The sequence below is a fragment of the Chironomus tepperi genome, unplaced genomic scaffold (genome assembly GCF_022539635.2).
Source record: "Chironomus tepperi strain 1889 unplaced genomic scaffold, CSIRO-AGI_Ctep_v1 contig_174, whole genome shotgun sequence".
NCBI lineage: Eukaryota > Metazoa > Arthropoda > Insecta > Diptera > Chironomidae > Chironomus > Chironomus tepperi.
In genome coordinates, this window is record NW_027226296.1 from 1,027,805 (window position 1) to 1,171,983 (window position 144,179).

The 144,179-nt window shown below is 32.9% G+C and overlaps 5 protein-coding genes and 1 long non-coding RNA gene across 7 annotated transcripts in view; 3 read left to right on the forward strand and 3 right to left on the reverse strand.

Annotated features, from left to right (window-relative positions):
* LOC139089060 (palmitoyltransferase ZDHHC3-like) overlaps window positions 1–3,019 on the forward strand; it is a 3,252-nt gene extending 233 nt beyond the window's left edge. Inside the window, exons 2-5 of the mRNA XM_070638490.1 lie at window positions 767–1,116; window positions 1,190–1,196; window positions 1,673–1,695; window positions 2,014–3,019. Coding sequence (XP_070494591.1) covers window positions 767–1,116; window positions 1,190–1,196; window positions 1,673–1,695; window positions 2,014–2,413 — 780 coding nt within the window. The 3' untranslated portion in view covers window positions 2,414–3,019. The remainder of the gene's footprint in view (window positions 1–766; window positions 1,117–1,189; window positions 1,197–1,672; window positions 1,696–2,013) is intronic.
* A 3,739-nt stretch (window positions 3,020–6,758) lies between these two features.
* Window positions 6,759–7,760, reverse strand: LOC139089057 (glutathione S-transferase 1-1-like). The gene is made up of 3 exons (XM_070638486.1): window positions 7,350–7,760; window positions 7,041–7,208; window positions 6,759–6,977 (listed from the first exon to the last, which is right to left on the reverse strand). The coding sequence occupies exons 1-3, from the start codon at window positions 7,710–7,712 to the stop codon at window positions 6,828–6,830; spliced, it is 681 nt and encodes a 226-aa protein (XP_070494587.1). The 5' UTR covers window positions 7,713–7,760; the 3' UTR covers window positions 6,759–6,827.
* Window positions 7,761–9,638: 1,878 nt separating this feature from the next.
* LOC139089078 (uncharacterized) lies at window positions 9,639–13,826 on the reverse strand. Its single transcript, XM_070638507.1, has 5 exons — window positions 13,428–13,826; window positions 13,044–13,365; window positions 10,983–11,374; window positions 10,021–10,188; window positions 9,639–9,946 (listed from the first exon to the last, which is right to left on the reverse strand). Exons 1-5 carry the CDS (start codon window positions 13,764–13,766, stop codon window positions 9,797–9,799), a joined length of 1,371 nt encoding a protein of 456 aa, XP_070494608.1. The 5' UTR covers window positions 13,767–13,826; the 3' UTR covers window positions 9,639–9,796.
* A 10,797-nt stretch (window positions 13,827–24,623) lies between these two features.
* On the forward strand, window positions 24,624–29,284 carry LOC139089068 (uncharacterized). Of its 2 annotated transcripts, none has more exons than XR_011544273.1 (3): window positions 24,624–27,148; window positions 27,213–27,449; window positions 27,502–29,284. It is a non-coding gene; the product is annotated as an uncharacterized lncRNA (long non-coding RNA). The 2 variants fall into 2 exon arrangements; XR_011544272.1 differs by having other exon boundaries at window positions 27,507–29,284.
* LOC139089067 (kin of IRRE-like protein 1) lies at window positions 26,497–111,537 on the reverse strand. Its single transcript, XM_070638497.1, has 18 exons — window positions 111,405–111,537; window positions 77,585–78,155; window positions 72,357–72,486; window positions 72,072–72,280; window positions 71,080–71,156; window positions 70,922–70,958; window positions 63,037–63,240; window positions 61,366–61,511; window positions 52,658–52,802; window positions 49,282–49,412; window positions 45,139–45,298; window positions 33,980–34,273; window positions 31,748–31,889; window positions 29,929–30,113; window positions 29,662–29,846; window positions 28,756–28,903; window positions 28,541–28,605; window positions 26,497–28,469 (listed from the first exon to the last, which is right to left on the reverse strand). Exons 2-18 carry the CDS (start codon window positions 77,712–77,714, stop codon window positions 28,206–28,208), a joined length of 2,652 nt encoding a protein of 883 aa, XP_070494598.1. The 5' UTR covers window positions 77,715–78,155; window positions 111,405–111,537; the 3' UTR covers window positions 26,497–28,205.
* Window positions 111,538–143,102: 31,565 nt separating this feature from the next.
* The window catches only part of LOC139089080 (uncharacterized), a 1,293-nt gene continuing 216 nt past the window's right edge, over window positions 143,103–144,179 (forward strand). Inside the window, exon 1 of the mRNA XM_070638508.1 lies at window positions 143,103–144,179. This exon is cut by the window's right edge and continues 216 nt beyond it. Coding sequence (XP_070494609.1) covers window positions 143,103–144,179 — 1,077 coding nt within the window.

Sequence of the window (144,179 nt, forward strand, 5' to 3'; positions counted from 1 at the left end):
GAATTATTATTTTGTATTGGAAAATTTGTATTTTTAAATCCAATGGGAAATTAGTGAGGAATCCCAAAAGATTTTTGACACATATTTTAATCTAAGATCCTGCTGTGGAAATTTTATTGAATGATTCATCGACATTGATGGGGATTAGGAGGGGATTATCAATAAAAAATGCTTCGATATGATAAGATGTGATGGGGTGGGGGTCTTGATGGAGGTTTTATAGGCTTAAGTGCAGTTAGTTATGTGAGTTGGCATTGAAAAGCTGACTTAGTTCAAGAAGAAAATGATTTTTGGCGGTTTTGTAGCTTCATTTCTGTTTTATGGGTGGAGAAGTTCTCGTTGACATTTCTTTTGAGTATTCAGACAGTGGCACAGTAAAAAACAAGAGTTGACAATGTGCTTCATACTCACGTGTCTCTCTCAGAATAGAATACTCGGGAATATGAGTAGTTTAACTATCAGACAATGAGTTTTCTCACTTCCGAGAGCCTTATTGCACTTAAAGACAATTCTCATTCATTGGAATTTTCATCCTGAACAACACAACGTCTTCACAAGTCCGCCGATGTGTCGCCGTATTAGTGATAAGACGTAAAACTGTCCTGACCGCACCATTATTATTGGTATTCTCAAAATCTTTTGTTTCATCCAGTAAGACATCAAAATAAAATCAGAAAACTAATTCCAGCGCCAACCAGAACCTTAACTACTTCCATAATCAACTACAAACAACTAATCCATCACAATTCTCTTCTCTTCCTCGTAGGACATTTGTGGTATCATCTGTGCCGTATTAACATGGTTTCTAATTGCCTATGCCGAATTTGTTGTCATGAAAGTTATGCTTTTGCCAAGTCCCTATTTTTACTACCGTTATATTAACATGATATTATTCAATTGTGGAATTTTCTTAGCAATATCAAGTCATCTTAAAACAATGTTTAGTGATCCTGGTGCTGTTCAATTGGGCAATGCAACAAAAGAGAATATACAGTTATTGGGATTGAGGGAGGGTGAAATAATATTTAAATGTCCTAAATGTAGTAGCATAAAACCAAATCGAGCTCATCATTGCTCCGTGTGTAAGAGATGTATCCTTAAAATGGATCATCATTGGTGAGTAACATACATTTTATGATGATTATAGTGGATTAAATTGACATACATTATTTTATTTGTTTATTTGCAGTCCTTGGGTAAGATATTCACATAAATGTAAACATAAACAGACCGAGCGGGATATGAGTGTTGATTAGCTACTGGAGATGCTTAAGTCTGGATGTGGTATTTGGTCTTTAAATGAATTTTGCTCAATTCTGTTGCTATGAACTCTTGATATTAAGATTTGTACAATATAGTCTTGAGATATGCATTGTTGGAATATTCTCAAGAGCCTTAACTTAGTTATGCATCAATCAATGCTGTCTCACCCCCAACGTCCCCCTTTAGTCTATTCCTAAACACCATTTCCTTTACAACTCTTCTAAACCATAACAACTTGATGTTTATAATAAATTTGCATCATAAACCATAATTTGTTCTAAACATAAACGCTAATGTACGTCAATAACCGGCTTAACGTGTCGCTCGGGACATAAACTCAATTTAATATATTAAGAAAAATATTTTTTTATGACACATACCATTATTTTCTCATTTCATTTACTAATAGGTTAACAATTGCGTTGGCGAAAGGTGTGTATTGACCTCTTGTAATAGTTTTGTTAGATTATGTTGGATGTTTTGGGAATTTTGAAGTAGTTTAAGGAAGTTTAGTCTCAAAATTTGAGAGAATTTTGAATGAATTCCTCAAGATTTGAGTCCATTGACTTCTATACTTGTTGTATAAGCCTAGAAAACTTGAAATCATTTGATATGGATCCCTACAAACTCCACAAAACTCAATTTAGTAAGGATGTCAGTCATTTAAGTCACAAAATGCCCAAAAATTCAATTTTCTAACAAAAAATGACCCAAAAAAAAATAATTAAACCCAAAATTTATCCATTTTAGGAACCAAAAGTATTTCGTGCTGTTTTGCTGTTATATCGCATTAATTTCAATTCATGCCTTATTCCTTTGTGTCAACCAATTTGCGATGTGCATTAAACACGAGTGGAAAGAATGTTCAACATTTTCACCACCGGCAACTGTCGTACTTCTATTATTCCTCATCTTTGAGGCGCTGCTTTTTGCAGTATTTACAATTATTATGTTAGGTACCCAACTCACGGCAATATGGAATGATGAGACAGGCATTGAGCAACTTAAGAAGGAGGAGGCAAAGTGGACGAAAAAGTCACGATGGAAAAGCATTGAGTCGGTATTTGGACGATTTTCAATACTCTGGATGTCTCCGTTTAGTGCTCCAAAAATTAAAACTAAACTTGAAGGATGCTTATATCCTGTTTAAGTAGTCAATAGACATATTATACTTTATACCGACCACATACACAACAACAAAGAAAAATGATACATTTCATTGTATTCAGGAGATTTATTTTACACAATTACACTTTTTGGATTGTCTCCTTTCGAGATTTTTTTGTAATTTATTATTTTTTGAGAGAAAAGAAAATTGAGCGATGCAAATGGATATTTAAGAATGAGGCTCTATGGCAATCAGTAGATGAGAATAGATTCGGTGCGGTGTATACTTTTGTGGATATTTCTTCATATTTTAACAGTTGAAGGCTTCAAAAAGTTTTTAATGCTGATATAATTTGCTGAATTTCATGTACTTAATGTTAAACAAATTTAAAATTGATGATGCAGCTTTTCTGTGCAGCACAATATTATTGCTAGAGTGCCGCTAAGCCAAAACGTGAAGTTGTCCTAATGACTAACTTACGGCTGATTTTAGCGACATCACTATTCGGTTTTGCTAATTTAAAACCACAATTTATAGCCTAAATCTGAAGATATTAACTAAGACTTGATCTATCAATGTGAGCTACACAAAGCTCCAAGCTTCGAGCTGCCAAATTCGTAGATCAAATATGATTACGTTAGAATTACATTTGACAACCTATTGTTTTATTTGAGCCGCTTAGAATAATGAGCATGAAGTCATGTAGTAATAAAACTCATTTATTGCTTTTACATTGACAATTGGTATCAGTTGATGTCTTCATCACCTTACATGTATGCGTTTTGTAGGCATACCAATCAATAAACTTCAAAAGTTTTGTTAAGCTTAGCGATTTATAGGAACTAGAGCTAAGTGGAATGACTTCAATTAGTCGTTCATATGTCTAGGTGTGAATTTGACATTTTTGGAACTTATTAAGATATGTCATACCGTGGCATGTGTCATATGATATGTCATTTGACATATTCCGACATATCATGTCAAGTTTCATAAATGATAAGTTTACAACTAGACATATGGTTGACTTATCGCAGCTTGTGTCACTCATGTTAGCTTGGTATATTCAAATATTGATGTTGATGCTACTTATAAGCTCTAACAAATACCTAATGAGTATCGTCACTGTCGGTTCGAAAGATGAACATGGCTTAGGACGACTTTAGAGAAACCTTATTAAAAAACTAAGAATAATACCAAGAACAAATATTTTTAAATCCAAATTTCCATTCAGTTCCAATTTTCAAATCCACAATAACTTCTGTACTCACATTTGCATCGCTCAAACCATAATTGCCAGTCATAGATGAGACTTAAAAATCATCATAAAGAGAAAAGATTTTAGCTTAATATTTTTGACTATTTAAGGAACACTAATGGACTATCCAAATTTAAAAAACAAAGTATTCTATATGATATGTTTAATAAGAATGTTTTTTCTAAAACTTGATTAAAAAAAATCAAAAAAAAAAGATGCTCGCGTTAGCCTACAAAACAATTATTTTTCGGTGTATTCATAAAGGAACTAAATTTTGTCGCTGATTGAATATTGCTGTAAATAAAATTCATTATAATAAAAAAAAATATTCAATTAAAAAATTCAAATTTCCAGTCTTAAATGTTTCTATTTCCAGTGCCTTATTACATAAATCGCAAAACCTGTTGATGTTAGTAAGTGATACCTTTCCGTACTCATATTGCACCAACATAATCCAATTGAATATTATTTCCATGAGTATTTTGCTTTGTTTTGCGCTCAATTTCTTCTATACGAGATACACGATTCCAAGAGACTGCAATGGACTATGGAGCTTGTCCGTTTAATGAAAGCAAAATAAAGTTAAAAAAGTAAGGAATACATTGGATTGTGGTGAGATTGGTGGAGCAGCAGTAGGATGTATTCAGGAAACCCACCTGGGTCTGGGAGGAACATTTTGAGGTCAGAATCCACTTGCCATTTTGAAAAATTTTTTAATTTGTTAAGGATTTTGGAAACCAACTCGACCACTCTGCATTTTTACCAGCACAAACCCTCCCCCTTAAATACCAACAATTTTAAAACCAACAATTGTAAACACCCAAACTGTCCACCATAACCATAATAATCCAGCTAATCCATAAACTGAGCGAGCGAGGAGAGAAAGTCGTGCCTTATTGTTGACTATTTGATGTCTAAATTACAATTCTGCTTTATGTTTTTGCGCCAGTTGTTGTGAGAAGAAAATGCCATGAATTCAGCAGTCATTGGAATATTTGTAGCCAAACAATACGCGTGGCGAATTTATTGTGGACTAACTTAATTTAATTCAAAGGTTTTGTGCATTATTGTGAGTAGTTGAGTCTTTATTGGCTAAGAACTTCAAATTCTTAAAAATTAAAATTATTTCCAGCATAAAAGATGAAATTGTCAGCAATTTTACTGACCATCTGCATACTCATCATATCCATTGAGTGCTACGATCCAACTGATAAAGAAATTGAGACAATAATCCCAAAAGAAGGAGATTTTGATGCATTTTATCCACGTGAGATGAACGGTATCAGCAATAGTGTCGCGAGAGCACCACACGCTCATGGAAGTTTCTTCCAACATCGCAATCCGGGTATGTAACATTTACAGTCTGACCTTCAACTTTACTTGAGACTTTTTTTTCCTCATTTCAGCTTTAGTCGATATTAAAAATGCAGCCGCATATGGATTCCGTTTTGACGGTAAACGACGCTTTAATTTTGACTAATTTCTCACGTCCAATAAAAGAGATTTTTTCCATGACTCATGACTCATACTCTTGCCTTTACGACATATACTCATGCCTTTATGGCCTTCATTCATTACATAAATTTTTTGCTGTATCTTTGATGTAAATAAAATACTTTTTTATGCTCATAAATAAATTGAAACTCTCTTTTTGATGAATTTACTGTAAGAAGCCCCTTACTGATTCTTGACCTCCTATAGATGATGCCTGAAATTGATTTTGACATTGCAAATTTTGAATTACGTCTTACTTTGGAATTTTTTAGTTCCAGAGCTCTAAGTCGACTTGAATTCTGTACGGTGTTGAGTCAAGTATCCGAGCGATCGGAAGCGGTAAACTGCATTTTCAGCTTGCTCTAGCCAGGAGTGTATTCAAAGGTATTAGAGCTCAGACCCCTCCCATTGGCTTTGTTCCTGAAGTGGTATCAAGACAACCATTAATGCCGTATCAACTGTCCATCTTACCATTAATGCCGCAGCGCAGCGATTCCCTAGACGCTGTGCTTTTCGGGATTAGCATAGCTGAATAAGAAATCCAATCTTCAATTTTATTTAATTCGGATAAAAAGGATTTATAATGAAATCAACGTAAAATCAATAATGATACTCATTTACAACTGCAAATCATTCAAATTGTGCAGTTAACGAGCTCATAAACTGTTTGTAATCCAAAAAAACAATAAAAATTATCACACTTAATATATATTTAATGATTATCACGAAATTTTCTGTCGAAAAATCCTACAAACTATACAAATCCTTGCAATATGTGATCTTTATTGCATCTCACGTCAATTTTGAGCTTTTTTGATGCAATACAATTTGAAAGAAAGCTATTGCATGATCATATAGTATAAAATGAGTCGAAATTATAAAATTTTAAGTCAAACAGATTTAAAAAGTGAAAATGAACAGTATAACTATAATTTTTGTCATTTTTGGTATTTTCGTTGCTGGTTTGTGAACTTTTAAATTTAATATTGTGCATTTTTCAATGAACTTTAGGAAGAAACTAATAATTTTCATATATTTTAGAAACCATCGCTGGAAGTGCCTCAGTATGTGCAGAATTCAACGATAAATTCAACATGTTAAGCGCAGACACCAAATCAGATATTATTGATCATATTTATGAAAACGAAAAGCTTTCAAATGATGCTCAAATTGCAAGCTTAAAGCAAAAAATTGGTGAATTATTAGCAACTGAACTACCAACTGCAGATCAAGCAATATTGACACATTTCTACAATCATGAAATTTCACCTAACGTATCCTCCGCTTCTTGTATCATTCCTTTGGTTTATGTTTCATAAATATATTTCCTTAATAAAGATATTTAATATTGAATAAATTTTAATTAAAGATTTTTGGATTTATTATTAAAAAGGCTGATTAAGGTCTAGGTGGATAGCAAGGGTGCTAGCTACTTGGAGCTTGAACTTATGACCTAATTTACTTAATACTTACTTTATTCAATTGCTCCACAGGAACACGTGAAGTCAAATTGTTAAATAATAAATGACCATAAAGGCAACAAGCATGCTTTAATGGAACCGAAAGACCACTACGGAATCTATTTTTATTACTTTCCAAAAAAGCAGTCTTTTTGCCTGTTAAAGTAACAACTCTTAGTATATTTAAAAGAATATTTATTTGAAATAATAAAATGCATTAAAAATATTCAAAATCAAAATCCACATCTCATTTCCACAAAGGCTCATCAATCATTTTAGCCATCTTATCAGCCAACTTCTTCGCGCCATCATGATTCTCTTGGAATCCCTTTAACGTTTTACATCGCTCATACCATTTATTCAATCGTGGATAATTTTTAAAGTCCGCACCCCAACACTGTGAAAAAATAAACAAACAATGTGTGAGTCATTGAACATTTTATTGTATGATAAGCAGCACCTTTATCGATTCAACGCTTGGTAGAAATGCAAAGTCAGCTAGTGTTAGTTCATCGCCGGCAAACCAATTTGAATTGATTAGAAATGAGTCGAGTGTGCTGAGAACGCTTTCAATGTTTTCGCGGACTTCGTTTGGGACTCGTTTGACGCCCACTCGAAGGATTTGATGCTGAAATGACAGATTTATAGCTTTGAGACTAATAAGATGCAGCAAAAATTACGTAGATGTGAATGAGACACTCTGATGGATTCGTCTAGTTCCTCTTATTTTTCACCATAAATAACTCTAAATCCCCAACTTAATACTCACCACAAACTGCTTCACAGCTGGATAAGCAGTCGTTGCATCGTAAAACAACCTCGAATCAATTGTCGACCTCTTCTTCAACTCAATTGGATAGAATGATGATTTTGTAACATTTGCTAAATACAGCATAATTGCCCGCGCTTCTGTCACCACATAATCATCTTCAGCAACATGTAGCACTGGAATTTGATGAAGTGGATTGATTCTTAAAAAGTTTGGAGTGTTTTGTTCGCCTTTAAATAAGTCAATGTATCTTAATTCAATGTCTATTCCAATATTTCTAATTGTCAATAAAACCATTTGACTTGGCACGCCATGGACATTGCAATATAGAGTTGCTGAAAATTTCTTGTTGATGCAATGCATTTTTTTTTTTTATTATTTTTAAGCTACACAACTAAGTCAAGTCGAAAATCACAAACGAATGCGATAAAATGGTAATAAACACAATAATTTTGTAACTCTTTTTTGTCCCAAAGCATGATAAGATATGGAAGATATAAGGAAATAGAATAAAAGAGAGAAACGTGTGCATGTACTCGAGTGTAAACAAATGATCAAGGCATTGTCACTGATTTTAATATTTTAATGGGTCCTGCACGATATTTGAGATTTTTTCTGGATATATAAGGTGAAAGGGTTCAGGAGCTTATCCAGTAACAAATCAGCAGTCAATAGAATCAATATGAGAGCTACTTCTACAATTTTCGTCCTCGCCTCAATCGCAGTCCTTGGTAAGTTTGCAGGTTCTTGATAAATCCTTAATAGAAAATATTTTTGTACTAATTTAGGAACTTATGGAGGATCTGACACATTTGTGGACCCAACTTTACCTTCAGAGTCACTAACAGGCTCCGCTTGCTCAGCTTATGTTGACCTGTATAGGAGCTTGGATTATTCAATAAGAACTAGAATGATTGACTTTATAAACAGCATTAGAGACTACAGTTTAAAACCACTTGTTGAGAACGTAAGGACTTTTCTACATAATGTAGCTGATGAAGTAGCTACATCGGAAAGTGATGAAGCAACTATAGAAAAGTTTATGACAGAAGATGTATATCAAGGAGTTTCTTCAATTTCTTGCTTTGTGGTTTATGAGCTTAATAATTTACCTTCTAGATCTTCCGAATCTTCTGAATCTTCTGAATCTTCCGAATCTTCCGAATCTTCCGAATCTTCTGAATCTTCCGAATCTTCCGAATCTTCTGAATCTTCTGAATCTTCTGAATCTTCTGAATCTTCAGAATCTTCAGAATCTTCTGAATCTTCTGAATCATCCGAGTCTTCCGAATCTTCTGAATCTTCTGAATCTTCTGATCCAGATCTTCTTATGGATGAATCTTCTGAATCTTCTGAATCTTCGAATCTTCTGAATCTTCCGAATCTTCCGAATCTTCCGAATCTTCTCAATCTTCTGATCCTGATATAGGCGATATTCAACCTGGTCCTGGTATTATGGATGAAGGTTTAAATCAATCTGACAATAATTAAATTCTATTTTCTATTGTATACTAAAAAAAATGAATTAAAATAAAGCTATGACAAATTCAATTCCTAAAATAAAATAACTAGATTAGTTTTTCATTTTGAAGGAATCAGGATAAATTTAGAAGCAACATAGAAATGCATTAAATTTTTAGAATGACTGATATTACAGGACAAATCACAATGGATAGGTTTTGATGGGCTGGACATGTTATAAGAAGGTTTTTGGAAGCTACATTCAATAAAGGTCTTCAAATCTGACTTAGTAGGAATCTGTCGATAGAGACAGTATTGTACTTGACATTGGGGATTCTCAGACAGGAGCCAGAGATACAGAAAGCTTCATGCGCCATCTGAGAGAAGCTATGGATCACAATTGATCTGTATAGTCAACAAAGAAAGTAGCTAAGTTTCTTACTAAGACATTTCAAGGTTCAGCTAAAGTTAAATATTGTGAACGCATTTTCGTTGTAATTTATGAACAGTTAAATAATTTAATTTGTGGATTTTGTAGTAAATTTGAACTATCCAGAGGTGAAATTCAAGTTTCGAAGTATCAACGAGTGATCTACAAGCTTAATTCGCTCAATAAAGACCATAGAGTCGACAGGGAGTATTGAGTCAACAAGGACCATTGAATCGACAAGCACAATAGAGTCTACAGGACCATAGAGTCAAAAAGAAGCACACAGACTTTTAGATAAGTCACTAAAATACAGTACAATTGGCTGTTACATAGAAATTCCAATAAATCAACAGAGATTCCATCCCTGGATCAAATCAAGAGTAACTAAAGCTGCTATATCATTTCAATATATGTTTCTTTTATTTATATACGTATAATCTACTCCAAAATTATGTGAGGTAAGAGATAACAGAAAGGTCTCGATAATAAATTATTTTAAAAAAATAAAATTTGAAGAACTTTGCTTTTCCGCATAAAAAAATCAAGTTCAAGTTTGTCACTTCCACAATGGTTCTTCCAACAATTTTGACAACTTTTCAGCCAACGCTTGACTTCCTTCTTGATTTTCAGAGAATCCAGGCAAGTTCCTACATTTCTCAAACCATCCATTAAGTTTCGGAAATTCTTTAAAGTTCACACCCCAGCACTGAAAATAAAAAATAATCACGAATCATTATCTATTTATAGATATATGATAGCACAGCAATAATCGTTTCATACTTTTATAGTTCCAACGCTAGCGAGTATCGCTAAATCGGCTATTGTCATTTCATCGCCGGCAAACCACTCAGACTTGTCAAGGAACGAGTCTAATGTGTTGAGTAAAATTTTGATGTCTTCACGAGCTGCTGATGGAACTTTCTTGACGCCTGATCGGAGAACTGGTCGCTAAAATTGGAATGAATTGAATTTATGAATTACTTCTTGTCTTGTTGCCCGTAATGAATGAAAGAAATGCAGTATAGCGTCTGAATTTAATTGGTATGTTTCAGGTACCGCTACTTTGCATATAAAATAACAGTATGAGCATGTAGCTTAAGTCGTTGTGTGCAGAATGAAAGGTGATTTAATCATACAAGTGATATTTAGGTCATAATCAAATTTTGGACATTTAGCTTAATAAGATTGTGAAAGAATTTGATTGATTGCAATTTTGGGGATGTATTTAGTGACTTAAGTATGATATGGAAGGTGTCTCTCGAAAGAAGGCTGATAATAGAAACAATACGGACAGTTGGCAGACGGAAACCAACGATAGAGCCAGTTTTAAAGGCATCTGAGCAAGGCTATAGATAACAATTGATCTGTATCCGACCAGCACAATTTAATCACTTGGTTGCCGGTACGTCGTCACTTTAATGGCAATACGTAAGGGTTTCGGGCTATTATTAGGTTATTTCTATCAAAACACAACCCGAACAGCACACAGTATTCGCTAAGGCACCGCTGCGTCATCGTATTGCCGGTAAACTCGAAATTGCCCTGACGGCATCATGATACATCTAGAATATACCGCAAGAATTGCTCTAGGTCTGAGGTGAGTCCATGAATGTTCTAAACCATTAAAAATCTTTTAATCTCCTGCTCCCACAAATTGATAATGATTTTGAAAGCGCCTATGACTTTCCAATACACATTTCACACGTTATCTCTTAATTTTTATTTTCTCCATAATGACTTACCGCAAAATTTTTGACAGCCACAAATGAGTTCGTCGCATCGAAAAATAATCGTGAATCAACAAGGGCACGTTTTTGTAAATCACTTGTAGGATATAGCGGTGAGTCAGTAAGACTTGCGAGATACATAATGATGGCTCTTGATTCCGTCAACACAAAATTTTCATGTACTAAGCATGGTACTTGATGTAATGGATTAATTTGGAGATATTCGTGAGTATTTTGGTCACCCTTGTAGATGTCAAGATTTCGAATATCAATATCAAGTGCCAAATTTCTTACAGCCAGCACAGCCATACGTGATGGCGGGCTGATGTAGTTATGGTATAAAACCATTGGCAATTTACGACTCATGACTAAACTATGTGAATATTTACAAGCAACTGAGAAACATACTCAACAAGTGTATTGCTGAGCAAGACATTTTCATTCAATTATCAATTTATTTATTTATACTCTAAATATAAAAATGAGCAGCAGATAAGATAAAGAATTTTTGGGTGAGTAAAGAAATGAGAGAAAAAATTGAGCAAAAAAAAATTGAGAATGGATTGACTTGTTTACAAAGCAATGAAAGAGAAACATATGCGTGAATGAGTCAATTAGCTCAATATGTACTGGAAAGAAATTGAGTTAAATGTTGTTTTGGTTTTGCAGGGGTTAGGTCTATGGCATTGATTAATTTACACCAAATCCTAAACAGCACAAATCGGTTAATCGATCATAAATCTAAGCCCAGGCCAACGTGACTCTGACTTGATGACGCATTCGACTTAAATTCAGATCCTGCTAGAGTTACACCAACCTGCCGGATTAGATCAATCGTACTAGTGTTATTCGAGCATTAGAGTGATCGTAAATTCGACATGTACTTCAAATTGCATATGCGCTGCCAAAAAGATCAATTTAAACAAAATCAAACCAGATCCAAAAATTTGACTAGAATTTTGTATGGAAAAGGGACTCAATTAGGAGTTTGTATAAAAAGAGTTGACTTTAGTCGACTCTACTGCAAATTAAATCCGAGTCGATCTCACGCTCTGCTTCAAAGCCTAATTCTGAGCAATAACAAACAAATTCATGATCAAGGTCGAGAATCTCTCTCTTTATTTGTGACAAAATTGTTTATGATTCAGTCATACATAATGTATACAACTTTTTATTATTTATTAGTATTTTGTTGTTTCTTTAAAATACGCAGTTGTCCACTTCCAGTCAAATTATTGTATGTACATAAAATTCAAAATTAAATCAGTGAATAAGTAATCAATTTATATATTGAGAAGTTTATTAAAATAATCGAAGATATTTAATTTGCATGATCCAATTATGCGGGATATTATCATACAGAATTCTTGAAAGAAACTATTTTACTTATTTCGTTGGCCATACTGATCAATTGTAATTCATGACCTCTCATTGATGTCGAAAACTAGACCAATCGCTGGGCAACAGGCTAGAGGCTATTGAAAGGCACATGGTGTAAAAAAGTCGGAGAATAGTCCACTCGAGCGTCAAAATAAGCTGCATTTCCGTCATGGTTTCATCAGAGCAACTTAGAGTCTAACCGTTAATAAATCGTCGTTTCTGTGCACTGATGAACACGATGTGCTTTACGAGAACAACCCTGTTTGAATCTAGTATGATGCTGGATTTTGTTCTATTTCTACTATGTGTCAAAGTCACATCTGTTCTCCTGTGGACACTATTATTCAAATTTTTCCACCATGTGCCATTCAGACAAGCTCAGCACAATTACACTCACCCGAAAACTCATTTAAAAAATTCGCAAACGCAACAGCCTTGAACTGAGAAGAGATAAACATTATCTTAATTGCCTTAATTCATTAAATACAGAATTAGGGCCAATAAATTATTTTTCATCTAAAGTATCAAAAAGCGATAGCAATTTTATTTAGAATTTTCTATAAAAAAGAGATTAAATTTCACACACGGAATAGAATCCACGCGTAGAATTGGAATGGAATAAACAAAAAATAATTTCAAGTGTCAATGTTATTCACAATATTTACTAATACAGTGCAATGTCCAATAAAGAATTTCAATATGTCTCAAATGGATTTCCCATTCGACTTTGATAAACTTCACCAAGCTTAATTGCACCTCTTTCATTCTCCTCGAATCCCGGCAATGACTTGCATATTCCATACCATCGATTTAAGTTCTGATGCCTAGACAGCTCATAACCGCAAGCTTTGATTTGTGCGACATTCGAGAGGATCGACAAGTCAGCAATTGTTGGTAAATCGCCGGCAAACCACAAACTTTTGCTGACAAAACCATCTAGAGTTTCCATAGATTCACGTATTTTAGCTTTAATGATGTCGGATGGTCGTGGTGGATTTGGTTCACGGAATATGGGTCGCTAAAAAATGTTCAAGGTCTTTAATTAAAAATTATTTTTAGAAAATGTCTCAAATTTCTCACAATAGCTGCTGCATTTCTCTCAAAAACATTTATGTCATAGTACATCCGTTGATCAATAATTGCACGTCGTTGAGCATCTGTTGGATATAATGTACTACCTGGTTGGAATTTATTAACTAAATATCCTAAAATTGCCCTCGATTCACTCAATATAAATCCATTGTCATCAATCACTGGAACCTGATGAACTGGATTGAGATTCTTAAATTCCGGCTTTAAATGCTCGCCTTTAAATAAATTGACAGTTATGACGTCCACTTCTAATCCTAAATTGCGTATTCCAAGAAGAACTGCACGTGAAGGAGGCGATGCTGATAAGTAATATAATTTTAGAACCATTTTGGCTGTCTTTGTTTCTCTTCGACCTTTTGGATTGAGCTATAATAACAAACTGAGAAGAATGTTTTGAAAATCGAGTTAAGGCTGAAGTGAGAAAAAGTTTTTGGATGTGCTTTTTGTGTCTTGGATGAATATTGAGCTTTTTGGTGAAAACTTGGAAGCTTTGAAGTTTGAAAATTATAAAGTCGTTGGAATTAGATGTTGAAAATTGATCTGTTTTGATGATACGTCTTGTTATTGATCAGATTGGATGCAGATCTACTTCTTGTTCCTTTTTATGATGAAATTTTGCTGATAATTTTGAAATCCTTAATATATCTAATTTTAGGATTCTTGGTATAAAGTCATTTGAACGTTTATGAAGGATAATGGGTTTTGGTAGGTGTTGGATCATTCAGTCATAAGCTGTTTCATGAGTTTCGCTTGGACTGAAGCAGATGTTTTGCCTGTAACCATCGGTTTTGGTTTTGATTCTCAAATTTTCGACCCCAAAACATTAATGAAGCCTTTCAACAATCACGATGTTGTCAAAAAGCCAAATTATTAGCTTATTTAATGCCGTTTGCAATTTAAACGTAAGTAACTAAACATTCAAAGAGCGAAGTCACAAAATTGAGCATTGTCTGTGCGGGAAATCTGAAGATATTACCGGAATCCGTCCAATAAAAATTTCGATCCTCGTTGATTTTGAATCCCTTATTTTATTTAATCCAGATCTATTGAAAAACAAAAGTTAATTCACAAAATTTGGCTCTAAATTTAATTAAAAACTCACTTTTGCAAAATATTGTACACAAAAATTAAAGGGGCAAAAACTACTTTCGTTAAATTTAACGAATACAATTCAAAGAAAATTCGAAAATAGAAAAGCCGTTAATTCAAAAATGATCATTATCCGATTATATAGATAGGAATCGAATCGATCAATTCGGTTCAATTAGGTAAGTCATTTAGGTAAGTTGGCTCATTGTCTCTTTGAAGAAAGGGTAAACTAAAGATTTCAAGGGGTCATGCAAAGGGTTCTGGCACTTCTGGTTAGAGACTCATTTGGTTCTTCAATATCTTTAATAGTTCCGTTCTTCATATCTTTCATTATACAAAAGCTTGACACAAGAACAAATTTTCAATTATTTTAATTCAAGGCATCAAAATAGAACCAAAATGTGGTCGCAAAAGTCGAACAGAAACAAGCAACCAAAAAAACTGCAAAAGGAAAATATTTAATTTAATCGAAATAAAAAGTCATGAGGTAGCACCACCGAGCATAAATAAAGTAGCGGAAAAAATGGGACAGCAAGAAGTCACGTTAATGAGATCATTAATTAAAACTTTTTTGTTCTGTTTTGGGGGTGATTTTTGTAATAATTTACGTAAAAAAATTTGTAAGTCCGTAAAGAAAATGACAATTTCAAGTCGTTGGCTTTAAATGTAAATCAAGATGTCATCGATCTTTTACAAATAGTTTTTTGGGAAGTTTTGTAAGTTCTATGCTGCTTTGCCAAATATGCCCATGTATGTAATATAGATTTAAACAGGTTTAGGAGGAGTGACTAGAGATGTAACGTAAAAATTTCAGGTTTTTTTGACGAGATTGTCATAGCTTTACACAAAAAAAAAAGGTTCATTAAACTTGCGAAAAAAATAGAAGATATCCAATACGTAGTTTTGAAATATTTTAAAGGTGTATCAAACATTTTTTTGTGGATTTGATGGAAGTTACATCATCTGAAAGTGAAAGAGAAACTGCATTTTGGCATTTCCCGAGCGACACAAATGATGAAGGCTGTGCCTTACTTACTTACTTAGCTGGCTTTATCAAGTGTGATTCATGGTCTTCATCAGTTGGCGCCTGAAGCTGACTATCATTGGCTACCGCTTGCCAATTACCAATTAAGGAAAGAATGCTCAACCACGGAACTTTAAAGGCTCCGTTAAACCACTTATATTAACACCAAATGGAAGCTGCCCTCCGTTTGACGTCCACATGGCTGATGGAGCCTTCTTCCCTTGTCGCTCGGGTTTATGTTGTAGATTTGGAAGACTAATGCGATTGAAGTATAGATAAAGAAATGAACTTTTTGTGTTTTTTTTTTTCTATTTTGCATAGCCGATTGTATAGCCACGGCCAGGGGTGTAGATGGAAATTTAGACATTTTTAAATAGAGATCCTCCAGAAGGAGGTGAATGGGAGTCGGGAGATTTTTAACTCGACAAACTAGAGCTCCAAGTGGACTCAAATTTTGATATGGAACCGACAGATTCATACAAATTCCGAGTCGACTTCGAGATCTGAGACATACTCTAGCAAATTTAATTTGTCAACAAACATTGCCTCTCAATACGCTCCTAGGGCCAGAATAGAGTAACTATAGATCAGTGCTGGACAACCTATTATTCTTGACGGCACAATTTGATGGTAAGTCACGACCAAAACCGCATATTGCATAATGTTCATTGCATTTTCAAACAATTTTGACGGCACACTAGTGTACCGCGGTGTACACAAGTTGTCCAAAACTGCTTTAGACCAACTTACTTCTCCCTCTTCTTCCACTCTAAATTGTAGATCTGACAATTTCTGTAACTTATTCAATATTGTCTAAAAGTATCACTTTAATAGTGTAGTCTGGCCTATTCCATGACCAAGGGCCTTCATATTTAACAGACATCACTGACAATCGACCCCCGCTAACAACAACATTACAACAATACCTACAATAAAATTTATAAGAATAAATCGAGTTGACGACTTTCATAGAAAAATCTTTAATTTAATTAATCAAATCTCTTGATGATTAATTTCTCTCTTCAAATACGTCGTTAGTCAAACAAAAAAAGAATCAGCATAAAAAATGTTCTCAAGCTACAGCTTCAGGAAGAATTCAATTTGTTTTGACAATTTTGTAGATTTAGCAAATTTTACGCCTTAAAGAATTGAAATTGTGACTTAATAAAATGCGTAATTAATCACATATTGATGTTTCAAGAGAGAGATGGAACCTTTAAAGCAGTCTAACCTCTCAATAACGCATTAACTCACACTCTCCGTTGACACTAATCAATGCTCTAAAGTCGGTCGCACGTGAAGACTATTATCATGACTTTATGATACTGACATATGAATAACGCAACGTGAATTAAGATTCAAAATTTTGCAATAGACTTTCAGTGATCATGATCGTGTGTATCATGTGGCCTCGATAAACGATGCGAAATGCTTTGTCGATTGACAATAAAAAAAATATTTTTTCGGTGATGTTTCCGCGGCAAACATTTTTTATGTGTAGATTTGCAGTCATTGACCTGATGTCTGCGCGTTGATTTTTCTAGCATTTTCTTGATTTTTTGTGCCTACACAGCACTTAAATTAAGGATATAAAATCAAAATATTTTATCCAGACAATTTCATCAGCTAATAATCCACAGAATATGATAATCAATTAATCTATACCTGCATACTCTAAGTATCTAAACAAGACAGACACATGGATGAATGTAAAGGCTGAGTCTGTATCAGTTTTGCCTCCACGTGCGCTCCCATTTCAGAGGTAAAATATTTTTTTTTGGCAAATGAATGGCTTGAAATAAAAGAAATCGAATGACAAGAGATTGTGAAATATATTAGTCATTTTTGTTTGCATTAAAGGTTAGACTTGACGTCAAGTTATGCGTCAAGAATTTGTTATTCTCTTGAATGCTTGACTGGAATTCTTGAGAATAAAAAAATTGCAGAAATACGCAAATTCTTGTGACGAAATTGGGATTTTGTACTGAAAATCTAAGTTTTGACGCTATTAAATTTAGGGGTAGGTCCTCTCAAGAAGGAATCGAAAATCGAACTTCTGGACTAACTAGCAGACTCTTGTCTTTCTGTAGACAGCTCTTTCTTTCGATAACTTCTGCCAATTTGGGATATTAAGAACTCGAGCGTCCTTATTAACACAACCAATCCAGGATATTTTCGGTCTTCCTCTTGATCTTTTGTCGTAAAGCTTATAAACGGATATGCAGACAGATGTGCAGATATACAAACGGACGGCTTAAAGATTAGCCAAAGGGATTAATATAACTAATGTTAGATAAACAGATATACAGACATAAACTGACATGGACATAAACTGATAGATTTGAAAATGAAAGACCCGAAAAACTACTGTCTGTAGACATAATAAGCCTTAAAGAACCCACAAGGCACTCTAAACTAGTTTTGGTTTTCAAATGAAGACTTGTGTCGCCTAGGATTGAATATTGTAGGTAGCTTAAGATTAGAACTTCTATAAAGCTTGAAATCGACTTTCTTTGAGTCTAGACAGCTTCAAAGACATCGACTTCAAGCTCTACTGCTCTTGTGGTATTAAAATGTTAAAATTTCAATTTCCAAAGACATCCTTCATCTGAATCAATCACCTAATTCCATCAAATTCCTTTTTTCCATACATTGACCAGACATTCTTTCATCTCCTAAAACCAGCTCCAATTTAAATCCTCAAAAGAACTTCACTGAAAGAAAATCATTCACAAATATGATTCACAACAAACTCTTCATCATAGTCTTAAAGTCGTTATCTTCTTCTTTATTTCAAGGTTGTTTAGAAAAGAATGAGAAGCCAACGAACGATAAATAGGAGAAAAATGGAGGAACAAAAGTAATGATAATGGAACCATTAATTAAAAAACTTTTTTACTTCTGATTCCATTTGAATGGATTTTTTGACGAATGAAGTAAATGCAAATGAGACAATTTGGTGACAAAATGTCATTCGTCACCTGTTGTGGAGCATTTGAAATTATTAGTAGGCTGCCAAAGGGATGAAAGGAAATGAAGGAAATTGAGGATGTGTTAATTAATATTGGACATTTTTGATGAAGTTCTGAGGTTTGTTGAATTGTGTCTGATTTTTTTGGGCAAGTTAGTACATTTATTGATTGGATTTTTGAGGAAAATTGAGGATAATGTCTAGTTACTTACACCAGATCCTGATCGATAATTGGGTTTATTACATATGAATCTTAGTTATTTAAGTCGCTGACCGTACAAATCATCATACACGACTCTAACAAACATATAAACCAATTCTGAATTCATATTGACCAGCATAGAACTAGCTTAAAAATAACTTGTTACCAATCTTATTGCTAGGGTATTAGACATACATTAGAACTTGACTCATCAATCTCACAAATTATTCAGCAAATTTCCAAATTTTTTTGATAATTTTCCAGTGAAATCTAATAATCTAAGCTTGACATTTTACAGATATTTAACAGTTATTTCTTAGTATTCCAGAAATAAATAACATTGTTACAGAATATGGTGAAATACCATCGTTGACGACAACTAGGTGAAATTTTTAGTAAAAGGGAAACGATTAATTTGAATATTTTCTATAATCTGTATAATAACTTACACTAAAAAAGATAAATAGATATCTGATTGGTTTTCAGGCTTAGGCACTCATCTGAAAGGTTAGGTAGTTTGGGATACTTACTACTTACATTGCTGTAACTATGTTAATTGTGGAACTAAACGCTTTCCATCTGACTCTGCTATCTTGTGTGTATAAATTCTCTGTCCATACGTTGAATTTGCATCCGTTCATCATCTGCATCTGTTTTGTACCAAGCAGCTTTTAGAGCTCTTGATCGCCGTTTTGCTAAGATTCCAGTCAAGGACGGTCTAACAAACTTGTGATTCTGTCCCAGCAATGGTATTTATAGTTGAGGATCAAATCATCAAAAGGATTTCATCAGATTATTTACTTACTTCGCTGGTCGTACAGATCAGATTGAGCGCGCTCTACCGCTGGCTACCGCTTGCCAATTACCAATTCCAAGTGTGACACTATCTCTATCGACAGCATCTTTCCATGACTTCTTTGGCCTACCGCGCGTATCAGATTAGCTGATACAAATTAGACTGAATCTGTGCTATGTTTTCTATCAGAACTCAACTTCTATGTAAAATTGAATCGAATTTAATTGAATTTTTCATGCAAAATGTTAGTCGATTTCAGAGAATTAGGAGTGCCGAGCAACAGAAATGAACAAGTCTCCCTCACGGAGTTTATAAAGTTCCTCTAAAGCTCTTATACTGACAATAAATCGAAGCCGCCTCCATGTGCCATCCATATGACTATAATGTAGCCTTGAAGCAGAGCCTTGAAAGAAAGCTGATTGTAAGAGCCTTCTTCATTTATGTCACTCGGGAGTTACATTATCAATCTTTAAAAAGGTCAAGAAAATCATAACTTAAAATGACTTATCTCATCAGGTAAGATTCTCATTAGTAAATTTGCATTTTCTACCATTTCAATGGATATTTTTGAGACAAAATTTCTGAATTTCTTCGTTAAAATCTCATCTCTTATTCTCTCTTGTTTGTCTCTTTGGATGTTAAGCCACTTGATATTTTTTTCTACCATATATAAAAAACTTCATCTTCTTTTATTGATTTAATTGTCTGATTTAAGTCGTCCGGTGAAGATGGTAGTGAAGCTGCTCGGTGTGAATTTTGTGATTTTAACATCAAAAAATTGCATGCATTACATTTTTATAGAAATGATAAGCGATCCTTACATCCATTATGTCAATAGATCCTTTATCATCTCTGTGAGTTTAGAGTGCATGAAGTCAACAATTTGAGGATTAAATCAGGAGCATTTTTTTTGTGAAGTGATTTACTGAAAATCGTGTGATTTTTTGAAGACATTCTTAAGAATTTTTTATTAAAAAAACACGTTTTTATGTGAAAAATAACAAAATCAAGTTTTTTTTGTTTGAATTATTAATAGCCGGTCATAATAAAATATGCAAAAAATTCTGTTTACCTAAATTTGACTTTAACGTTTTACAAATGTTTTCAGGAATTTAGGAAATAAAAAAAGTTGAATTTAAGACTGAAATTTTGATAACAAATGTTATACTTTTAAAAGTGAAATTTAGGTTTGTTTCATCCAGGATCAGACTTTATTGTACAAAAAATTGGAATTTTTTACAAATTTTACAACTTTTTAAATTAAAAAGTCATAAAAATTATGATTTTCAAGATTTTTTCATGTAAAAATTGTAATTTTTGATTTAAATTTGGGAAAAATTGTAAAAATCACAATTTTTACGAAAATTTCTGATTCTTGCTTTTCAATGAAATTAGGTGCTTTTGGAATATATGATTAACATTATGGAATAGGTATTAATTCCTACTAACTCCTACCAGGTTCAAAATCTCGTCATTTTGAACCAAATTCTTCAATTTGCTAGGTTTTTTCTATGAACTTGAAGTCAACTTGAATTCTATATCAAGTTGAATCGATTAAAATCAATTTTATTTCTTTAAGTCGACTTGAATCGACCCAAGATTGAATAAAATCATGGCTTTCATTCACTAGACATCAAGCTTTACATCCAAATATGTACCTAAATGAAAATAACTGTCAAAATTCATGTCAATGGCTTCATATTTTGTCAAAAAAACAATAAAAAATCATAAATTTTTTCTAATCGTCACATTGAAGCAATAAAAATCTAGTCGATGGCCCTAAAGAATGACAATCGTTATTTTTGGCGTTAAACTGGTTTTTGAGTTTTGTGGGAATTTTACACAACAATAAGAAGCATATTTTTAAGACATAGAACATTTTTGCTTGATTTTTTTATGGAATCAGAGAAATGTATTTATAGAGGATGTTCGGATAGGTATTCCTTGATCTAGCTTGATATTCCCGAGCGACACAAATGAAGAAGGCTCAGCCATGGAGCTTTTAGGGCTCTGGTAAACTTCTTTTATTAGCACCAAATTGAAGTTGCTTCCGTTTTACGTCAATATGACTGCCAAAAATAAGCAACTTCAATTTGTTGATAATAAATGAGGTTTAGCAGAGTCTTTATTGCTTCATGGCTAAGCCTTCTTCATTTGTCTAGCTCGGGATCTATTAGAGATTTAAATAAACTTTCTGATTATTTTAATATATTCAAAATATTCAAAATTAAAGTTCTTTTTTTTATAAAAATAAACAAAAAATGTCAAAAACATATTTGATCGATTTGGGATATTTTGGGATTTTCCCAATTTAATAATACTCAAAGTTGCCAAAAAATTTAGTCACGAGCTTAAAAATATCTTTTTATATGTGCAAGTCATTTCACCATCTAAAATTTCTCTAAGCATTTCTTTTAATGACAAGATTATTAAAATTTGATTAAAATAGTTCGAAGTCGACTTGAATTGACTATGATATGCTACATCTTTTGGATTTATCGTTAGCTCCACATGCATTCGATATAATTGCCTTTGCTTTCTGTATATCGCTCAGATTAACAATTTATTGACTAAACTTCAATCCTGAAAATCATAGCTCAAGAAGTCGACTCAAAATTCGTATGGATTTGAGTCGACTTAAGTCGACTTCGAGCTCTGCTGAAAATCAAAATTTCTGAAAAATTCAAATCTTTTGACATAAATCCGAGTAGATAGGAATACGTAAGAACTATTCATCATCTGGACATTAACTTGCCATCATCTAGTTATAAAACAGTTTTGTCCACTCGGGAAAAATATATTAAAACAATTATTTTTTGATCATATTTCTTCTCATCATCATTTTCATTTCATTTATTGTAACACATTGTTTCATTTATTATATCTAAATATATAAACAGCTATTATTACTGACTATCACTTAACTGGTGTTAAAAATTTTTTATTTAAATTTATTTTTTTCCCCATTTTTCTTTCTTTTCATACAATTTCAAAAATTAATTTTGGATTTTCAAATAATTTGAGTTTAATTAATTTTGAAACAATTTTTAAATCAAAATATTGAAGATTTTTGGAGGATTTATAAGCAAAAATCTGAAAAATCCTCAAAAAATCTTCAAACTTTTTCCAATAAATTGACAATTTTTCATTCAATTTCTTAAATTTTCCCCTTAAAATCAAATCTAAATAATTAAGGAAGCTTTCTCAATATAAAATATCAAACTTTTTTTGACTATTGTATATTTCATAATAATCAATTAATGACTAAAAATTTATCACATAATCATTCCACATTCATTCAAGTCATTTTTACAGACTCATTCAAAAATAAAGTTTTTTTAATGAAAAATAAAGTTCCAATTCGTAATAAAATATTGACGTCGCATGCATACGATTCATTTCAAACTCATTCATGAAGAAAAAGCAAAAAAATTTCGCTGAATAAAGCAAAAGAAAAGAAAAGAAAAAAAAATTCAATTTAAAGTCGAGAAAGTGAAGCTTTTCTTTTGCAGCTCATATTCAAGACGTAAATGTATCGAATTCCTACACATATGCCATCGTAGTTGATGTGAAAAGAGGATTCCGGAATGGAAGAACAAGTTTCAAGTCATGAAATTTTTCATACTTTTTTTTAAATTAAAAGGAATTTTATTTGCACTATATTTTCATTTGAACAAGTTTTTCCTTAGAATTGTGAATAGTTTTGTTTCCAAGGTGATGCTGGAGATTGAGTTAAAGTCAGGGAGAGTCGACTTTAGTTTCGGAAAAAGTTGTGAATTTGTAGTTTTTTGTTCAATATTTTAAATATTTCTGTACAATTTGAGAACTTTCGTTGTTGAACTCTAACAGAACCCCGAAATGGGACTCGAACTTACGTCCTACGACTTCTGGTCGCATGTTCGTACCCTTGAGCCATCGGGGGCTGTTCGACTATATGGTATAGTGCCATATATTAGCTATATATATTCCTTACTAATGTATATCCTATGATACACCGTTGATAAGCCATTACCGAGATCCCATTCCAACAATTGGGCTATTCATGATCATATTCTGAAGCCAGAGCATCTTCAAAGGGTCTCTGTTAGCTTATAAGCTCTTAAAAGTGTCTAAGATAAAGAAGAAACTGGAACTAAATTTTTCAATTGAATTTCAATGCCAATTCCAAAAAAGATAGTAAATTACCCTAAAGTATAACAAAAGTTATGCCACTCAAATTCCATTCTTAGACATGTCTAACATAACATACCAAACTCATATCATAAATTCTCCATCAAAACCAAATCTGACGCCAACCATGCCTACGCACATTCTTTAAAACATCACATCACATGATGTAAAATTCCAAAATTTAAAACCTTTTTTTTACTATCAAATATTTATGATTGCATAAGAATGGCCATCGACAGGGAGTACAATAGGAATTGGCAACTAATAGTCAATAAAAAATAATTAATATAATTCGTAATAAAATGTTTATAATCTCCTGAAAATGAAACCACACTTTGATTATGAAAATTGGCAATAGATTTTAATGACTGAAGTTCATTCACCTGTTGAAGATGATTTGATTTGGATGTTTGTGTCACGTATTAATTTGCAGAGTTGGTGGGATGGGAATTGGGAATTTATTGGGAAATTGGGAAGTGGTTTAAGAATGCTCGTCGATTTCGAGCTCTGGAGCTGATTAGAGTGTCATTAGTGACTCATCAGATGCATAGTCTGAAGTGTTTATTTCCAGTCTGGGATAATTTCCTAATAGTCAATATTTTCGATACAAATCTATTAAGAACTTCTGTTATTCGACACTTAAGCCTCAACAACCCTTTTCCCAACCCTGCCAATCACCTAGAAATCTACACCTAAAACCTATACCTTTTAGCTATTCAGATCTTTAAGATCCAGAGCTGCGCTAGGGCGATACGCGGCTAATGATTGTTTAACGAGTGAGGGTGCGCCAGACCACTGCACTCAATAGAAAGTTTATATGGGATCAAAACTTCTATGATGACATTACTTCTGTAGCCTTCAAAAGGCTGTGAGCCGCGTTTCCACTACATAATTCGAAAAAGGACATGTGTTTCTCAACCCTGATCCATCACCTAGAAATCTACACACTTCACAATAAAGTTAAAACACATGCCACACCTCCAACATGGATTCGAAAATAAAAAAAAAATATTGGACTCAAAATATTCGATTCTATTTTTACTCATTCCATTCTTTGGAATTGAGACTTGATATTCAAGATAATATTTTGATAAATATTGTAAATTTATGCATTAATTAAGACACACTGCTTCCTCTGCCAATAAAAAAAGAATCATTAATAATGTCTCGTTTGTTGCTAATACTCATTTTTTGCTGCATAATTTGTGTGGAAATGGGTTTTATTGGTCATAAAAGGAGGGCAATTTGGAGTTTAATTGCTGCGTTTTATTGATTTTGACATGAATAAATTGAAAAATCATAAGAATGGTATTTATTGAGATGTGAACATGATGATGACTAGACGGCAGTGTGCTTAAAATCAAGTGGTAGTCGCTTGGTGAAAACAACCATAATTCAAGTCATTGTCAGGTCAATTTCAGTTCTGAATTAAAAATTAGGGTCTGATCACTCAATACGTTACGCAAAAATACGAATTTTTGGACCTCGAACCCTCTTCTCCCCTGAAAACCGAATTAAATGAACGACCCTGTACAGCTCACCAAAGCTTGATGTCGACTTGAATTTTATAGAGCGTCAAGTCGTCTTGAATCGAATTTTCATACAAAACCCGAGTCGAATTTGAGCTTTAGAGCTCAGCCAAGATCCAATTGTTTCTATTTCCATCATTTTAGATGTACAGACCAATAGTTGTATTTTATAGTATGACTAAGGCTGCAGGCTTGCATTTCCTTCAGTTTAGATGCGCAAGAAGGGTTTTTCATTCCGAGATCCCGGAATATGGGATTGATATTTGGACTTGGAATCGAAATTTCAATGCACAGGCTTGTCCATTTCGATTGCACCTTAAAGTTCATCCAAGGCTTCAATTCTGCGGTTTTTGTCGGTAAAGCTGCGATTTGGCTTGCAGTCCTGTAATTTTGGATTAACCCTAATGAACATTTACACAAAATTATTCATTCCACTTTTCAAAAGATCTTCTTAATATAAATCAATTTACAAATCCACTCCAACCATATTAAAACAAGTAAAAATCATCAAAAAAAAAAAACTCCATCAAGCAAGTCAAACAGGAAAAAAGCAGAAGAATATAAATCAAAGGATGTGGTAAACTATTTCTTCTTGTTGCCTTCCATTTCATGACTGCAAAGTCAGAGTAAAGTAAAAAAAATTTTCATTCATCGCAACTTCTACCTATCAAAAATTTATTTATTTTTTGTACCTCAAAAGTCGTTATTTACAGGAGGAAAGAGAAACCGTTAAAGTCAGCAAGAAAAGTTTGCTATTCTTCGTATTATTCCCAGCTTCTTATTTTGTGTGTGTACACAGTTTTGCCCAAGCCAAGCGCCACATAATTTCCGTTCTGCTCTTCCAATCTGCAAAACTTTCTCTCCCCTCTATTGCCATCTTCATAATATTTGATCTTTCCACTTTTAAATTACTTTTTTTTTATCCAAGTCTATTTTAGTGTATTTACAACTTTATTTACAGAAAGGTTAAAGGAGATAGAAATTTTTTCTTTTTTTGACTGGCATTAAAAAAGTTTTTGCTTACTTTCAACTCAATAAATCAGATTTCGATGGGTTTTTTTATAGCTGAGGGAGGGAGGGAACGTAAAGATTAAGATTCGAGGTTACGGTGATTGGAGGTTGAACAAATTAATCTGCATGATTTGAGGATTGGAGGTGGGAAATTGTGTTTTCTGGAATGAGAAGTTGTTTTTCATTAATTTTTAAGGAATTAAATTTCTAATTTGCGTGGAAGTTAATAATTATTGTTGTATAAAGGTCAATATTCTCATAATTTGAAGACTAACTTGAGATTAACAAGATGAAAGGAAATTGGAGCTATTCTGGATCATAAGTCACTTCAAGGGCTTATTCAGTGGAAATGCCATCACTCTTGTGTCTTTCTGTCTCCCCTCTTTTGGCCACAGAACTTGAAGTCAACTCTGTTGCAGTGAAATCTTCAATTTTTTGATAAAAAGTCGATTTTGAGTCGACTAAAACTCAAATTATCTTGAAATCGACTAAAAATAGTCAAATTGACTCCAATTGAACTGGAAATAGTAAAATCTACTTCCTTAGCTCGAACAAGACTCAAATTTATTTAATCCTATAGTAATAGAGCTCAAAGGAGACATACATTTAATGAAGAAAGTTGACTATAGTCAATTCGACTCTATACATAATTTGAGGAGACTTGGAGCTCTACCTGGAAAGCACACGATGTAGAAATGTCTGAAATCCATCTTCATGTTGACTTGACTCTGTCTCAAAGCCGGAATTCATCAAATCTGCCCTGAAGCCAGAATTGCGCCGACCAATGGCAATATTTTCAGCTTATTCTATGCCTTGTGTTTTCCTTGTACTTTAGTAAACTATTAATCGATTCTAAAAGTTTCCAAGTAGCCTCGTTTCAACTTAAAACCCTGCCAAAAATCCAATTTCCACACCAGGTAACAGTAAAACTTTTCAATAAGAAAATTTACCACAAAAATGATCATTTCATTTTTTCCTAAGGTCGTCATCATCAATTGAATAAGGAAGAGGATTGAGAAAGTTATGAAACTTTTTCTTCCGTATAATGAAGCACTATGAAAAGATTCTGATACACACATGTACAACATCTAAACAGAATTTATATAGAAAAAAAATATGACAAGAAAAATTGTAACGAATTCTGAGTAACGACTGGAATGGACGATTTAAAGTAAGGAGATTTAAAACTTTTCGATTGGATTTTATATTAAATTGAAGGTAAGGATGTAGATTGGATATTTGTGATGAAATTATTAACTTGGACTGATAGCACAGGGTGTTTGGCAAGGTCTGGCTATGTCGCTGTATCAACGATAAGAAAAGAATTTGCTCTGACTGCAGCAGAACAGATTGAAAGCAGATTTCGACCCATTTTGTAGGTGAAAATTGTGGTTCTCTATATTGTGCTGCCAGGGTTGAATTGATTAGCTTGAAGTTCAAAGGGTGGGCTCCCTTAACAGATTCTGAGTATGCTCACCTAATTGAGTATGCTTTTGAGTACACATAGCATGTTTATTGTTTGTTCCAGTCCAATCTACTGATTTAAAGATTGAACCAAAACCAGCTTGACTTATTAGCATCTAAGTAAGGATTCACGAAGCCGAGACTAGAACCGAGACTTTCCGGGATATCCCGGGAAGTTCCGGAAAGGCTCGGTACCTAGCCTTCATCCAATACGAGCTACACACATGAAAAAAGTACAAAAATCCTTCAAAAATTCACTCAAACTAAACCAATCACTAAAGTCCATCTTTAAACTGCCAAAGAAAGCTTCCAAATGTATATCCACACAAAAATAATAAACTTCCAGTCATTCAGTCATTCAAACAGACATAAAAAATCTTCTATAATTGACATTCTTTCATCGATAAAGTTTCCTTCCCTACTCATAATTTATATGCTTGTCCTATAATATTTACACAGTAAGTACACCTCAAAAAGTAAGTTTTTCGAGAAACGATACAAAAAAGTTTTTCACACGCAACTTTCGGGAACTTTTGTAGTCATCAGTAAAGTTTTGATAGCATTTATATTGAAATCATAATCAATTGTATTTGATGATATTTCACCATTTACTTTAGACGTCTGAAATGGATTTGTGCTGAGCGATGATGTCACTTCAATGTGACAATTTGATGCTATCGATTGTGATTTTGGCGTTGATGCGATCAGTGTCGATTCCGTTGACAATGATGATGTTTCTTTGAGTCTTGTATTTTGATGCATAAATTGATTGTACTAAAAACGGATTTTATTTACATAATTTGCATCATTCAAATGAAATACGTTTGAAATTTTGATGGTCTTACATAAGAATTGACGGATCCGCATGTCCATTCTGTATTTGTAACTGTATCATCGTCATTGTTTAATCCTGTTTGGGATGAGATTGTAAGGAAATTTTATTTTTAATTTTCATAATTTCCGGGCAAACAAAAAGCTTCAATTTCAATGTAATTGTTTGTAGATTGGACATCCTTACTAATTCTCAATTGACAAATGCACTGATTCACGCTCTACTTACCATAATTATCTGTTTTCGACACAGCATTCAATGTCTTTTCAGTCTTTTTACCATGTGGAATTACATCGGGATCTTTCTCATCCTCCTGCATATCCATTGACGATTTCAGATCTTTTGTCTTTCCATCACCGTTCTCCCATCGGGTATTCTTCGTGTGGATATAAATGAAATAATTTTTAAATTAATGTTTTTTGAAGAATAGATGCATTCAGGAGTAGGAAATGATGAGTTATTGTTTGAATAATGCTGAGTTGGTTTAATTATTGTGAAGGAGGTACAAAATAAAGTTTCAGGAATTACATTAATATTCCTACTATTTTCAAAGTTGATCCGGTTCAAAATGTTTAGTCCAGTTCAAGTCAAATTGATCCAGTTCAATCAACACTGATCCAGATCAATTCAAATTGATCCAGTTCAAGTCAAATTGATCCAGTTCAAGTCAAATTGATCCAGTTCAATCAACATTGATCCAGTTCAAATCAAATTGATCCAGTTCAAGTCAAATTGACCCAGTTCAAGTTAAATTGATCCAGTTCAAGTCAAATTGATACAGTTCAATCAATACTGATTCAGTTTAAGTCAAATTGATACAGATCAACCAATATTGATCCAGTTCAATCAATATTGATCCAGTTCAATCAATTTTGATCCAGTTCAATCTATTAAAATTAGTTTTAATTCAACTCAATCAATTTAAATGAAATTTAATCAAATTTCCTTCATTTCAATTAAACTTTTGCAAGATTAATTCAAATTGATAAATTTCCATTCAAACTTAATAACTATGCAGCTCCACATAAAGCCCTCCAATCTCCAATTTCAACCAACATCATATAATTAAACATTAACTTGCATAATATTCAAAAGGACTTAATAATAAGCATACAACAAAAAAAAATATTCTACCTTTTGTGTATCATGTTTATAGCTGATACTATTCATATTCTGTTTCATGTCGCTATTCAAGTCTCTCATCGTCGTTGATGCGCGATTGCAATAAACTTTAGCAAAAATTACGCTACATAACAATAAGAGTGTAAATAATACACCTAGTAATACAGGCGAGAGATCTAGAGCTGCATTTGTTATCGCTATAAAACAATGGGAATAAAAGTATTAAAAGGAATATTCTGGATATAGAGATAGAGGATTAAAATCCTTTATAATACATACCTGCTCTACTTTCTATGCTATTATCAAATATAAATTCTTTTACAACCACACCATGACTACGTCCTTTCTGATTGACAGAGAAAATGACAACTTTTAAAGCATCATCTCCGTATGTATCATATGATGTGTAGGCATCCAATGATTCGATAATGAATAAGGGCTCATCCGCATTTGTTAGGTTTAATCTGTTGTAAATTAATCGATAAATAATTTTCAAGCTATTTTCTATGTACATTTTATATTAGCACATGGATATATAAGTGTGGATTTTATAGGTCACTTGATTCGTCTCCATGCCATATGTCGTTAAATTTTGTGCTTGTCAATTGTCTAATGATGAATGGACATCTTTTTATATTGATTTGGTGGAGTTTTTTGGGAAATTTTTGAGGAACTTTAATGTCTTTTGACTGGTTTTGTACTTAGGGGTCTCTCTGACCCATCTGAGTCTTCTATCCCTTCTGTCACTTCTGTTTCTTCTGTCCCTTCAGTCCTTTCTGTCCCTTCTGTCTCTCCTGTATCTCTTGTCCCTTCTGTTTCTTCTGTTCCTTCTGTCTATTCTGTTCCATCTATCCGTCCTGTCTCTTATGTCTTAATGTCTCTTTTGTCCCTCTTCTATCCTTCTGTATTTACATCCCAAAACAGAACAACAAACAACTGCAAGGGAGTCCCAAAACAAAAAATGTCCACCATAAATGAATAGCTAGTCATAACTTATTGTGCCAGTATTTCAGCAATTATAAAGAAATACAGACTATTATCCAAAACCGTAGCCAATAAATTAAATATTCCACACGCAAAAAAAAGCTAAACAATCCCCGACAAAAAAAAGAGCCCTTAAAAAACCTTCCAGACAATTAAGTCATAAAATACTCCCCAAAAATTTACAGTCAACCTTCGCAAGCCAACACGAAAGAGCAGCAGCACAGCACAACGAAAAAAAAAACTAAACCAGCAATAAAAGTTTCCCTCACAGTGTCAATAATTACATAAATAAGTATAATGTGAATGTATCACATGGACTGGATAGCTTAAAAATAAACTGTCATTATTCTTCATTCTCATCTTATCCCCATTAATTTTTTTATCACCCAATGTCGCATAAATACACACAAGTGTAGTAACAAAATACATTATGATGGTCACATATGAAGTTATTCGAGGACAAACAATTTTTTGCTTGGGAAGTTGAGGATATTGTTGGTTTGGTGGGGGATGTGAGGCGCCTTTTTTAGTATTTAGGCATTCTATAGCTACTCTAGTCGTGCCTCAAGTCATGCTACACATTTCTCTAGTCATAATAGTCAAGCCATGGCTCAGACAGCACCAAGCAGTTATGTGGACGAATTTGAGGACATTGTTAGTGTGTTGAGGAATTTGGGGGGCATTTTTAGGTTTGTAGTCATTGTTTTGCTGCTCTAGTTAATCATAAAGACGCTCAGATAGCTCTAAACAGCTGTAGAGTCGGAATTAAGCCAAATCCCAAGTCAACTAGCATCAAGTTTGTACAATGACGGTTCTATTCAATATTTTTAACAATTCTACCTTAATATGCTGCCTGAAATCCCCAACAAGCCCGACAAACTGCAAACTCATTGTCCTACCCATCCACTCCACAGCCCAACCAATTCCTTTCCCCCAAAACAAAAGAGTAATGTAATTGTGTACACGGTATACATATAAATTTGTTTCTGTCCTACAATGGCATGAGGAATAAACTTTTTTTTTGTTCCTTTTTTTTTGTGTCTACATACTGTTTTACTTATATTTTTTTTTCGGCAATGTCATCAAAGAGACATTTAAGTCATGGACCATTTACCTCAATTTTCCACTTTTCGTTGCTATCAATTCAAGTAAAAATATTTGCGGTAATCCACCGTCATAGGATGGTAAACATTGAATCTCAAGAGAATGTTGCGTTTGATTGTTAATTGAGCAGTTGCGGACAGGTGATGGTAAGGCTGAAATGAGAAGAAAACAAGAAATTTAGGTCAAAATGTTGAGAATAAGGAGGTACTTGAGAGCAGTCACATGGGTATAATTAAATATTTGTCACAATGTAATCATTTCGTCGTTTTTTGTCCCCGATGGGAGCAATTATTTTTCCAGGAAGTAGCATTTTTTAAATTGCTCTGCAACATCTTAATTTATAGTCTTAAGTCACGAGATATTTAAAAATTATTTTAAATAAAAAAAGGTCATTAAAATAGACAAAATTAATAAAATATTAATATTAATAAAAGTTTCAGCATTTGAATCATTTTGAGGATGTAAATAAGACATCCGTGGGATTTTTCTAGGAATGATAATGTCAATTAAATTAATTTTGATTATAAAATGCCTTCCGGGAGTTTGTGAGGCACGAGCATTCTTTTAGAAAAAGGTTTGCTGGATTGAGATACTTGAGGGAAGGTTTTGCAATTACGTAGTTGTAAAAACAGCTTTTAAGATCTTCCATTTGATGCCCTGGTTCTTAAAGAAACAACGGCAGACTTTGTGGATCGTAAGAGTACGCGGCGAAGACTGAATAATTCCTGGAGCTGTCTTAAGACATTTCCTTTGCGCGGCAATGTGACCTCGTGCCCCCAACCAAGGTAGTAAGCGATAGAGCCAGTTTCAGACAGCCTGAGGGAAGCCACGAATCACAATTTTTCTGCCAACATAATCATGACCCAATTCTCAAATGCAGCCTTCAAATCACTCAAATTTGCCCCCAAAAACTCTTATCTAAATTATTCATTTTTATCTCTTTTTGATATGCCAATCCTCATCATCAGTCTGCAGTCAATGATTTTTTTGCAGACTAGACAATTTCATTGCCAAACCAATAAAACTTTTAAATCCAGTTTCCAATAATGCACACACAAAAAATATCGTCAGAACCTCGCTTAACTCAATAAAACTTTAAATGGTCAGGTTTCCGATGAAGTAAAATTTCATGCTTCTGCTATAAAGGCACATGACATGAAAACAGCCAAAAATCTGACTGTGGAAGTCACTCAAGATCCTGGAAGGCACACGACATGAAAATAACCTGGTATCCAGATCAGCGTGACTCTTAACCAGTGATGAGCATCGTTTTATTTTTCGCAGCACACCTTGGTGGTAAGCCTTGATCGAAACTGCGCACGAAACGGCTCATCAGAGTATCGCGGCATCCAGGTTGCCTACAATTGCTCATGATACTGTTTATACTCGAAGAAATCCGACATCAAGCCACAGTCAAGTTGACCTATAGAAAGATTTTCAGCCATTTAAATGCCGTGTGCTTACCGGTCGCATCCAAAAAAGATTGTTGCACGACAACAATCCACAAAAAAGTGATAATAATTTCTCGTCGGCTTAACATATTTCATGTACAACTTCACACACATGCCACATAATTCCACATCACTCTATATACATCATTATTAATGATATTTGATCAAGGTTTTTTTTTTTTTCTTACAATTTCCTCTCGTTCATCTACAATGATTATAATGATGACGATGATGATGTTGCAAAGAGTTATAAAGAGTAATGACAAGTCATTTGAGAAATTAATGAGGAAGGTTTTTTTTTGTTGTGCCTGTGCCGAGGAAGAGAAATTTTTTTTTCCATTTTCCCTCTGCTTGTTATCCATTCTCTGCTGAATACTCTGATATTTTCATCGCTTCTGCTGTCTGCCAACTTTTTTCCTTTCCATGTGTTTACCTTCATATCGTCAGTGTGATAAACATGACAATTTTTACTGCTACTACGTTTTGTGTACATTCTTTTTTGTGTGATATCGATGCGAGGAAAAGTTTGGGATTGACATGAATTGTGTGAGTTTTGGGGTGCTGGATTTAATGTCGTTGTGGATTGATTTGTATGATTTTGAAGGAAAATTCTGAGATTTTGATTAAAATTGAAGCTTTTAGACTCTACAAATCTTAAAATGTACAGCATATCCTCATTCCGACTTTAATCCTTCGACCTTCCATATCCCCTAACCTCATCAACCCATTGCCATCCCCTAAGCACATCAACATCATGTCAACCAATTTACAAACAATATTGATTGCCTTACCTGCCAAAATCACTTGGAATACACATGGAACTGCTTGTTCGCCAACTTCATTTTGACCTATACATGTTAGCGTGCCATAATCCTGATCCATAATAGGTGTATACTGTAGATTACTTCTTGACCCATTTCTGTAATGTCGATCCTTTGACAACTCGTATGTCTCGCCTGAACTATTGAACTTCCATTTGAATGATCTCGGTGGTGGATCAGCATGCACATCACATATCACATTTAAATTTTCATTACGAAATGCACCGACAATAATCGTTTTATCGACCGTGCAGACGGGTGCATCTGGAAATAGAAATGAAAAAAATAGTTTTGAAACTGTTAAAAAAATTCAATTTGAATGATACACAAAAAAAAAAGTTGAGGAATTGAATTGGAATTGAATGAAGGAAGAGAAAAAAAAACTTGTTAAACGTGTCTTGAATTGAACAGCGGGTGATGGAATGAAGTTTTTTGTTACATTTGATGGTGAAATGCTGGATGATGAAAAGTATCCGAAAAGAAGTGGAACTTTGAAGAGAGAGGAAAGGAATTTTGAAACAGCGGCGATGGCTTTTGATGGGATAAAAAAGTTTAGAGTTCTAGACAGAGCTTGAAGCAGGTGGAACCCAGAAATTCAACACTTACTCCCTCTTCGAACTACCCTGAATAAGCCTCTTGCTTGAGGTCGACTCTTATTTTGTATACAACAATCAAATCAACTCCGAAATTTGATACTCGGTAACAGAGTTGGCAAGACTTTGGGAGTCGAGAGTCCAATAGAGGAACCTCTAGAATGGAGTCCTACTAACTCCACTCGGCAGTATTTAATTATTGCAAGAAGTACTCTTAACATTATGATTTAGCATTTTCCTACCAACTACAACAGTACTGGACAACCTGCGTGACTCGGCACACTAATGTCCCATCACTGGTGCAACCACTAAACAGCAATGTTTCTCTCGGTACATTAATCAATTAAAATCAAATTCTACAGAACATTCGAAACAATCAAAACCCCAAATGAGTGTCATATGTCCACTTAAGCTTAATGATCATTGAATTATCACAGTCAATTATAACAAATTGATTTCTAAAAACTGCAAACGATTACAACAGCTACTTTTATTATTCATAAAAAGAGACAAATCATAAATAAAGAAAACAAAATTTAAAATTCAAATTTAAACCTGCCTTTTTTTTTTGTGTCTAAAAAATCGTAAAATAGTCAACACGTGTCGCAGATGGACTATGGAAGTCTGAGTAATGATGGCGAAATTCGAATTTATTCGTCATCATCGATTTGATTTGCTGAATAGTTTATTATTGTTTGTTTTTGGATAAAGATGAGTCGAATTTAAAGGTATAAGGTGATAAAGCTTTGAATTTGGAAATATATCCTAAGTAATGGAAAGGACTCTCGACAAAAAATATATTTGACAGGTACGTTTTTAAATTAGACTGTGGAATTGAGGTCATGATGAAATCAATCCAGCATTTAGACAATTTAAGAAGGTATTCGGCATCAAGGAGATATAAAATCAACATTCGGCAACAAACAAATGAAGTTTTAGAACAAGACTGATGAGCTTAACCATCAAAATTAATACAGAAAGTACTAGAATTAACTCAAATTCGGATAAATCAGATGATTCATGCTTTGAATGTTTATTTTCAGACGCCAAAAATTATTAAATTATCTATAGTGACATGTAGCGACTAATTCCAATTTATGGCATCAATATGAACAAAAACCGCCACAACGGTCACCTGGAGGTCATTTTGTCACTTCACCTAATAAAGAATGAACCATCACACTGGAATGTGCTGCTTGGAAGAGGTTTAGTGACCTAAAATGTATTTTTCTTCAAAATATATGACTTAATCATCATTGAAACTTCAATTTGAAAACAATTGAGCTTTGCAGACCGACACAAATGAAGCTATTATTAACACAAGATTGAAGCTACCTCTATTTAGCAATCAGATGGACGTCATACTAAAGCATATTCCATCTTTTCTTAACGAAAGAGCTTTGACTGACACTTAAAAGCTGGACGGTTAAGCCGTCTTCATTTATGTCCCCGGAATTTAATTTTTTTAGGACAAAAGCTGCTAATTAAGCAATAATCAAGTTGATAAAATCCACAAACAATAATTAAAGGAACAAAAAGTCTATTTATAGAACACCGAAAACCGCAACACAAAAAAAAACAGTTCAAGGTCTAAAAGGTTAATAGTCTTAAACCGCTTCAATAAAAAAACCAGATTCTATTCATAGATGTTAATCTCAATTCAATTCATTTTCGCCTGTTTCTTCAGCCTCGAGACAATAATCTCTTCAAAATTTAATTTATCATAAAAAACCCGTTCCTGTCTTTGCCGCATTGCACAAATTCATTCATAAAAAAAAAAGTTTTATTTTTTTATCGTCAATGATCGAGGAAGGAATAAGGAATAAACTAGGAATATAAAAATATGTTTCTCATATCTCTTTATTGAGCATTCCATTTATTATCACCAAATGTCCCAGTACTTGCATACTTTATGACTTAAATACATATAAAAATTGAGCTAAGACAGATGAAAATTGAGTTGAATATTTTAAATCTTTACTTGTGCATTTGTTCCATACAATATATATTTCAATTTCAATGAACAATTGCTTGAACAAGTATAAAATCCATTTATTACTGTGTTCAGTCTTCCATACATACACTTATATGTATATAAATTTTACTATCAGTTTTTTCTTGAATATTAAATGCGATTATGAGCTCACTTTGACAGAATTATTCTGTTTCAATGAAAATTATCAATTTCAAGTTTTTTTTTTCTTCTCTCTTTATGGATGAATTGATTTGTGGGGTAGTAGAATTTGAGAATAAAAATTGGAAAGCAATCATTTACAATAATTTTGAATCTGAATCATATTCATTAGTTATTAATATTCTGATTAAGAGAGTTAAATAGTAGAAAATTGGCTTTTAATAGTAATAAGATCTGGATAATGTTGTATTAAAGCGACGGTCACTTATTACATCTTGGTATCGTCTGATACGGCCTAATATATCATCTAAATATCACAAAATGGTTGGTCGATCAAAAATCTCGATTTTCCCAGGCAGACATGACTCTGATTTGATTCCAGACTCGATCTAAAGCCCCAAAGACCAGTGTGACTCTGATTTGAGGCCAAATTTGATTTACATACGATACCATGCTAGTGTCACTCCGACCTTGTGTCGAATTTTGGATCAATTAGCCGACTTGTGTTATTGTGATCATTTTCGACTGAGTATTAACAATGTTTGCATTCTTGAACAGTTCCTTTAAACCAAACAAACGCTCTAAACCAACCATATCCCCAAAATCTCCTCATACTTCCCTCATATCTATCTCTTGTTCACTTTTATCACATCTAAATTAGAAATTATGTAACATTTTCATAACGCCAGCACAAAAAAAAGAACGTCCAATTTCGAAAACCATATAAAACTAAATCAAAAACTCCATCCTTTTTCATTTCCAAGTATATCACATAATGGCCATCTCAATTCATATTCATAATGAACGATATCCACATGATGACGATGATATTATGTATGTGTGATGCAAACGAGACAGTCGAATGCAATTTTCAGTTTGTCGTCGACAACTTTTAGTTTTTTGTGTGGGAAAGGAAGACACAAAAAAAGGCGAGAATGTAAAATTCACTTCACACATCATCTTCAAATAATAATGGCTGTAGTAAGCCAATTCTCAAAATGATTTTCGATCCTTTATCTTTCACATTGTGAATATAAATTGTGTCTACGATTTAAAGGCAAACTAGGAATTGTGCTCTTTTGTATGTCACATATTCGATTGTTTTTGCTTCTCTTGCTTTCGGATTCGATGACTTAAAATGAAGAATTATGTGCTGTGGCTGCAGTTTTTTGTAGCTTCTTATTTTTGTTGTCTAGGAATTTAACTTGGAAATTGTATCCTCGTTGAGTTTTTAAGTATGTGAAGATTAATTATTGCTTAATTTTGAATTTTTGGACAGGATCCGTATTTACACAGTCCAAAGAAAGTTCGAATATATTCTAATTTATTGAAAATTTAATTTAATGAAAATTAGAATATATTCGAACTTCCTTTGGAATGTGCGGATACGGAGCCTTTAAAAGAGATGATCTGGAAGACACACAGCAAAAAAATGACAAAAGATCAGACGTCATGCAAGTGTAACTCTAGCATGGAGCCAAAATCGATAAAATTCGACGTCATTTCAGACTCAAGTTTATCTGAATCAGGATTTTTTTGCCTTTTTTACGCCGTATGTCTTCCAGACGACTCCCCATGAATGAAAAAAGTGAACAACCAGATGTAATTAAGTATATATTGATGAATTTGGGTCAGATCAAAGATGATAGGACTCAGGAAGGACTCCAATGTTAAGACACATCCATTAAAGTCTGAAATGCTTTGAAGTTGATTTTTAATTGATTCTGATCAAAACTATACTCTAATCCTGCTTATATCTCATGCCCTGTAGACATGTCCCAACCGCAGACACGAAAAGCTCCAGTCACTCACCTTCCAACATCCCAAAATCCAACTTCTATATATCCCAAAACCAACTTTTTTCTAGCTTCATCCCAATGTTATTTCAAAGTTTTACATATGATGATTGGCTGCCTGCATCAAACTTTTCAATCAGCTTACAGATTATTATAATAAGCGTGTGTAAATTAAAACGTTTATAACAAACTACTTAAATTTCCATAAGTTTAAGGCATTATAATGCAGATTGATGCATAATAAGTTCGGCATATGTGAAGCCTTTCAATTATTTTTCGATGACGCACGTAGATTTACGATAGATTCTCATTATAAGATCAAGCAGCATCATGGAAGTTTTTGCAATATTCTCAAATTTCCTCAATATCTGATAATTCTCTTAAAAAGCATCAAGCTTAACAAAATGTATCAAATTTCATTCTCATAAGCTTCCCTGAACAAAGGTTCAAGTATTTTGATTTGCTATTGTAAAGCTTAAAATTGTCCCTTTTTTTTCCTTCGTTTACATTCCACATTGTACACATCTTTATATGCGACAGTAATCGAAAGAAGGTGAAAATATTCTTTACCGATGGAAAATCTCTTTTTTTTTATTGTCAAAGCCATAAATGACAGCAATAAAAAAAAAGGAGAGAGAGAAATGAAAATACTTGAAAGGTTTGTTACACGCCACAATAAATGGCAACAAAAGACTTACTGTACATTTTCAATCACGATACAATCTAAAGTCAATTTAAAATCGCCCGGAGGTTGTGAAAGCGTAGAGAGGAAAAAATAATAAACTAATGGAAAGGGAGAGAGAGATTTCATATGGTATGGACTTTAAGTGCTTCAATCATGACATTATGCTTGTTCTTGTACTTTAAATTAAATAGAATAAGATGAAGAAGTAGTTTTCGAGGTGAATCTGGAGTTGAGATTTCATGATGAAGTTGTGAAGGACTTTGAGGGTGCGAAAAGTTTTGCTAAAGTTGTGAATTGTCATGAAGCTATAGAGGAATTAATTGTGAATTTTATGAATATTAGAATCGTGTATCCTAACACGCCATGTGTTTGTTACGTCGTTGTATTAACGTTAAGATGCAAAGTTGCTCTAATGACACTGTATTGGCTGATTAAGACACATTAAGGCAGTTAATGCTGTTCATAACAATGTGTCGCTCCTGATTTGGACATTATTTGATTTATCAAGGAGATAATCATTCTCCTGAACTTGGAGAAGTTCTCTAAACGCGGCAATAGGCCTCCATGCACCTAAGCCAAGTAAGTAGGCATTCTATAGTGGCTTTGGGATGGTACAACTGATCATTGATCACAGTCCCAATTTGCTAAAAGCAAATCCAATACATTATTCTAATATGCCGCTCCGGGAATGTTGTATGTTCTCAATTAACAACTGATTCATGTCTATTTACGAGATTTTCGGACATACTCGAGAAACTAACTGAAATATGTAAAGAGCACAGGAATACAGTCTACCAGTCTCTCTATTACACAGTCATCACAACCCATAAAATCATAAACAAATAGTGACTAACTTGAGTAAATAATTTCCCATGGCAACTCTATGGGATCCATTTAGTTGTTAGGTAACGTGAAAAATTTAGTTTTTACCTCCCATCCGGACCAAAATCTCTATTCTTTCTGCTCCACATTAGAGCCAAGGTTATTACAAAGGACTTTCCATCTGACTCTATTGCTGGCCTCATTACAATCTCTGTTCTGAAGCTACTTGCCCTAACAGGCAAAAAGCAAAGAGCTTGCTCGCCATAAATATACTAGACGAGCATGGTCGTGAGTTCACTGCTTACTCTGCTCATGAAAGCACGCTTTTTGCCAGCGTAAGATGACTCCAACGTATCTAAGTGCGTGATGTAGCAAGCGAACAGCCGCTCCTTTGAGGGGCAATGCAATCTCGATCCTCCCCTCCCCTTCGCTTAGAGCATGACGTAACAACCGAACAATCCCTCATTTGAAACACGAATAACAAACTCCTCATAATTCCACAACCGTTTGAAACTCGACCATTTTTCCTGAAACCTAATGCACACAATCATCCATTAAATAACAGCACTCAACCACTCAGTTACAACAGCAAACTGCAATCATCTCCATTAAAGAAATAAAATTTCTTATTCGCATCAATGTCACGTTTATGACACAATGAAAAATGATGAATTAAAGTCTTAAACTAAAGATTATTGTTAAGGGGAATATCAGAAATAAATCACGATACAGTTTAGCTTTGGGTATTTAACAGATCTTATTCGTCCTTCATTTTATATAGAAATTCTGCTTTACTTCACAGTTCATTTTTCGCTTCAGTAAATTTTCTTGCAGTCTGACTAGAAAAAAAATTTAATTTATACTCGCGTAAATTCTCTTATGGCTCTTAAATTGAATCGACTTTAATCTTAAACTGTCACAGCAATTTACACAAAACTTTTCATCTCCATACTTATATACTTTTTCCATGTGGATCGTATGGTGCGACTCTCGCCTTACGAGAAATCATGAAGCATTTAGAAAAAGGAAAATGAGGGATGAGATCGGGACAGAAACCAGCATAGCAGCATATTGCTACCAGCAAACGTCACTTTGAGGATGGAGAATGAAAGAACACGACAAGAAATAAATGAATGTGTAAGCTAGAAAGGGGAATTATTCCTCAATATTTATCGTTCTGCTTTATTTGCTTGGATTATGGCCAGCTAAGTATCAAAGCATACAGACTGGATTTTTGTATTTGAATCCTTTTTAGCTGGTATTTTGAGATTATGTGGTGTGTAGAGGTGTTTGGATTTGACTGATGAGAGGGAATGTACAAATGACAAGTTTTAAGGAGGGTTAGACCAAGAACTGTCGGTCATATAGACTGAGCATTCCTGAATTTTAAATGATGCACAGACCTGCTGTTGTGGGCTGCATCTTATAATTTTGTCTGCAAGCCTGCAATCTTGAACGAACTCTAGTTTTAAGTAATTTGTATGTTATTGCATTTAGTATTGGAACTCGGTAAGTAGCGGCCAGCGACAGAACCAGATTCAGGTGTCATCTAAAGGAAACCATGGAACACAATTGTAAGTTTTACTTAGGATTTCCGTAAATCTCAAGTTGAAGAACATATCGGTCAACAGACCTGCATGAGGTCAGTGTAAGACTTAGAATCAAGTCCGTATTTTACTAAATTGGCCTTTAAATTAGGAATCTGATCGATATTGCATTACGGAGCCTATTAACGACCAATGTTAGCAGGATTAGCATTGTGGATTCTGACTTCAATCGAGTTCGACACTCGGAGTCCTGGAAACTCTGTAAACGACCCCTTAACATCATTTTCATAGAAACTCAAAATACAATCCCAAAAAAGTACATTTGATAGTCTATCAAACCCCAATAACTTCCATATCATCCACCAGACTCAAAATCCATAATAAAATCTTCTTACTTTACATATCATAAAAAATTATTCAAAATCTGATACTTTTCACTCTCCTCCTACATCCACTTACATTTACAAGCACATATAACCCTTATTTAATCAACCTTTTCTACTTCAATACACCTGAATAAATGCGCCATGACCATTACCATCTCGATGTCCTTCTTCTTCGTCCTCAAATAATTTCTATTTTTTTTTTTTTATCTCAAACGATGCACATGCTTGAAGTATGGCACACGTTATGTGTGGAAATGAAAAATAGTATAAAATAGAGATATAGGAAAGGAGATGAATGAGTTTAGATGGGGATGGTAAAAAAAAAGAAGAAGGAAGAATAATCTGATTGCAAGATTAAAAACTATTTATAAGGAAATTGGTAAACAGATTAACAGCAAGCATGTGAAGCAACAGAAAGAAAATCTTTTCGCACTTGCTGACGAGATAATTTATCTATTTTTATAAATTCGTTTAAGGCATCATCTTTAAGTTGTGTATTGAAGAGAAAATAAAGTTTTTGGGGATAAATTTTCGGAAGTTGTTGATATTGTCAATTGTACAATGAGGATGAAATGACCAATAAATTGCTTTTATTGAGTCTTCTCGGAAGTCAATGTTGGAAAAAATATGATTTTATGAGTTCTGAGAAAATTCAGTTGACCTTTCTGAATTTATTTCTGAGAATATATAGTTAAGGATACAATGGTATGTTGTATACCCAACCATAATCATGTTATGGTCATAAACATGTTATGGTCACAATACAGTTAGTGTGAAAAGCCAATTTGAAGCAAAATTGGTTGTTTTAACAGAATGATTCCTAGAAATGAATACGATGCAGTGATGCAGAACAACCAAAAAGGAAACTAGCAGAAATAGCCATTATGGACAGCTTTACTAACGCTCTACGATTCACAGAGAATCAACAGGAACTAATCATCAATGAATACTAAAGTGGGAATCGACCCACACGAATCTATTCAAAATCCAGCACCAGAAACCTCTCATGACTCTTGCTGAGCATTTCTCTCTGAATTTAAATGAAATTCAGCACCAAATCAACATTTTTGATAAATTTATCGATTTTCAGACAGATGGGAAAGGAACACAAGGACAGAGACAGTTTGGAACTCACATTTGGGATTGGTAATTGACTTAAGGCAGCCAGCGATAGAGCCAGCTTCATAAACTAACCAAGAGAGGTCATGGATTTCAGTTGATGTGTTAGTCCAGCGATGTAAGTAAGTATGCAGACACCAACTAAGAGTTGTTATGGATCACAATTAATCTGTAAGTCCAGCGAAGTAAGTAAGTATCCAGACCCCAACTAAGAGAGCCCATGGATCAGAATTGATCTGTCTGGTCAGCAAAGTAACTAAATAACCGATTAATTCTATTCAAAATGCCAAAATTAAAGCTTCCCCAAATTTAATATCTCAATAAGTCCATTGACACTTCAGTATCGGAAATAGATAGGAAGAAAGGGTTTCCCGATAGGATTTATGTATCACATATATACAGCATATCATCCCATTCATGCCTTAAGGAAACGACAAAAGGAAACGATAATTATGTATAGTGTTAAAATAACATCAGTCCATATTCGGGATGGGTGTCAAAGCATCAACAGATGCAAGACAGAAAATTGCCCTCCGGACACCAGCATAGACAAGCTTAATACGATAGCATATAAATTTCTTAAAAACAATAAATATTATCGTCGGAGGAGTAAAGTCTATAAAAGCAATGGAATGAAAATTATATTAATGTGAATTGCTGAAAATCCCTTTCTTTCTACACTTTATTTTATTCCATTAGCTACATCCAATGCTCCATTAAATTCCTATCTTTTACTCACTCCGCACTTAATCGAATAAAATGTTTCATTTTAAAATTCCATTTTTTTCTTTATCTTATACTGTCTCACAATGTGTGGATTATCAATTTATGACGGGAAATTTTGTGGAGGATTTTTTTAAGCAATCTACAAAGAAATTCGTAGTAATTGAGATGTTCAGTTGGAATATTGTTAAATTTATGAGCTTAGAAATGTGCACTTGATGTTCAATATAATCACGATTTATGGGATTGAATTAAATTTTTTAATATAGGAACTGTTAATAGTGGTGAATTTGAATCTGAAATGGATATTGGGTTTTAATATTCATTGAACTACCATTTAGCATACTGAGGATCTGTTCACTTATTAAAAAAAGGTTGAGACACTATCGGAAAAATTGGTGTCTGACCTTTGGAACAGGCTTGACGCATGCTATTGCATTGGGTCGTCGTTGTTAGTCCAGTCCTGTTAGTATTCTGTTATTTTATATGTACATGTTGGATTCAAAGATGGAAAGCTGCTCTCAAGAACAGAGCAAGCTAGGATCAATTCTCACGAGCATGCTCATTTGGTATATTTAAGACAAACAAGCTCTTCGGAAATTGATTTTTGTTTGTTTTCGTTTCCTATCCTGATTAAGAGGCTGCCATCCTTCAAGCAGGGTTTGGACACTAGACTTGAAGTAGGCCACATGCCTCATTTTAAACCTTCATCCAGAATAAGCCCTGTATTGTATCCCAAGCTCTACATATGAACATGGCTACAGTCAGTAAGTGTTTTTGCATTGCAGTAACTCAACATTCTTCATAAACAACAATTCAAAAATCCTGACAATAACCAGCAAAATCCACAAAAATATACTCCAAAAGACATGCTTTAAATAACTCAAAAATCCCACATTCCTCCCAACAAAAGAAACAAAACAGTCGCAAACAGACAGCTTACACGATAATAGAGTTCATGTAAATTGCAAAAAACACCATAAGTCAATCTGCAATGGATATACACATTCATTAATATTCACAATAGTTTGTGTTCCATTGTCACAAAATAACAGCTTCTGTTCTGTGTTGAATTACTCGACATAGTTTTGTGAAAAAAGGAATGAAAGAAGTAACAAAAGTGCAACAATGATTTAACATAAAAGTTCAGTTACAAAACTTTGTAGAACCTTTTTTTTTGTGAACAATAAAAGAGTATTGACTGCAGCTGCAAATTCAATTTACATACTCTAATGGTCAGCATACATTCCTCAACATTTTTGTGTTATCAATAAAAGTCATGAATTTTTATAGTCACAAAAAAAAAATAAAATTTTCTACTTACATTTTACACGCAATGGCAATTGATTGCTAACAGTCTCGCCTTCAGCATTGATGGCACTACACGAGTAATTTCCACTTGAATTTCTCGTTATTTTTTGTAGCACTAAGCTCTGATTTGATCGTATTACACGTGCACTTGCATTGTGTGATATCAATACTCCCTGAAGTGATGCAAATAGATAGAAAAAAAATGAGAGAAAATTTTTTTGATATTTTTAAAATTTTATTTTTTGTGGCATTTAAATGTGTATAGATGGAAATAAAAGGAGGAGACGGTGATGTGGAATGGTTTTTTTGGGGAATAAACCTAGTTTTTGGAAGAATGTAGATAGTCAGCCTTTGTTTGAGGCTATCTAGACCTGTGCTTCTCAAGTTATGGTCTGTGACACATGGACTTTTCCATCAAACCTTCAGAGATGTCACGTAATATAGCCTAAACTCGTTAAGTACCGTAATTGCATTCCTGTACAATTAAAATGCGCTCTTTGTCTGTTAGGGTTTAGCTGATATGTCATTTGCTGTGTGACAATACAAATGTTTAAGAATCACTGATCTAGAGCAGTACTTCTCAATCTGTGCTCCTCGACACATGAGTATGTCCATAAAATTGTTAATTATGTCACGTAAAATATGGCAGATGTGTGGTTTGCTGTATCGCAGTCTAAATTTTTAAGATTCACTGATTTTAGAGCAGTGTTGTCCAAACTGTGTCCTATGGAACTCTAGTGTCCCGTGAAAATGTTTTGGAAATGCAATGAACCACCAACCGTGTGCTGTCTCGGTCGTAGCCTACCAGCAAGGTGGGCTAAGCCCCAAATGTCTGAGAAACACTGAACAAGAACATTTATGAACATTATATCACCCCAGTATCAATTCTTAAGCTATAATAGACAAAAAGCAACTTCATACTCTGCTTCAACCTTCACATTCAGGTCAACAACTCCATCCCAGAGAAGCTGTACAGCAAAAAAAAAAAATAGTCAATTTTTGTTGTGTATACAAAACACATCAAAATGTAAATACAAAAATACAAAATGCAACAGAATTGCAATATTGTGTGGTCTCATATGGCATGCCTCTAATGGGGGAAATAGAGAGAGTGAGACAGAGAAAGATGAATTTATAGATATCAATACAAAAATATTTTAAGTATATTCTCAGAACAAATATACATTTGCATTTATATAAATCTCGGACAAATAGAAAATATTTTTTTTTCTTCTCTACCCCAACATCCGGACAGGCTTGAATGAAGACATTTTAATATCAAACTCGACTTTCGAGTGTTAAAGCTCTTGAGACTTTGTAATTTGACATTTTCTAGCTTCAAATATACATTATTATTGTACACACAAACCAGGACATGATGAAAATATTTAAATATATTTTTGAAACTTTATTCCTCGAGTCATCATCCTCTTACTTTTAGTTCCCCAACTTTTCTCGTCTCGTTTACTTTAGTTCCCAACAGTTGGCAAAATTGCTTGGAAATGAAAGGACTTTTGTGGCTTTTTAGAGAACAATTTTTAAAGTGGTTGTGTGCTCTTTTTGTCATAAAGGTTAAGGTAAATTATCTTGACTGAGGCATGTTGGCAAAATGCTTTAATGGATGTAAAGGTAATGCGATTATTTCATATTTTTCCTCTATGAGTAAATGTAGGTAGATATTATGTAGTTCTTATTTTTAGTCTACGGAATTAAATTAGAAGATTGTTGTCACATTGATCTAGTTTCATCATTTTCTGCTGATGATTGTAGGCGTCGAAAGGTAATTGAGGCAGATTTAGTCGCAAAAGTGTTCTCTGGAGTGTATTGGAAAGTTGGTTACGATGGAAATGGTCTATTTATACCGGTATTGGTATTTATGGGTTGTCTAAGCTATGGCAAATTGAAGAATGTTACTAGAATAGCCTAACTAGGAGTGGGAGTTAACTTGACCCAGAAACCTCTGTAAGGAACGCTTCTGCAGCTATTCAGAAGCCATCACACACTTTTATATCGTAATTCTGAGCTTGGAGTTGAGTATACTCAAATTAAATAGCTTTTTATCAATCAACTTAGAGTTGACTTCAGTAGATTTCGACTTTCGAGCAGAAAACCACATTTAATTCTGTAAAAATGGATTGAACTCAGTTGACACGGTAACATCAGGACAACTTTGAGTCTTGCTACAGTGTCGAAGCGTATGCTGTTTGGAAACATATCGACTTTGAGCTCTTTTAGTATTAAATAATATCGGTACAATCAAGAAGCCTACGTTCTCTACATTTCAGTTATGTAGGCCTGCATTTTTAAACTGTACGTTATAGTTTGTTCAAAGTTGCAGACATTTAATTTTAGACGAACCTTACTTAGAATTCAAAAGGTAGCGCTTGATTTGAAATCGTCAAGGCACTTTTCTACCCAATTTGGCACTAAACAATGAAATTTGTCATAAAGTGCTGCTTAAGATTACTTTTAAAAGTCATCAATTGTATACCCCCTCAAAGCTATTTTAACTAACTTAGTCTTCTCATTGACTACAAAATGTAATTATACTTGGAATATTCAACATTACAGCAACATCAACCCACTTTAGATTATGCAATACTATCAACAAACTCTAAACTAGTAAGTTTTCTATCTCCATCCACACCATAAAGCAAATATATATTTTCCAGCAATAATATTACATCACACAAAGCCTATAATTTATTTGAATACATCCTCTTCCTTTTCTTTCAAAAAAAAGTATAAAATAAAAGGCAGAAATTGAATGAAAATAAATATCATTTATTTTGATTCATCAAAACCGACATGTCACATTGAGTGTTGAAGCTCATCTGATATGTATGATGAGATGCTTGTGTTTTTAGGGGACGGAAAAAGGCAGAAAAGAAAAGGAAAAACTGTTTAATTCGTGATGAAGAATTATCGCTTTATATTGTTGTTGATTACATTCGACCTTCTTTACTTATCCCCAACAACAAGATCCCTTTTTTGAAAATTTGAATAGGAAGTGCTGTGAAGGATGAGACATCCGTAAGGTCGAGTAAGAAACAAATTAAATTTTTTTGATATTTTAAGTGTGAATTGAACTTCTTGGCTGAAGACAAAAATCCACACAAATTTATCGATTCATGACATAACATGTCATTGAAATAAATTCCTTAATTTATTAAGTCATTACTCGATACGATAAAAGTCAATCCAAAATTTATTGTCAGAATAATTTATATATTATTAATGTGTTCACAACATGATGCATTAATCATTGAAATTAATATTAGATGAATTTGACAATCAATTGTGTTCAATGTACTTGATATAAATTAGTTTGTGGGCGGCTTATTGTTTGATGATTGGTAATAGATTTTAAGTGCTTTAAGGAATTTGTCATGTGGGCATTTCTGGGAAATAGACTTGTTTATTGAAATTAATTTGTGTTTTATTTAGAGGGGTCGTAGTTGAGTATTGTAGGATATTTGTCAATAAAACACGATTAGTAGCAATCAGGGCATTTTTATGTCTTGTTTCTAGCACAGGAATACCGAGGAACCCTAGCTATTGCATTGTGCTGCTCGGGATGTCTCCTGAAAAACAATAAATGTGGTCTGCTCTGCCTTTAAATGCTCTTATCTCTCAAAATGCTCTGAAAAGACCCTAAACTGATCAGATCTACCCTAACCCTTAATCAACAAAGACCTCAGTTGGTACCAGAAATGTCCAAGTCCAAGTGAACAATTTGCCATGATATCAACCTTATAACTAGACCTACGCCCGACTAATGACATTTTCTAGTAAATGTCCATTAAAATTAGCTATTAACCGACTATAAGTCAAGGTTTAAACTAGACATTATGTCAAATTGGTCACTTAGGAAGAGTTCCGGACTGATCAAAATGGAATAAACCAGTTCCACTCCTTGGAATCAATCCTTGGAACTCTCTAGATCTACTTCTTTAGAATCTAATATTTGTACTTTAGGATAACAGCACGGAAGACACAAAATCACTCCCCAATCCTTCCAAAAAAAACTTCAAAACTAAAATTCCACATCTACGCCTTTAATATTCATCATACAAAAGAAGAAAGAAATATAAGACTTAAAAAGGATGATAATCCATCATAATTTTCTCATCTCCGTTTCTCATTTTCAACTTACATCATGCATCCAATACATTTTGGAGAACTTTGGGTTAGCCTGAATCTGACATTCCATATATAAATCATCTCCTTCCTTTATGTCGTCCACTATCAATGTTGAACCAAGACGAAGGCTGACGAGTGGTGGATCTGTGGTGAGAAAGAAGCAAAAAAAATTATTATTATGATGATGAAAAAAAAGGAATCAAAATTGCAAATTACTGTCGTACTTGTTAACATGAACAAAATTTTTTTCATCCCTTTTTTTAAATTTTTTGTTCTTGTTCAGAAGGAGAAATAAAAAGGAATAAAAGTTGTAAAATGAGCTTTTTACTATTCAACACTAATGAGAAGTGAATGAAATTTAAATTGTGAGTAGGGTTTTCTTTAGATTTGTGGGACTTTATTTTTTGCTGTGGTGTTTGCGAAAGATTTGGATGATTTTTTTTCTTATGAAGTAATTGATTTAGGTTAAGAGTATGAAGGATTCTTGTTGCAATTAGCGAGAAGTTTCTCGTTATGACTTAACATTTTGACTGATTTTCAACATAATTTGGATTAATTATTAACTAATTTTCATTGTATTTTTAGTAATATTGATTGAATGCTAGTTGATTAGTTGATTGATTCTAATGACAAATCGGATGACAGTATATCCGGTTTTTAACTTCATGTAGAGGTACTCTGAATAGCTGTTACTGTAATGCTAACTAGCTAATTGCATTCACTTCATGAAACACCCAGAAACGGTCGAAACCTCCCTCCTCTCCTCCCTTTTATCCTTTTCCCCTCCTTTACCTCCTCCTCACCCAACTCCTAAATGTTTTCAACAAGATTAATCAAACTGCATCCAAAGTAAGATCGAAAATTGTAGAGTTTCGGTTCGTTCGACCCTATTGCCATTTTTTCCTAGTAACGACTTTTTTTTATCGATCAATATTTTCAACCAAAATAGCACAAGTCAATTAATCGATCCTTAATCCTTCATTAAGAAGGCGTGACACTGATGATGCACCGGATGTAAACCGAATTTGGCATCAAATTACATCAAGCAGCTGAATTTGGCACCAAATCAGAGTCATGTCGTTCTGGAGCCGGATTTTGGATCGATCAACAGACTTATGCTTTTCGGGTAAGTATTTTTTTGTAATATAAGAGCTTTTAGAAGCACAATATAGTCATTAAGTCAATTTCACATTTTCATATCAATTTCATTGCCCCATTTCCTTCCAGAATCATATAAATTTCACCATAACATCCAAATCCCCTAAACAATAGCTCGTCATAATACCGACTCCATCCAAACTTCTCCCAATCCAATTTCCCTAATCCAATAAAATTGCATCAACTCCCTCAAGGTGTATGCATGTAATGCACTAGTGCGGTTGCAAGTATCATTAAGATGATAAACTTTTAGATCTTAATGCAAATTACTTTTAACTTTCATTTCAATTTTTCCATCTCTCTTTGCTATGTTCTCTATGTGCAAAAAAGGGGATTATTTGTTAAGGCACACTGAAAAATAAGAGGATGATACGATTTCCATACTTGAATCCATTTTCTGACATAAATGATGAAAATTCAAATGAACTTTACTGTTTCTTATTTCGGATGTCGAAAAATTACTGTCATTGGTTCAAATTTCTTGCAGTCAAAAATTTTTTTTTTTGTGAGAAATGCAAGATAAAAAGTAAATGGAACACTAATTAAGGATTTTTCTCTTGTTCTCATGCTTAATGGACAAGCATAACAAATTTCTATGTGTAATTTTTGCATTTTAATATAAAAAGTTTGAATCTTTAAAAAAATCTTGTTCTGATGCTAATTTTATGTATTTTTTACAAGTTGTACAATTTTTGTTTATCTTAATTATCTTGGATGTATCCCTAGATGTTGTAGAACTTGCAAATAATTTAAATGATTTGTTTAGATAATTTCTTTTTTTTTCTTGTGTTGGATATTATGAAAGTTTGAAGGACTTTTTTCATGATGATTGCCATCTGAGCAGGTAGATTTCTATCTAGCGCGTGGGAAGCGAGCTGATTGGGCACGTTGGGAAGTTTTAGGTGATTTTAGGAGTTCTTCTTGAGTCAATTTGATGAGATCTTTTCATGGAATTTGAATATAATCTCAATATTTATCTTTAAATGAGCTAGACACACGCCTGAATAGCTAAGACGGTTAGTCGTTCCAAATTCTAATACTAGTCATGCGTAACTCTGACATGGAGCTATATTTGGACCAAACTCGGTACTAAATCAGAGTCAAACCGGTCTAGAGCCATATTCTGGATTTGAATCGGACAGTTCCGACCAAAAATCACAACTGCTCTGTCCGACCACCAAAATATCCAAGCAATTCATAAATTCCAACCCAAACAAAGCAAATCCAATCACAAAAAAAAAGATTCACAAACAATTTTCATCCTAATTACCAAGCTCTTTATCAATAGAAGAAGTAATAAATAACCGTGTTATCTTTGATTATTTGTTTGAATTTAGTTCTTCTTGTTCTGTCTATTTACCCAACAATATTTCTTGAAAAAAGTTCTCAACTTTTTTTATGCTTCCTTTTTTCTTTATGAGTTTATGATTGACTTCGTTGTTTACTTTTACTGAAGTAACTTTGATTTCGTTTTGGGTGGAGATGTGCGTGGATGGTGAATGTAGTGAGAGTAAATTATAAAAAAATTTCTTAAATTCGTACTTAAATATTATTACTGAGGAAGTCATAGTTAGAAATGTACACCTACATAAGAGGAGATGCGGGAAGTGCTTGGGGTCATTTTTGAAAGAATTTCTTGCTTTATTATCCGACTAGACTCGACTAGACTCGACTAGACTCGACTAGACTCGACTAGACTCGACTAGACTCGACTAGAGCTCGACTAGAGCTCGACTAGAGCTCGACTAGAGCTCGACTAGAGCTCGACTAGAGCTCGACTAGAGCTCGACTAGAGCTCGACTAGAGCTCGACTAGAGCTCGACTAGACTCGACTGTAAGCCACACACTTAAATTCCTTAGCATTCTCAAGTACATTTTCATGACATATCAGGTATCTCCAAAACATTCCATTAAAATGCTCATCAGCTTGTTACCAAGAAATCCTTACATGTAATTACAACAACAGCATTTCATAACTTATATCCATCTTCCAAGAAAAAACAATTTTCTGCCACAAAATGACTTTTTTTTTCCTTTCTTTTGTTTCCATTACAGCCACAAATCATTTTTATCAAAAAAAAAAATCGGAGGGAAAATTGCGAACATATTAAATCACTTTTTTCGGAGATGAATTGTGGAACGGAAAATTGCTTGTCGAAATCAAGATAAGACTAATCTCGTACACAATACAATATTTATGTTTGTATGTATGCTTATTGATTTATACTCACATATTACTTCGATTTTCCACGTCGTCTCGAGAAAGAGGCCCGAAACTTTTGGATTTTCAGCACGGCATGTTATTGATTTACCGTCGTCATCTGTCGATGGTACAAAGTTGAGGATTGACTTTGTGACGTTATTCAGAGCTTCGTCCTGTGTAAAGAAATGAAAAATTGAAAAATTAGAAATGGGAATGTTCTGGTTTTTGGGGTCGTTTGCTAATTGCGTAACGTGAGAATCTACTTTTTGACCCTCATCCTGTCCCCTTTAAACAGAGCTCGAAGTCACCTCAGATTTTGTACGAAAATTCCATACAAAATTCGAGTCGACTTTGAGCTCTGCCGCTAAACCTAAATAACGTTACGTAATTAATGAACGACCCCCAATTGTTGCCTCAAGAATAAAAAATCGAGGAACTGAAATGAGAATTTAAAGAATTTAATTTTTTGTCATCAAACTCGTTCGTTGACATCTTCAAAAAAGAAATTGTTCATTTTCTGAGAATTTTTCTTTCGAACGCTTCAAGTTGAAAGGAAAATTGAGAAGGAATCTTCATGGAAAAATTTAAAATAGAATTAGTCACTATGATACCAAAAAGATCTTTCAAAATTCTTGAATTACGTATCATAAATTGATGAAATGTTTTGATAAAAAATTGCAAGAATTAATTTGATATAGGTTAATATTTTTAAAGGTATTTTGGATGTTTTCTTTAACTTTGATGGATGTTTTACATATTTATTAAAGGATCTTGTGTTTTGCAGGCTTTAAATTATATTAAATATTCACAAAAAGTTATCTTGTCGAAATCAACTGCAGGCTTTACGTTTTAATCAATACGGCAAAGAAACGTGTCCAAACGAACCCATAGTGCTTTCAAAACCAAAATATTCAATCAAGGCAAACTTCATTGGTGCAATAAAGTGTCCATAAGGAATGCGGAAAATACGAATGCTTCAAATATAATTGTGATGCTTTGTAACAAAAAAAATTCGGACTCTGGAACCAAATTTCAAGCAGTCCGCTTTTAGTCAAAATTCCTTCAGCTGTCAGACAGGCAAACTTAGCGCTACACACTTAAATTCTTTACATTACCGTGGAATACGGTAAAGAAAACAAATCTGTCCAAATCGAAGTGAGTAAGTAAGTATCCCCATCGTGCCCCCCTCTGTCCTTCCAATCTTGATACATAACTACTTTAATTCCTGCTTTAAGTTCATTTCATTCCACGAATAATGACGTCATTAAATCAACTTTTTTCCCATACCACATTTAACCTCAATCAAACTATGTCAAAACAATTAGTCCACGAAAGCATTCCTCACTCAAAACAATTTCAACAAAAAAACAAATTCCGTCCAAAACTTAACAAGGAATCAACTTCAAAACAAAATCTTCTTAAATTCCCTCAAAAAAAAAGGAATAAAGTTCGCGTTCATAAAAAATAGAGCTAACTAAAAATTCATAAAGTGTAGAAAGCTCCACAATGAGAGCAGCAAAAAAAAAAGTTGTGGTTTAAATCAAATTTATTATTTTTTTGTTCCTTCTTGCCTTCATATTTTCACTCATAATTCATGGCTGCAAGCTTATTTTCTCACTCACTCACATTATGATTCAATGTCTGTGCTTCCTCTCTCACTCACTCGACTATGCAGCTTTAAATGGATTATAGTTTTTCGTCATACATCTATGCTAGTTAAGGGCAGCAAACTAGCGACAATTTCCATTTTTTTTGGAGCTTGTGCAGAGAAAGAATTGCAAAATGCCATGTGTTACAATGATGCATGATTTTAATATATTTTGAGACTCATTCCGGCCTGCTTGCCGCATTCACACAGCCATATATGAATGGTGCATGGAGAGAAAAAAATGAGAAAAGCTTTCTCATGTCATATGCCTTGAAGCCTTACGACCGAAAAATTATTTTTTTTTTCTATTTTTTTTTATCGATTCTGTTCTTTTTAACTTTACTACTTTCAATTATGAACGGAGATATTTTATAGAAAATCATTTTTTTTTTAAACACAAGCCACGAACGAGAATTTTGGCAAATACACACGTGTATATACATACATACTCATGTCTGTGTTTGATGATATGAATTTTATATGTGATATAACATGGATTTTAAGACTATTTGAGTGGAATTTTTGTCGAGAGGAATGAGAATTATGTTGAAAATTTGAGGGTAAATGTTGAAGCTTGAAGACTTTAAGTGAATTTTATGATTAAATGGATGTAGTTTGTGATTAAATCAGTTGTATGAGAATTAGAAGTTTAGGTGGAAGCAGAATTTGGAGGACTTAGAGAGCTCGGACTTCAATATATGGGTATTTTTGGACATAAAGGATCCGGACTCAAATGGAGTGGCCTTTTTGGACTTTAAGAGTCTGCTTTGCACGAATTTTCGTGGAATCAAGTGCATTCCGGTCTGCAGTAGATGCGCCTCCACACTGGAGTCCTGTCAACTCTAAATTGAAAAACTTATGAGGCTATAATGCTCTGGATAGTCTTGGTTTCTTGTGCAAGTTGATTTCGGAAATAGACGGTTGTAAACCTCATCATCCTCAGTCTGATTATGAGGCTTTTATTCATCAGACATGGTGGTTTGTATTGTATTTTACTCGATCCTTTACCTGAAATACCTACTCCATCACAAATCTCAGACGCCAACGGTATCAGGCAGTACCACAAGGTCGCAGTCAGGGTTCTTCTTCCCCAATCTCCCGATCTAGATAGTAAACTTCCATATCTACCACATACACCACCTCCTTGCTTCCCAACTCACATCCACCTTAACAAATCACCATATTATTGCCATTTTTTCCCCAAAAAAATATACAAAAAAATACAAATTAAAACCGTCACCATCTGTGGATGAAATAAGACCATAACCATATTATATGCGAATGCGTCCAACTTATAAATAGATGAGAATAAAGAATCAACAAAGGACGAAAGATTTAATTAAGTAAAAAGTAAACATCTTGATAGGAAAATAATGTCAAAAGATAAATCGACACAAAAAAAAGGAAGAAGAAAGAATGTTTTTGGACATATGAGGCTCAAGTTTGTGATGTAATTGTTTATCTGATATGTTATGTGGCATTTTTGGTTTATTTGGACATGAACAAGAATCAATGAATAGTTGAGTTTGGAGTGATCAATGTGTTTTGTGGTTGAGGAGGGGATGGATTTATTTGATTTAAATGGATGTGCTTTGCATGTTTGTGTGGATGACTGATTTGGAATGGAATGTTGTGGGGGTCATTATGGTAAATATTTTGGATTTTTAAGTTGCTAGTTAGGAATTATGAGGTATGAGGGATTTATGAGAAGATGTGTTAAGTTTAACAGTCTTGAACAATGTGGCAATGAGTTTTTTAGAAAGTGGATGCAACGTCCCCAATTATAGCTTATTAGCAAGCTCAGGGAACTCAATAGCCATGCATATATAACTTGGTCTACCGAGGATACACAAAAAGTCTATCCAAATAGGTAAATTAACTAGATAACTGCTTAAAAAGCTACTAACAAGCTTCATATGTGCTCCCAACTTATTACCCAACTTAGTCAGTTCTCCACCAAAGTCCACAACACCACATATGCTGGATACATCCAAGAAATCAATCATTCATGTTAACTACTAGCGCACAACTCAAGAAACTACAACATCCATCCCAAAAACTCTAAAAATAAATAACTTAACCACAACTTGAACCCATAAACCATCCCTAAATTCCACAATATCCTCTCCCAATACCAATTCTCACATGAATCTTTCCCCAATCTTCTCTTTAATTATTTTCCCTCAAAGACATCACACGAAAAAGACATTAAAAGCATTGAAAAAAGAAAATAGTGAACGCGTTCAATGTTCTACATGAATAAATTTTTCCCTTGTGTAATCGTTAATCGACTCAATATTCAGCCACCATTACATGAGACCATACGGATGCTTTAATGTACCGCCTGCAAAGAATGAGGACATTCATTATGTTAAATTTATTTGCTGACTCTGTTAAAAATTGACTTCAAGTTAAAGGCAGCGACAACAAAAGATTGAAGGAAGAAAATAAGAAAACTTTTCACGCTACAATGGCCATTAATTATGCGTATATTCATAATTCTTTGAATGGCATTGGAGGGGGGTTGGTTTGTGGATGATGTCAAATGCAAAAAGGGAAGTTATTCAAGCTTTGTGTCGATCAGTAGTCATGCCTATACGGAGATATCGCCTAAACTAGGGCAAGATCTACCATTATACAGTTAAGGACTTATTTACAGGCATCTATCTAACATGTCGGATGTCCTGAACTTGGTACAAGTTATTATCAAGCTATAACCAGCATAAGACGCCATCTAAAGGAAGTTATGGACCACAATTGATCTGTACGGCCTAGTAAAGCAACTAAACGTCACCTATGATTCATCCTTGAATTCCCGAGCGCCTCCAAAGTTAGCAAACCCAAGAAGCTTCCAACCAGCAGCCACATCCAACCCTCTATACCCCTGGAACTGTTATCAGCTTTAAGACAATAGAATGAACGAGTGGGAGGAACAACAAAATAAAATAAAAATTTCTTCTTATCGACTATTCCACTTGCCATTCATTAAAATTAATAAATGAGTATGTATGCCATGGTTCTTTTAAAAATAAATAATTAATAAGCATTCTCCGTTTTGTGTGCGTATGAATGATTATGTAAATAAGGCGGAAATGACTCTTAGGAAAAAAAAATATATTACAAGACCAGCCAATTTTCATTCATGAGGGGAAATAAATCATGAGAAATTAATATACTAATTGTTAACGATTGAATGTGAGGCTTGTGGGTGGGCTTTGTCAAGCTTTTAGTAATGAATTTTTAAAAGCCGATCATAAAAATTTTCCAATTTTATAAGATGGAATTTCAATTTTGTGCCTCGATGGGTAATAAGTCTCTCCTTTTGTGTATATGCTGTTTTGTGTTGGGATGTACTTCCTGTTGAAGTTTGTGGAAGTTGAAATTGAATTTTTTGGGGTTTTTAGGATTTTATACTGGATTTTACATTAATAAGGCACAGAAGATGGGGATTTTAAAGATTCAGCTTCAACTACAGCTCCTATAAATTCAGTATCGAGTGAATTTCGTATCTGAATGGCTCTTTAAGTACCAGATGAGCATTATTATGGAAATTAGAGTTGTATGACAGGCACAAAAGATTATGCTGGATTATGAGCATGAAACCAGAGCATAAATTCAGTGACGACTGATTCTCTGCATTGTGCTGCTCGGGAAATTTGTCAAAGCCCCAAAAATCAAAAGCCTATAATCAGCATTTTTCCATTATTCAACGATATCAACCTTTGAAATTTTTGATACTTTTTTCAAATTTAATGTCATATCAATCAATTTATAATCACAGACATTCTGTCCAATTCAAGTCCAATTAGTGCAATTTTCCACAGAACTTGTAATAGCCATTGAAAGTCAATGATATGCAATTAAAGTGGAAAAATATTGTATGAAGTCCACTCCACACCGTCTAGACTGGAAAATTTCAATTGAATTCCAAAAATATATATGCTGACCTTTTATTGAAGTAGATTTTAGATTGTAGAGGTTAATAAGTTTAAGTTCTATTGTATTAAAAATTGCTTTGTTTATTGCGGAATGGATGAATTTCATAGTTCTGTTGGTTTTAACAATGAGTAAGGTTCTAATTTATGTATAGCAGTGGTAGGCAACCTTTTATTTTTCGAGGTACACTTTGGTGATAAGCTTTGACCAAAACTGCAAACGGGGTACGATTTATGTACAAAAGTTGCCCACCACTGATGTGTAGCATCAGAGTTGTTAGAGAGGTGCGTTGAGAAAAGTGGATGACTGTATCATGGTAGCTTTTAGCTTTAGCTTTTAGTTTTGTCTAAGCAGCATCTACATATGCCAGTAATTCGGGGAGTAGTCAGAAAATGTTTGAGGGATAGAGGAGTAAAGACTGAATTTTTTTGGAATAATTCAATGATTTTGGGATTCTTTTGGTTCGAAAAACCCTTGCAAAATGAAGAATTTATCCAAAACGAGGAGGAAGGGTTTGACCCCATAACCCCCTTCACACTAAATATGCTCCTGCCAGTGATTCCCAAAAAGTACGTTTCGTAATGAGTTTAAGTTTGCCTCCAAAAAAGAATTATTTCCCTGTCTTTTAGAGTCGTAAATTCGATTTACAATATTTCAGGATTCGAACCCACTGATTTCCAATATTTTCTTCCTTATTATCCTCTATTCTTCAAGTTCATCAAGCTTAAACAACATATTTAAAGCTAGTAAGTCACTTTTATTTCCCCTTTTTTGCCACTCCATTCATTCTCTTTAGTTCCAATAAATTTCATTCCCATCGCATTCAATTTAAGTTGATTGCCTTTCACACTCAACGACATTTTTTTTTTCCTATATAATATGAGCACATGCACAGTTTTTTTTAATATATTGAATACCTATACGCTCAATTTGTTTTCACAATGAATGGCAATAAATAAAATGTGTTGTGCATTATTGTTGTGTATTGTGGATGGAAAATTTGTCGGATGAGAATTTTTCATCTTTTTTGTCGCTCATCATCAAATGTTGAAACAAAAGAGTGACTTGATAGGACACATGATATAGAATTTGTGGAATAAGATTGCATGAATGTTGTGTTTTCAGCACGAAAAATAAACTCGAATGATATTAAATAATTAAAAAAATTTGTGTCGCTTTTAAATGCTTATTGTGAAAATATTCATGAATTTATTATGGAATAATAACATTTTTCAGCATGTGGCATGAAATATAGATGGAAAGACTTGCAATTTATTGAAACATAAAAGAGGCATTATAAATTAATGAATAACTTTTAGAATGTCTAAATGCACTTAATGCTATGAAAAATTAATATTGTTTTTACATTTTTTAATTTTAACGAGTTGAAAAAGCTATTAAGGTTACATATGGACTCGTGTGAAATGGACCTTGGACGGATGTAATTAAAATAATTCTAGGCATTGAAAATGTAATTTAAATTAATAAGTTTTTAAATAAATTAAAATGAAATTGCTTTTTAGTTTGAAAAATTATAGCTTTTATAGCTTTTTATCACATTTTTAGATTTTAAAGTTATTGAACATTTTGTAATTACACTGAATTGTCAAATTTTAAGAATACATTTTTAATTTTTTAAAAAAATTTAAAATTTGATAGTCGTTACAAAATTAAAAATTCAATTTTAAATGAAAAAATATTAAAAATCTGAACTTTAATTTTTTTAAAACATTAAAATTTTGAATTTTTACAATACAAAATTTTAAAGTATAAACAATTTAAATTTAAAAATTAAAATTTTTAAAGTTTTTAAAAAAAATTAAAATTTTGATTTTTTTGAAATTTAAATTTTTGAATTTTTAAAAATTAAAATTTTGAATTTTTAAAAAAATTAAATTTTGAATTTCAAAAATTGAAATTTTAAATTTTTTTAAAAAATTTAAATTTTGAATTTTCAACAATTTAAAAATTTTGAATTTTTGATAATTTAAAATAAATTCCAAATCTTTAATAATTAGGTATTAATTTCAGAATTTTTTGAATTTTTAATTATTTTAAAAGCAATTAAAAATGTTGAAAGAATTAGAACACTTAAGTTTTGAAGAAAAAAAAAATCAAAATTTTTAAACTATTTCAAATTAAAAACTATTAAAATTCACCTCAATAAAAGTACAACTTTTTTAAAAATAGTAAAAAATTCTACAAAAAAACTTAAAAATAATTAAAAAATTCCAAAATTCTTTTAATATTCATAAAAATCAAATTAACTTTTCAATTCTTCAACCCAAATCTTGACAAATTTTAAAAATTCTTTTTTAATAGTTTTAAAACAATTAAAATCTAACCTACAAATAAAATTCCCATACAACTCTTTTACCACCTCAAGTATAGTAAAACACTTTAAAACCAAACCAAGCAAAATACGAGCAATTCACAATTATAAAACTTCCTACCCTACATTCACTTGAACTTTGCCACAATAACGACAGAGACTAAAAAAAATTATAAAAAAGTACAAATTTTTTTTAATATGTGAGAATGTGAAAAGCATACAGAGAAAATGACAAGAATATTTACAGCTGCAATTAAATGGAATGAGTGCATTAAGAACATTTGGGTCTTAAAGTCTTAAATTCTCAACAAGCACTTAACTGCTGCTTTTTTCATTCAGGACATTATTTTAAATATTTTATGAATGTAAAATGCATAATCATTTTTAAAGTGAATTGAATTAGGCTAGTAAGTTGATGTTGGGGTGGATTTTAAGGAAGCTGATGTGATGTTATGGAGAAAATTGAAATTTAAGTGGAAATTTGATAATTTGACGCGTTTCTGACTTAGTGGTGGATTTGGAGCAAATCCGGCATTGTGTCACAGTCACACCGGTTAGGTACCGGATTTTGGATCACTTAACCGACATGTGCAATTCAGATTAAGCTTTGATTCACAAATTGGAAATCATAGTTCAAAGTCGGACTCAGATTTTGTATGGAAATGTGACTCGAGATCTATTTGATTCAAATTAAGAGTTTTATTTGTTAATTCTTCACGAATGATTCGATTAATCAGTAAATTCTCATTCTCAGTTCCTCAATTTTTAATTCAGTTATTCTAAGTCAATTAATAAGTTACAATCATCAATAATTCCTCACCTTCGTCCTCCTCAGTTGTCTCTTTCCTTTGTACCACGTAATTATAGCATTTGGCCTTGAACCAGCACTTTCACATTGAATTTCGTACCTTCGATCAGCTACTAGTGGTAATCTTTTATTAACAATGTCTACTGTTAAGGGTTTTACTGTTGAAATTGGAAGAAAATAAATGAAATTTGGTGAATTATTGAAAAAATTGTGAATTTTTTATTTTAAAGTTTTAAATTTCAATTTTTAGAAAATTTCAAAATTTAAAATTTCAAATCTAAAAAATTTCAAATCTAAAAATTTCAAAATTTTAAAATTTAAATTTTAAATCTTAAAAAATTTCAAAATTCTAAATTTTTAATCTAAAAAATTTTAAATATTAAAATTTGAAAGAAAGTTTTATATGTAAAATTATAATTTGAATTATAAATCCATTCAACCTAACTCAACACTAGTTGACATTTCCAACAAACGTGGATCTAAACTCATTTAAAGTTCAAAATTTTAAACAATTTAAAATTTCCTTCCAATTTAAAATGGATCTATTCCATAAATTTATTTGCATACAAATCAAAATTCCCATTTCACAATACAATAACAAAAAAAAGAAATAAAATTACATAAGTCCAACTTTTTTTCTCTCATTTTATTTCCAATAATGTCGCCATCGGCCACATTCACATAGTTCAATGTAAATGAAAAAAATAAAAGAAAAATGACTGAATGGAGGAATAATAACTCTACGAGTATTGAGACACATGTCAGATGCAAAGATTTCTTTATAACAAACACAAAAAAAACGGCTTCCTTATTCCTTCATCATGTCACAGACAATATCATACATGTTCGGTTTTGACGAAGAAAAGAAATGAGAAATTCAATGGAGAAAAACAGGAAGCATGAAAAAAAATTTAGAAGGAAGAAAAAAAAAGCATTTTCTTATTGAAAAATGAACATTTTTTCCTCTTTTCAATCTCTCCATTCGCCTTTAAGAATAAATGGAAAATTAGTTGAATGCTTAGTAAGTAAGGAGGAAATTGAGACGCTTTCGTCACTTTCGTCGCTTGTCACATGTTATTTGTCACTTTGTCACATTGTCACCCTGTCATGTGTCACCTTGTCAAATGTCACTTGTCACCCTGTCATCTGTCATTTGTCACATTGTCACCTGTCATTTGTCTCTTGTTACTTTGTCACCCTGTCATCTGTCACCTGTCATCTTGTCACTATGTCACCCTGTCACCTTGTCACCCTGTAATTTGTCATTTGTCACCTTGTCACTTTGTCACCCTGTCATCTGTCATCTGTCATTTGTCACTTTGTCACATGTCATTTGACACTTGTTATCACTTGTCATCTGTCATTTGTCTCTTGTCACTTTGTCACCCTGTCATCTGTCATTTGTCACCTTGTCACTTTGTCACTTGACCTGTCAGAATTTGTTTGGAAATGTCAACTCAAGTCAACTCTGGTACTATCCCAACTACGTCCCTAATTTTTCCAAAGCGATAATTCTCTCAGACAATCTGACAACCCAAAATGCATCCCATTATTTTATTCAAAAAGCCCCACATCCAACCAAGAAAATAAAGTCATCTTTATCAAGCTTATTGAAAAGTTATTAATCAAAATATAAAAAAATCCATAAAGAGTAAAGGATGGTACATAAAAAAAATCACTTACGATGTAGATCCAATACATAACTGCTCTCTCGTGCCTCGACAAGTGGCGTGTTTATCGCTTGACAAGTAAATATTGAATTTAAATCAGACCTTTGAACTGAAGGCCACATGAGACGATTTTCTGTTACATCGCCCGTTTGCTGTTCAACTTGTTCATCTACGATTAAGCCATTAACAAGCCATCTTACTTGCGGAGGTGGACGACCTATAAAGTGGATAGAAATAAAAATTATTATTGTGTGTTGACTTTGTGGGTGGATTGGGTCTATTGAAGTCCTTTTGAGTGGAAATAAGAAGGTGTTAAGTGATTATCTGTAAATTGAGGTTTTTGTGTCAAGTGTTTTTGAATTAAAATTTTTTTGTGTGGATTAAATGATGGGTATAATGTGATTTTGATTGAAGATGATTTAGAATTGTGTAATTTGTGGTCATATTTTGGAAAATTGATGTTATGGGCTCTAAAAGGTTGACTCTAAAACAGTGTTGGACACACCTTGATACCAAACTCGACCAAAACCGCACACGACTCGGTTGATGGCATTTTCAAGCAGTTTTCGCGACACTCTAGTGTGCAGCGGCACACAGGTTGCCCACCATTGCTCTATAAGATGAATTTTGAGACTAAATAGGTTTGACTTGAGATCAAGGATGTGAATTTGGTCAAAATTCTCAAAAATGTTGAAAAATTGTCATAAATACTCATAAATCATTAAAATTCATCAAAACTGGACTCAAAATTTGTCAAAACTGATCAAAAATGGCCAAACCTTACAATTCGATTGATCAGTTCCTTATTCTTGCTCGAGACACTCTCTAACTTCAATCGACAAATTGATCTTCAAACTTTCATACTTTCAGTCATTTCCACTTCCAATACAAAGCCCACCATTCAAAAATTTCCATCAAAAAAGGAACCAAATCAACATTAATTCACACAAATCCCTCAAATTTCCATCTAAATTTCTTCCTATCCAAACAATCTCCCATCACTATTCAAAAATCTAAATCCCAATAAGTTTCACTGCATTCCAAATCAACATACACGGAATGTGGCGTTAAAAAATCACAAAACTCTTTATATCTGCATGTAATCGTGTGGAGATGGAAACGATCTGGATACAACAACAAAAAAATGCCATAGTGCATCACACAAACAATCTCGTTTTTTTCTCGCATTTCAAACTCAAATGACATTCACAATTGATGGTCACAAAACCACCGAAAATAGCCGTAGCAATCATTTGGCATCGTGTGTTTAACTGCTGCAGTTCATATTCTTTTCATTCACAAATTGCATTTTTTTTAAATACCAATGCAGTGAGGGAACCTGAATATAATATAATAGACAATGAATGCATGCATCTAGTCTATATGTTATAACAATCGAATAAAAAGCGTGTGTACATAGAGAGGATGGGGGAGAAGCATGTTTGTCCACAATTGCAAAAATTAAGTACGATTTTCATCCATTAAACAATTGCAAATCTATTCATTATACGTTAACTATTTTGAGGTTGAGAAGGTCTGTTGTGTAGGAATCGAGTGCTTGTTAGTTTATTTATTTTTGCAATTTTTACTGTCTGGGGATGGATACTTTATGTGTGACCGCAGACTACTGCATGGGCTTATGTATTTGTTGAGGTTTATGGATGGGATTTTATTGGATTTTTGTGTAAATTGATGGGTTGAAATTGGAAATTGTAATGTGTAATGTTTGGTGCATGTAAAAGTCAATATCGATTACATTCTATGGATTAATGAGAATTTTTGTGAAAATCGAACTCTAATTTTTTATGGATTTGATTGTCCTTGAAGGAGATTCGAATTCTAAATTCATTGTTCGGTCTTTGTTGCGATTCGAACTTTAGTTTTTGTAAATGAATTTGTTGGGAATCGAACTCATGTTACTACAAATGAGTGAATTGTTGATTTTTGTAGTGTTGTCAAGTTATTGAGACATAGAGGCTTTACTCTAGTCCAAGCAAATTTGCTTATATTCGACTAGTTCCTAAAAATTCCAGTTAATTCTTATATTACGTCTTATAACGCTTAGGTCAGCTGATTCTAGTACACATAGAGCGTTCATGGAGCATATATATCCATTTTCTGGACATTCCCAAATTAACCAACTCGTGAATAAATTCTTTACAACTACCATGCTCATTGTGTATTAAGGTATAGTTCTCTACAAGGCCTTATTCAAGTACAGAAGAAGAATTTGAGGGATTCAAACCTCATCCCCACATTTTTGGACAACATTCTTTCACTTGCTAGGGTCCTACCAATGTCAATAGTTCTCTAAATTTCCAAATCATTCTAAATCCCCCTCAAAATCAACCTTAACATCCAAAACATTACCAATCAGTTTCCATCCCAATTCAACCCCATCTATAGATGCATAAATGCATTTGTATTTACCAAATCATTTTGCATTGTGACAAGAGGGTTAAAAAAAAATTCCATACTATGCACATTCATGCTTTCAATTCTAAGGGACTGGAGTGTGTGCATGCAATATTTGGAAAAAAAATTCAATCTATTTTATTTATTAGTTAGAGATTTTTGGTCAAATGCTTAAAATTGCATAGTTTAGGTTTAAATGCGATATTGGAATTGATGCCGGAACAAATATTTGAGGAATTTTTTGGTGAATTAGTTATTTGTGCTATGATATGCATGATTGGATGGTTTTTGTGTAATGAATTTTTTTGGTTATTTGATATTCCTTAATTGCTGATAATTACAAGCAATTCGGTCATAACTTCTAAAAAATTCTCAAATTTCATCAAATCAATAAAGACGTCACATAAGAAAATCAGAGCATGAAGCTATTAAGGATTTATTCAATTAGAATTATGAATAATTCAATATTATATATAACTCTCGACATACAAATGACGTGCTCGATGAGGCTTTCAAATTTGATTAGTTCTTCGGAAACATAAGAAGTAAATTTTGTTGATAGGCATAGCCATGACATTTATTAATTTGGTCTTATTTTGGGCATGAGATTTGGTTATGATTATTAGACTCCTTGTGGATATTTTGTCAGAATTGATTGATGTGATTTTGGTGGAAATTTGTGAATTTTTGGTGGATTTGTGTGACTTTTTGATGAAATTTTGTGATTTTTTAGTGAATTCTTTGAAAATTCTCCTAATGAATTAACTATAGATTTTCATCAACTCACCCGGAGAGCACAAGACGTAGAAATGGCTGAAAATTCGATCCCAGAAGCCCAAGGCCATATTTGATGAAACCCTGCCTCAAGCCAGAGTCATATTGGCCTAATATTCATATAATTGACCTTTTCTACAGCATGTACCTTCCATCAACTCACCGACAACATCCTCAAGCCATCCCCCACATCAGACATTGTACAAATCAAGTCTAAATCTAGACACACCTCAATAATCGACACATAAATCTCAAAACCAATTTTCATAATCAAACAACAAATTAATTATGGAACCAAAATTTTCCAAGTAAATATATCTTATTTGCACATACTCATATCCTTCAACTGTACTTGAACTGTGAATTGGTTACAAATCTAAACACACAAAATTGAGATGTGAATATGATTTTAATATAATTTGATATTGGAAGTTTTCGGAGGTAAATTTCGAGGACAACAAGTGATTTTGAATGGGGATTTAAGATGAAATGTCAATATTTTTGGTAATATTACATTCAATAATATTTTCTCGGATTTATTTCTTAAGAAAATGAGTTAAGTAAATAGAATATTGCTGAGTGGATACATAATTCTTATTGAATGTTTGGTAAACGAAATGTTGTGGTGAGTATGTCTTGGAATTTATGGGTATGGATGGTAGATTGTGGAATGATAGAGGAATTTTGAATGATATTGACTTGTGGAAGGAGCTGTAGATTCCAGCAGGGCAGGAACTGCTCCACAATCTCCCTCATCCGATTCCTTCTTAATTTTGGTTAATTAATTGAATTTTCCAAACAAACAAAACAATAAATTCAAATTAAAATTGAATTTTAATTAGAAATTTCCAATTATAAGTCAATATTGAACTCTATAAACTGCATCAATTTGACCAAAACTTCAAAAACCTCAAAATAGTCAAACACGAACTCAACAAAGTAAATAAATTGCAATAATTTATTAGAATTTTCCAGATTTTTCAGCCAATTAATTAAACTAGAATTGTCATCAATTAATCCATATTTTTATAGAAAAATGCTCACAAAAATATATAGGCATGAACATCAAGTCCCGTCTATTCCAAATGCCACAATATTAGCACAAAGCTCCTTTCAGCTATTTCACTATCGCATTCATGTTAAGCATATAAATGTGTGTATATTTTTCATCGGAAATTGTGAAAGTTGCAAGCTTTGCAGAAAATTTCTCATATTATAACAAAAAAAAAAAGAATGCAGCATGGAAGGAGAGATTGAAATGCAGAAATACTTATTGTGTAAGCTTACTTCTATGCACACATGACTTTTGCCCCAACAGGCAACAGCGCTAGGTATGGTTAGAGTAAATTTTACGTTTCGTTTCATTAAATTTTATACTCTTCTGCATTTTGAACCCTTTTTACTTAGCTCTGACACACATACACATACCAGGATGAGGTATTTTAATGGAATCTTGTGTAATTGACTTAGACGCATTTGTTGTTCATGAACAGAAAGGTGAATAGACTAACGGAAAGGCTGGCGGTCAAGAAATCGGACAGATTGACGGACAAGCTGTCGGACAGACTGACGGACAAGCTAACGAACAGGCTGACGGACAGACTGAACAAAAGATTGACTGACGGACAGACTGACGGACAGACTGACGGACAGACTGACGGACAGACTGACGGACAGACTGACGGACAGACTGACGGACAGACTGACGGACAGACTGACGGACAGACTGACGGACAGACTGACGGACAGACTGACGGACAGACTGACGGACAGACTGACGGACAAACTGACGGACAGACTGACGGACAGACTGACGGACAGACTGACGGACAGACTGACGGACAGACTGACGGATAAGCTGTCGGACAGATTGACGCACAAGCTGTCGGACAGACTGTCGGACAAGCACATGACCTGGCAGATAGATTGACGGACAAACCGACTGACGGACATACAGGTAAACAGGTGATCATAATGCGAACAACACAGTCATTTGCTACCTGCAACATACACTAAAAATAGAAAAAAGCATAACCTAAAACTCCTCATTCATCCTCAACATTTTTTTCTTCTAATTTTGCATGTTGAAAATATTTTCGCTGCATTTGCAGTTTTCCTATGACTTGGTCTATCACAAAAAAATTTTTTTCTCTCCCCAACCATTTTTGCATGTAAGCAGGAACAGAAATGAGAAGGAAGCGAGCAATACACAATGAGAGTATGTGGATGTTATATTTGCACAAATAATTGCATAATAAACATAATTTTTGTTGCAATACGAAAATGTTCATTTGTCCAGCTTTACTGCTAATCAAACTGAATTTTATGGCTCGCAATTATGATGAAAAATGCAACAATGAATTTTCATGTAGGAATTTTTTTTATTCTACCTTGCTTTGTCGGAATTGATATAAGCTTGTATGGTGTGCTCGTTCGACAAGTTTAAATGGATTGTGGTTGTTTGGGAAAGTTGTATGATATGCTGCTATGGAAATGGTGAGAGGAGTCATTAGTGAATTGCATTTGACAATAATTTGCAGGGAGACTGGGTTGAGTTGAACTTGAATTTGATTGGATTGGAGTAAATAAGGATGAATAAACTTAAATTATGTAATTTAAGCTGAATTGTGGTGAATAGTGCTGAATTGATGTAAATTTGGCTGAATTGATCAAAATTCGGCTGAATTGAGGTAAATCCGGCTAAATTTAAGTAATTTCTTAATTACGAATTGTTGAATTGCAATTAAAATAGCTGGATTGAACTGAATAAGACTAAATTGACATGAATATCGCTAAATTGAGCCGAATAAGATTGGCTTAAAATGAATTGAGCTGATTAAGACTAGATTGAATTGAATTTCGCTGAATTGAGATGGTCAAACCTGAATTAAGATGAATTAATGTGAATTGAAGTGAATGATTCTGAATTAAAAAGATTAAAGCTAAGTTGAAAAGATTAAAGCTGAATTGAGGTGACTAAGGCTGATTTAGAGTAAATAAGTCTAAATTGAGGTGAATATGGATGAATTGAGGCAAATAATTCAGAATCTGGTTTATTAATGCTGAATTGTGGTGAATTACACCAAATTGAAGTAATGTAAAGTAAATAAACCTTCTGAATTCTAACCTAAATTGAACTAAACTGAATTGCATCAACTACAATTCATAACTACTTATTCCATTCATAACAAACAATTCCACCGAGTCTTGAAGGCAAACTACTTAAAAAATCAATTATTATTACTTATAATACATATTTTGAACAGCTTTACAAAGCACTAAGGTTAAGAAATATTTCACATGTACTTATCCACCGCTAAACATCAATATTACTAAAATCAGTACAAGGCTCTTTAGTAAATTGAATTTCCAGACCTTAACAATCATCATAAAATCTAAGGCCAGCCATTCATTAGTTCCATTCCGTTAAAAAGAACTATGTACAGAAATTTTCATCACTGTTCCAAAACCGCATGAGAGCAGTTAATTTGCATTTTTCAACTTTAATTGATTGATTGCATGAAATACAAAAATTTCCTGACACCTAATTTTCTGCAAAAAAAAGAATTTGTTTGCTTCGCAACACAGAAAAGCGTAATTTTTTCCAACTCGTTCATTGCTTACGGTCTATAATAACAAATTGCTAATAATTTCAGCGCAGCATAAAAAAACTCTCTGCTATTTTTAAAAAACAAAGTTTGAACTGAAAATTGAGTTAAATTAGGTTCTGTATGGTGTGTGTTGTGTTAGGTAATTTTAATTTGTGTTTGTGAATTTAATTATGAAATATTGATATAGAAGGAAAAAGCAAAAATAAAAAGAGTTTTAATTTTCATTTGTTTAACGATTTTGTTTTTTGTTCTTTTAATTTTTTGAAGCAGTTTTTGGTGAGATTGGGGGTTGTGTTGATGCAATTTGTCCTTATTTGTACTTTATTTAATTTGCTCTAGTACATTTTATGTAGTTAAGGCAAAATCTAGTCAATAATTCAAAATTCTAGTACATTTTATGCCATTTCAGACAAATTCTAGTCTAAATTTTATAATTCTAGTACATTTGACCTCAGTTAAGGCAAAATCTAGTCTAAATTTTCAAATTCTAGTACATTTGACCTCAGTTAAGGCAAAATCTAGTCTAAAATTTCAAATTCTAGTACAATTGATCTCAATTAAGGCAAAATCTAGTCTAAAATTCTAAATTCTAGTACATTTGATCTCAGTTAAGGCAAAATCTAGTCCAAAATTCTAAATTCTAGCAATTTACCAAAATACTCTAACGCAATCACGACAACTTCAGTCTCCCATAACTCAATATTACAGCATTTCCAAGCTCAATTAAACCAAACAATTGTCCCAATTTTCAAAAATCCCCATCAATCTTAGTTTTCAAAACAGTCATAAAATTTAATAACATCATCCTTAACATTTTTGTTAATAGTTTACAATACAATTTTCTATTACCCGTAATTGCCCTTTATGATAATGCGTCATTAAAAGTTTTTCCTTTAAATACCAATTCATACCTAGTTCTTTCATTCTTTATTTTTCTATTTCTCATAAAATTAATTGGAAAAGTTCATAGACATTCTATGTTCTACAAATGAACAAACTGTGTGTGTATATATGTGTGGATATAGGTATTGACTTCAATAGACTTTTAAAAAACATATTTTCTAATAATAAATTATATAAAAAAAGTATTAAACTCACCGCCAACAACACGACACGTTAGTAGAACATCATCGCCCTGCACACAATCAACATTCGCGGATGTATAGGAAGAAGAAAGAATGAATATTTTTGTGTGTAAATTTTAATTGACTTTAATAATAGGGTAGAAATAAAGTATAAAGTTATGAAAATATTACCTCCTCTTTTGGGCCGAGTGTTGTTCCGTTTAATTGGCGACCCCATCGATTTAATACTACTGGATACTCAGGTAATACTGTTGAAAATTATATGGATGAAGTATAGGCAAATTATATGAATTATTTACTTTATGGTCGGCTGTTCTTTTTTTTGTGGATTTAATTTAATGTTGATAATTTTATGGTATTTATGGTTAAATTATGTCACTTTTTGACATTTTTATTATATTTGAGGAATCATTTTGGGCTGTCTTATACTTGTATGATTATGTAAGGAGCTTTTGAGCAGTTCAATGGACTATATATCCCTTACAGGCTGTCAAGAGCTTGCTCTACTTAATTATACAAGTTAATTTCTACTTAAATACACATAGTTAAGGCACACGGCGTATAAATGGCAAAAAATCCGGCTCCAGCTTGACTTGATATTGCCCTGAAGCTGAATTTCATTGAATCTGGTCTCGAGCAGCGTCACACTGACCTGGATTTACTGGAGGATGGATTTTCAGCCATTTATACGCCGTGTGCCTTAAATATGTATTTTTAAGTAGAGATTAACTTGAAAAATTAAGTAGAGCAAGTTCCTGACAGCTTCAAATTAATAAACCTTTACAATGACCTTAAAGCTTGAAGTCAGTTCAAGTCGACTTCAGTCAAATTTGGTTTTTCAAAGATTTAAAGGCAAATTCTATATCGTGAATCGATTCTACCTCCATATCGAGATTCAAGTCTTCATCAAAATCAATTAATGTTAAACCAAGTAGAATTGACTTCAATGTAAACCAATACAAGGATCAACAAGATCAACCTAAAGCTCTTGTATTTCAATATTGTCTCAAAAATCATCATAATCGATACTTCGTGACAGTCTACCCTCCGTGATAGCTTTACTCTAAAATCAATTCCACTCAAATTTCAATCTCAAGGTTAAGAAAATCAACCTTGAATATTCTATCCACAAAAAGTAATATCCAACTCAAAATCATACTTACTAATGACTGTTAAATTATATCTAAAGCTTTGCGTTTGTGCTGTACGAAAGTCGACACGACATCGATAAACTCCTTCATCATGTCGTCTAATATCGTCAATATCAAGCGTAGCTGGTTCAACATCAGTATTGAATTTGGCACGTGAACCGAATATTTCGGGTGCCGACCAGTGTCGGGCGAGTTGAAGTGGCTTACCACGCACATCAAAGCTGTGATTAAATTAGAATGGAAAAAGTATGATAAGTGATTGTAATTTATGGTGCTTATAGCTGTGTAATGGTTTACCTATATATTGGAATTTTTACATCATTTTTAAACCACAAAACCATATAAGCTTTTTCTCTGGACGGTGTTGAAAGCGGACATGGAAGTGATACTTTTCGTCCTTCAACGGCTGTTTTCTCTGATGTTTTTACTGGAATTGAGAAGGAAAATTTGATTATTTATTTGAATTAATGTCAATGGTTGCTGTGATGAGTTTGGACAGCGAGTTTGTTAATTTTGCAAGACATAAGCTCAGATCTAGCAATTTATTGAAGATGTCCTCCCTTTATACTCGTCACCATAACCTCTACCGCCCCCTATCTCTCCCAGAAGACCTTACATAATTCCCTATCAACATCCAATGTTAATGATCCTTAAAAATACACCAAACTCCCCTTCAAGTCATCAACCAAAATATTAAGCAATTCATCTAAATCCATAGAAATCATGACAAAAGTAAAAGTTTATGAAAAACTTTAAGATTTACACCAAAATGCTCTCAAAAGTAAAAATTTTATTGCTAGAAACTTTCATTCTTTTAGTCGACAGACACTTTCCATTAGCTATGAATTATGATGCAAAATAGCTTTTTTTTTTTGGTATTCATAAAGAAAATAAATTTCAACACAACGGTCGGTGACTTTAAACAAGGATTTTTTTTTCGTCGTATGGGAAATAAGACTTCACATTCAATTATAAACATTTTTATGAATATAAAAATTCTTCATGTAAATGTGTTTCTCGTGGCCGAGGAGCACATGTGGTTGATTGATCTTAGATGTGGCATCAAGCCTTAGACCAAATTTAAACTGAATTTGGTCTCAAAACAGAGTCACGCAGCGAAGGGCCAGTTTCAAACTGAATCCGGAACCAATTCATAGTCACGTCAATCAGAGGCCAGATTTAAACCGAATTCAGGACCAAGTCAGACTCATGTCAGTCCTGGACCAGATTTAAGCCAAATCCAGTATCAAGTCAGAGTCACGCCAGCCTAAAACTAGATTAAAACCAAAACCATCACCAGCGCAGAGTCATTCCAGCCTGGAGCACGTTTTGAGTCGATTCCGATGTCAAATCAGAGTCAAGCCAGTCTGGAACCAAATTGAAACTGAATCCGGAAGGAAGTCAGGCTCACGCTAGTCTGGAACCAGTCTTAGGTCGTATTTAAGCCAAATCTGACACCAAGCTAGAGTTACAACAGGCTGGACCCAGATTTAAGTTCAATTCAGCTCCAAATTAGAGTCACACCAGCCTGGGGCCGAATTTTGGCCAAATTAGCAATAAGACAGAGTCACGCTAGCCTGGGGTCGGACTTAAGTCCAATTCAACAATAAGGCAGAGTATTTCCAACTTATGGACGGACGTTTGACAAATTAACCGACATGTCCTGCTCGGTATGCAATCATATGAGCATATACACGTACAAACATTCATACAATTTTCATTTTTATATTTCTAGAGTTGTAATTGCAATAAAAATGTCATAAAAACTGTTTTATTGAATTTTATAGACTACAATGGAGGAGCATAGAGGGAAAAAAAGCATACCGAGAGGAAAGGAAAAGCTTCGGAATAAGTTAAATACATTGAGTATAAAATAAAATAAAAAACCAGAGAGAGAAAAAAACTTTGGCAAAGGCAAACAATATAATACAATATTTTAATGGCATTTATGTGGAGAGGATGAAATAATGGATGTAGATCTGTACAATTTGCAATACAATGACAATTTTTATTGGTTTCATGTTGATTTCTTCCGCCTCTCACAATGATAATAAAATAATAACTCATGCCATGGTCGATGGAGTTTTCGGTGAGTTTGTTATGGATAGATTCTTGATGAAATTTATAGGAAAAGGTTAAGGAATTCAAATTTCTTGTGATAATCTACTGACATTTTTCCTAACAAGCAATCCTGGATAGCACAAGTCTGTTAATTGGTTCAAAATCCAGCACTTGAATGGCTTGACTCTGATATGGTGACTGATTTAAATCTAATTTGGTACCAAGTCAGTTAGCGGCAATAGTCTAGTTGGTAATGAAGTCGGACAGTCGACTCAAAGGTCTCGGATTCGATTCCAAGGAAATTCTAGCCCTAACAGGCAAAGCGACCACTTTTTGGTTCCGTCATAGTCTTTCTGGAATATGATGTCTTTCTTGCCTTTTAGGGTAATTAAATTCGGGTGCTGTTTATTTCAACTCAGTTTGTGTGATTCGCAAGACACAAATTGTGGCGAGTTAAGTTAAATTGATTTACCCTGGATCATTAAACGAGTAGAGTTGGGAAAAGCAAAACGTCTTTTGGAACCACGTCAAGGTCACGCCAGTCTGAGGCCGGATTCTTGGTTGATTAGCAGATTTATCTTATTCGGGAATGAGAGTGTTCAAGAGTATAAATTGCTCAATTTATGAGGATATTCATGAGTATGATCCTTGTATGAGAGGGGAATAGGGAAGGTTGACTCTGTCAAATTGAAGAGTTTTGTTTAAAACAGGGAAATTTAACCTCAAAAAGTGCGCCAGTAGCTTGTTTAAGGATAAAGGTTAGGAAAGAGAGTTTGGATCCTGTCATGTTTCGATCATGGCGTGACTTGGACAACACCATCCTCTTTTTATGATTCTCCCATGAGGCCTAATTTCAACAAACTCAGGACACTAGTTTTCACCTATTCTACATCATGTGTCTTTCGGATATTCCCAAAAATGACAGTTTCCTCATCTCTAAATTCCAAACCTTGACTTTAACTCAACAGCGAATAGCTATTTATGTTTCCTTTATATTACTACACAACCTATATTTTCATTCATTTTTATTTCATTTTATTGCAACACAGTGAGGTGAAAAAATGTATGTAAATTTTTCACTGCTGATACTTTTATTTTCACCCGAATGTCAGATAAAAAAAGAATTTCCATAAAATTCACACAAAAAATTAAATCAAATTTTAATAATGGATGTGCAAATAGTAAAAATATTGAAAATTCATAATTTGATATCCAAATATTTTTTTATTAAAACCAATCATAACGTTAAATAATTCAAAAAAAAAGTTATATTTTTATGTGTGAATTCAATTGATTTTTTTGCTAATTTTACACAAACCCCAAAAAACTGGCTTGTTTGTTTTATTGGAAATAAATTTGATTAATAAATTCCTGATAGTTAGATTGTTTGGCTAGTAAAAAATGCTTGAAATCTCATTTACATTGGATTTAATTGTTTTTGAAATTTGATGTGCAAAAAATATTAATTTTGGAAATTTTTTACTGGGTAATTGAATTCATAAATTTGATGATTTGTGGGGGTTGAGGGAGAGTTTGTGTATTTTTAAGAATGAATTTTTAATTAAATTGTTTTAGCAATTTTTAGTTGATTTTTTGAATGTTTTTATTGATTTTGTAGAAAATACTATATCTTGAATAATAAAGCAATGCTTGAATGATGAAGTGATGCTTGGATAATAAAGCAAAGCTTGAATGACGAAGCAAAGCTTGAATATGAAGCAAAGCTTGAATAACGAAGCAAAGCTTGAATATTGAAGCAAAGCTTGAATATTGAAGCAAAGCTTGAATATTGAAGCAAAGCTTGAATATTGAAGCAAAGCTTGAATATTGAAGCAAAGCTTGAATAAGGAAGCAAAGCTTGAATAAGGAAGCAAAGCTTGAATATTGAAGCAAAGCTTGACTGATAAAGCAAAGCTTCAATAATGAAGCATAGCGTTAAAACAGTCTTGATTCAAAATAAATAAACAATAAGCACATACTTGCTGTAAATTTGAAATATTTCTAAAATTATTAAAAATTCATAATTCAAAATAATCCCAAAAAACCACCCTCAATTCCCTCACACCCCACCAATCCCTAACCCATCCATTCCTAGTCTCTCAAAAAACAACAACACAAAAACCCATTTCCACAAGTTTAATTCCTTGTTTTGACACAAATTGAAGAAGACACTTTTTTACATCGAGAAATGGAAAATTTTTTCCACTTCCGTCTGCTGAAAATAACTTTCGACATCTTGAAAATGTAAAAGTTTAAAATAATATTTGACTTAATTTCATTTCTTCTTCAACTATCTCTCGCAATTTCTCAATAATTTTAATCAATTTCAATAAATTGAAATCGATTCTCGTCTGCACAAGCATGAGAACTTCTTCTTATGTTTTCTTTATTTTTTTTGTTTTTATTATTGAAATGGAATGAATTTTGAGCTACTTCATGGGATGGAAAAAGTTGGAGAATAAGGAAGGATTTTAGTATTTGTTTGGTACTAGATCAGTATCAGGGTTGTAGCTAGAAGAGGAAGTAGGAGAATAGGTTGATTTGGATCGCAAAATTTTAGACAATTTTGAGATTTTTAACGGAAATTCCAAGCAGATTGAAGAATTTTTCCCAAATAAAGAGAGTTGAACCCCAAATGTTCCCAAATATATGGAATCAGAGCTTAAAGACGACTCGAATTTCATATAGATTCGAGTCGACCAAGGTCTTTTAAAAGACTCAGATCGAAGTAGATTCAAAAATATTTTAAACAAAGTTTAACTATTTGAATTGCACAGTAACTTTATTTAAGATAAACATGATTCGCTATATTTCAATTAAGATTTTAGTCAGGATTACATCAGTCAGTTGAAAATGTTGAGACGAATTTAGGAGGGTGCATTGTTTATAAAACACACGAAAATTGATTTTTTTGCCATCTCTTCCCTCTCTTAACCCCTGATTGGGGTGTTGGTTACCGATACATTGACATGGAGCGTATTGACATGGATTCCCACAGAATTTCGAGGTCCAGTGAGACCGAAAATCTGATCATTGCTTGAAGGCAACAAAATCTCAACCCTCTTATATCGTAAGGGACTGGAGGAGGGTATGCAAGTATGTACAGTAGTAAAAAAAGCTGTGTGCTGTGAAATGCCATGAATCGTATCCCGTTAAGGTTAACCACTGTTAAGGTTGTCCACCACTGTCTTAAAGAATTGAAAGTGGGATGAAGAAGGATTGTGGGTTGGGATTGAGATGGAGAGGAGTTTAGTGGTGGGATGGTGAGGGGTTGTGGCAGTACGACACTCCTTACAGCTTTTGGACCATCATCTCTCATAATATTACACAACAATTAACCCAATAAGTTATCATTCCTTGCAAAAAATGAAGTTTTTCCTTTCCCCGATCCAAAAAAAGCTTAACTCAAATGAAAATTTACATTTCATTTTTTTGCAAAAAAAAGTAAAAGAATTCACACTCACCATTTTTCTCCGCCTTTTCCGTCGATTGCATTATAACCCAGCCATTGTTGAAATACATGAGTATATTCAGTAGGAAGATTATATGAATTATTCCATTGAAGACGCTGTACAATTTAAATTTTGAATGCATTCTTATGAATTCCTAATATTATTATCTATTATTATTCGTGTTTTATATTCCCTTATGGTAATTCAACTTCCTTCCTTCCCTTCACTGTACCTATCTATATGTATACACGTTATTATTATTCTTATCCTGCACTTTTTTTTGTGTGTAATATTTTTTATGAAAATTTTCCTAAAACACTTGAATTTCTTCTATTTTCACTTATTATTTTCATTTTTATCATCTTCAGTCTTTTCTTTGCCTTCAACTCGTGCACAAAAAAAAAGAAAGTATGAGGATGAGATGAAACTTCTTATTTTATTCGTGTGACGACTTCTTTCAGCTTCATCTTTCTGTACTTTGTCACATTATTTGAAATTTAAGTAAATTTCTTCTCATCTACTTAGTAAGTTGTCATGTTCTATCTGCTACGTACTTGACGTCAATGGTTGAAGATGGAAAGAACTGTGGGATATAAATGGAAAAAATATGAAGTGGATTAGATTGGATGTTTATTTTTTTTATTTTGAATTTTTAAAGGATTAAAGCGCATTTAAAAGTATAAATTCATGAAAAATATTAAAATCGTTTCAAAATTTGTATTTAAATTTTAAAAAACCGTTACAAAAATTAAAAAATTCTAAAAAAATTGCTCAAAATGAGAATTGAACCCTAGATCAAGCCTCTCCTCCTCCTAAATACCCCATATGGTACCAATTATTGTCATCAAGCCTCTCCATCTCCAAAAAATGCGTAAAAAATTCTAAATGTCCTTAATATTGCATTTTTGTATATAAATAACTTAATAAAATGTTCAATCTCAAAGCCTCAACATCCATGGATTATCGAAACATAAAGTTAATCCAATCCTTTGTCATAAAGGAGCCACATCACCATGCAGAAGGTAGAAAGGAACAATTTTTTCCTAAGATTGACATTTTAACTTGAGGACAAGATACTTATCCGTCGTTTGAAACTTTATAAGAGAAATTTTCCAATCAAAATTTTTTTTTGTATCAAAAGAAAAAACTTTTACTTGTCTTGTTTCATTAAAGATGTAAAGGAAAATTATTGTAATTTTTTGGGGTCAATGGACTTTGGCTACTTCTTTAAGGTATTGGAGAATTTTCAAATTGCAAATTAATATTTTTGCATTAATGACTTGTTTGGGGCTATTTTAGGTCACTTGAGTTCAATAGTTTGGAATTGCGATGTATTCTGCTTATATAGTTGTGTATGGATGGATCTGTCAACGCTTAAGGAAGCATATATTGTCAATTAGAGAACCTAAAGACTAGATTGTTCTTTAACTGTGAGACTAGATCGTCAATTGTAAGTTTTGACCTGTTCTTACATTTATTCTACGTTTTTCACTATTCAAGGGATAAAAATTGATATTTTCAATGGATTAGATAGACATACGGCGTAAAAAAGTAGAAAAACAGTGTCCTGATGTGTTCTCATCCTGTAGTGACTCTTGATTCCAGTCGGATTTGACAACACCAGACTTGAACCAGACAATACGGTAGATTCACACTAGTTACGCTTCCGGGAGTATATAGTAGATTTGAAAATAATCCTCTTTGTAACCAAAGCGACAAAAAGTTTGGTAAGGAGTTCTTTGGGATTCCAAATGAACTTTACTCTTCATATGGCTTCTGAAACCCGGGTAAGAGGGTAGATTCGGCTCTAACTATTGAGTAATATTCATTTTATCACAAAATTAAAGATTTGCCTAGAATATATAGGGCTACCCTAGATTTCGAACCATATCCATCACAACTTCTTGTAATATTTTTCAAACCAATCCTAATTCCCATCAAAATCCAACAAAATCTCCATATCAAACCTCCCTTCATCACATACATCACATAAATCATAAATTATAATCATTTGTCGTAAATGAATGAAATGTGATTAATTTCTCTTTGATTCAGAGACACATCCACACATAGACATAGACACACAATAATTAGTTCGTTTCCGTAGAAATTCATATCACTTCTTCTTATTCCATCAACTATGCTTTTTTTTGTGTGCCTCAACTTGTCATCACAAAATGCCTTCATTAAAGAATTTCTTTTTTCTGTTTCTCTCATTTTCTTGTTGACATATGTCATGTGTGAATGTGTGCTAGCACAAATGACGACAGAATAGAAATAGAGAGGAAAAAAAGTTTAATGAAATGTTTAGAAAAAAAAAAGTTTTTTTGTTGTTCGTTGTACGTTTGCCATGTGACTATGTAGTTTTTTTTGGGAGAGAGTGTTGGGTGGGTATGAAGGTGGAAGTTGGTGTAAGGGGGTGTCATTATGGATTCTGACGTATCTGAAGTTGGAAATTTGGTGAATTTCTAGTTATTCAAAAGTAAAGAGTTCGATAAAGTTAAGTTTTTAAGGGTTCAATTTTAGGGAACGTCCGGAAATTAAGGAACGCTGAAAATAGCATTTTAGACCCGTTTATCTCCAACTTAACGCTTTGTAGCAAAGTCATGAATCAAAATCTGAAATTCTTAATGAAATTCTGATTCCACTCCCCCCCTCAACCCCCCAAGCATCGTTTACTGAACATTTCCTTAGCTTTTAAGTCATAAAATTGATTAAACGCTTAAATTATGCAAATTTAAAGCTCACACATGAGGAGAGTTTTCAGGAAGGTGAGTAGAAGGTTAGTTTGACATCCTCCACCTTCCTCCAAAAGCTCCCATCAACCCCACAAAATGCGCCTTGTCCACCCTCACCTTACAAACTCTCCCAACTTTCCTCATAGTTTTTGTCATTCTTTTTTGTTGTTGCCTTCCACTTTCTATCTCTTTCTGGTAAAAAATGAATAATTTAGACATGTGACACGAGGACTGATATTTAGTATATTTATTTTTTTGTTGAATAAATTAAATCTCATAGCTTGAGCCTCATGGCACTTTAAAGGATGCTACCTGCATCATTTTAATTAATCAAAAATAAAATTATTTTTTTTTGTGCCCTTTTTTTGTCTAAAAAAAGTTTTGTTTTTTCTATTTTTTGATTCATAAATATTCAGACACAAGAAATGTATTTTTAATTAAATAAAATTAAGAATATTGTGAAAAAATATTCTAAATTTAAATGGCCCGAGAAATTAGGTAGTTGAGAGATAAATTAGAATTGAAATTCTGAGGAAAATGTTTAATTTGCAGCACAAGCTTGTGTTTAATGAAAAATCAAAAACAGACTTTTGTTGTCTATTTTTTTTGCTAATCTAGGCTAGTTCTGATATTTAGAAATCTAGTCTTTTTATAAGAATTTTCAAAATTAGTTTTGGATTTCCTCTTGGAAGGGTCCTGAGCAGCTCAATAGAGAAGGAATAATCGATTTGGCTCATTACTGATTCCTAATGGACTCCGAACTTCATGCGACTTTCGAACAGCTGTTAAATTGAGCTTTATGTTGTGACATAAAGAAGGAATGTTAAAAGAGACAGTAATGCACCTAAAATAGCAATCATATTGACCAAGCTGTAGCCAGTCATAAAAGCAGCTTCAGGATATTTAACAATAGAGTACTTAAATTCATAAATATCTAAAACATAAGGCGTGAAACTCCCTGACATAAATCCATTAGAGTTACGTGACAGCTATTAAAAGATAAAGTCTTGACAACGAGCAGTATATGATTCGCGGCATTGTGCTGCTCGGTCAATGAGCTTCTAAATCAATGATGGGCAGCAAGTCTACCTCGGCACTTGGTAGTGTGCAAACAAACATTTTAAAAATGCCATAAATCACATTCCATGTGCAGTTTTAATCGAGGCTTTCTATTAAGGTGTGCCGTGACAGTAAACAGTCCTATTCTCAGGAACTATGATTCATTCCAAAATTACTCAACAACTACTTTTCGCCTGACTAATGCATCAACTCATAAAATTTTTCACAACTAGTTTAAAAAAAAGTCAGCAATACAAATTTTATAGCCATCCATAAAACTTTCATTCCTTATAGGTCGTTAAATGCTGAGAACTTTTATTTTTTTCAAAAAGTCATTCCTTTTAAATGATCTATAAAATCTGCTTTAATTTTTAGTTCCTGATCCTTCATTGCAAGCTCATGCTTATTATCCTTGTGTTTCAGTGGTGGGCAACCTGAGTGACGCGGCACATTTATGTGGAATTCTGGAAATTCCATGAACTTTATGTCTTGTACGAGGCTTCTCACTAAGGTATACCGGGTTAAGTGGGTTGTCCACCACTGCTGTATTCCTTCCATATCCACAACTTAACAAAGAAATTTCAAAAAACAGCATTTCCATTGAATAATAAAAGTTTATACAGGCGTAATATTTTTATCAGTACTATAATCATCATGATGATGCCATATATTCCCATTTAACTGTGTGCCAACCATAATCATCATTCTCATCCATACATACATCCATGTATATATATTTTTGAACATGAATACAGGAAACATATACGTGTTAAACGGAAATCTAATGGATTATAGCAATTTCAAAATGTGTATATATGGGAACAATTTTTTTTTGAAGTGAAATTGATGTGAAATGAGGAAGATATGCGGTGTGGGAGTGAGCAGCACAAAAAAAAAAAATATTGTATCATCATTCTCGACATATCACGGAGTGTTTGAGATGTGATATGTGTCAATGTTAAATATTTGGTACTTTAAACATCGCTTGTATGTGCATGTTTTGATACATTTTCTATTCAGCTATATTTATCGCTTTTATCAGCATTGATGCTTCTTCTGTTCGAATTGTCATAAAAAGGGAACAACATTTATGCTTCATATTTCTAAAGACTCATCTTTATTTTTAAGCATTATCATTGAATATTGTTTGTTTACATTAAATTTTTGTCCTTTAATGCTGTCATACTTTATGTCAGCACAAAATATTTTTCACTATGACAACATAAGAATCACATAAAAGGTTAATTGGATATTCTATTAACAGAAAAGAGGATAAAAATTTTATTTTAAGAACAAAAAATCCATACAAGCATTGACATTCACAAATAATAATATTTCGTCTGCAGAAATGTCAAATGGGATTTAAAGATGTACAATTTTTATGTTGTACAAGCAAATATGAGTAGAAACAACTAGATGAATGAATGAAAGGTGTTATTTTAAGGAGCTTTAAGCACTTTCTAGTTTCAAGGAGTTAAGCAATTCTTTGGAGTAATTGGTAAGGAGTATCACTCAAATTTGGCTTGGTTAACTCGAAAGTCGTCGGTTCCAATCTTATAAATTCCAAATTTGTACTTTTAGAAGTTTAAATACTACAACTGCTTAATGATCCTAGATCAAGACGAAATTGGAGCTCTGGCCAACGTTGAACTAAGAAATAGGTCAAAAACTCTAATTATGGTACAAAATGATGGATATTCACAAGAAAATAATTTTTAGAAGCTCCAAAAGCTTCATGGCGCAGAACAGTAATAAAATAATGTCAGCTCAACGGGCGGACAGGTAATTTAAACCTTCTAGGTGGCAGAACTAGCAACAGAGTCAAATGGAAAGCGTTTTGGAAACCTAAATTCCACATAGGAGTATGATTACAGTTAGTAAGTACAAACTGATGCTTGAATTCGCCAACATAGGGCTAAATTGCGATTAGTGCATTTAAAGATACCTTACTGATCCTACATAAATCAATTGCAATCTATGAACTTCCTTAGAGTGTGCTTGAAGCTGACTCTACCACTGGCTTCCGTCTGCAAATTCTCAAAACCATGAAAACTACTGTCTCTATCAACAGAGCATCCTTCCAACAGTTCAGTGATCTTTCACTTGATCTTTTACCATTTGAAGTATCAATATCAGGAAGGTCATGGATCACAGTTGATCTGTACAGCCAGCAAAGTAAGTAAGTAAGTGTCAATATCCCCAAAAATTTCAATATTCAATTCCATAAGTGGAAGTGTTGCCTTTCTTCCCACAAATAAAACTCTTTCCCACCATCACAATAAACTTAAGGTTCCCTCTCGATCCATATCACCAATATCGAGTAGAATGTCATTTATAGCTTCTAATAAAGATAAAAGAATCCATTTCATGTTAACTAAAAAAGCATATTTTGCTTCCATCTTTCTTACAGCACACAAGAAAAAAAATCATTACCGTCATCATTAGAATAAATACAAAGCAATAACAATTTATATTTTTTTCGTTCATACATGATTGTTGTGTGAAGCATTCCATAGCATGCTACTGCATATAATAATAATAACAGCACACATGTATGTGAAAATACTTACAAAACCATTAAACATACAACTGATGTTTATGTTCCTTGCTATGTGTGTATTATTTTTTTAAAATAAAACTTGCAACTTCTTCTATAGGATAAAGTATAAAGCAAATAAACACAACGCGATTGTAGCTGGTGCAAAGTTAACATCGTCATATAATTACCACTAATTGTGCACCATTAAATTATTTTCTTCCAAGAAATTAAATCAAATTTATGGCACTAATGAAAATTTTTTCTATTAGGGAAGATTTGGAAGTTACGTGACGCTTGGCTAGGGATAGTCGGGTTTAAGATTCATTTCACCCTGCCAAAAGGGACTCCTACATGTTAAAGGGAGCAAACTCTTAATGATCCAAGGGTCAGACAAGTACAAAAGTACGGAACTGTACATTGGATTGTCTGATTCTTGTCTAAAGGTCCCCGATACTGAGATCGAGATCGAGATCGAGACTTCCCAGGTAGTCGGTTCTTGGCTTTGATTTCGGGTAGTATTGATCTCAGTCTCGAGAATGTTTAAAAAGTCTTTTACTGTACATTGCAAAGCGTTTTGGCAGGGAGTGTCTGTCTTTACTGTTGTCTAAAAGAAATTTCATTGTTTTTAATATCGCGTCGCACCACCAACAGCGTATTTAACATTAATGCCTTTTTATTGCAGATAAGAAAATGTTTGGTATGTGAGTCTATGACTATTACATGAATGCTGTAAGGGGATAGACAGATGAGTCAGGGGTTTGGGTGTTGAGACTTTGGAGCTAGACTGTCTTAATTCTACATGGAATTTAGAGACTTGACAGGAGTTTTGGGAGTTCGTACTCAAAAAGGCTCAATGGAAGCCTTCAATTGGAGCTAGGACCAGAGTAGAGCCCAAATTTTAGACGAACCCGGATTCCACTGGAGGTGCTTCTACATTGTAATCTTGTCAACTCTAGTCAATTGATCCAGGAATCTAAAAGACCTCCTTACCAAATATTACAGCAACATAGGAGCTCCAACATAAAATTCACTCCAAAATCCCTATTAAAACCAAGGGGGAGGAACTTACATTTTTTTCATGAAAATGCAGGTAAATGCATGTAAATGCATGTGAATGCATGTTCCGAAAATGCAGGTAAACTCTGTTGCATGTGAATGCAGGTACCATAGAAAATTTCGGAACTACCTCAATTTTCCAGATGGGTGAAAAATTACCGGAAAAATTTCGCCTCAATTTTCTTACTTATGGATAAAAACCAGACGGTAAAAACTAGTAAATTGGTGTTTAAAAGTACTTTTGAAAAAGATAGTAATAATTACCGTTGATTTTGATCAAAAATCCTCAGAAAAACCGAATTTTTCATTACTTTTCTTTATTGCCACTTCAACAAAGCTTGACCTACGCTATCAATAGATCTGGAAATTACTGATCTTATCATTATACTGTATGACTTGGATACGTATCGATTTGCTACCAAAAATCCATCACAGATACTACCTATATAAAATATATTTGCCTCGTTGTAGGTTTGTCTAGCAAAAGGCAATACCTAGACAATTGCCTATATTGAGAAGGTGCATTCTCATTGCTACAAAAAAACATTAGATATCTACTCAAATCTTTGCTAGGTTTGCTAAGCATAGGCAAACCTATTATAGGCAAAAACTATTGTCTTTGGCTAGATTGTGTCTTTGTCTTTGGCTACGCAGTGTCGTTGGCTAGACAATGCCTTTGCCTAAGTATAGTCTTTGCCGAGGCAAGCTTAAGCAAATTTGTTTGATTTTTTATAGGTAATGTCTGGACAAAGTCAAAAGATAACATGATACAGCCAGGCATCTATTTACAGGCATCTATCTGACAACTCTGTTATGTATTTAAGTATTTGATGATCATGAATGTTCCTGGATCTTATTATATAGTGAGCTTGTGTAAAATGGTTCTGGATGTCATTGAAATGTAAACATACTCGAGCAGCCATAAAGCTTACTCTTGAGTATGATTACAAAAATGTACATGCTCAATTATAATGATTGAGTATACTCATTGTCTGTTAGAGATAGTAACACTGGATGTTGCTGGATAATATTCTCAATCTGAACCAAAAAATTTAAAATCTATTCTGATAAGTACCATCCTGGACTATTTATTCCTTCATTAAATAAACTTTTAAACAATTTTACAGAATAATAATAAGACTCAGCAACTTTTAGAGATATTATGAACAAAAACTAAGATTCAGTAACATCCAGCTCCAACAAATAGAGCATAATAAATCTAAGTAACATCCAGTATACTCAACTCTTTAATCTATGAACATCCAGACTCATTGTAAACAAAGAAATAATATTTAATAATGAACAAAATCACATACATTTACCGGTTTTTAGTGACTTAGAGTATACATATACGTTTATTTTTTTGTATTGTACGCATGTAAACTATAGTCTAAATTAATCTACAGTGAAAAAACCTCAAAACAGGATTTCGAACTAATTTTCTTATAAGGAGAAAATAATTCTTCAGAAAATAAAATTTTGTCGTTTTTTTTAATTACTAGGTTATAAAACCATAAAAAAAAGTCAAATTTCGGCTCGATTTTATTACCAGAGTGTAAAAAAATCTTGGACACACTAAAAAAGGTTTTCAAATATATCCACAGTTTTATTAAAATGCATGTAAATGCAGGTAAATTTTTAAGTTCCTCCCCCTTGATAAAAACAACAATTCAACATCCCTGACATCCAACAACAAACTTTAATTACAAGCCTTAATACTCCTACAACAAATAATCCACACTGCCCACAAAAAACTTCTCAATACTATTATCATCAACTCTTGACATCTACTCCACTAAACTAATTTAATTTCCATCATGCAACATACAAAAAAACCTCCCGTCTACCTTTAGAGAACGATCCAGTCACGACTTGTTACAACCTTGAATATAAAATGTTTCAAACATCAATCCCTGCTGGCAATAGATAAGCAGACGCTCGATTCCACAATGTTCTACATGCGAATATGTGTGAATAAATAATGATGTAATGGAAAGGAGCAAAAAAACTTTTTTAAAGACATGTCATTTCAATTTAGATTCTCGCATAGCGTACATAGAGTAAACAATGAGATTATTAGAATTTCCTTTAACATTCGCACGTCTCTTAAGGGGGAGAGAAGGAATCAGGCTGGTGAGGAAGGGAAAACAAATTTAATGCTGTAAAATTTGTTTGATCCCGTTGCGTCATTATTTCAGCAATTTAAGTCTCAAACAGGTATTTTTGATGGCTTCACCTCAAATGTTTGTTGTTCTGTGTTTAGATTGTGTAGAATATGGAATGGAGAAGTGGATGAATGAATGGATCAATTGGGAATGAATGGAAGCTTTTCATGGTGAATGGATGTGAGAATTGAATTGAAGATTTGCAATTGGATGGGATGGAAATAGATACTTTTTTGAAGGGTTTAGGAGTTGTATGCAGAATTGGCATGTAGGTGCTTATTGAAGACAGTGGCTGTGTCATAGTGGGTTTTGAGTTTATTGAGGTACAGGGACTTAAAGCTACCAGATTGTGCTTATTGAAGACAGTGACTGGGTGTATCATGGTTGCTTTTGGCATTATTTTGGGACATGGATGTAAATCTACAAGAATTGCCATGTAGGTAGAAATACTCGTCGAAATCCGGCCATATTACGGTTTTGACGGAAGGAAACAACCTGCGGAAGGTGAACTGGTAAGCGGGCTCAAACCCCAGCTGAGACTAACTGTTCATTAGCTTTAATAGAAGGTTCAAGGCTAGAATTTTTGGCGCCTAACACTTTAACTGAATCACTGTCTCAATCCGAGCTACACAAACGAAGAAAACTCCGTCATGGATCCGTTAAAGCATCTTTATCAACATCAAATGGAAGGAGCTTCCATGTAGCACCCATATGACTGCCATTTGATGAATCCTTCTTCATGAGTGTCGCTCGGTATCCATCCCATTCATACCATCCATCACAACCATTACAAAAAGGCAAACACACCTTAAAACTTTCCAAAAACTCCTCATCGCCCTTAAATTTCCGCAACAGTTATCCAAACCCAGAAAAAAATCCATTTCCATTCAATCGCCATCAAAAAAACATAAAGAAAGAACGAACACACGAATGCATTGAGTGACCACTTAAAGTCTTATCATTTCACAATGTCTACAAAAAGCGATAGATTGAAATTGAAAGAATGAAAAGGCAGCAGTTAAAAAAAAACAAAAGTCATGTGTTTCATACGAGACCTGTCAGTCCGCAGGAAGTTATTTGATATTGAAACACAAACACAGAATAAAATACAAGCACGCCCAATCACGTTGTAAGCTATCGTGTTGAGTAATTTTTTTTTTACTTTTCATATGTTCAAAATATACCCCAAACCATCTGCAATACCTTTCCATCGAGACATTTGGTTCTGTATAGGAAAGAAAAACATTTCATTTTCGCTTTTCATACAATACAATTTATTCATACACAGATGGAGGTTAGGAGAGAGTGAGAGAGAGAATTGGAAAAAAAATTGTGATGATTGTTACAATGACATTAGAAGTGACGAGGATGGGTGAGTTTGGTGGATGTTGAGAGGGTTTGTAGAGGAATTGAGCGCATTTTTGAGGTTTTGTAAGGTTTTTGAGGGAAGACAATCGATGTTGCTCTGCCAGTCAATGCAGACATGACTTAAAGCAAGGTTCGAATCCTACGAAGCCTATTGTAAGTTAGTGCAACATTCAAACATAGTCCATAGTCAAATTGACAATCTGAGTGGAATCTGAGCTTGTCTGAGTATCAAGGTTGTATTCAGAAGGGTAGGAAGGATAGGAAGGGTTTGTTGGCCCTCCTTTCTCCTGATGAGTTTCCAGCTACGCCCCTTGCTAAGCATCTCAAGCCAAATTATCAAAATTCAATTCCTCCCACGTTTCAAGTCACTTTAAACAACGACCGTGCTAAGATATCACTTTTGGGTTTGTCGGAATCGTATCTTTATCACAAATAAATCAAAGCTTGTGTTTTTGTCAAGCCTACGCCTCTATAAAAAATTCATCATCAATCCCAAACAGCCGATATACCCTAAATTATTTTAAACAAAATCAGCTCCACGCAAAATTCAATCTGTGACACGATGTGCAAAGAAAATCATTTTTATTAAATCAAGCTACGAAGTAAAGAAAACAAAATAAAAAAAATCATAAAATTAAGCACAAAAAATTCAAATCAAAATTCTATTAAAAGTTAATAATGCGTTGAAATTTTTTGCTTTCTTTTTTTTATTCCTCAATCCTCAAACATATTTTTTTTATTGATTGTTATATACAATTGCGAGATAAGCGACACACTTTTGAAGAAAATTTAATTTTTCAATCTCGTTACTTTATGCTTGAACATGTATTGAGTTTAATAATAAATTGAATATAAAGTGTATAGCAATGAATGAGGAATGGGGAAGAGAATTGGAATTTTTGATGTGAGTTCAATAAATTTTGAGCAACACTTAGCAACTTAATGCAATTTTTGATCAAAATTTGGAAAATTGAAGCTAAATTGAACAAATTGTGGCTAAATTGAAGAAATTGTAGCTAAAATGAACAAATTGTAGCTAAATTGAGCAAATAGTGCCTGAACTGAGCAAATTGTAGCTAAACTCTGTAAATTGTGGCTAAACTGAACAAATTGAAGCTATACTGAGCAAATAGAAGCAAAAATTGAGCAAATTGTAGCTGTAATGAGCAAATAGAAGCAAAAATTGAGCAAATTGTAGCTAAACTGAGCAAATTGTAGCTAAACTGAGCAAATTGTGGCTAAACTGAGCAAATTGTAGCTAAACTGAGCAAATTGTAGCTAAACTGAACAAATTGAAGCTAAACTGAGCAAATTAAGCTAAACTGAGCAAATTGTAGCTTAACTGACGCAATAAGATCTCAAAACACTCTTATTGATCCATTTTTTCCGTCACATATCAATCCACTCATATCCTAGATACACAAATAACTTCTAGCTTGTCAATGCTAAGATACAAAAAAAGCATGCAAAATGATATTTCCTCTTGAAGTCCTTCCTCACTCGAATCAAATAAGGAAAAATTTGTGCTTTTTTCAAATGAATTTTTAAAGAGCGATTCTGTATCCGAAAGCTCATTGAAGCTGAACGATTATACAAAAAGAATTGATTAGTTACTCTACAAATAGATTCTTTTTCTTGGAAACAAATGCTGAACTTTTTCTGACAAGTCTTTTGTTAATTCAATATTTAAGTTTGTTGATTCCTTTTTTGAGAGAGATCTTACTTTTAAAACATATTGTTTTGTGCTGAATATTGGATTTCAGAGATAAAAATAGCAATGGAAATGGAAATATTTGGGTCGATTTTTATGTCTTTAAATGCTGTCTTTGAGGATTAAAGGATGTTTTTGAACTTTAGAGTTGAAATTCAGTTTTGAAATTTTATTGAGTTTTTGGCTTTGAGTTTGGAGCTTTTTAAAATTGTCAATTCAAATTTTAACGGGTTTTTTAAAATTTGAAAATTTTAACGGCTTTTTAAAATTTGAAAATTTTAAAACAGCTTTTTAAATTTTGAAATTTTTAACGAATTTTTCAAATTTTAACGAATTTTCAAAATTTAAAAAGATAATCAGTTAAAAATTTATTTGAATTTTAACGGATTTTCAAAATTTAAATTTTTTAACTTTTCAAAAATCAATCAAAAATGTGAAAATTCCAAATTTTCTTGAAAATTCCAATTCAAAATTCAATTTCACAGCTGAATATCCAATTGTTTTTCTGATTTCTATTTGAATAACTTCCATAATCTTTCATATTGTGAACTCATTTTTGTTGAATTGCATTTTAAAAATTCAGCATTTTTTTTTCATTTTATATTACAATCCAATACACACAGGAAAAGCCAGCCAAAAAAAGCACTAAAACTAAAAATTGCTAGAAAAAAAATATTAAAGTTGGCTGCCAATTATCTTATCGTCTGGTGTTAAGTGGCTTATATTCCTTCCCATATTTTTCCCTATGGATTTTAATTTCGTTTAAATATTTTTATAGGAGTTGTGCAAATAATCATGACAATTAACTTTTATTCAAAGAATACCGCGTATATATGCATTGACTGTGTGTTGCTTCAATAACAATAATAATCATCATTTTGTTGTTTCATAAGCACACCCTTAAAATGACAGGGAAAGGAAATTGACATGAAGGTAAATAAGTTTGAATGATATTTGAGTTTAGGGATGACATTTGGCGTTGTTTTATGTCACATAAAAGGGTGAATATAGAGAACTTAAAATGAATTGCAGAGAACTCAACCTGGTTTACAGAGAACTCAACCTAATTACAGAGAACTCAACCTGGTTTGAAGAGAGCTCAACCTAGTTTGTATAGAACTCAAATTGATTTGCAGAGAACTCAACATGATATTTACAGAGAACTCAACCTAATTTACATAGAACTCAACCTGATTTACAGAGAACTCAACCCAGTCTACAAAAGTTCAAATCTCATGTGAAATTCTTAAAAATGTTGGAATTTACATCAGAAAATAAAAAACTACCTTCCTTCACAGAAGCCAGTCTAAAAATATCACCAACTCCAATAAAAAAGGCAGAACATGCAGCCAGCAAAAAAACAACAAATTCACGCTAAACGCCCATTAGCATTGTTGATGTTTAAGAGGCGCAAAAGTGTCAGTTACAATCGAATATAATCAAACAAAACTTCGAGTTGAATTCAAATCTAATTATTTTTGAAAAGCGCAATTTTATGCAATCTTTCGACATTATTCCACAACAATATGAATGCAACACAACGACGACGGTCGTGGTAAAGGGAAAAATAATAATAATAATAATAATAATAATAATGCGAGACCTGTTTCATGCAATAACAATTGTTCAACTTAAACGATTGTTCGTGCTCTTTATTTTGTACTCAATCTGTGGGCAGCTAAACCTCAGCTGGGTGGAGTGGTGGATGGGATGAGTTAGTCAAAAAAGAAGCAGAAATATCGAAACGAGATAGAAAATGGGATAACGAGTTGCCGAAAATTGAACAGAAAATTTTCTCATGAAATTGTTATTGTCGGGCAGGGGTGCGCAACCTTTTGTTTTTTGGGGCACATCTTGATGGGAAGGCTCAACCGGAATCGCACACGACATGCGGCTCATGGAATTTGGCGACAAATTAGAGTGTCGCGTCACACAGGTTGCCCACCCCTGCCGTCGGAGAGTAAGCATAAGTAAAGAAAAATAAATAGAAATAATCAACTCGACGGTGCGCGTGCTAATGTCAAAGTTTTTAATTAAATTTTCAATATTCGACGGAAAGGTTGTCGTCAATCAATATATAATACGTGATAAACTTGCTCTCCCTATACGTGGTGCATCAATTGGAATTTTATTATAGAAAATTAAAATACTTTTTTTTTATTTGATGTTGTCTGTCTGTAATGTTGATCACATTTGAATGTACTGAGAAATTTTTTGTGAATTGCTTGTCGCTGAATGCAAAATTTTTGCATTTTAATTAATTGAGAATTATGAAGTTTTTAATTAATTTAAATAATTTTTAAATATTTGGGTTGAGTTCTGTGTAAGGAGGATTAAGTTTTCTGTGAATTTGAATCAATTTTATGGAAAAAAATAGGTTGAGTTCTGTGTAAATAAGGTTGTGTTCTCTGCAAATTTGGTTTGGTTCTCTGTAATTCAGGTTTAGTTCTCTGCAAATTTGGTTTGATTCTCTGCAAATTTGGTTTTGTTCTCTGCCAAATTTGGTTTAGTTCTCTGCAAATTTGGTTCGATTCTCTGCAAATTTGGTTTTGTTCTCTGCCAAATTTGGTTTAGTTCTCTGCAAATTTGGTTTGATTCTCTGTCAAGTTTGGTTTAGTTCTCTGCAAATTTGGTTTAGTTCTCTGCAAATTAAGGTTGATTCATTGCTAATCAGGTTTGTTGATCCTTTACCCACAAGGTAACCTTCCTGCATTAATTTATGTGTACATATCTAAGTCCTCGACCTCCATAAGTTCTCTAGCATTCAATCACACATAAATAGCCCTATAAAAGCTCGTGAAACTTTTATATCCATACATTTCTTTTGTTTCTGTTGAAAATTTGTCATGTTACAAGTTCCCGACCAAAGAAAAATCGATACATGCATTAGATAGCATCAATCTTCATATACAGCGGTAATCAAATAAGAAGCACAAAAGAAACAAAAGTCGATTAATTATGTCAGATGGGGTAAAAATATATTAATGTAGATAATATAGCGTGTGGATATAAATAAATGAGTCTTTGTGTCTAAACCTTTAAATCCTTTATTTGTCGCTTCATTAAATAATGTGCAGCAGAAACAAAATTTTTGTTAAGCTTCAATTTTCAACAGAATTTAATGAAAGCATCTCATCAATATTACCATAGATACATTTGGTGCTAAATACACATCTGCAATGTGTATGTAGTACAAAACCAGAGAAACCAGAAACCAAAATTAGAAAATTTGTTCGAAAGAAATTCTTGTGAATATCTGCAGACATGCGAGAAGGAAGTATGGTAAGGAGAAACAATTGAATGAAATTTAATAACATTATGGTTGGTGTAAGGAAGCGCATTTCTTAATTGAAATACGAGATGAGAGTTTGAAGACGTTTAGAATGAAAATTAGGTTGAATTTTGTATGTAGAACTTTCTTACATAACCTTAATATTGAGGTTGAGTTCTCTGTAAATTGGATTGAAAGTTCTTCTCAATGTAAAATTGATTAAAGTTTATTAAATTGAGGTTTGATTCTCTGTAATAGAGGTTTGATTCTCTGTGATATAGGTTTGATTCTCTGTACTAGAGGTTTGATTCTCTGTAATAGAGGTTTGATTCTCTGTAATAGAGGTTTGATTCTATGTACTAGAGGTTTGATTCTCTGTAATAGAGGTTTGATTCTCTGTACTCGAGGTTTGATTCTCTGTAATGAAGGTTTGATTCTCTGTACTAGAGGTTTGATTCTCTGTAACACAATTTGGTTCTCTGTAATACGATTTAGTTCTCTATAATACAGGTTTGATTCTCTGTAATCCGACTTGGTTCTCTGCAAAAATGTTTGGTTTTTTGTAATACAGTTTGGTTCTCTGTAGTTGGACTAAATTCTCTATTAAATGACTTAGTTCTCTGTGAACTTGTGTTCTCGGTAATATTGATGATTTGATTCGCAGTACTGAAGGTCTGGTTTTCTGCAATATGGTTCGGTTCTCTGTAAAAGCTTCAATTCTCATCAATAGAGCTTAAATCACTTAAAATTACATCCAATGTTCTCTAAATTGAGTTCAGTTCTCTGATAATTCAAAATAAAGCTTCAGACCGACAATCTGTCAAATAAGATCCACATACTCCAGCAAAAAGCCTTTATTCATCCCAACATATCACTTTAAAAATAGAAATTCCATCTCTCTTGTACTCAATCCCTCTTACAATCAATAAACTCTTTGATATTTGATAAGAAATTATAATGGATTTTTATTTGAATCGCTCTAGAACGGAGAGAGAGGCATTTATCGGATCAAATCACATTCGACGCAATTCACTATAAAGAATCTTGTACAAAAAATTGAGAAGATTGAAGGATTTTTCACTCTAAATTCCTTTAAAGCTTCTCCTATCGATTTTGGCACACACAAAAAAAAAGAGTCAGAAAGAATGTTCCTAAGACGAAAAATTCTGTTTTGAAAAAAAGAAGTGAAATGATTAAAATGAAAAGCTTCAAGTTAAAATGGCAAGCTGGTGAAATCGATTGAATAAAAAAATCGGGTTTCGGGCGAAAAAAAGTTTTTTAATAAAAAGAAAGTTTCACTCAGCTTTCTGGTGGATTCTCTTCGTCTGCTCCCTTTCTTTTATCGTTTGATTTCATGCTGCAATAGTCGTAAAGTAAAATAACACGAAGATTTTCAGTGTTTTTTGAGAATTATGTTGAGTGATGGAAGACTTTTTTTGGGAACCCAGTTTGTCAAGTAGCGTATATTTTAGCGGTAGTTAAGATACAAAGACTTCTTTAGAGGATTAAGTTCCCTTTTCAGAGAACCAAGTTCATTTTACACAGAAACAAACCCATTCCATTGTACAGAGAATCAAATCCATTTTGACAGAGAATCAAACCCATTTTACAGAAAATCAAACCCATTTTGACAGAGAATCAAACCCGTTTTGACAGAGAACTCAACCCACATTACAGAGAACCAAGTCCATTTTTTCCACAAAATTCTGTAAAATGGGTTACAGAGAATCAAACCCATTTTATTCTCATATTTCACTGATAACTAGACTGGGTTTTGCATTGAACTGAGAAAATGCGCTTCAAACCACCATTTCCCATCAAAATTCTCAAACTTTCCCATCCCCCTTTTCCCATTGAATGATGATAGGCGAGATAAAATATCGAAATAAAGAAGAGAGGAACTTAGCTAAGCTGAAAACTTTACATCTACTTAAAACTTACTGAAGAAATTTCCTTTTTTTATTTCCTCAAAAGAAAGCTCAATAAAAGCAATAAAAGTTATAAGCCGCTTCTCTTTGCCTTCTTCCCATAATACACATATAATATAAACTGATCATTTTTTTTTCCGTTCAGGTTTTGGGCTATGAAAAATTTATGATGGATATTATCGGATTTTTTAGTAAATCTTACTTGTTGTCGTCTGAATTTTCATGTAAAATGATGATTATGTGGACTAAAAAATTCGATTATTAATTACAGTCATCTATATTTGATGGTTTTAGGCAATTTGATGGGTTGTGGAAGTGGAAGAAGGAGGGATTATGTAATTTTGAAGATTATATGCCTAGATCTATAATTATGAGTTGGATTTTAATTTAAAATTTGTCGTGATTGATTGAGATGTGTCAATGGAACTTGGGAGTTGGTGTGGTGAGGTGGCAGAACGGTATTGGAATGACAATCAAAGCTTTGTGTCCGTAGGGTAAATAGAAGTTCTGTTCTCAAAAGGTTATTGCTCGATGACGAACTGTGTGTCTGTATTTCTGGTTCTTAATACAGTTCAAAGTCGAGTCGAGTCGAACGACTTAGTTTTGAGAGGAATCAAGTCGACTTGATTTGAATCGAATCAAGTTGGCTTGATTTGAGTCGAATAAACTTAACTTGGTTTGAATCAAGTCAAGTTGTCTTTCTTTGAGTCAAGTCCAGTTGACTTGGTTTGAGTCAAGTCAAGTTGACTTTGTTTGAGTCAAGTGTAGTTGACTTGGTTTGAGTCAAGTCGGGTTGAATTGGTTTGAGTTAAGTCAAGTTGACTTGGTTTGAGTCAAGTCAAATTGACTTGGTTTGAGTCAAGTCGAGTTGACTTGATTTGAGTCAAGTCGAGTTGACTTGATTTGAGTCAAGTCGAGTTGACTTGGTTTGAGTCAAGTCTAGTTGACTTGGTTTGAGTCAAGTAGAATCGATTTGGTTTGAGTCAAATCGAGTTGATTTGGTTTGAGTCAAGTCGAGTTGACCTGGTTTGAGTCTAAAACTTGACCATGCATGACACAGCACTTAAAAGAAGCTAACTTTCAATAGTTCCTACCAGTTCCTACAAATATTGACGTAAACAAATATTCCAAGAATTTTAATCCTCAAATATTCATAAAAATCCTTCAAAAAAGTTCAAAAATCCTTCAAGGACATTTCATATCCTTATTGTCTCCAAATGCCCACAATAGCCTTCAATTGAAATCAATTAACACCGATTTATAAAGAAATTTAGAATGTCCATTACATGACTCTCCACTTCCCCATCCAATTCCTCAATAAAATTTTCTAATCGATTCAATTTCCATTCATCCACGTTCAAAAAAAAACTTTTTCCTTTCTTCTTTCTATAATTTCTTTTTGTATCTTTTAAAAGCTCTTTTTGATACTTTATTCAATTTAAAATTCAACGCACATCGATCAAAAGACAGCGATACAGCAATACCATGTCTTTATTCATTCAACCAATTTCTATTCTTCACTTTTCATTTGCTGCTGTGTATTGTATATCCATAAAAAAGGAATGTATCGTAAGTATTTTCTTTCAGTTAAGCGCAATTTATCAGACGAAATATGGGCTTTGAAATTGACGGCAGTTAGAATAGAGGATGGTGGGCGGAGGTGTTGTTGGGTTTGGGTTGACATTAGGCGCATAAATGGATGTTAAAGACGGAATTGGCCTAGATAATGGCTGTAAACAGATATTTGGAAGGTTTTGAGGGTTAGAGCTGACCTTAGACAGTCTGACCACGTGGCAGGGGACTAGACAAGTAACTACTGAGGTTTTGAGGGTTGGGACCGACCTCAGGCAGTTCAACCAAGCGATAGTGACCAAACATGGACCCTAACTAAGGTAATAATGTCTGTAATCAGATAATAGTAAGGTTTTGAAGGTAAGAGTCGACCTAAGACACTCTATCTACAAGGTAGTGACCAAAGATTGACCCTAGCCAAGAAAGTAGTTCCAGTAGTATCCTTGTTGATGCAAATGCATTTTATAGACAGTCAAGTACCTGCCAAAGCCACGAATTCTAGTTTGTCTCTCAAAAAAACCAACAATCCCATTCATTTCCACCATTCCCTCGAGTACCCCAAAGGCACAGCACTTAAACATTCAGTAAAACTAACAACAGACCAGCAGCACACTTCAACATACAGCTCATACTGTAAAGAGTAAGAGAAACTTTTCTTTACTTTTTGCTATATCGAATTTTCTTATTCAGCTTTCAAACAATTTGGCAGCGACAAGAAGAGAAATAAAATATACGTGGTAGATGGAGCACCGTGAAGAGAGACTTTTCCGAGTCATTAACCATTGTTGCCGTAGTTAGTTGAGTGTTTGCTGATGCCAACGTAGACAAAATAAAAGATTTTGATTATTAAAATGATGGAATGAGTTTAAAAATGGAAAGTTCGATGAAAAAGTCATCGACTTTTGGAGTTTAGTCAAATGTGTAGCAAAATTTTAATCGTAAATTAATCTTGTTAGTGTTAAATTTAATAGAATTTTAATTAAATGATGTGTGGTGTCAATGACTTTATGCTGAAAATATTTAACATGTCAAATTTAATATTCAGTCATTCATATTTAGCTGTGATGGCATTTTGGATCATTTTACATGCTGTATTGATTTAAATGAATTTTTGGAAAATTATGGAGCATATCTTGTATCTTGCAATTTTCTTTTTATGGCTGTTTCATCAATGTATGGCAATGAATAGAAACTGAGCTGTAAAGCTCTTTGTGACATATATAAGATTTGAAGGTTTCCCGGGGAACACATGGCGTTGGAATGACCGAAAATCCAGCTTCAGACTTACTTGACTAAAGTTTGAAGTCGGATTTCATCGAATCAGTCCCGAACATTGAGTCGCGCTGCATTGGTGCCACATGGCGTAGAAATGGCCGAAAAACCAGTCCCAGGCTGATTTGACTCTTATCTGAAGCCGGATAAATTGTCCTAGCGCATCATCATGTAAAGCTTAGCGTGTTATTGATCAAAAGGCATTTTTTAAGGTTTTTTTGCATAGTTTAACACCCCTTGAAACTCAAATAACTCTAAAAATGACTAATATAGAGAGACTAGTCAAGACTAGCAATGAACACAGCAGAATCTATCACAGCTATGCCTAGAATCCTCAATCGACTACCTCCCACTAGCTCCCCACCCTTCAAAAAATCACAAAAAACCCCTACCCCACCCCAACTCATTTCCCATCAAATATTTTCATTTCATTTTCGCTCAATCAATTAAATACACGTCGGTTTTGTAATTTAAACAATAATATAAAATATGCTTCGATGAGCGATGAATGAGTCGCTTTATGATATTTTCAAACCACCAATGTTATTATAAACCTATATTTTGATTTTGTGAATATTAATTTTCAATGGATACAGCTTTGGGATCAACAAAAGAAAATTTTTTTTTTTTTAATTTCTATGCTGCATTTTATAATCACTCGCGTAGATTTCTGTAAATATTTTATAGCTTTTGTTGGTAATGGACTTTTTTTATATGATTTTAATTTTGCCCTTCCTTCTTTTTAATGTTACGTTGTTTGTTTATGGACGGGGAAAAATTAAGAGCCACAAAATAATGTTGTTCCTATTTCTGCTACAATTATTGTTATTTACAGTGAATAGGTATTGGAATTTGTTTGAAATGGGCAGCAATTATTGTGGTTGGTTCGTTAGGGTTTTATAAATAACGGTCAAAAATTTTTCAAATTTTAACGAAATTTTGAAATTTGAATTTTGATTTTTCACTGTTTTGTTAACATTTTTATCGAAATTTGCTTTAATTTTGCAATTATTAATTATTATTAACCATTTAAAGCACCATATTAAGCAATTAATCACAGAATAATCAACAAACCAACCAAATAAGTAAGAAAAATCCACCAAAATCCCAAGAAATCAAACATTTCAAGCCAATTCCACACCAGCACACCGAAAATGGCTTGTTTGTGGCAGAGAAATTTAATTACGAAGAGTATTACAACCCAAGGAAGTAAGCAAAGGCGTTATTTATGCATAAATATATTTAATTAGAATCACGAACGCTCAATATAGCATGAAAAAAATATCATCTTATGCAATAAATGATCTTGAAATTATTGCGGATGAAGAAGCAATACAATAATGCTTATTAATTTTTTTAACAACACCCATTGTATATTAAGTTGGCTGCATACATTCGTATAGCATACAATAACGGAAGACAAGGCACGGATAAAAGGCAATTTTGTTGATATTCAGAACAGCTCGCGCTATATTTTCCTCATTCATTTCATCTCATACCATTAAAATGCCGAAAATCAGCTGAATGTGTATCGTTGTCTTACTCGCTTGCCTTTGTTGCCATCCCATACATTTCAACTCATTGCCAAAGTCTTTCATTTTATTTTATTATCAATATTATTTCATTACTTATCGTTATAGAGAGGAACAGTGGAAGTGTGTAAGACAATGGTGAGGAAATAGTATGATAAAATATGTATGTGATACTCAACAGGATGAGGAAGTGTGAAAGGGAAAATTTGTACATTTAGAGTCTGGGACGTTTAGTGAGGGGAAGAGCCTTTTGAAGTAAATTGGAATTTATTGGATAGAACGTCTGCTTTGTTTTGAAAATGAGGGTCTTGGGAATGGGGATTTGTTTTGTTATTTAGTGCCTGGGATCGTGGATGAAGATCTGGGATGAATTTTTGATGATTTTGAGGGATAATCAGTGAGTTTTGGGAGATTTCTGATGATAAAGTGGAACTAAAGAAGCTTATTAGGAGTTTTGTGATAAAATCTATTAATTTGAGGCTTAAATGTCATTCAGGACTTAAGATAAGCTTATCCGAGAGATCCACACGCCTTTATGTGGATGCCAAAGGGCAGCTGCTGTCATTTGCATCACTCAGGCTACTTTATGGTCAAATGACTAGCTTCAGACTAGTATTCAACTGAATATTAGACGTAAAACATAATTTCCAAACTTTAAAGCTCAATTCAATCCCAACAATCAATTCATCCCTCACACTCCTTCTCCCATCATCACATAATCCCCCAACACCCCCCAAAACATGCAATATTATCCATCCCCAACTCTATTTTAAACCAAATTATTCTTCTGCCTTTCATTTTCACAGCACCAAAAAAAAATTGTGTATTGCGATGATTGCATTTGTTCTGAAAATTAATTTAATTAAATTAAATGTGCCAAACACATTCTTTCACACAATTTTTGAATACAGAACCGAGGAGCAAGACTAAAAAAAAGTTTTTTTTTTCTCCTCTTCCCTCAATTTTTTTCTACTTATGTATATTCTCCAGCAGTCCCTCATTCATTATGTGTACTATTGTATAGATATAGTCAAGGGAGAAGAAGAAGGAATAAAGTGCAGGAAGACTGAGATGAGAAAAAAAAAGAATTTTCTATGCTTGAAGACAAAAAATAATAATATGTATATGAAATTTAATTCAATGAGGGCTCATTGCCATTGCTTGTAGTGTAAGGAAGTGAACTATAATGCTGCACCTAAAAGTTTCATCTTCAGGAATAAAGGAAACTCCTCGAAATTTTCTTCTGTGTCTGAGGGAAATGATATAAGAATGTAAGTTTGATGATGGTGGGGAAATGGGAGGATATGAAGCTTTTTTGAGGGTTTATTACTCTCAATTGAATCAAAATTGTATTCATTCAGCAAAAATTATCCAAAAATGTCCACAAATTCAGCAAAATGTCCTAAATATTCTGCAAAATGTCAACAAATTCCTCAATATTTTGCATAAATTCAGACAAATTGTCCACGAATTCAGCAAAAATATCAACAAATTCAGCAATAAAGTCCACAAATTCAGCAATAAAGTCCACAAATTCAGCAATAAAGTCCACAAATTCAGCAATAAAGTCCACAAATTCAGCAATAAAGTCCACAAATTCAGCAAATTATCCACAAATTCAGCAATAATTTCCACAAATTCAGCAAAAATGTGCATTCAGCAAAATTGTCCACAAATTCAGCAAAATTGTCCAAAAATTCAACCAAATTATCTACAAATTCAGTAACAAGCCAAAAATTCACTAAAATACCTGAAAATTCATCAAATTACTAAAATTAAATCCTTCTGCTTACAAACTACTTCACCCATAATCCAGACATTATGCCAGCGAACCAAAAATTTAATTAAATAACCTAAAACTAAGCAGCATTCATGATGATTATAGTAAAGGAAATTAAATGCAAAACAAAACACATGAGAAACAATTTTTTTTCTTATTTTCTTCCTGCACAACACACTGCACCTCCCTCCATTTTTCCATTCAATTCTGTTGCTTATCTGCTTCTGAACAGAGAACGTAGAAAATTTTTCCTGACTTTCTTTTCAAGCAGAAATTTTCATAAACAAAACAGAACAAACTTTCTTTTTTTGTGTATTTCTCAGTAGGATGATGTGAGGAATAAAATAAGCTTCTTTTTTCGGTTGCTTTCAAGCACATGAATGATGTTTATTTTGTGGATTTTACCAATGAATTTATTCATTATTATGCGTTTTTGTTGGTTTTTTGCTCAACTTTTTTTCCAGTCTATTTTGAATTTATTTTAGTTAAATTTGAATATAGAGGAACAGTTGTTAATGTGCAAATAGTTTGTATATGTGGATAAAAGTTTTTGTTTTGATATTGTAAGTGCTCCTTACTGTTACGAATGTGGAAATGTTTTGTATAATAAAATATGTAATTGTAGTGAAATTATTATGTAATTTGTGAGAAGTTTTGAGGTACGTTTGCATAATTAATAGAAATTTTAAATGATTAGTGTAATGGAGGTTCTGGGAATTTTGATTGTTGAGCTTTCAATCACTTGAGGATATCTTAAGCAGGACTTTTTGGCTTCAACACGTATTCAAAGACTAGCTAGCGTTCCTAATTGTTTAAAACGATCCAAAACACTCAAAATTGACGAAAATGTAATTCATCACTTCTGAATGCCCATCCTTATCAAAAAAAGGCTAGATCCTCAAGCAAGAATTGACAAGACTTCGTGAATCCCGACTCTAAATGGACTTTAGAAGTCCGAACTTATTTAATTGATAATTGGCAAGCGCAGCTAGTTATAGAGCCAGATATCTGTTCTTCAGGCGCCGACTGAGAGAGTTCATGGATCACACCTGATCTGTACGAGCTCCAAAAGTTCAAAAAAGCGCCTCACGTTGAAGTACTGCCAACTCTACACAAAAAACCCACAAGAAGATCTTATTTGACATAACAAATCCCTTCTAATTTATGTAGCTAGGGCTCTATGCCAAATAAATTAACAATTTCAATGTCGGACCTGAACTTCTGAATTCCTGTAAATTAAGTGTTTTTTGGACTATTCCTAATTCTTTCTGAAGCAATTTTCAAATTAGAGACAATTTTGATTCTTCCAACCAATTTACATACACTTCACCATCAAATTACAATCTATATATAGCCTCCTTTAAATAATTTCCATAATTTCCAAAAATACTTTCTATCAATTCTGTTCAATTCAATCTCACAACTACCAATTTACAGTCTCTATCCCATACCCCCAAAGAAATTTGACTAAAATAGCCTATCAGTTCCAATCCAAAAAAAGCACCCCACAATCCACCCTCTCCTAAATGGCACTATCAATATTTCAACAAAAGAATGAATAAATTTTTTTCTCCCAATTTTAAATGAGAAGACACATTGTTGCTTTTTATGTCTTTATGACTTGAGGCAAGGAAAATTTTCTTATTGAACAAGAATATTTAAAATATTAAGTAGTCTAAAAATATTTTATTGCCTTTTGATGTCATCGTTTTTACTACACAATTATTGTTGTTGGAGATGAAGAACAGATGAAAGTACATGGGTGGAATATGACAGATTGTGTGGATTGAAGGAGCTTTTTAGGACTTTTAAGGTTTGATTTTTGGGATTTAGAAACAAACTTTGAGTTGAATAGCTGAATTTGAACCAATTTTAGATTTGTTTTAGGATAATTAAGAATACAATTACAACTGGTTCGAGTTCATTCAATTTTTGGATACGAAAGCAATTCCTTTACAAATTGAGTTTGCCAAAATTCGCTAAGAACCGATTTTGACAAACTGAACCAAATTCAAGTCGATTATGTAGGTATGTAATTCCTGCAATCGACTAAATTTGCAGTTGGAGCTTTGTTTGGAGCGCAGCTATTGAGTTTTCTGCTCAGTGGACGAAGCATGTGACTGGAAATCGTATGAATTGGGTTCGAGTCCCTCTTAGAATCAGGTTATTCAGAAATGCACATTTTTCAATAGAGCCAACAGATTTCAACTTCTGGGTACAACACATTAGGACAGCAATGAGACCTATTTGCATCCGCTTACCTAAGGACAACATTTGCATTTATCGATGTTGGATATTTGCAAAACACAGGTTAAGTCGTACACTTTTTGGATTATGCCACAAAATTTGCATTAAATTACAAAACAGCAATTCCTAAACTTTACAAAGTCAAAGACCTGACATTACTATTCAAATGAGAAATGACAACATCTTCACCACAAATTTTTTAACATTATTAAAATTAATTTCCATCTCCTCAAAAAGGAAAAAAAAACTTTAAAGCCATTTCCACCACAATAATCTTCCTTTGAAAAAAATTATTCCATCTGACTAATCTGACTGAAGACTTTTGTACGAAAAGTTCATGAAATATCTTTAGCATTTTAAAATAAATGAAGATTGCAAGAAAGCAAGCTTGAAGATGATGTGCATTCAGAAATAACATGTATATTAGCTATGGTAGAAGGAAGATTGCATGCAATGGAATCTTTTTTAATATTTAACAATCATAATGATGATGATGACGATGATGAACAAGAAGAATTTAATACAAGAAAAAGAGAATCTTTATTGCATAGCTTTATGAAGCAAATATGCAAATTGCAAAACTTCATTAAATTCCTTAACCTTAAGGCTATTTATTTATGAACAAGAACTGTATGAATGAAAGGACATGATACTATCCATGAATTTATCATTTTATATCATATTCTAAATTAAAATTTATCCATATCAGGCAATTAGATAATCGAAACAAGTGTTCGTTTGTGAATAAAGCTTTAGGGAAATGTGTTGAAGCTTTGCTGGACATTGCTCTCTTTTTTGGAATTGTTTAATGGATATTGGTATCGACTGTATGGTGTCGTTTTAATTAGGGATTATCAAGATATTAATAATATTGTTGAGGCTTCTGGATATAGCCTCGAGTATAAATCAATGAGTTCCTAGTAAATGTCATCTGTTTCGTATTGTCAAAATTCAGAGGAATTAAGCAATTTGATCACATTCTAGCTTGTAAATTCCACAAAATAAATTGATCCCGAGCAACACAAATGAAGAAGGCTCTGCCTCGGAGTTGTAATGAATCTATCATAGCTCTTTAGCTAGCACTAAATAAAAGTTGCCTAAATTTTACTGCCATATGGATTAATTTGTGTTGCTCGGGTTTATTTGGAAGCCATGAATGCCCTGCCATTTGGTGTTAACTTTGTCGAAGCCTTAAAAGCCCTCAGAGTAGCCTTTAAAGCTCCATGGTGGACCATTTAAAGCTCCATGAGAGCTTGTGTCACTCGGGAATCCTTTCTTACAAAAAAGCTCCTTACTGACTGTTCTCTATAAGCTGTTACTGTGGATTCTTTCCAAAAGCTCCATGAGAATTGGTTTTCACTTGTGTTTTAGCACTCGGGCATCAATCCTTCCTTTTACAAAATTACAGCTAAAACAATAGACACAAAAATATACTGTTACTGTTCTCTAAATATACTGTTACTGTGGACCAATTCTCATCTCCAAACCTTTGATGTTAAAAATAAATTGAAATTCAAAGCAATCGGTTGCTTAATTAAGACTCACGGACATACCATTTCCGTTTCAAATTTCGGCAGTAACAAACTTTTTTTTTAATTTTACAAAGACTTTTAATTTACAAAAATGCTTTGTAATTGTCGTTCGAAAATTGCAATACAGTCGATTTGATCTGTAATTTGATTAATTAATCAAAGAATTGAGTTCGGGTGCCTATAATAATTAATCTTTTGATGCTTTAAATTGGCATTTTCATAATTGATAATATAAAGTTATAATTATGTAATTATGGAACAAAAATTGAGTAAATTGAGGCTGAATTTGATGTAAAAATTCGGATATCAGTAGAAAATTGTATCAAATATCAAGCACAGAGTCAGGAGGATTACCTAAGTCATTGAATTTGCTTAAATTTACTAAATTGTCACATTCATCAAATGATTCGAAGTGGTTCGGTGACGGAATGGTTCAGTAATGTACCGACATAACTAGAATATCGACTCTGCGATCATGAGTTCGATTCTCGACAGGCGAAATTGTTCATTTGCCACTTTTTCGAATTATATTAAGTGGAATTGCGGCTCACAGCATTCATTTGTAGAGTACAGACAAGTAATGTCATCAAAGGAATTGTTCTGATCCTTCTACAAACTGTAGCTCTTCAGAGTGTAGAGGCATGACGTGCCTTCCTTATTTAATAATCATTAGTCACGAAACGTCCTTATTATTTTATTATGCAACAAGCAACAGCCTAAATCATTGAATTCCAAGAATCCAAAGTTAATGTACCCAAATCTTCTTCTTCTTCAACATTCCTACACTTCCTTATTTGTCGTGCCTACTGATAACAATCAGCAGTTCAACAGAAATCAATTATTTAACAAGAAAAGGCACCACAAATAATAATAATAATTAGTTATTGGACTTTTATCGATGGATTATTCATGTATATGATAATGACATGTCGAACAGAATAAAATATTGAGAGAAAAATGAGCAGTTTTTCATTCATTCTCCCTTCCATCGACTAGATTCTTTTTTGTTCTTTTACTTCATTCATTTAACAAGTGAAGCATGATTGTGCTTTAACATTCATTCATTGAATATTTATCGACACATTTAACGTCGAAAGTTGTATGGGAGAAACTGTAACAACAAACAGGACAAGATTTATTGCCAAACGGCACTTGTGATTAGCTTGTGAAAAAAAAAAATGTCTCTCAGACGTAGTTACCGATAAGGAATGCTTTTATTGTTTTTTATTTAGCTCGTTCGTGTTTCTCCCATCATGTCGAGGGAGATTTCCATTTTTTGTATATCATGAAAATATGCAAAGTATGCTGCTCGTTTTGGATAGATTAATGGCGAGATGCCTGGGATGTCTGATTGAAAAATTGAATTGTTGAGTGATTAACTGGATAAGTGGGGTATTATATGGAATATATCTAAAGTTTATTGGCTTTATGCTGTGTAAAAATTGTTAAAAAAAATTAAAATTCTAAAAAAAAAAAGTTGCTTTTAGTGAGAATCGAACCCGTGGCCTGATGGTTGATTGTCCATCACTCTACCTTCTAGGCCATTGACGCATATTAAAACAATGAGACAATTTTATAATTTAAATGATTTAAAATTGAAACTTGTATTTTTGATGCATTAATCGACTTGTACTACTTAAATCAGCTCCAAAATGACAAACTATAAACCCCTTACCCCAAAAAATTCGCCATAAACCTTCACAATTCCTCCACAATCCTTTTATTCTACTTTAACTCTAGCTTCCAGTTTTTTCTTCTCTACTTGAAATATTTATTAACAAAACAGACGCGAAATGAAATATTCATATAGTACCATATGATATTGAGCGACTGAACATATTGTTTTGCATGTATAACCACCATTCACATTAAGCATTCTCAGGAAAATAACATAAAACAATTTCTTTTTCTTGTTTTGTTGTTTTTATTTTTCTGTACAAAAAAAAAAATATGAAAAATATGGATATATATGTGGATAGTTTGTTTGAATTGGTTGTATATTGCATCATTTTATTCCGACAAAAAATTTCCTCATGATAATTCATTTCTTTTATGATATGCACGAATCATATTTTTCAAGTATGTTGAATGTATGTTGGGTGTAATTAAGTGGTTTTTTGGGACGTAAAATTATGTGGTGAATTATGTTTGGGATTTCTTTCTTTCTTCTTTTTCATCGGATGGATATTTTTAGCTTTCGTCCTGGGAACGTGTGGATTTTGCATATGGTGAGGTAATGTTTGTGGAAAGTTTATATAAATATTGAGTTCTCATGATTTTTCATCATGTTATATCAGGACGGTTGAGACTTTTGATTTAATATCCTTCTTTATTCAAATTTAGAAGGCTGGCAGACAGACGGACGGACAGGGTCAATGACGTAATAAGGATGTATAGAACAGAATATGCCAGACGGGAATGGTTTGAGGGTCATTACTGACTATACAACGGTGTTTTCAGACGTCCCAGGTTGCCATGACTAGGATTTTCAAAGCGTTATCTAAGTTCATGACATTTTAATCCCGGAATTGAATACAAATCAACCGAATCTGGCCTTGGACCAGAGTCATTCTGGCTTGGGACTGAATTTTGAACATTTCTACGCCAAGTGTCTTTCGAGTTATGTTTTGTAGTGCTAGAAAAGGCTCCACCACAAATCCAAGAAGTCTTTTACTAAAGTTGCGTTAATTAATTCTTAATAGAAGCCTATTTGTGTGACCTTCACATGGATCATAACTTAAGGCACTTTGATTTGTCATATTGCTTAAGATAAACATTTAAAGTAAGGCTTGTTTGTTCAGAAAAATGCATATTCAACTCAGAGAATCCAAAAATTCGGTTAAAATTCAGCGTAAATGATTGAGTTTTAAGAGGATCACACAAAAGCGAATCCCATAAATGGCAAATGTACGTAACTCAAAATTTTAGATCTAAAATTCGAATCTAAATCAGGAATAGACATTCATGTAACATTTTCAGCCACTCAAATCTGTAGATTTTCAATCCTTTTGGTCATCGATGATTCCCTTTATTTGCCATGGTAATTATTATATCAGACCAAAACCGTCATGTTGTATAAATGCCTGTTTAATGAATGTAAATTCTCTCTTTGAGTTTTACACTGTCCGATAAGTTCCTGTTCATACTCAATACTATGAATATCAGATTTGTGGATTGAAATCCCAGATTTCTCAGAATTTAACTCAATGTCATTCACTTTTTGATACCAAAATCTACTCCAAATGGCATGAATGAACGATTTAAACTTAATTGATGATTCAAGTTGGCTTACTCAAGCTTCAAATGTCCATAAAAATCTCAGAACTAAAGCAAATTCAAGCTCTGTCCAGTATCCAAGCTCACTCATTAAATTTCATGTTAAATCATTAATATTTTCCGTTCCTTATTACTCAAATCACTAAAAAAAGGCAAAAAAAATTGTTCCGCTTAAAAAAATCCGCTCGGTCGTCCAAAAATAGACTCGCCTTGAAGCACTTTTCCAACGAATTAGTCTCGTTTTATTAAAAATTACAAGCAATATGCCTTTACAAAATGTCCTTAACTCGGTTATCTTTAAAGAAATTCAAATTTTGACGTCCCACTTGAAGCATTTTTCATAGAAAAATTTGTGAATCAATTTTTATGCTTTATGGAATTTAATTATGAAATTCTCTTATTTTTTATCGTTATGCAGAAGAAAATTGACCTTTAAAAGCTTCATGCTTGCTAGCAGGTGAGAAAAATTTATTTATGGAGTTTAAATTTGTATTTATTCATTTACGCTGCTTAATTCTCATGAATTATATGCGAGCAATTGACACAGAAATGATCGATAAAATGAGAGAGATCCTTGAAACTTGAGCATACTTGTTGTGAGTTGATTGTTAAATTTGAGAGTTTGAATTGTGATAATTGGATTGTTTTATCTTATGGACTTTGTATTAAGCCTGTGGTGGGTAACTTTTTTGGTGCAATGGCAGAATTCAGGCCTAGAAATTGAGATTTTCACGGCGTACTAGTGTATCATGGTACACAGGCTAGACATCACTGTATTCAGCAATAAAATAGAATCAGTGTCTTAAATTGTAAATCGTTGGCTTTATGACCTTCTTGATGGAACATACCAATTGTAACTGGGAATACTACAGATTAAATCGGGTCTTATGACGTATTTGTGTCATTGTAATATGCAGAACTTGCGACTGATTCGAATCAAACTATTAGTCGAAGGTCTAGTGGGTTTGGTGCAATAGATTATTAATCACAGTGTCTATAGCTATATTACGTAATATCAGAGCTCGATGTCGACTCAGATTTTGCATTGAAAAGTCGATTTGAGTCGACTCGACTTCATATCAAATTGGATTCGACTTCAAGTTCCGCTTCAAAGCCAAAAAACTCACAATTCTTCAAGGCCATTCCTTCCTAACCCTACATATTAATTTCAATTTTAATTAAATTACATTTCAATAAAAACAGACAAACAAAAAAAAACTTTGTTCAGCCATCGTCGAGAGCACATGTAACTGACAAATTCATGTGAATTATTATCATCCCCAGCATGACAATGGGAAATAAAAACACAGACACACATCATGACGAGGATAAAAAAAAACTTTGTCATTTACGTTGAATGCAATTCACACAGATTCAATTCTGTTGCTGAACTTTCTGCACTAATTATTTCACTCAAAAAAAAACTTTGCTGCTGCTTTTTATCAAGCACTGAAAAACTTTATGCTTTTTATAATTTTTTAATGAGTGCAATTCGTCTGTTTCATTCCACAGTTAAGAGTGAAAAAAAGACTTTTTTTATTAATTTGCCTGCACATAAAATTTCACATAAGTTTCTTCCCGTCTCATTTTCAGCGATAGTGTCACGTAATTCATAATTTTTAAAGATTCACAATTTTTTTCTCATTCATTATTCCAATTTATACATTGTTATGGAAATAGCATTTTTGTCATGTCCTTGCTCATGCATGAAGTTTATTTTATAGCTCACTTATTTATGCTGTAACTTTACTTGTTTGTACTTTGTTCTTTGACACTTTTTTTTGCACTGCTGTTTGAAGTCCTTTTATGCATTTATTTTTCTTGTTATCAGTTATTTAAATCTCATTTTGCTACGGAAAGTTTAGTGAAATTTTGTTGTAAGTCTGAATAATTTTACATATGGAAAATTTCAAATTTGAATTAAAATTCTATTTAAATTTTCAGAGCTGAATGTTGTTGAACTTTTTCTGGATTTTCACATAGATTTTTGTAAGTTTCAATTTCAATTTGTAAGTTTCAAGTTGAATTTAGATGCATTTTTTGATAAAATTGCAGATTAGCATTTCACTTTTAGAATTTTTGCATATTTTAAATTGTATTTAAATTGAACTAGAACGACACAAATCAGATAAAGAAGTCTTAAGAGAATCTGTCTTGGAAGGCACACTCTAGGATTGATTGACTCAGGTCTGAGTTTGGATTTCATCAAATCTGACTTGGGGCAAAAGTAAAGTTAGCCTAATGCCAGATTTTTAGTCATTTCGACATCATTTGCCATCTATCTTAGCAGATAGATTCAATAAGAACTACGTGTGGCTTCCAAATTGCTGCCAAATAAAGCCTTATGTTGATCAAATATTTATTAACACATCGATAATTCCAGTTAAGTTGGAAAAACTTTTCTGACAAAGACAACAATAACTGTATTTATAGTTTAAATTGAGTTAGAATTTGCAAAATCGGATTGAAGTTAAGTTTGGAACTTCAAAATTAATTATTGCGATTTAAAACAAAATTTAAAATCATTTAAGAAATGTAAGAAGTTTTAAATTTTTTTAGAAAGTTTCTTCATTGAAATAAATTTTGAAATATTCGTTGTTTGAATTTGAACAATTTAAGTTGATTCTCAACATTATGTACATATTTAATCAAAATTTAATATTTTTAAAACACTATAATTTTTTTTAAAAAAACTATAAAAATTTCAAAATTTCTTTTTATATTTTTCAAAATTATTATTTTCCCAAAAATTTAAGATTTAATTTATTTAAAAATTCACTGCTTACTTTTATTTAAAAATGTTAAAAATTCCAAATTAGTATAGATTCAATATAGAATCAATTTCACTCTATTTTTTTCACTATTTTCTTTAAAACTTGGTCTAAAACTAGTTAATTTATATTAGTTTAGCACACTAGCTTCATTTATAAAACACGTCTAAAAATTCACAAATTTTAGAATCCTGAATTAAAATTGTATGTTGTAAATATTTTAAATTTAAAATTCACGGTCTTTTGTTTTGAAATACACTAGATAATATTTTCCTTCATTTTATAATTTTATTCATAAAAGTTTCACAATGAAAAATGTTTTCAGGAAGCTTATCCTGTCAAGCATGACTTCAGGTTTATTTATTTATTTATTTTTTATAACATTTCTTTTTTTAAAGAATTTTTTAGTATTTGCTGCAATTTCAATCCAATTTCACTTTACTTTTTGAATGAAAATATTTTAATAATTCTCATTATTTGCTTATCATTTTCGAGATTCACTCATATAATCCACAAATTTATTCTCATTCTCATATTCTTATCAATTATTTCAAATTCTTGTCTTCGTCCACAAAACATTTCATTTTTATTCCTCTTATCATCAGCCGCAATAAATGTTTTTCAATTTCTTCTTTCCTTTTTATTTACTTTTACAGGATTCAAGAGTAAAAAAAAAAGTCACTAAGAACCGAGAACGTCAACATTTACGTGCTTATTCAAACGCGATTTAAGATTGACTGAAGAGAGAAATTGAATGTGAAGGGAAAGGCAGGCAAAAAAAAGGAAAAAAAAATTCTTTATCAAATTTTCGGAATTGTGGAAAAAAATACTCAACATTTGGCAGTTATCACAATAGAGCATAAGCATAAAAATCATGAAAATACGATTTTTATGGTAGACGTACAAATAATTTCCCATCGTGTGAGAGAATTTTCCAACAGAACAACGAGACGAACAGGAAGAATGCTTTTGATACAGAAATTTTTAACGGTGTTAAGGATGGAAACATTGTGGAAAATGTGAATAAGCATTTGAAGGGCTGCAGGAGATTGTAAAACATTCGGGAATGTTTTGTGTCTGTTATCACAGAATGCGGCTTAGTAAGGCAAAGAGTTTTGATGTTTCGAAAGCGAAAATGAAGCCAAAATACTGAGGATTTATAAATTTTTTTGAATTTTGAACATGAACATTGAAATATTTTATGATATTAATAAGAAATCATTTGAAATTTGTTCATTTGTCAGTCAATTTTGCTGAATTTTTGAAGAACCGCTGTTTTTTAGTTAGCACTGATGATGGCTTTCAAAAATTTTAAGTCTATTTAATTTCTAATTAGATTATTTAGCTTGATTTATCAAGATTTTAATTTGAATTTACTCAAAAGCCTACAATATTGTTCATAAACATTGCATTAACATTAAATTTTTATTAAATAAATGTCAAAATAACAATAAAATCAACCATGAACATCAAAAAACAACAAATTTTATTAAAAGGATTCAAATTCATTCTTAAAAACATTGAAAATCATTTCGAAAGCATCAAACATTCTACTCAAAACAATGAAAACATTCATCAATTCAACAAGGATATTCATAAATCAACCAATAAACATTGAAAACATTCAAACATTTCCTTCTGCAACAATCACTTTGATCCTAAAATTTCTAACAGTGTGAAGCATTAAACAATCAATCTGTTCGACTCCTTCCTCCTTAAATTCATCAAGCGGGAAAATTCTCATGGGATGACGCAATGAATAGACACAAAATTTTCCAAATAAAAAAACACCACATTTTAATTTATTTTTATTATTTTATGCTAGGGTTGATGATTGTTTATTGCTTTATTCAAATTTTTTTTCTCAACAATCGTCATCAGATTTTATCAAATTATTGTCATTATTATCATTATTGTCGTATGATACCGTAACAATCATCATGATTTGTATTGTATATAGTGCTATGTCCTAAGGAATAGGATAAATAAACAAAAATGTGTAAGTATAATTTAAGAATAATAAAGCATGACTATAGCCTTCCAGCACTAGCAACAATAACACAATTCATATTGTTATTGTAAGGAATAAGATTGGGGGTGCTGTATTGTGTGTGAATTATTAGATTTCTACCCTAATTCCATATCGCATTTCGAATTTTAAACAGATTATTATTATTATTGAATGGAGGATTTTAAATAAATTAGAAGAAATTCTGAATAAGCAAATGATAAGCGCGACTTATTAATGATTGTTTGGAGTTCTTGGTGGATTTTTTTACGGACTGACAATATTTTTTGTTTTTATCTGGTTTTGGGATGGAAAATATGGACTGATTTGGAAAAGATTGGTTTTGAAATATGAAGTTTGAATAGCTTAGAATCTTGATTGTGGGATTGAAAAGTTGAAAAATAATTTTTAATTTTGATTTTAAAAGTTGATTTAGAAATTTTTTAAAATTTTTATTTAAAATTTGATTTTAAATTTTCATTTTAAAATTTTTGAAAATTAATTTTAAAATTTGATTTTAAAATCTTTTGAAATTTGATATTGAAATTTGAATTTAAAATTTGATTCAAAATTTTCAATTTAAATTTGATTTAAAATTTTTCAAAATTTTCAATTTTCGTTTTAAAATTTGATTTTAAATTTTCCGAAATTTGCATTTAAAATTTAGATAATTTTTACATTTGAATTTAAAAATATTAATTCAAAATTTAAATACCTAATTTTAAATTAAATAGCTTAAATTTGAAATTCTTTAAAGTAATTTAAAAATTTTCATTAAAATTTTCAAGGTTTAAAAGTTTTAAAAAATCAATTTTAAATTTCTAAAATTGTTTAAAATTTTCAAGGTTTAAAAGTTTTAAAAAATCAATAAAGAAAAGTACAAAATCATGAAATCTGTTTCTTATTCATTCCGCTAATTAGATTTTCCTGCAACATTTCTTCTTTTGATATTCAATTTCTAAGGATTCTCAATATAAAGAAGAAATATAAAAATAAATAAAGACTGCATAATCATTCATCATTGAATAAGAAGCTTCCTTTTTCAATTCACAAATCACTCTTTAAAGATTTCACAATTAATTGGTAATTTTTTCGCGATTTCAACCTCTGAAATATTTTTAAAATAATCTAGAAGCATCCTTAAACCATTTGGAAACAAAACAACATAAATAATTTTTTTGCGCAAGAAATTATATTTTTGCGCAAGAAATTATATTCAGTATTAAGACAAAAAATTTAAGAAAATTTTAAAATGACACAAAAAAATCACATAAAGCAAAATAAAAATCTTGTTATTATTTAATTTATTATTGAAATTTTGTAATTAAATCGTTTCACCTGAACAACTGTTACACACTTTTGTACCTTAAATTGAGATAACAAACGCTTTAATGTTGTCAAATATTCATTACAAGAAGTTATAAGTTAAATGATAAACAAGGTATGTACAATATAAACATAGAGAAGAAAGGTTCCGGAAGATGTGGCATAAATTGGAGGAAGAGAGAACATTTCTATGGTTGGAATTCTCATTTTGGTGGGGTAATCTCATTAACATTCCATAATCAGGCATGGATGTTGCCGAACAAACATGGAATTTTTAAATTTTTAAATTTTTAAAAACGTTAAATAATTAAAAATTTCTGGAAAATTTGCTCGGAGCGAGAATCGAACCGACAACCTCTTAGATAAGAGCCGAGCATTATACCGTCTAGGCCACCGAGCCATTTCAACTAAATTGACAATTTTTTAATTTAAATGTTAAAAATTTAAAAACTTTTGATTAAAAATTCAAAAAAAAACCGTTATAACGTCACATAACTCATGAAAAACCCCTTTAAAAACAATTACTCTTGCAACTTTCAAACAAGAAAATTTCGAAAAATTTTCAAACAAGTTTCCAATTCTAGGAACCGAGTCAGGTATTTATCGCAACAACAACAAAAAACTTTTCCGCTCTCATTTTTCTGTTTTTGTTGTTAAATTCTTCTTGTTATAATTAAAACAACGCTTTGAGCTGTCTTTTAATTATATCATTTGCAGATAAAAGGCAGTGAATTTTGAGAGAATTCAAGTAGTTTAATTTATCATTTACAGCACGACACAAGAAGTCAAAAAAATCGAGAAAAATGCCAAATGTTTTTGTAATTTGTTTCAATGCATTAGAAAATCGATTTTTTGAGGTCAATGCAATTCATAAGGTCGATCATCTATATCGTTTATATTACTATCGTCTCAGCTTAAGGCTAAATTTCTATAATGGTGATATCAACATGAGCGACATCGACGAAATGAGAAAATTGTGCTTTAGGAAAATTACAAAATTGATGACAAAACAGAATATGTGGCAGAATCATCATAGTTTTTATGTTATCGATTATGAGATACGGACCGTACCGAGGAGATCGAATCAACATATTCAGCAAAACAATAATGAAAGTGATAGGCGGGAGGATGATGACGACGATAGTGATGAAAGTGAGAATTCATACTATATGAGTGCGACAACCATCGATTCAGCATATTCTTCGCCTACATCTGTTGCCCAAACATCTAATGATAGTGATCATTTGTCAAATTTCACTACTTATTCAACTGTAACGTCCACGGATGATGGAATTGAAGAATAAATAAAGAATTGTTTTTGCAAATTTAAGAATTTTGTTGTATTTAATTTTAACGAAATCAGATTGGGGATGTTTACTTATTACGTAATGGTCTCAAGGGGTGGGGGGAGTAGAAGGTTGTGATTGAGGGTCTCGTGATTCACGTTACGTAATAAGTGAATGAACCCATGACGCAAATCGTTAAATCGATCATAAATCCAGCCACACGCAGGTGTGACTTTGATTTGATGGCGGATTCGGTAAAAATCATGACTCATGTTAGAGGATGAAGCTGATGAGTTTGTTGGTCAAAAAGTCAATTTTTCGCGTTATTGAATAAGTGAATGGACTATGGAACACAAATAGCTTAATTGATCAAAATACCGGCACCACGACAGTGTGACTCTGATTTTCTATCGGATTGGGTTTGAATCCGGCACTATGCTAGTGTCTTGTTACCATGTCAGGTGAACTGATTACCGAGATTTGGATCGATTAACCGAATCGTCCTATTCGACAAATGCTTCTTAAATGTCAATTTCAATTGACGCCTTCTCCAAATGACTTCAGTCAGCTACCTTAACAGAATCAAAAAATTCAAAAAACATTTTTCATGTTAAATTTGAAATAAAAATTTCTCAAAATCACAAAAAAAATTATTGAAGCTTAAATTTTCTATTACGAAATATTTTCTCCATAAAGCAAATGCATAGACGAGTGCTCATGTATTCATGATATATAAGATAGAAAATTCAAATTGAATAGAGCAACATTGAATGAATAGAATGCTCATCGAGATGAAGATGAAGAAAATAATCAAAAAAATGACAAGAATCCTTGAAAATCAAAGAAAAAAAATTTCGTCTATTCAAGATGATATAAAATTGAAATTCTTAATTGCCATAAGTGCTTGCTGTTCCGAATCAGGTGAACAAGTGGCCCATCAACATTCTCTTAGATTTTCATGCTCACTCAATAAGATGAGATGTATGTTGTTGAGATTCTATTGATAGCTAAATTTTTGTTTTCTCATGAAATGCTTCTTGCAATTGATGAAATTGATGTTTTATGTTTCTGATTGAAGTTTCCTTATTAATTTCGTATGAACATAAGATTGTGAACTTTTCAAACAAACCCGGAAAGCATATGATGTAGAATTTACTTAGTTGGCTGGGCGTATAGATTAACTTTGGTTTATAGTCTCCTTTAGTTGGCATTTATCTGAAGCTGGGTGCTATTTGCCAATTATCAGCACATTATGTAGGCATGACGAGAAGCCGCAGTCCTGGATTTCTTGCACTTTAGATGCGCAGACCTGGAGTTTTTTGCTGTACTTTTTGCTTGACCAAGGCTGCAGGCCTGCGTTTTTTGTTTGGAATCCTGAAATTTTGGACGAACCCAAATATAAGACTGTGTCTACCAACAACGTCTTAAACATTATGGCATAGAAATGATCGAAAAAAGGCCCCATACCGACATGACCTGCCTTTGATAGAACCTGTCATAAAACCAGATTTCTTCGAATCTTGCAATAATCCACAGTCAAGTTGGCATGTCGCCCGATTTTCAGCCATTTCTACGTCATGTGTTTTTCGGGAAATCACAACTCACAACCCACAAAAGCATGTGTCTGTTAAGGTTAATTAGTTACTTCTCAAAACTGTCGAATTCTCAAAATTGTACTCCATTCTATAACAAGAGACATTTGACATGCCCACAAGCTTCCATAGTGACATTGTAGGCCCATCAGATCATTACTGAACCGTTTAAGCATGTCCATTGTATGTTAAAGTTTAAATTTGTATATACGTCAGAATTGTGAACTCTGCAAAGCTGTTTAATACTAAAGTTGTAGATTTTATTGAAGTTGTGAACTGGTTATGAACCGTTCTAAGTTATATGACACCTTGCGGCTAGCTTTTATGTTTTTTAAGGTTGAAACACTCATTTTATCATGAATCATCACAATTATTGCATGAAAAAGTTATTAAAATTTTGAAGCTTCTACAATTTTTGTTAATCGAACTTCAAAGACTAGATATACGAAACTGAAAGAATAAAATCAATAAATTTATAAAGCAATTTCCAATTTTTTTTTAATTAATTATTTATTTATCACTTAAATACTTAAAACTTATATTCTTACTAACTAATATCCTTAACAACTAACTAATATCTTATAAAACTTAAAACTAATCCAAAAAAATCCAAAGAAAAACTTATTCCGATCCCATATTAAGCTTCTTTTTTGTTAAAAGTGTTCGCTGACGTGAATTGAAGACAATTGGACTGGTATGATTAAATGCATACAACAGCATTTGATTTCTACTGTCATCCGAAATATCAAGTATGCCTTCAGTTTGTGGCTTCATTACGTCAACCGTTTTAATTGTCGAAATAGGAGTTGAAGCCACAAATTTCAATATATCATTGTCCTCACAATCAACATTATCTCCATCATTTACTTCTTCCAATGTTGAACACGATGGAAATGATGATGAAATCAATGCCGTTATATTCGATGGTGTACAGTCACCATACTCATTGTCATTATAAATATTTATCTGATTCATAATTTGATTTATTATGTGCATATTTATTTCCGGCTGCTTCCATACACATGTAAATTGTACATTGTCAGCAAAACATTCGATACTTTTCTCTGCTTCATTTTCGGTACTGCTGATGTTTTTGATTATTTCTGGGTTCATTTCGATCATTGATTCGAAATTGTTGGTGATTTCCTTGGAGTTTTCTTGTTCTTGACTCATTTTTATTTTTTTGAGGTTATCTTTGAGTTTTTTTAGGTTATGATGCTCTATTTGAGGTAATGTTGTGTTATTTGAGGTTATGTTGCTCTATTTGAGTTTTATGATAGAGTATTTTTAGGTTATGTTCCACTAATTTTGGTTAATATTCACTATTTTAGGTTATAATACACTGTTTGAAGTTATAATCGACTGTTTAAAGCTATAACTCAATAATATTAGTTGTTTTTGATATTAAATTCAAGTTTTCTAGGTTAGAATATTAAAATTCACTTCTATAAATGTAATTAACTTGTTTCTTTTGAGATTTAGTTTTAGATGCTTTAACTTGATTGACTGAATCTTATTTGATGAATTATACCAATTTTTTGTTGATATTTATATCCAAAAAAGAGGTTAAATCTCATGCAATATCAAAACAAACTTTTTTGTTTGTTGTCAAAATATAATAATGTCAGGTAAGTCGCGGATTCTCATCAAAAGTTCTGACAGGTAATTTACATAAACTTTTGCTATTGTTTATTCATTTTGTTTTGTGTAAACAGATTAAAATTGTTTATAGATTGTCGATAGGTAGCAAATATTGGGGGTAGGTAGCATAAAAAAAGCCACATGAAATAATCAAAAATTTAATCATACGCAATTAAAATTGATAGAAATATTGAAATTGTTGAAAAAAATGTAAACAGATGGGAAGTTTTGTCCAATTGTGGATGTGGAACAGGTAAATTAAAATTTTATTCATAATTTATGATGCTTTATTTACTTGTAAATTGGGAATTGACATATTCATTAATTCTGTAAATTAGCATAATATTTCAATGAAATTGATCAATTTTTTGGGGTTTAATTGTTAATTTTTGGTAACAATTATAGCTTTAATTTGAGGTTATGTTCAATAATTGAGGTTAATGGGAATATGAGTCGATGACTTGCACCCCTTACAGCATCAAGTTACAATTTCATAAATATCCATCAAATGCATCTTTAAATTCCATCATGCTGGAACCTAATCTTTAAGAATTACACAATTACATGTTCCGGCATTAAAGGCAACTCGCAGCAACTTTGTCTTTAACAAGATGAAGACAAAAAAAAAGTAAAATGTTTGCCAATTTTTTCCACGCATTAACCCAGCAATGGCTAATTATTTTATGATCCGTAAAATGAACTAATTTTTTATGTCATAAAACAATGACCTATAAAAGCCTGATACAATCGTACTTGCTGTTTATTTTATGATTATAATGTTGCAGAGTTGAAGGGTATTTTTTGGTGAAATTGTTTGCAGATTTTTAAAATTGTTGACAGGTTTTTTTGGGCAATTTGGAACATTTTTGGGGGGTTTTGATCAAAAACTTAATTTAAAATAGAAGCATTATGTCCTGTCAATTCACCAATTATTCATGTAGCACATGTCGGTTGATCAATCCAAAATACGAGTCTAATGTCTCACCAAGTCTAAGTCTCGCCGTCCTGGGTTTTGATATTTGATCGGTTAACCGATTATTGCCATAACTTTCTATTTATCGTCAAATTTGCTTCCTGTTTATCAACAATTTTCCAGCATTTAAGTCTTAAAATCTCAAATTTATTAAGTATTTCTATCGATTTTCTATAAAATCCCAAATTCCACATCCTTAAACCAATAAAAATCATAACAATTTGATCAAAAATCCATCCTTAATTCACCCAATAAAATAATATTCCACTATTAAGCATCAAAACCCTTTACTAACCATTAAATAAACAACTGCAAAAAGCCTTGCATTAGATGATATTCCACTAGATATAAAAATAATTTGTTCAACCCTCCAAAAAATTTGTCCACAGTGAAAAATCCTTGTTAAGCACAAAAAAATCAATTCTTTTTATTTTTTAAGGAAGTAAAGCCTTCTCTGATAACGTGGATGGTTTAAGGTTATTTTTTGTGCTGATCTGGGAAGTTTTCCAAAATTGTTTAAGAGAACGCGCGACCATCATCATGTGAGAGTTACTGCATCACTCTTTTTTTCATCCTTTTTTTGTGTCCTTTTTTCATCTGAAAAAGGAAAATAAAACAGCACAGCATGGACGAAGACGAAGAAGTGGAAAGAACCATAAAAATCTTTCTCTCTTCTTTGTTTTTTTCACTGATTATCTAAATGGTCGAATAAGCATTATTTGAAGACATTTATATGATGAAATTGAAATGATATTGAACAAAACTTAATTTTCTTAGCAATTTAAGCTAACGATGAGGATATAAAAAGAGACTTCTTCTCTCATTCTTTTCTTTTCCCCTTTTCTTTAGTAGCTAGGGTTGGCCAATTGATGGAAGTGCGAAAATTATCTTAGATTTAGATCGAGCGAATCTCAATTGAGTCGAGTGATTTTCATTTGGGTCGAGCAAGTCTCATTTGGGTCGAGCGAGTCTCAATTAGGTCGAGCGAGTCTCATTTGGATCGAGTGAGAGTCTCAATTTGTGTCGAGCTAGTCTCATTTGGGTAGAACGAGTCTTATTTGGGTCGAACGAGTCTAATTTTAGTCGAGCGAGTCTTATTTGGGTCGAGCGAGTCTCATTTAGGTCGAGCGAGTCTCATTTGGGTCGAGCGAGTCTCATTTTGGGTCGAGCGAGTCTCATTTTGGATCGAGCGAGTCTCATTTTGGGTCGAGCGAGTCTCATTTGGGTCGAGCGAGTCTCATTTGGGTCGAGCGAGTCTCATTTGGGTCGAGCGAGTCTCATTTGGGTCGAGCGAGTCTCATTTGGGTCGAGCGAGTCTCATTTGGGTCGAGCGAGTCTCATTTACTCTTGTCTCATTTGAAAGCAAAACCCAAACTCCCCAACCCCAGCCAATTTTATTTTATTTCTTCCATCTTTTTTCCTTCTCATCGGACAGAATGAAATAATGTTTTATGGTGCACTCGCCACAGTTGCGAGTGAATTTTATGTATCACTTGGTTTAGAAATTAAAGACGAAAGGATAGGAAATAATAAAAAGGAAAATAATGAAGAAAGATTTCTTATCAATGCGGGTACATTCCCAGGCAATCCGTACATAATTTGTTAGTGCATTAAAGCATCTTCACTGTCTCATAAAAGAAATGTTTTGCTTTAAATACTGTTGCTGGGTTTATTTTGCTTTTTTAGACATGTACGAGGATTTTATTGATGAGGATTTATGCTGTAAAATGAATGGGTGGGAGGAAGGAGAAGAAGACTTGGAATTTAATGAAATGCTTTGAGAGAGAATTTCATGTGGGAATTATGAAGGTAAATAGTATGTCATAAAATTGTGTATGCTGATCATTTTTTGTGAAGCTGACGGCTAAGTATGGAAGGCAGTAATAGAGCCAGCTTTAGGTGCCATCTGAGGAAGGCCATGGATCGCAATTGATTTGTACGGCCAGCGAATTAAGTGCAGATGCTGGACAGGTAGCTACAATTAGTTTATGAATATTCCAATTTCCAATAGAGCCTGCTTAATGGAGTCCATACTTTATTTGACGACCCGGAGTTCAATAACATCGATGATCAATTCTGGTCATCACGCAAAAACTACACAATCCTTTAAATTCCAAACTTTCCATCTTCAATCAATCAAACCAAAGACAAAGTGAACCTCAAAACTTTCCAATAAATTTTAAAACAAGACATCTGCTACATACTCAAATTCATTCACATTCATCATCATTTTTATTCATGAAGAAACCTGAAAAAAAGTTTGTTTTTCAATTTGCGGACGAATACGCAAAATAAATTGAGTTATTCAAAAGGAAAATTCCTTCCACAAATTGAACGTCTAAATGATGATATCGACACAAACACACACATACGAGACACAGTTGAGGTATTTTCAAATCTCATTCCTACTTATATGTCGATTAGACATCAATAAGGCAAATTTGGAATCAAAAATTGAAAAACGATGAGAAACAGCGAGGATTTTCAATTCCCATTATCCCGTTAGTCTCAGCAATTTCCATAATTTTTATACTGATTGAAACTTTAAGCTGTCTTAAGCCTTTTCTTCCTTTTTCCAGGCATATGTTGCTCAATCTTATTCAAATTAAGTTCATAAAAAAATGTTGATCATTATTTTTATTTTTATTACTGAGTGGCAACAAAAAATATTCTTTCACTCTACAGCACCGCTGAAAATGAAACGGAAGGGAAAGAATATTTTTTGTGCTGCTTTTCTTTTTTGAAATTGGGAAGTTAGGGGATGTTGATGGGGATTTGGGATTGTGGCGCATTTTATTGAGTACTTGAGGATCTGTTTGGCTGGATATGGTGTTAGAGAAAGTCCTCTTGAAGATCCAGATACAGAATTACATTTGGTATTAGAAATTGACAAGTGATAGTGAGGCAGCTGCAGACTCTAGAGAGGCAAGACAGGATCTACAACATTTCTCAATCTTTTTGAGTAATTTCCAACAATTCTTGTCTAAACCGGCTACCATTTGCCAATTATCAATATTAAACAAAGTACTACTGCCTATGGGAATCGAACACACGCTTCGTTAAAGAGAATGTTACATATATCAGGCCTGATACTTAACCATTCGGTCACAGAAGCTTTACTCTCGTACCAGCAGATTCACCTACATATGACACGATACCCAAGACTGGATCCTACTCCGAAACCATAAAAAACCATCCAATTGATTTTCAATCGACTTCAATTCACCAATAGTTCTTTAAAATCCCCAAAACTATCCAAAATATCCCCAAAATTCACTAAAAATCATGCTAACAACTTCTCACAATAAAGCAACGAAAGATGAAGGCACCTGCTAAATGCTAAGAAGAATATTTTTAAAAATATTTAAATGTGAATTTTTTTCACAATCTCTTTTCATTCCATCCCTTCCTTCTCATATCCCACCAACCTTCATTCCCTTTGTGTATATTTTTTTTAAAAATTTCTTTTCAATAGACATGCAAAGGTAAAATTATGTAAAAGCATTTAAAGGCACATGATATCGGCAATGTAAGAAAGCACATTGAAAAATCATTCTGTATGTGAAATGCTAAGCGTTTGCAATGCAGAAGAAGGGGAAGAGACAGAAATACGAAGATGTGGGGAAATAAATAATACTATCAATAGCGACTTACATATATTATCAAAAAGGAATTTTCCCTTCTTACCATCATTTCAAATTGAATGAGCTAATATGAGTGTGTACTTGATATCGTCGCATAAAAGAGTTTATTATATAGGATTGAGTTGAGTTGAATCGTCTCTAGGATGCATTGTTGATTGAAAGGTGCTTTAGAGATGAATGCATAATTTCATTAGTATGCAGCTAGCATTGAAAAGTTCTGATTTAAAATGACTTGGACTTTGAACTTTAATTTGAAACTAAACTGAAAACTTGACTTAGTCAGACTTAACTTGGAGAAATTAAAGCAATGAGACTTAATCTGACTTGAAAATAGATCAACGACTTATCCTGACTTTGAACTAAAGCGACAACTTATCTGTTGAAACTAGACATAATTTGCAAAAGTGAAGCGATGAAGGAACTTGAAATTAGTACAACTTAGACTTCAAACTAAAGCAATGACTTAGTTTGACTTAAAGATGAAGCACCGACTTAGTGTGACTTGAAACCAAAGTTTTAATCGATTTAAGCTCAAGATGAAACTCAATAAAACTCTTCATGAATATAAAGTGACGACTTTATCATGAATCTAAAATGTTTTTCTAAATATTCATATTTATGCCAATAAATAACTTAATTTGAATTCCTTTGAGTTATTTCCAATATACATGTATATCCTTTTTCACAGGTCAATGAAGTTCCAAAATAACTTTTTCTTCCTAAAATTCCCTTTTCTCTAAGAAAGTAGGAAGCAAGAAAAAATAAACAAAAATATTTTCCTATTTCGGCTTTATTTTCCTATTATTCGTACATAAACAACTTCAATATAACTTCCAACAAGATTTTCTCTTCATATATACACTTGTCATAAACCTACCTTTTTTTTCCCTCCATATACAACATTTTTCCCACACAACATTATACGAAAATACATAAAACCTTTAAGTATAACACACAATAAGTATAACGTATGATGTTCATGATTTGAATATTGAGTACAATACAAACTCTCTGCGCCCAAAAAGTGCTGTCATTATTAGAAAGGAAAAAGAGGAGAAAGCATCTCGATAACAAGAAAACATAAATTGTTCTAAACAGCCCCCTTCGCACAATATATTCAAAAACACCAAAAGTATGTAGAAATTTTTCTTATTTTTTTGCTTGTTGTTCAATCTAAACGTTTACTGTACATTTTTGCGACTTTCCATTCCTTCCCCCCAAAAGAATAAGAAAAACAATCTTTTTTTTTCTTTCCCATGTTTAAGTTTAACACGAATAGGTATTTTACGAGGTAAACTCATGCGTGTGTTTCATCATTGAATAAATTTCACTTTATTTTTTCCGCTTTCTTTAAAGTTTTCTTATTTCTGGTTTTTTCAAAAACTCGATTTAAATTATGGATGTGGATGAGTTTAAGGCATTCTGTCTGACTGGCAATGAATCAATGCTTCAATATTTGACTCAAATTGAGTCATTGCTTCAATATTTGACTCAAAAATGAATCAATGCTTCAATATTTGACTCAAAATGAGTCAATGCTTCAATATTTGACTCAAAAATGAATCAATGCTTCAATATTTGACTCAAATTGAGTCATTGCTTCAATATTTGACTCAAAAATGAGTCAATGCTTCAATATTTAACTCAAAATGAGTCAATGCTTCAATATTTAACTCAAAATTAGTCAATGCCTCAATATTTCACTTAAAAATGAATCAATGCTTCAATATTTTACTCAAAATAATTCAAATCAGTTCTTTTAAAAATCGATAAACATTCAAATAATCGCTTAATACTCAATATTCCAATACCTGACATACAAACTTACTTCCTTGATTTCTTCCATTATTGTTTGTGAATGCTTACACATAAAAATGTTAAACAGTCTTTAAACTCTTTCTTCTTCGCTCATCGACAACGGCCTACATCAATTTAAATTGCCATATATTGCCATGTAGATACGCGAAATTGTTGAAAATTGACAATAAGGATGGGGTTAAGTAACGAATAATAGGATAAAGAGAATGAAAGAGAAATTTTTCTTTATGTTAAACATGAAAAGAATGAAGTTAAAGTCACTTGAGAGAGAGACACACAAAATTCTATAAGATTATCTAATTTCAATATGAGGATTTTTTTTACGATAAAAAAGAAAATTTTCTGTTTATTTTTTCTTTGTGCTTCGTTTATTGTATGCAAAGATAAACAAGCAAGATTACAAGTATTGCTGTAATATTTGACTTTATAAAGCTTTTTCATGAAATATTTCTCCTTTGTACCACCATAAATAACAATAAGTCACACATGTCACATATGAAATTTTAATCTTTGAAATATACTGACAATGGAATGATTTATTTTGGATTAATGGGGACATTTAAGTGCTGCATAAGACATTTTTCTAGGAAATTTTGAGGACATTTGTCCATAAAATCGGATTCATAATCTGATCAAGTGAAGATGAATTCAGTGGGTTTAAGTGATAATTTAGTGGAACTAGCAGTCAGAGCTTGAAGTCTTCTAGAATGCTTTATCGAGTCTGGTCTATTTGAGTCGAATTCAAGCTCAACTAGCAATTTTTTGCAGAATCGGGTCTTCTTAGCAACTCTGGAATAGAATTTGGTCTTCTAAATACCCAAAAAGCACACGACGGAGGAATGACGAGAAATCTGGCACCGAATCTCATCGATTTTGGTCCCAGACTAAAGTCTCGCCTGCCTACGGTTTGATTTTAACTTTGTTTTGTTTGTTAAAACCATAAATCGTATGATTTGCTAGATTTTAGTCGAGGCTTACCACCAAGTTGTGTATTGAACGCGCTTTTTATAGTCCGAACTTCAGAAGTCCTGCCAACTCTGCCTCAAAACACCTCAAAAATTCCCAATAAACTCAATATCAGTAAATCCAACAAATTCCCCAAATTAAAACAATTCCAATTAAAACTTCTTCCCATAGATCAACCCTTAAATTTGCTACCATGCCAATTGATCAGCACAATAAATAAAACACATTAGCTGATGATATAAATTCATCCATTAGCAATTGTGTTTAATTTTATTGCAAACTATGTATTATTAGCAATACGCCACTATCATTGACAATGAGATATTTTTTAAAATAAAATATAGCAAACGAGGCACAGATGAAGGAATGAGGAAGAGAAAAAAAATTGTATAAATTTTGCAATTATGTCCTCAGGAAATTATTTGCACAGATTTTCTACCTCGTAACAAAATTTTATTTCTAGCAATTCTTTTTATTTCTGTGTCATGTACGAGCTCATTCTACAATTCATTTTATTCGACCACTTTTCACCTCATTAGACGCTTACAAAATGAGAATGGAAACTACAAATTGCCAATGCATTGGTAAATGGCGAAAAAGAAGTGGAAGAAATTTACGGAAAACGAGCAATTTTCAGTTTGAATTTAAATGTTGGTAATGGTACGGTGCAGCATGTAGGAAGCTTTAAGGGAATCAAAACATTCTAAGAGGAAGTAATAGTTAAACTCACTAAATCAAGTAAAAGCTAATCTTTTTCCAATCAAAGCTCACCAAATTCCAGTCAAAACTCACCAAATTCCAATTAAAAATCTCCAAATTCCCGTCAAAACTCACCAAATTCCAGTCAAAACTCACCAAATTCCAGTCAAAACTCTCCAAATTCCAGTCAAAACTCACCAAATTCCAGTCAAAACTCACCAAATATCAGACAAAGCTCACTAAATTCCAGTCAAAGCTCATCAAATTCCAGTCAAAACTCACCAAATTCCAGTCAAATCTCACCAATTTCCAGCCAAATCTTACCAAATTCCAATCAAAACTCACCAATTTCCAGTCAATACCCAACAATTTCCAGTCAAAACTCACCAAATTCCACCCAAAACTCCCAAGTTCCCAATCACACACAATAACAAATACTGCAAAACATTAAAAAGGAAATGAAACTTTTACACACATAGGAGCACAAAATAGAAGCATAGAAAAAAGAGAATCGAAAAAGAACCGCAAATTGCATTGAAACAGGATAAATATTTTAAACATTCCAATCATGCATAAACTATTTTCTCGAATATTCACATTTTTATTCCATATAAAAAAAAAGGAATCTGAAACGATTCAATTGCTCTTCCATCTATAAATTAAGCTTCATCTGGCCACATCATATAGAATAGAAGGGGAAAAAAATGAAGTGCAAAAAATGAGAAGACTGTGAGAAATGGAAGCAAGGCAAAAAAAAAGTTCGATATCCGGAAAGAATAATTGAAAAAATGTTAATCGAGAATGAGGATGGAATGGCGGGTATGATGGGATATTGAAGCGCAATATGAAGTTGTTCTGAAGAATTTGGTTTAGGATGGTTATGGACATCAAGTTCTTGAGCAGTTCCTTAGTCTGACGTTATCTAGAACTCGATTTTGAAGTTACTGCTGCTATACTAGTTGCAATGACTGGAATACACTTATTTTGGGTGGACAAAGCAAGGGTTTATGGTCAGTTAATGACTAGTTGATGTCTATCTACAGGAATCAGGCTCGGAACCTCCATTTTCAACTTGATCTCGTATATAATCAATGTAAACTACCGAAATGGCACAAATTTGGAAACGACAGGATTTGAACCTACAGACTTTAATGTAATTACTCCAAATCCAACTCAAACTCCTTATCAACTCTTCAGAGACCTATAACTACAAAATATGAACATCTAGTCAAAGCGACCCCTTAAGTCCCACTCCATCCTAAATAAGCTTCAAGCATATTCACAGAAAAATCCCTCCGCCATAAGCTTTATATCAAAACTAACCGAAGACCGAATCACAACGGATTGTAGTTAGTCAATCATGACAGATTCCAATGGAAATATCACAACTCCAGATTCCCATGAAATCTCCTTAGGAATCTTTTTCAATCACAAGCAGTTCCATTACGGACTTAACTGGAACTAACATTAAATGATACAACTTATGATTGCAGTCATAGAAAAAAAAAATATTTGCAAGCATTCAGTTAGAAAAGCATTTAAGAAAGACATAAATATCGTGTCATACTGTCACACACTTATTCTATCCATAGTTTCCAGCTTGTGAGATATTCATCAAACTTACTTGCTCGACTATGAAAATGCTACTTACAGTATATGTGTATATGTACAGTCATTTTATCATGATACTTTTTTTTTCTGTCTTCATGCTCTCGTGATTTATAACGAGTTAAACCACAATTCTCTTAGTTTACAGACATGCAATTTCTATATGGTATTATGGGTGTGTGTCAAGCATCTTTAAATGTTGGATAGGGATTGCCTTTAATTATCGCTTAATAATAAATTAGAGATTTTTTTTTTGTTTTACAAACCATTTGAGCTTTTGAGTTAGCACAGAAATTATTGTTGTTCATTAAAATAATCTGTGTAGTTTTAGTTTCATGACAAGGCTAATGATGGAGCTGCATTGAACCAGAAGGAACTATTACAGAGAACTGAACCGGCATAAAAGAGAATTGAATCCGATTTTTACAGAGAATTGAATACAGAGAACTGTTTTACAGAGAACTGAATCAGTATTATTTTAGAGAACTGAACCAGTTTTACAGAGAATTGAACCAGTTGTACAGAGAACTGAACCAATTTTACAGAGGATTCAACCCGTAATGATGCAGAGAGAATTGCAGAGAACTCAACCCGTAATGCAGAGAACTCAATCCGTAATGCAGAGAATTAAACCTAAACCTGAGTATTTCCAACGACCTGTCATAATTTGCCATTCAATAAAATGAATTGGAATCCAGCAATAGAACCCACAACACATACTTCTTAATTTCCTCTTATCATCTGTCAAAGCTGCTTTCATTCGCTCACTAAAAGTGAAGAATTGTGTTGTTATTTTGACGTTAGTATGAAAAAACAACAACAATGATGTGTTTCTTTTTTTGTTCTGCAATGCCTGCCAGGCAAAGTGGGATTTATATCATACTCCTAAATCAAAATATTTTCATCTGTACAATACCGTATACAACTCATCTCGTACACACACATAAAAGTATATAATAATATTTTTTGTGTATCGTTTTATCTTCTCAACTTCATCATGATTTCAAGTGAGCGTAGAAACAGCACAACTCGACTCATTTTGTGTTTCTTCTTGTTTTTGACACAGTATTTCATAAGATTATGAATGACAAAAATGGATATGATGTATATATGATGTGTCATATGATGAAGGAATGGGTGTGAGAATGAAAATTGGAAGATAATGCAATGTTTGCGGTAGTAAAGATGAAGAATAGCGAAAAAGTGGTTGAAATTTTAAACAAATTTTCATATGAAAGTGCAGCATAAATTTTGATTGTTGTTTTATGGTTTTTTTGGTATGAGATGAGAATGATGTGAATATAGAATTTTATGCACGACTGATTGTCATGGTTGTTGAGTATTCATACTCATTTAATATTTTGTCTATCTTGGAGCTGATTGAAGTTGCAGAAAATTTAAAGAAATTTACAAACTGCACAAATCGCATTTTTTTTAAGGAGAATTTAGTCATTAAAATTGCAGAGAATCAAGCCTGCTACATTTGCAGAGAACCTTCTCTGCATAGAATGTTTTTAGTCAAAATTTTAATCATAGAAAAATAAGATTTTAGAGAACTTAGTCAATTAATTTTTACATTGCTATTACTAATTATACACTAAGAACAGGCAATTTTTTGAAAATTCAGATGTTTTTAGGGTCATATCCATACTTTCGAAAATATTTGGTATTTGTACAATATTTGGGGGTCTCGATATTTGGGTATTTGGTATTTGTACAAATAGTAAAAACCCAAATAATTGACAACTCTATTGTCATGGTTGTTGAGTATTCATACTCATTTGATACTTTGTCTATCTTGGAGCTGTTTAAAGTTGCAGAAAATTTAAAGAAGTTTACAAACTACTTTAGAGAGAACATAGTTGAAATTGCAGAGAATCAAGCCTGTTTTGCAGAGAATCAAGCCTGTTTTGCAGAGAACTAAGACAGATTTGCATAGAATCAAGCCTATTTTGCAGAGAACCTAACTCGATTTGCAGAGAACTAAGTTGATTTTGCAGAGAACCAGATCTGTTTGCAGAGAACCAGATCTGATTGCAGAGAACCAGATCTGTTTTGCAGAGAACCAGATCTGTTTTGCAGAGAACCAAACCCGTTTTTTTTTGCAGAAAATTGAACTGAATTCAAAAAAACAAAAGCTAATTCTATTGAACTGAGTTTTCTAACTCTAATACCCAAAAAAAAAAAATACTATCAATCACATCCATCAATCAATTAAAAACCCCAATTTTTTGACATACTAGCTCCCTTTCAATCCACAATTTCATTCCTTTATCCCGTTATATTTTTATGAGTGATATATGAATGAAAAAAAAAAGAAATCATATCCAAAAATTTATGACTGTCTTGGCATTTGCTTGTATGCTCTTTTCATCTGCTCTCTTTCACATCCTAAATTTTTTTTTATGACACGACGCGCTATTTTCATCACTTCCTTATAAAAAGTGATGAATAAAAGGCATTTGACGAAAAGATAAATCAAGCGTGAGCTTCGCCGAGTTCCGAGAAATATATTACACGTATAAATTCAGCACAAATCAAGTTAAGGAATAATTCATATGCTGATCTGTTGAATGTAACGCAGGAATTTGGCATGGTTTTATGGCTTCCCATTGACAAACATTTATATAGTATATGTTGACATATATTCGTGAATTTTTTATGACCAAAACATCAACAATAAATTTCGCAAAGTGTCAACAAAAAAAAGTTGTCTAACCAAAAAAATGTGGCTAAAAATATCGATCCAAATTCCATGGAAAAAATGGGGTTTTGAGGTTGATTGCGAAACGAGAGTTATTTATCTTTCATCCTCAATCTTAATAAATCATAAACATCATCTGAATGTTGAGCTTTTTACTCTTTTTTTGTTCTCTTTTGTCATAAAAAAAAAAATTGATAGAAAATTTTTATGGCCTCAAACAAAAGGAATTTAATTGAAAAATTGTGAGGCTGATCGTGATGAAGATTGGGATGCAGCCAATAAAGCAAGCTGTTAGTTGAATGGGATTCTTAATTTTCCTCAAATCCTTCATTTTTAGCTTCGTTCAATTCATTTGTTGGGAATTTTAGCTCATTTGCTTCAATTTTCTGCTTCTTTGGTTCAATTTGCTTCAAACTTCTGCTTCTTTGGTCAATTTGCTTCAAACTTCTGCTTCTTTGGCTCATTTTGTTTCCAACTTCTGCTTCTTTATCTTTCACCTCTCAATTATTATTCAAATTTTACTGAGATTTTCAACAGAACTTCGCATATCCTTCTACTAAACACTAAGTGTTACTTCCACGTCAATCAGCCTTTAACACACAAACATTACCAACTCAAACATGACAAAACAAATGAACTTTTTCACTTCTCTATAAATCCCAGCCAAATCTTCAAAAACAAAATTTTTCACGGAAATTTAATTCGAATTCTGAGTAGGAAATTTAACATCCTCTAGCGATTGCAAGGCCTTTTGTGGGAGCTTGAAATACAAAGTGATAACAAGAATGAAAATGAAATTCGAGGAAGGTATTTTTATGGCATCAAAGCTCAAATTTACAAAGAATTTATTTCTTTCGAATTTTGATTACATGAGCATATAAAAAAAATTTGCTGTGCTGGAATTGACGTAACATTTTGGCAATTATTTGAAAATATTTTGTTTCTTGAAGCTAAAAGTTTTTGATAATTTTTTTGAATTTCAGATGGAATTTCAAATATTTAAGCCCATGCGTAAAAATCACAATTGATTGAAAGTTTTTACAATAATTTTATTCCCGAGCGACACATATAAAAATGAACAAACTGAGCCAAAGAAGCAGAATTTTGAAGCAAAATGAACTTAAGATGCAGAAATTAGAAGCAAAGAAACCAACGAAGCTGAAGTTTGAAGCAAAATGGGCCATCGCGTGTCATCAGAGAAACCTCCCATCTTACCGTTAATGCGGCAACTTAGCAGAGCTATATTAAACAAACTGTGCTTTCCGGTATTGCGGCGTACATAAATTATTTAAAATTATTTAAAAATTAATTATTTATAATTTATGTGGCTTTAATAACTCATTAACTGACGTCAATAAACTTCTATAATGTTGATCTAAAAATCGGGAATGAAAATATTTATTTAAAGGGTTTGTTCGTTGCTGATGTCAAGGATTTATAGCTTCCATGAGATATGGTGTGAGTATGGACTAGAAAATGCTAGATTAGTGATTCAACTACTACAGAGTTTTGGAAATTGGACCAACAGAGGACTGGAAAATGCTCGTACAGAATACAAGCACTAAGGTGGAAATAAGCTGTCGATCGAGACAATATTGAACTTGGAATCTGGTATTGGCAAGCTGTAGCCAGCGAAAAACCTAGTTTGTCTTCTATGAAAGGTCATGGAGGTCAATTGATCTGTACAGCCAGCGAAATAAGTAATGCGGAAGAGCAGGTCCTTATTAATAGCTGGAAAAAGCCGGTTAGAATAAAATTAACGCCCAGTATGAATATATATGTCTGTGCCTTTTCGTATTAAACTTAGATTCCCATCACAACTATCTATAGGCTATTGCTTCGCAACTTAATTACATATTGCTGATGAACTACCCCAAAAAATGCCAAAACAGATTTTAATTTTACATTTTTCAAGTTAATAAATTGAAAATTTTATCCATCCAAAAGCAGCAAATGTTGACTTTAGCAAAAATTTACTTTAAAAAGTCACAAAAAATAATAATAAATTTTTCGACTACGCAATCATAATATTGGTAATTTTTGCCTTTTCCCTCATTTAACCCGATCTTTATGGAATAAATTTTTCACATCAATGTTGAATGAAAAAAAAAAAGGTTTTCATTTTGTCGTGAAATTGTTTCGACAATTCTGTAAACAATTGAGCAGTTTTCCCATCAAGATCATCATTTATTTAAATATTTTTTTTCTTTTCATATTTTTTCATCGATAAACACCCTGCGGAAGGTAGCGTTGGGAAAATTATCGAGAAAAAATGTGGATTCAAAAATATTTTTCGACGAAATACAAAAAAAATATTAAATATGAAAAAGTTGACGATGATGAGGAGGAATTAATAAATTGAACTGCTCAACCCACATTTTATAATGGTAGTTGGGTAGAAAAATATGCCTGGAGTTTGATCTAAAGCTATGGAGCGCATTTTGTGGATTTTTAACTTTAATTTACTACAATTTGTTAAAAATTGCTCATTGATGCTCAATTTTCGAAAAATTTGGCTCCTTTTTGCTTCGCTTTGCATAATATTGTTCGATTCCATTCAATGTTGCTCAGATAAATTCAGTGCTACGATCAGTTGCTTAGTTTTGCCCAGATTAATTCAATTTTACAATCAGAGTTGCTCATTTTTGCTCAGTTTATTACAGTTTTGTCTAAATTGGCTTAATAAAGCTCAGTTTTGCTCAATTTTACGATCATTATTGCTCAGTTTTGCTCAGTTTTTTAGATTTTGTTAAGTTTTGCTTTTGGCTTTGATTAGCTTAGTTTTGCTCAAATTAGCTCAATTTTATTCAATTTTACGACCAACGTTGCTCAATTTTGCTTAAGTTTGACAAATTTTTACTAAATCTCTCGAAAAATTTCCCATATACAAATCTTTCGTTTCTATTTTCTTAAATTTTACTAAAATTGACCCAAAATACATCCATTTGAACTCACTCAACCCCCACAAACACTCTCCAAACAAAAATGAATAAATTCAAGGCTTTATTTTAATCCAAAATCTAAAAAAATTGATCGAAACAAAAGAAAAACAGCAACAACCATAAGAAATAAACAGACTGGGTCTCTTTAAGCATTCAAAACAAAGCAAAAGCACAAAAAAAAAATCCAATTGAGTTTAATCAATCTAATGGAAGTTTATTGAAAAGTTTAAGTGATCCATGAAAAGTATCCTTCTCTATACAAAGAAAAAGAAGAAAAATAATTGATTGAAACAGAAGCGAAAAGCGCACTGGCATTCGATAATGTGAATTGTGTATTGTAAAAGGAACAGCAGCAGCAACAACAAAAAGGATAAATATAAACTCTAAGAAAATTAAATTGTTTTTTTTTTCTTACTTCTGTTGTCGTAAAGCACATGTACATTGTATTGGATATGTGAGATGACTTACCTGATGCTAAATTTACTCTCTTAATACTTGCACTTCCTCCCTTTTATTTTCTGCTAAAGTTGTCACATCTGATATCAATTTTAATACATTGCTCCAATGAAACGGAAGCAAAAGTTTGTCTTTAGAAATGAAGAAGACAAATTCCATATCGATGCAGTAAAAAAAAGTATAAAGTAATCCATTATTGCATTTGTGCAAACCTTCAATGCGAGTTTTATCATTCCGACCGTCTCATCAATTATTGTCTACTTGAATTGATTCCAATATCAGAGAATCTTATGAACGAATGAAAAAAATCGGGTCAGTTTGTTTATCTTTGTCTTACATTCCTTTTGTCTAGGGATGATTAATTTTGGATGAGTTTAGGCATAAGTGGAAGTGAATTTGGTTATTAATTGGATGATTTTATGTAGCGATGCAGCATTTTTGAAGGCTAGGATGCCAGGAAGAGATTGACTCAAGAACTCCACCCTCCTTGGCTACGCCCCTGATGCATAGCAAACCCAATTGAGACGAGGATATGTATAAAAATGAGCTAGGGATACGATGAATTCGTAGACTATATACTGTGGCCCACTAAAATGCTATAAACTATCAACTGATCGCAGCTAGTTCCACTTCTAAGCATTCAAAACCATACGAAACCCAAGTCAACTTCAAGCTCTGCTTTATAGCTTGAAAAACACAACCTTAATCTCCATAAGTCACCATACCTCGTTAAAGTTTCCTTCCTTCCTTTCATTTGTTTTCTTATCTCTCAGATTTTCCTCATTTTGTAAAATGAATAACGCCCATGGTCAATGTAATCTCCTCTGTGAATTGTGCAACTCAACTCATTTATCAATAAATATAAGAATGGACAATCTATGTCGTCTTAAATATGCTTTAAAACAGATTGTTTTCGTCTTTTAAGTAAAATTTTATCAGATGTTGGATTCATGAAGTGTAAAATGTTAGATTTCAATGACTTTATGGAGTCGATAATTTAAAGGAAATGGATATTGTGAGTAATATTGAGTAGAATTTTAGTCTCATTCTTTGAGGCTATGAGGTAATTTAAGGTTCCCATGACTCTAGGATGGTAGTGAATCCAGAATCTTACACCAGACTGACACAAGGCTGCCATGGTGCCGGATATAAATCGAATTCGGCGTTAAGTCAGTGTCACTCGGATCTGAAGCCAGATTTAAATCGAATCCAATGCTAAGACTGCGTCAAGACAACTTGAAGCCGTATTTCGATCGATTGGCCAAATTGCGCTATTCGGAATTGACTCCGTTAGGTATCATCAGCTTATTTATGGTTTCTAAAGTTTGAATTGCCATTTTTAGTATTACATCGAATTCGATTCTCATCCGAACATGTTTTCAACATATTGTTGAACAAAACCAAAACGCTATAAATTAAATTATAACTTTATTAAGTCATTTTAATCAAAAATATTTCCAATATTCAGTTCAATTAGTAAATTTCTGCATCTAAAAACCAAGAAAACTTGTTTTGCACAAATTCAAAATCCCAACAAACAAGCAAAAATAATTCCTATAACCACAATCCAGCACTTCATTAAGCCACTTCAACTAAATTCAATAGCACTAAAACAATTAGGAAACATTTCAAAAATAAACTTCATCGATTCCAAAATGATAATGAACAGCTCGAATCAGTCGAATGAAAAAGTTTTTTTTATGCAATTCAATAAAATATGAGGAAAATTTTCATTAAGTTTTAAAATTTATCAAATAAATATTGCAACATGAGAATAAGGTTCGATGATTCAATTGTGTGAGTAGGAATAGATAACACAAAAAAAAACTGTAAATCCCAAACAATATCAAACAATAAAATAGATACAATACGTAAAGACAAGAGCTTGACTGGTGTGAAAGTTATACTATATCAACTTTTTGTGCTGCTTCTTCTTGCTGCACGATTTTGTCGAATTGTTCTCGCATTCTTTTCCTTTTCATTCTCACTCCTTTCTATTGTGGGACAAGAGAGGATGTGAAGTTCCTGTTTGATTTTATAACGAAGAAAGAGAATAAGATGGAAGAAATGAACTCAATGACAATGCTAAATGGGAAATGTAAACTTATAGTCTATTGATACTCCTTCTTGTAGCATTTATATTTTGAGAAATGTTGCTGGATTTTGATAATGGTCGTGGCTGAAATCTGATTTTATGTTTGAAGAAATTGCTGTCTCTAGAGCCGTGCTGGGCAGTGTTGGGTTTGGAAGTGCTATGAAGCGTATGCCGTGTGCAATGTGCGGTTTTGGTCAAGACTTACCATCAAGGAATGCTGTCAATGATCAAAGATTGCCCATCACTTCTGCAGAGTGAAGTTTAAGATTTTTTGTCTTTAAGATTCAAAAAGAGACACAAGACGGGACAACACCCTAGGCTGGAATCCATAAAGGAAAAGGCATCATGGTGCTCCAAAAGCCACATGCCACATAGCGTAGGACGGTCATAAAGGAATGAAATTTAGATGTCAAAACTGAGAATTTGAACAAGCTTTATGATTCGGTCAGCAATAAAGTCAGATAGAAAGCAATTTGTGGCAACTTAGGTTCCAATTCAGAGCATGGTTCCAGTAAGTAAGTAAATAAGTAATAGTCGTTCTCTAGCATCGACCAAATCCTCATCTTTAACTTCCCAACAAACGATCACGAGATGACAAACTAACTTGCATTCAATGGAATTTTGAGACAAACTTCATCGATATTTTGTGACATAACAAAATCAAACAATAGAGAAAAGGTGAAATTTATATGAAAAAAAGAAACTTTTCTGTTCTAAAAATTGCATTTTCTTCTTCCACCTAAATAAAAAGCAGTAAAAATAAAAGAATAAAACATAAAAAAAAGAAACTAAATGAAATGAAAGGAAAACTATGTGAATAAGATGGTCGGGTGCTGATAGGAGAAGTTTAATTTAATTAAATTCTTGAAAAGCGAGAAAGATCTGCCTTTTTTTTACTTCACTATTCTCTTAATAAAATGGCAAATAAACAACATTTTATCAGTCAACAGAGGAAAGAAAATGAGAAAATTGCAATGTGAGTAGTTTTTTTTATATATTTTTATTTCTACGAGATATCTTTTCGCAGATAAATTGTTTGCTTGATGTTGCCGGAAAGAAAAGGAAACATCAACGGATGCAACATCAAAGAGATAAGAAATTAAAGGAAAGGATAAAAAAATTGTTTTTTTGAGATAATGAAAAATTCAACTCGAGAGATTTGTATGGAGGAATAGAGAAATGGTTAATTTAAGTTCTGATGCTTGACCGGATAAGACCGCAACATTATTTAACGAACTGATTTTTGAAAGTAAATTAGGTTGCGAAGTGGATTTATTGGATTCACATCTTTGGCCTGATTGAGGCAAATTAAGAAGACTAAGCCATGGAGGCTTAAGATTGGTTGTATATATTTCATTAATTGGTCTGAAAGCATTCGACGTAGAATTGCCCGAATAACCGTGCCCACTTCGACTTTATTTTGGCCTATAACCGGATTTCATCGAATATGACCTATGGCCAGAATTGCTAGTCTGGAGTTGAATTTTTGACATCAGAATTTTAATCAAAACCGTAATTTCAGATCTTATTATAAACTATTAATCTTAGGATTTTTTTTTCCATTTTTACGTAACCACGCAACTATCTTGAACTATTGAGCTTCACTTTATAAATTTCAAATCTCCTTAAACGATATTTAGTGCACAAAATTGCACAAAGCATATTCTTCAAAAGTTGAGTTTTATTTGCTTCGATTAATTTCACATATGAAAGAATTTTGAAGCATTTTATTTACTTTTTGATTTTTGAAAAAGGCTTGAACATTCAAAACAGCAAAATATGAAATTAAAAAAAAATCAAACAAATTAACTTTAAGAGTCGATCTTATCATGCATGAAATTTTAAAATAATAATATTCAAACTTCAGAGCAATTTAAAGAACAAATATGATTCAGCTACTTACAGACCTTCAAAGTAAGAGTTTTATAAAAATTAAATAAATTGAAAAATAAACTGAAGATTCATCAAATTCTCACAGGAAATTCTTGTTGGTCGATTTGTTGTTACACATGAGTATGATCAATATTTTAGACTAATTTATCATTTAAAGTATGCGTTTTCGATTAAGAAAAGATTCAAATGATTGCGATATCACAATTTCAAATAAATTTCAATCAACTTGTAGATCAGGGAAGGTTCAGAAATTATATGATGCTAAACATAGTTTTTAGTCTTCCTTCCCTCGGTAAGCAGTATTTTACAAGACACGGTTTTCTCAGTCTGTTTAAAACACCGAAACGCACCACCAAAATAATTACGAACCCCCAATTTGACTCAATATACCAAAGAGAGAAAATACAACTAGAACGACATCAAAAAAAAGAAGAAATTAAAAATTGTAATTAACCTTACAAATACAACAACTCATTAAAAAATCACATTCAACAAACTTTCCTTTGATGTTGCACAACATTCATTTCATTTCAATTTTTGCATCATCTTGTCGTGGTTTTTCTCATTCAACTTAATTTTCATTTTATTTTGCATGAATTGAACATATAACATCAAAAGGAATGGGAAACAGAAAAAAAATAATATAAATATATATTTCAAATGAGCTTTTCATTCACAAACTACTGATTGCCTTTTTTCACATCAAAAACAACAAACACAGGAGTAAAAAAAAAGTGAATTTTCATTTCAATGAGGGTAAAAATGCATTTCATTTTAGTGATTTCATTCAATGTTTTGTGGCTATTTTATGCAAATTTAGTGACAGTCAATTTATGAATTAAATTAATTGAATTTCTTACTTGAATTATTTAAACACACACACATTTATTCATACACACTCACATTACATTCTTACTTGTAACGGTTATTTTTTGAATACTTGCTAACACGCTAGAAGCGCTTTCAATATTGGGCGCAGATACCCCCCTGTCTTTTCTATATCGTCACGTGAATTATAGTGAAGTAGTGGTAGTGCGAAAGGCACCAATTAATAAGTAATGTATTTTAACTATGTTTTAGGCAATTTTAACTAATTCTTTTTTTATACACGTTTATTAGAAAACGTCAGCATTTATACAGCATTGGAATAAATTTACGAGAAGTCATAATTTGGGCATTTTTCGTGAATTTTATTTCAGCGTTTTTCTTTCATGCCTTCATCGAACGCACATCACGACATTATTTTTTATTAATTGAATTTGAGAGAGAGCGAGTCCTGGTAGAAGATACTCCGAGGAGTGATTAACTATTGCAGAGAAGCTGTAGAAGAAAATTCAATATAAAGTTCCATTTGAGGAAAATTTTGGTGAGAAAAATAATTTAATAGAAAATTATTTTTCGTATTTTCAGGGTTAAAATTTAATCAAGTCGATTGAGTTATTACTGTCCATTAGAGGTCAGTTCAATCGCATGTGTTGATTGTATTTGCATTAGAGCAAGCAATTAACGAATATTTGGCAGTTCATCTAACCCCAACACACGATCTTCAATTTTACAATTTAATTCCAACAACAAAATACAAGAAATTAAATTGTGATCCATAATGGAGGTGTTTAAGGATGGACAATTAAACGCAGAGTTTATAAAGCAGTTAGATCAGAAGGATCCACTTGCATCTAAAGTTCGAGCTTATTTCCTGTCAGGCACCAAGGTGAAGCCTGAATTCAAATGTGCAGTAACAAAGTGTAAATTTCCTGTCAGGACAGCCGAGTATTTACATCCGACCACAGCAAAGTTCCAATACAATCCTATGATATTTTGCTATACGTGCAACAGAGTCTTTCACGTACATTGCATTGGATTAAATTTGGAAAATTTGAGTGAAGAAGCTGTGCCTTGGCTATGTACTACATGCAGAGAAAATGTGTTGAATACACATGCCACATCTTTTTACAAGTTATCAAAGTACAGCGAGTCATTAAGATCCAGGAGAAAATATTTCCTGAGAGACACAACAATTGAATCTATGAATGCAGAATTTGACACTGATGAGGAGTATGATTCAAGTGATAAGGAGTCATTCAAGCGAGTTAAAAGTAGTGATCAATCGGCAATAGAGCCAAGTATTGATTTTGATAAAACTCGTCTTCAAAATGAAGTCATCAAAGCTAAAGGTGATGAACGAAGAGCAACTGAAAGAGCTTTCGCATTAGAGCGTCAGCTTTCAGAATTAAGAGTCAGAGAAGCTGACAGGCAGCGTCAAATGGATCAAATGCAACAGCAAATAGCTGCATTATTAACATCCAGGACAATAGAGTCCACAAATGTTCCTCCAGTGCATTCATCAAACGTGTCAATGAATATGAGCCAATTTTATTCTCAAGGATCAGAAATTCCACATGAGTCAACAAGAAGGAATTTAAATCCACCATCAAATAGTGCGAATCAAAAACCAGGATTGCAAGTCAACAATAGCATGATTGATACAGAAAGTGCTAACGATACAACGTTAGTTGATGTTTTGTCAAGATTTACATTGGTACAAGAGGAAAGTAGAATTGACAAGCGATTGGCAAGTATTCGCAAGGCGATGCCAAAAATAGCAGAGTTCAACGGTGATTCATTGAAGTGGCTTGATTTCGAGCAGGACGTTTATAGATACAAGACGGAATGCAAGTATGATGATCAGGAGATTAAATTATACATGCGTGGATCATTGAAAGGAGAAGCATATGAAGCAGTGAAGGACTTCATCAATTTATATCCATTAGAGGATATAATGCAGATTTTGAGAGAATCATTTGGTGATCCAATGATTTTAGTGCGTCATAAAAATAAGGACATTAGAGCCCTTAAAATTCCCAATTATTTGTACCGTGAAGATGCTGTCAAAATCAGAGTTGTGCTGCAGAGCTATTTCGCTGCCTGTTCATATGCCAAAACTGGACATTTAAATTCGAATGAATTAGCGGAATCGATTTATGAGCAGTTTAACAATGAGGATAAGGCGCGATGCAAGGAGCTTTTCATAAGAAGCAATCCAAACAAACAAGTGGTCGTGTGCCTTAAAACGATTTATGATTATTTGAGTGAAAGACTGCCTATATTGGATGAAAAGCCAGAACAGAAACGAGATAAAGGTTTCAAAAAGGAAGATAAAAGTCGTCCAGCACAAGTCATGTCAACAGGATCAACAGTTTCGTCAAACAATAGCGTTTCGAAGCAGGATTTTAAGTTTGACATAAGAGATAGATCAACTGCACCCTATATGGGATATGATTTGAGTCGAGTAAATGCCATCGATAAGAAATGTGAAATTTGCAACAGAGCAACACATTTCACAGTGCAATGCAGTCAGTATCAAGCGATGAATGAATATCAACGGTTGAGAGCCATTGATGAAAAGAAGTTGTGTCGAAATTGTGTGATTTCAAGTGGACATAGAGCAGTTGAATGCAATTTAAAAATTAGCTGTGGGCTGAAATTTGGCAATGGGGCAAGATGCAGTCATAAGCATCATGCTTCAATTCATTACGCATGCAAGAAATCACAAAATGGAAATGATTTTCGGAACAATAGACGTCCAAATACAAGAAGAAATCCCAATAATTCTCAGATTAATTTGGAAAATAGTGCTAATAACGCACAACAACCTGTACAAATTATTGGAAATCAACAAACAGTCAATGCAGTTACAAATCAAGGTCAACAAGTACCACAAGCACATGTGGTTCAAGCGAACACAAACGCACCTGGGGCATTTCATGCACAGGCACCTAGACATTACAGTCTAATTCCAAATTCCAGTACCAACTTAGCTGGAGTTATACAAATGAACCAGCTGTCTAATGAGAAAATGCCAAAGACTATCAAAATGTTTAAGAACAAATTCATTGGTCCTAAAGGACACATTATCGCATACAGTATTGGCGATAGTGCTGCTGAAGTAACTTTGGTGAGAGATGACTTGAGAGTCGAACTAGAATTGCTGGCAAACCTCATCAACTAAGTTTGCAATGGACAGATGGAATGATAAAGGAATGTATGGCGATTAAATTCGATATGGAAGTTCAAGGTGTATTAGAGCACTCTGAAAAATTAGTATTGAAGGATTGCTACTCAATAGCTGATTTAGATCTGCCAGAAAGGTCGTTGGACATGGAAATTATGAAACAGAAATTTCCGTATTTGCGCAATGTAAACTTCGATAGCTACATGAACGAGCAACCAGTGGTTCTGATTGGCAGCCCTCATGCATTTGCAATTGAGAGCATTAGTGGACTGTTGGAAGGCGGTGTTGGATATCCAGTAGCGTTGGAAGCTAAGCTGGGAGTCACAGTATACGGTGGAAATCCATTAGAGGATTTGCCATCATCCATCAACATGCATGTAACAGCCATAGCAAATGGCAACAAATATCGAGTTTGTGATGAGACAAGTGAGGATGGTAAAGTCTCCAACGAGGAGCTTCATGATTTACTCACCTACTTCAATTCAATTGAATCGTTAGGCATTAGAGCCAAAGATTCAAGTATAACAGAAGCTGAACGCAATGCAATTGCAATTTTACGTGAGGAGATGAAAGTACTTCCGAATGGTACTATTGAAGTCCCGTTAATATGGAATAGACACAACAATGTAATTCCATCTTTGCCAAACAATTTTCCCGTTGCTTATCGTCGTTTATTATCTCAAGAATCCAGATTATCAAAAAATCCTGGATATTATGAAGCCTATGTCAGCAAAGTCAAGGAGTTAATTGACTTAGGTTATTTGAGATACGCCAATGAAGAGGATTTGAATGGAAGCTGGAACAACATTTGGTATTTACCACTGAGTTTAGTTGTAAATGCAAATAAAGATCCACCCAAATTTAGGATCGTTTATGACGCTAGTTCCAAGTATGAAGGTGTATCGCTTAATGATAAGCTTTTGAAAGGTCCAGACCTGCTAATAGACTTGATCAAACCGTTATTGAGGATGCGAATGAATCAAATAGCCTTCACTGCGGATGTGCAGCAGATGTTTCATCGAATGAGAGTTTGTACGAGAGATCAGCAGTGCCAGAGGATATTATTTCGCGAGAATACGCAACAAAAGGTCAAAACATTGATACTTGATGTCATGGCCTTTGGACCA

Excerpts from the sequence above, each read along its gene's own strand:
- LOC139089057 (XM_070638486.1), bottom strand. The coding sequence starts at position 7,712 with ATGCATTGCATCAACAAGAAATTTTCAGCAACTCTATATTGCAATGTC. Across the intron at positions 7,209-7,349 it reads CAGCTGTGAAGCAGTTTGTG|CATCAAATCCTTCGAGTGGG; the intron begins GTGAGTATTAAG and ends CTGTCATTTCAG. Across the intron at positions 6,978-7,040 it reads CAAGCGTTGAATCGATAAAG|TGTTGGGGTGCGGACTTTAA; the intron begins GTGCTGCTTATC and ends ATTTTTTCACAG.
- LOC139089078 (XM_070638507.1), bottom strand. The coding sequence starts at position 13,766 with ATGGTTCTAAAATTATATTACTTATCAGCATCGCCTCCTTCACGTGCA. Across the intron at positions 13,366-13,427 it reads AGAGAAATGCAGCAGCTATT|CGACCCATATTCCGTGAACC; the intron begins GTGAGAAATTTG and ends AACATTTTTTAG. Across the intron at positions 9,947-10,020 it reads CTAGCGTTGGAACTATAAAA|TGCTGGGGTGTGAACTTTAA; the intron begins GTATGAAACGAT and ends TTTTATTTTCAG.
- LOC139089067 (XM_070638497.1), bottom strand. The coding sequence starts at position 77,714 with ATGCATTCAAAATTTAAATTGTACAGCGTCTTCAATGGAATAATTCAT. Across the intron at positions 72,487-77,584 it reads GGAAAAGGCGGAGAAAAATG|TAAAAACATCAGAGAAAACA; the intron begins GTGAGTGTGAAT and ends TCTCAATTCCAG. Across the intron at positions 45,299-49,281 it reads AAATGTATTGGATGCATGAT|GGAGTATTGATATCACACAA; the intron begins GTAAGTTGAAAA and ends GCATCACTTCAG.